The sequence below is a fragment of the Dasypus novemcinctus genome, chromosome 19 (genome assembly GCF_030445035.2).
Source record: "Dasypus novemcinctus isolate mDasNov1 chromosome 19, mDasNov1.1.hap2, whole genome shotgun sequence".
Classification (NCBI taxonomy): Eukaryota; Metazoa; Chordata; class Mammalia; order Cingulata; family Dasypodidae; genus Dasypus; species Dasypus novemcinctus.
This window is the reverse complement of record NC_080691.1, coordinates 23896369-24038851: the sequence shown is the minus strand read 5'-3', so window position 1 is coordinate 24038851 and position 142483 is coordinate 23896369. Positions and strand designations below refer to the sequence as shown.

The following is a 142483-nucleotide window of genomic DNA, read 5'->3' as shown; positions in this document are numbered from 1 at the left end:
AGTGCCAAACGGGCCTGCGCGGGGCCTTGCGCCTCTCTGGTCACAGCTGGCTGGCTTGCTGCAGCCAGAGACCTGACCCCAGGGGGCACACAAATGGGGGGGGGGGCGCAGAAAAACAACAAGCAAAGGCAGAAGAAGTTCTCCTCCGCCGAGGGCCTTCTGTGGCCTCAGCTCAGCGCCAGCCTCAGCGCTTCGCCCAGGCCCCCGGCTGCTGCTGTCGCCCTCGCGGGGCAGGCGTCCAGCAAAACATTTCTAAACGTGTCTGGACCCGATTCCGGAGTGTGAGGCAATCCCCCCCGGCCCAAGCTGCCGGCGCACCCATTATTTAGGCGGGTTTCAGCCGGGCAGCGCTCGTCAGCGCCACTTACGTCATCTTTTCTGGGTGCGCGCGGGGTAGATTCGCCCAGCAACCTTTGCCTCCCAGGGGCACCCCCTCTGCCGCCCCGCCGAGCGCCCTGGGATTTGCTCCGGCGGCTTGGCGGAGAAAAGTGGCCACCGCGGTGGAGAAAGCGCGGTCTACAGATTCTGCCCCGCCGAGCTTCGCGGATGTAGCGGAGGTGGAATGTTCGGCCCAAATCGCCCAGTTTGGATTAAAAAACAAACGAAAAACTAAAGTTCTTTACGGCGGGTTGAAATCTCTACCTCGCTATAAACTCCCTCATCATATGTCTCTTGAATGTTCCAAATGAAAGGGCCACTTATGCAGAGCTATCCTAATTTACCCAGAATTTCTTGGGTTTGCCCACCGGTCAAAATCTGTTCTTGTGGGGGACCATTGTCCAGATATACTGCACTGGCACGAAGGACATTTCCATTTTCCAGCTGTAACTCCAAAGAAGGATCCACTCTTCACAGGATCTCCCCGATACCTCTGGATGCGGCCCCCCCCCCAATATCCGGAAGCCCCAAAGCAGAAACGGCAAGAGGGACCCAGAGATGGGTGAGGCGAGGAAGGCGTTGAGGGCAAACGCCGGGTCTTGGAGCCTTCGGGGTTCAAGGTGTCGTCACAACCACCCCTGGTGTCCTAAATGAGGAGTGCTGCCCCGCCAACAACTCCCAGTCACACACCCAGAAACAAAGAATGAAAGCAATCCCTCTAGCCTTCCAGACAGAAGTTCTTTAAACTTCCCAAAATACGCAAATAATTACCTGTGCGTTGGAGAGGGGCAAGCTAGCCCCAATTTCCAGATAAATTTTTTTCATCTCCATTCTGGCATGTAAGGTGTAGATACACACGTTATTTCGAAAGGAAACAACAACAACCATCTGTGTTTGTTTTGAACACCTCCCTCTCCATGCTGAGCAATTGTTTGAGCACAGAGCTCAGGGTAGCAAGAGAGAGTGGGGCCAGGATTTAGGCATTTTCGTCTACATTTTCAGCTTGGGAAATGCCTGTCAGACCTCTGCCCAAGGGGAAACATTTTGCCCAAGAGGCGCCAATTTCCGTCCCTTTCTTTTCCATCTGAGAGAGGGTTTCTCTGGTACTTGTTTCCTACGACAGGGCCCTTGGATAGAGGCTGGCTGGTTCTACACCAGCAAAGCCGAGTGAATTCCTCCATGCAGTTTCCCCAACAATTTGGTATTTGGAGAGGCAAATGTTTGGCTAGGAGTGGGGGGTCTGAATTTATCCAGCTGTGCTGGATCTTGATTCCTTTCCACCGCCCTTTATTTCATCAGTGTGCGTCTCTGCTGGAGGGCAGGAAAGTCGGAGAGTCCTTTATTGGGGGGGGGGGGGGTGCTGTGTTCATCTGTCCTCGAGGAGCATATTGGCTATTGGCCTTGAATTGTTGGGGATGTAGGCGAGGGCGCAGTGATTCCTGACTTTAAAAACCCGATTCTTCGGGTGTCCTGGGCTTGAGTCCCACGGTCCCACCAGCACAGAAAGAGGAGGGCAGCGTGGGACAGGAAGGCTGCATCCTCAGCTCTGTTGGTCAGGGAAGAGGCTGGTGGGTTCTCCCTCTGAGTTACAGGCCAGGCCCGGGACCTGCATCCCTCCCCCCCCCACCCCACCCCTTCCAAGGACTCGAATCGGGTTCGTGGCGTTTCTTCCCCCTTGGCCAGATCCCCAGCTCTTAGCAACTCCTCAGAGACGCTAATGATACCCTTGCTAGAGCCTGTGCCGTCTCCCACGGACTTTCAGACTTTCGCTGTCGATTAAGCCCGGGACTCCTCCGGGTATGGTTGCAAATGGAGTTAGCACAGTCCAGGGCCCTGGAGTGGGAATGCCTGAGCAGGACCTTCCTTCCTACTTGCTGAGTGACGCTGGCAACCAGTTTAGCCTCTCTGAACCCCTTTCCCATCTGTGAAAAGCAGTAACAGCACTTCCCTCATACAAGGTGGAAGCCAGTGGAGGAGGCAGGAGGCAGGCACCTCCCTTGGTCACGTCCTGTCGTCCGGAGCCCGGTCCCTGCTGAGTTCTCAACCAGAGGTTTGGCCCAGTGCAGGCTGGCAGCGGCTCATCAGATGGTGCGAACGTAATAAAAATAAGTACATAGTGTTGGGCTATTCCCGGAGCAGCAGCGTGGGGTGTAGGCTGACTTTCTGCCCGAGCTGCGCGGGTGGACGTCTCCTCCTAACGCCCACGCCAGTCCCCAGGCTCTGAGTTCGAATCCAAGCCTTGCCCCTTCCTAGTCGGGCGCTTTTTGAGCACGTCGCGTGCCCTGTCTGTGAGAAACGAGCCCTGCCTCGCCGCGAAGTTGTGCGGATCAAATGAGTGAGTAGGTGCGTGACACACGGTAGTGGAATTGAGAGATACAGTATCGCAGCACGTCGTAACAAACACATAAGCACAGCTTAACACAATATACACGTCCTAATGGAAGGTAAACGCGGTATAATACCCGCTATTACGATGTGTTATATTGTATTATAATCTGGGCACACGTGTGCTTTCTGGGAGGGACCGCTTGAGTCAGGACAGTCATTCTTTGCCATTGGAGTGCCCGCGCGGGACACCCGGGCCCGCTATCCCTCCTTTCCCCCAGCGGTGGCTGAAGGGGACTCTGCAGCGCGCGCCAGCGCCCGGCAAAACGCAGGGACTTTCGCTTTCTCGGCGTGGCGCGGCGCGGCGAGCGTGCGCCGCCGGGTCAGGGTCGTGGAGGTTCCCGGGCGCCGGGGGAGCCTGGCGGGGTCGGGTCGGTCGTGGAGCGGCAGCTGGAAGCCCGCAGGGCGCGAAGACCGCGCGTCCCGGGGAATCCACGCCCGAGCCCCACGCAGTGCTGCGCGCACGGACGCCGCTGCCGGAGACGCGGCGGACCCCGCCGGACCCCGCCGAGCCAAAAGCTCGGGAGGAGAAAGGGACGGAGGACACCGATCCCCTCCTTCCCCTCCCTGCTTTTCTTTCCGAGTTCAGGTGACGCGGAGCCAGCAGGAAGGTGGCTCGTTTGGAAGCAAGACTTTTTTTTTTTTTTTTTGGCTTTTGCTTTCACGTGCTGCTGGCCGAAATCTGGCGGGTCGTGCATATTTGCGCGCAGACAAACCACCGGGAAACGATTTCTTGGAGCCCCTTCGTAGCCCTTTCAAGGCAGCGGCACACCCACGCAATTGTTCGCAGCGGTAGCCAAATCGCGGGCACACGCAGAACACTTTGCCCATAGCATTAAATGTACAGAAAGGACTTCCGCACTCCAAATCGTCGGACACACGAGCACGGAATTATTTGCACATCGAGAGTTGTGTGCGCACGTTTGCATTTTCCGAGCCAAGGATATTGCGCATAATTTTCTGTAGATAATTGCACATAAACAAATATTTGCATGCGCATTAGCGGGCGTCCATTTCATTATATACACGCAAATTAGGTGCACACCCGGGGCTACTTGCACTCCTGCACAGCCTTTGGCACACATTACCCGCGTAGACCTAAGGATGTTAAGTGGAACAAGAGGTCTATCTTCTCGAGAAAGTACCCGAGTTTAAGAAAGAAAACTCGCGAGTCTGCGTTTGTTTGCAGCGGGTTTTCTTCCCCCCTCTTTTCGCGACAGGCGTCTGAAACCAGACAATTTTCCCGCTAGCGAAGGCAGCGAGGACCACGGCCACCCTGCTTTGAAAAGAGGTCCAGAAACAGCTCGCGCTGAGCGCGGAGCCGGCGCCGAGCGTCGGCGACTCCCCCCGCACAAGGGCCAGGTGGGGCCGCGTGGGCCCCGTGGCCCGCGCTCGGGGGGCTGCGGGAGCTGTGTTTATTTTCTAGTTATTCTTGGCCGCCTTCCACGCGATTATTCGCAGCAGTTCAGGGAACTTCAGGGAGAGCTGGAGCCCTGGGGGAGGGTTGGGGGTCCTTTGCCAGGCCCCACGGGTTTTATGGCATCGGAGCCCAGAGGCCGAAATTACAGGCGGAATCAAAATGTGTAAATTACAGGTTTGTGTCGTAAAGAGGCCCAAGCCCGGCCACTCGAGGAAGGCGGGTTGTGGGTTTCCCACCTGAGCTCGGAGCCGCGCGCCGCGCGGGTCAACGCGCCCTGGGCGCTTCGAGCTCCTTGCCTAATCCCAGGCAGCCCGGGCCCCGGGGCGCTGGAGAAGAGGACCTTGAAGCTGTCCCCAGTCAGGCGGCTTCGCCCGCGGGAGAGATGCGCGGCGGGATGACCTCGTAGCGGGGACCGCTGGCGCCGCTCCTCCAGCTCCCTCCGCCGCGGCCTTTTGGGCCCCTATGGCTAACTGGATTTAATCGGATAGTCTCTGAAACGCCTAGCGGAAAGCAAAAACTTGTGCAAAAGTTCAGTTGTCTGTGCGACCGCGAAGCCGGGTCTCGGAGGTTCGTTGGAAAGAAATTCAGAAACCCCCCACTTCTGAAACGGCCCTTGATTTCCTTTCTCGTCGGTTAGCTTTTTCAACTTCCCGTCACGTCATTCTTCCTTGTTCACCATTTTCTTCTTTCCTTTATTTTCTTTTCGCATCTTTTCTCTCCTCCCCTCCCTCCTTCCTTGTTTTCTCTCTTCTCCCTCCTTCCCCTCATCCCTCACTCCGTTCTCTTCCTACGCACAACCATTTCCTTCTTTCTCTTTTTCTCCCTGCATTTGCAATATACCAGCATTTCCCTTCCTTCTTTCCTTTCCTTAGACTACTTTGCATTTTTGCCTTTCCCCCTCCCCGCCTTTATTATTGTTTTCTCTTTCTTTTTCTTCCTTTCTATTATTAGTCCTTTACTTCTTAGGCCCAGAAGTGGCAAATCCAACTAAAAGGAGGTCACATGGGCCTGGAGAAAACTCTGTAAGAGAACACACTGATACCAGCGTGGAGCTGGCCTGCGTTTGTTTAGCACCAGCCTCTCTCTCTGACTGGGCATACTGGAGAGGAGAGGGGGCCGGAAGATTAATAAGAACTAAAAATGTCCATGGTCAGCGGGACTGTCCTTTCGGATGGAGTGATATCCACGGTTATCAGCAGCCCACCCTGTGCTTATCACCCACACGTGCATACCAGGGTCGGCGCAGTCCGTTGCCTATTTGATTCCCATCTTTGTCTGTGCTGGGAGCCCAGTTAAAAACTGCCACGAGTTAGCAAGAATTTCAAGAAGACAAACAAACCACCCAAGATTAAAATCCTTCTGAGACCACCTACCTCTCTTCCCGGATGACAGATTTCTGTGTTGTTTTTTAATTTTTTTTTCCCTCTCTCTGAGCCCACATCTCCCCCTCCTCAACAGCTGTTCATCCATTGTTATATTTATTAGGTAAATATAAACCCCATAAATACACCCAAATGAAAAGCTTCATGTTCCATAATATACTGGTCGAGCCACCAACATTCATCTTCCAACCATTTCACTTCTTGGGTCTGACAAAGAGTGTAGGAATTCTACACTCTTGCCCCTTTTCCGAAGTGATGAGAATATTAACATCTGACTACCGTGCCCCCATGGGCAGCCTCCAGCCCTACCCACCTTCCCAAAGCCTCCTTACTAATAAGAGGTCATTTCCTCCAGGCCCTAAGCTTCAGCCTGCAATTCCAACCAGAGGGGGAGAGACACTGATATCCCAGAGCCCAGGGCCACAGCAGGGCGATCCTCTCGTGGGGAAGGGGCTCCTTGGGGACTCATGCTGGGGGCCTGGCACTTCCGGGGACAGGGAGAAACCGGTGCTCCTGGGTGGAGATTCCCGGGGGTGGCTTCCGGAGGAAAGACTAGGGGCAGAACCACAGCTCATTTTCCTGAGCACTTGTCATTAGGGCTGGGCTTTCCAGAAAGACTGGCGCGGCTAGTTGCTGAGCTCTAGTCTTGAGCCGTTGGTTGTCCAGCCCCCTTGAAGCTTAGAAACCAGTAAGAAGGTTGGTAAAGATGAAAATACTTAATGAACGCAGTGGTGGTGGAGGTGTGGCCAAGCAGGCCTCTCAAAATGGGCTGGGAGAGAGTGTAAACTACGACCTGAACTATAACCCATGCTGGGTAGCAGTGCTCCAAAATGTACTTATCAAATGCAGTGAATGTACCACAGTAATGAAAGAGGTTGTTGATATGGGAGGAGTGGGGGGTGTGGCGAGTGGGGTATATGTGAACCTCTCATATTTTTTCATGTCACATTTTGTGTGATCTATGTATCTTTTTTAAAAAGATAATACAAAAATGGAAAAAATTGGGAATGGTGAGAGAGTAAATGTTGGCAGGGCTCTGGGAACAATTTGGTGGTTTCAGTCAGCATTAGGGAGGCTCAGCCCCCTGACCCAGCACCTTCCCTCCCAGGTACTGATCCTACAGGTGTCATCACACATATGCAGAATTACACATGTGTATGTATATTCGAGACAGCAATGCCATAAGAGCAAAAGTTTGAAAACAACCTGGGGCATATCAATGGGTTTCTGGTTAAATGAATTATGGTAGACACAGCGGTGGAATATTATGCAGCTGTAGAAAAGATGGAGGGTTTTCTGTTTGCACAGATATGAAAAGATCTCTAGGACATAAGTTCAAAAAGCCTGAAATTAAGAACATGGGGCAGAACAGTGTATAGAGCACATTTGTGAGAGAAAATGCAATTGTGTGTGTATTTGTGTGTGTATTCGTTTATAGACACACCAGAAAGGAATACAGGACAGAGCCATCATGGTTACGTCCAGGAAGGCTAACTGAATGGCTGAGAGAAATTTACTTTGCCCTGTATTTTTTTTTTTTTTTACTTTTTAAAAATTACTATTACCTTTTTTTTTTAAGCGGTACCAGGGATTGAACCCAGGACCTCGAGCAAGGAAAGCAGGTGCTCAACCACTGAGCCATGTCCTCTCCCCATGTATACCGTTTTTTTTTTTCACTTTTCAGTTTTTTCCTTTTGCAGGCCTTACCTATGCTAAAAATAGTTTTTAACAAAATTGAAGAAAATAATAGAAAATGGGTGCCTTCCTTGTGGTCCTTTTCTCAGCAGCCACATTATTGTACTCTCCTGTCCTTCTCCTTGTGCTTTCAGAATAACGGTCCCATCTGAACTCTCACCCTGGGCAGAACCTCAAAAAAGATTTCATCCTCACATCAGCCCTGAAGAGAGGTGGTCGCAGCTCCATTTGACAGGTGTGCCAACTGAGGCTCTGAGAGGCCAAGTCTCCTGTCCCAGGTCACATACCTAGCGAGACATTTTCAAACCCAGATGGTGCAAGTCCTAAACCAAACCACTGCAGTCTAACTGACCCCTATTCCATCCTCCTCCTCCTCCTTTATTTTCTTTCTCCAACTCCTCCAGCCCCTCTGCCATCATTCCCCTTAATTTCCATCCCCCTCACCACTCAACTGAATGAATGAAAAGAATGCTTGAAAAAAATCAGCTAAGTCTGGAACAGAAAAGGTCAACTCATTTTAATACGTATCCAAAGACGATTTGCCAGACACCTGGTAGCAGACAGTTTGGAGAAGGGGACTGGAAGATGCAGGCAGAAAGAGGGTCAGCCACGCCCCTCAGCGGCTCGCAGGAAGCCCACCCGTGGGCTCAGTGCTTCCAGGAACTTGGCTCAAAGTCCCGTCCCTTTCTCCAGCTCCTGCAGCGGTTCCCATAAATCCTCGGGGCCTTGGTTCCTGGAGCCATCCCTAAGCCCTGCAAGGTAAGGGGGTGTGATAAGTTGGCTTTGGAAAAATGTTTTGTTAAGAGGGAGTTGTGGGGCCAAGATCCCAGAGGGGAGCCCTAAAACAATAGGAGCTGAGGGGGTTACCCCATCTCCTCTTTTCTAAGGCTTGGGTTTCTGCACCTGACTCCTTCAGACTTCACATATTCCTTTGCTACCGGAGTGATGGGTAATCATATTTTTCAGAGGATGGAACTAACCCCTGGCCAAGCATCTTAGGTGAACATGACAATGCACATCTATGGTACCAAAATGTATGTTAGTTTCAGAGGTATATTGTAAAAACTAATCAAAACTCCAAAATTATACCGTGAAAATAAGTTTCTGGTTCATCTTTTTGTACTAGTTTTCTGAGGCAGCCATAACAAATCGCTACAACTAGGTGACCTTTATTCTCTCACAGTTCTGAAGGTCAGATGTTGAAAGTCAAGGTGTCGGTCCCCATCTGTAGGTTCAAGGGGGGGATTATTTGGCCTCTTCCAGTTTGGTGGCCCCGGGCGATCCTTGGCTTGCAGCTGTGACATTCCACTGGCTGCCTTCATCCTCGCATCTCCTCCTCCCTACCTCCCCCGTGCCTCTCCCCTTCTCTCTCTTAAAAGGCACTCATCGGAATGAGGGCCCACCTTGATCCTGGATGATTTCCTCTTGAGATCCTTACCTTATTTACATCTGCAAAGACCATTATTCCAAATCAGGGCACATTCTGAGGTTCTGGGGATCAGGACTTGCACGTATATTTTGGGGGGACAGAGTTCAACCCACAGCACCCCTTTCCCCAGTCCTCCAGTTTCCTTCCGTGGAGGCAGTCCCAAATGTGGCCCCCTTCTTGTATATTTTCCGGACATACTACGTGTACAATGAGTTCTTATTTGAACTGTGACCTTTTAGATTCAACATATAGTCATAGGTTAGTGTGTCAGAGACCAAGTGCCTGATCTGAAGGTCGCTCCAAGCCTTTTTGCTCTGATTGATCCTGGCCAAGTGCCTCAATTTCTCTGCCTCAGTTTTTTCATCTGTAAATTGGGGATGATACTAATATTTGCCACAAAGTTTTCCTAAGAGGATTAAATGTGACATAGGATACATCTAGGATTGTGCCTGGCATGAAGAAAAGACTCAGTGAATATTAGTCATTATTATTGTAAAGAATTTCCTGCTCTAGGTACTATGTGTTACTGTCCAGTTCTTCACCAGATTCCTTCTTGATGCAGTGTCTTAGACCATGGCTCAAAAAATAACCAAGCAATTAGGTTTTCACCATTAGAGAAAGTATCCTACAAACTTGCAGCTTTCTGCTCAAATTCTTTAATATTGGCTCCTTCCAAAAAGAGAGAAGGGAACGGTGGTATACGAAATAGAGTCCGAATTTATTTTACTACTATGTGTGAGCATGTGTGTAATAGATGAGCAGTTCAAGCAAGAGTCTGAACCTAGAACCTGGCCATTTTGTGTGTGGGAAATTTGCATTGAACTGAAAAATGTTTGTAGACATATTATAAAGTATGGTAGCATATACAAATATAAGGCAGCTGTGCAAACTATAAACTACTGACTTTTAAAATGAATTATTCTGGATAAAAATTCATTTATCTTTTTAAGTGTGTTTGAGTAGCATTGACTGAAATTGAATACTACTTTGGGTGAAAGATGGATGTGGCCATTGGAAGACAGTAGTTGTCCTGCATTCTTTCGAGGGAGCCTATGGTAGATATGCTTTTCTTTTTTGGTCATTATAGCAAATAAAATCTACCCCTCCTCCAATCCAGGAAAGAAGCCCCCAAAATAGGGAGATAGCAAGATCACAAGTATGCCAAGGCATGACCTTCTCATAGCAACAGAAACACAAACTTTGTGGGCTTTTTCTTTATGCTTGGAAAAAATGTTTAAATATAGATTAATGCGTCAAATACTCATGTGCCCACACCTAGAATAAACACATATTAACACGTGGTTATATTTGCTTCAGATCTTTTTGTCAATCACATAAGTAAAACACTATAAAGTTGTTGAAGGGCATTTTTATTTAAAAAAAATTTTTTTTAGGCAGTATCAAGGATTGAAGAACCCTAGACCTTGTACATGGGAAGCAGGTGCTCAACCACTGAGATCCATCCGCTTCCCTTTTTCCCTTTTCTAACCTCATACTCCTATCTCTTTCCTTTCTCAGAAGTAATCACTGTCGTAATTGTGGTAACTATCTGCAGTCCACATGCTTATATATTCATAAAAGATATGCTTTTCCACAAGTAATACGAAATGTTGGTTTATGATTTTTAATGTGCATAAATCTCATACCCGACGTACAGTTGTGCAATTTGCCTTTTTCACTTAGCATTATATTTCCGCGTTTAATTTGAATGGACCATGTTACATAATATAGAACCACAAATGTGTTATTATTTAAATATGTTTAATTCATTTTACTTGCTGTGTCAGAATCTATTAATAATAACAACAGCAGCTAACACCTGCACTTCCCAGGAGCCAAGCACTGTTCTAAGCATTTTGTGTAATTCACTCCCTTAACCCTCCCACTTCTGAGAGAGTTGCGGGCCTTCTCCTTATGCAGATAAGAAAGCTGCGCTGCTGAGCCTCCCCCCCTGCCCCCAGGGCACTTTCTCTGTTGATGGCTATTTTACATTGTTTGTCCCTTCCCCCATTACAAACCTTGATACAGACACCCTTGTAATTGTCTCTACCGATGTACCAGTTATTCTATGTTTCTCATACCAAAAGTGGAATTGCTGGGACTTAGGGTACGCCCATTGCTGATGTAACTAAACATTTTCAATGCCGCCTTTGCGTGTGTGATCCCGCCTTCACTTTGCTGGCCCCTCTGCTGCTTTTGTCAGATGGGGAAGTAAGGGTTAACTGGTGAAGGTTGAGCTGGGGATTAAAGGAACCCTAGGTGGTAAACACTCAGTAGCTGTTAGATTGAGTAATAGAAGTATTACTATTGCATTATTGTTGTGGCAATATGGGACAGATCCTAATGAAGGCTAAACTTTCCTAAGGTGAAAAATGATCTTTAGGACTAAACTGAACAGTTCTTAGTTGTTATCTCATTGTATGGGCTTGAAAATGAGCAACAGAAACTTATTTTAAATGTGTACGTTAGACCACACCAAACAACCCAGGGTGGGCGAAATGAAGTGGAGACGTGAAATACAGAGTTGGACCATCCTGGGCCAACTGATAACTGCTCAAGGAAAAAATGGTTGTATTTTCTTGCCTTGCAAGAGAGAAGGCTGCTGTGAAGAACCACAGGGTGCAGGGGTGGGAGTGGATGAATCCTTTTTGAATTATTGAAAATAGAAGGTCTGAAGTTTATTTAAAGATATTGTTTTTCTGTACCTTCAATTTAGCCGGACATCCGGAAACCATTTTTCTGTTGGATATAGATCTAAAGATTTTTAAAAAAATTATCTTAACTTTTGAAATTAGTTCTCCTTAGGAGATGAAGGGAAGATATTTACATTTGTGTGTTACGGGTTTTTTCTCATTGTTGTGCCAACTTAAAGTTTGTGAAAATATTAAGGCTTTGTCTTCCCACACAAACTGATTTAGGTAGCAGAAAGATGGGAGGGAAAAGAAAATACACAGATGAAACTCAATCAAACAGTTATTTTGCAAATGGTTATCTGCTGGAATTCAATTGTTTTCCAGACAACCTGCCTGACCAAATTCAGGATCTTTCCTTTGTTTATCCACCGCTACTGCCAAGATATGCAACCCCCAATTGTGTTTAAAATTTCATCAGTCAGTTATCAACTAAATTCAGCTTCTTTTTATGTCAAAAATAGCTCACTGGTAGCTTGAGTAAAGCCAATTGGCTTCTCTTCAAACTGGTTTGTCTGGGGCAGGGGCCACAGGAAATGCTCCGGTCCTGCTCTTAGCCGAGACCCTGTTGATGTCAGCTGGAGTTGGGCTATTCTCATTTGCTAATAAAGCCCCAGAATCCACGGTGAAGAACTGATGAAAGACGCTGGCTGCAGCTGGTTGCAGAAAAACAATGTTGCAAATTCTCGCGGGAAGGGAGAAAATCAGAATGAAACTTAAGCAGTATCCAAAACCTGCTTATCAGCCAAGACCTATTGGTGCAATGGCTGCTTTCCTTTTCCAAAGGCTGATGGTATGGAAATAAGAGGCTGGGGAAAGGGGGTGGGGGGGAGATCGGAAACACGATGAGTTTTGAAATAGGTGCTTAGTGTTAAGCATCATAATTTTGTCTCAGCCGTTTGTTGAACTCACTTTATGATTTTTTGCCATTTCCACCAAATATTTGTTAAAATTTTAAATAATTTTAAAAATAATTTTCAATAATTTGTAAAATTCATTTTTCTACTCATCCTCAGCAATCATGAGCTTGCCGGCTTAGTTATTTTTATATGATACACATTAAAATAAATAACTAACTATGAACATTTTCCTCTACAGTTCCTCTTGATACACCTAAAACCTTCTCAAGAATGGCCAGATATGGGACCTTCGGGGTGATAGTTAAGAACATAGGGTTCTGATTTAAACGTTGACATTTAGCGACAGTTTAACTTTCTGCAGGTTACTTAACCCTCTCGAGCCTCAGGTTCCTTATTAGTAAAATAGGAATAATGCTAGTGCCATTTTTACAGGATTATTGAGAAAATTAAATAGGATCAGGCATGCAGCGTGTTTAGCACAGTGCCTGGCATACAGTAAGTATTCGGGGAGTGAGTAAACCACGTAGACTCTAGACCCCCAGGAGGCTCCAGTTTCTACTCCTGGTGCTTGGTCATCGGCGCACGTGGGCTCAGCTCTGGGTAGAGATCCAAGCCTGAGATGATGACACAAACCACAAAAAATAATAGCGGAGACTGGGTTGAAGCAGGGCTTCCTCGAAGCTGTCCTGGCAAATGCACAGACGCGTTGTCATCCAGGAATCCCTTTGTTAGGTGAGGATTCTTGGACTCTGAAATGCAGTCATTTTTTAATGAGGCTAAAAAAATTCTGAAGAGTTTCCGGCAGAAGATCGTGCCCAGCTTCATGGGTCAAGATTCAGTTAATGTAACCATCTTCCCTTCCGGTGTTGTCAGAAGGTTCCAGATGGTCTAGCAGGCCTGAGAAATTAACCTTCATCTAAGACTCTGTCGTCAGCTGCCCTTCCTTGGCGCAGCCATCACTAGCGCCCCTCCCCCCACCTCATCACCCCGGCACCGCCCATCCCTGTCTGCCAATCATCCACGGGGTTGTTTATCATATTTAAGGAACCCCCAAAGACTCTCTTAATTATTATTACATCCCAGTCTCTTTAGACTCCACTGCTACTGAGCTATGTGTACAAGGTACACAGGGGGATGGGCAGTTTATTTGCTATGACTCTGCGAGAGATGGCGTTTGGTGGTTTGATCACTATGGAAACGGTGCTCAACGGTGGCTCATGAAGGAAGATAAACTTGGGCTTGCACGTGAAGGATGAGAATTTGGAACGGTGGAGAAAAGAGCTATTGCAAGCAAAGAGGGAAACTTAAGAAAGATCACATTTTAATTTTAGTAGTCTGCAAGTCCATCTCCTTAAGACACCATAGTGAGATCTTTGAGTTAGTGCTTCATCTTACTCAATTTTGAACACCTAGTGCCTGGCATGTAGTGGTCATGGCACTAGGCAGCTCCAACTGAGAGAAATACACCTCAAACTGGTTCAAACAACTAAAAACGGGGAGCTGTTCATTTATGACACTGGGCTTGCAAACGTTTGTCAGCTTCAGGCATGGCTGGATCAAGGCGCCTCAGCAGTGCCTCTTCATCACTGGGCTCCACTTTCCTCACTTTTGGATTCGTCCGACAGGCTCGGTAGTCACTGGCTGTTCCAGGCTCATAGCCTCCCTGCTCAGCCTCCCAGGCAGGAAAGGAAGCTTTTATTTGCTACGACTGCCCACAAAAGTCTTGTGATGGGAACGCACTGGACTGGTTTGAATCAGTGCCTATCCCCACGGGCCAGCTCCTGTGACCATGGCATTGGATCGTCCTGCTTGACCAGGCAGGGGCACCTGTGCCCACCTCTGGAGCAGAGGTTTGGGGCCAGCCCCACCCCAAGCACTGGAATGGAGGTGGGGTCAGTTCCCCAAAGGCGGGGCAGAGTGCTTTCCGTGGCCGATTGTAAACACGGTTTTGAGTGAACGTGCTGAATAGTCCCAGACGCTGTGTTCCTGGCTCACGGAGGGAGCCAGAGAGATGAGAGAGGAGATAGCGAGATGGGAGAGAGTTTTGATAGAGCCTGGACCGCAAGGGCCTTAGATGCTAAGCTGGATGCAGTCAGTTGATTTTGGTTTGTTCCATCCTCTCAGTAACTCGGTGAAGGTGGTCGGACAAGGGGTGGCTTTCTGAAGACGGCCCTGGGCCCTTTCCCTCCCTAGTATTCTCAGGGGATCGGTCTCCCTGCGGCTGTGGGAGGTCTCGTTTCACTCGGGATTTCCGCCCTCAGTCCATGTCCAAGACACCTTTTTTTTTTTCCCTCTCAGAAATCGTCATTATTGGTTCCAGGTAATGTGGTGGGCACAGATTTATGTAAAGAATAATGATGATGATGATGACATGAATAGCCCAAATTATTCAGACCCCACCATGTGTCGAGCACTGTTCAGGCATATTACATGGGTTTTGCATTTAACCCACTCAATAACCTCTGAGAGCAGCTCTGTCGTCTCCATTTCACAGAGAAGGAGACTCACAGGCGTTTGAAGAATGAGTTGTCTGTGGCTTTTCCATCGCGCAGGCCTTAAGGAATAAACGAGAGGCAGAAGGGAAGAAAATTCCTTTCTCCTGCTCTTTTGGGGGAATCTTTAGCCCATGTGGTTTAATGAATGTGCACTCTCCACTATTATTAGTAAGATCTTATTCGCGCATTGTGCTGGCCACTGGTCAAAACATGCTCACGTATGTTATCTTACCAGATACACTTTTAGTGTGTTCTTTTTATTTTTTTCAAGCTGGGTGAAGAGGACGGGAAGGATGGGAAATGGATCCAATTGTTGTTGTTGTGTGTTTGTTTTTAACGTCCATCATTCTATCATTTTAAGCTTACCAAAAAATTGCAAAAGTGGTTCAAAGAATTTTCATATATCTTTAACCTTGATTCTCCAGTTGTTTACATTTTGTCCCATTTGGTTTCCATTCTGTCTTTCTTTGTGTATCTATCCATCTATGTCTCATTTGCTTATTTTATTATTTATGTCCCATTTACCATTCTCTCTTCCCCCTCTATAGGTATATACACATAATATTTTAATGAACCACCAGTAAATCTGAGACATTGTTCCTATGTACCCTAAATATGACAGCACGAATTTACTAAGAACAAGGATGTTGCACAGCCCAATTACCAAAATTGTGAACTTCAACATTGATTCAATGCTATTATGAAATCCACAGTCCACATTTCGTTTCCATCAATTGCCCCAATAAGGTCCTGTGCAGCTCTCCGGCCCCCCTCCACCCCCACCTACCCAGAATTGGATCCAGGAGTGGGCATTACACTTAGTTACTGTGTTACTGGCCTCCCTTAGTCTGGAAGACTTTTTGGTCGTTCCTGACCTTCGCGTTTTTTGAAGAGTACAGGCAAGCTGTCTTGGAAAGCATCCTTCCCAGGGGGTTTGTCTGAGGTTTCCGCGTGCACGTTTGCCAGCACAATGTCTGATCCTCTGGACGGTGAAGACTTTTTCATGGACGCCTGACGAGGCCTTGTTTCCCACCTTGGCTGCCATGAACTCCAGGGAGTGGGCCTTGGAGAAAGCCCGGCCAGTTGCCTGCATCTGCCGGCTCGTGGTTTCAGGAGGCGCCGTGGCCAAGCCTTCCTGGACGCTGGGCTTTCAAATGCCAAGTGGCTATTCTGAGCTCCCACAAGCCCACAGGACATTTTAGGTCATCTTCAACTGGGCGTGTTTCCATAAATCTGCTTGCAGATTTGGGCCACTCTTTTAAGATTTCCTCGGAAGGCAGCCTTCCCGTAAAAACGTAAGGGCCCTGGTTTCCTTCAGTTTAATCATTTCTACTGAAACCGCTCCCATGGTTCCATACTCCAACTTGGGTGACTTTATTTCATACCCTCTAATCCACTCCAGTATTTGAGGTTTTACTCAGAACTGAACTTACCCACACTAACTGTGGTAGAGCTCTGAGGCGATTCTTTATTAAATCAAGTCGTTTTTATTCTCTAAGCTCCAAGTGTTCTTGTCCATAAACGGGATAATAATAGTGTCCGTTTCATAGCTTGTTGTGAGGATTAAAACTGAATTAAAGCAGAGCATTTAGTGAAATTCTGGTACACTGTCAGTGTTCAGTTCAGTTCTGTATTTTAAGCTATGTATTTATTTCTAAATCTATCTCTTAATATGGTACATTCCACACTTTACTTTGTGTATTAAGATCTGTATGGTCCTTTCCAGAGTGACATTTTGTTGAAAGCAGGAATGATGCAGTGGAGCTGAGTTGCGTAAGCCACTTATTCACGTGTGGATGAACAGCCTTATCTTAGAATGTGAGCTTCCTGAAGGCAGGGTGTTCCATTTGTTTTGGTCCATGTCACTTCGTCACCAAGAATAGTTCCAGGCACATGGTAGATACTCAGTCAATATTTAGTTAAATTGCAAGCCTTGTTTGATAGGCCTGGAGACTGATTTGGGAATAAGAAGGATTTAGAGCATTAATGGAGTTCCAGGGATGACTCAGATATGGTCCATTAAGTGCCATTTGGTTGGTCCAGTAAAAGGAAAGATTCTCCAGCCTAAGTAAGTGGGACATGCATTAAGGGCCAGTATTTGGGCTGACTGTGAGCGGGTGAGGGAAGGATGTTGAAAGGAATAGCAGTCAACTAAAGCTTGGTAAATGCAGTCCCATGGGCTCCTTGAGCTACTTGGAAATGTGCAATTTCAGTTGCAGCCGCTTTCCTCTTTTTGTGCGTCTCCTCTGGGCCAGGCAATTGACAAAACTTATCTCTGATCCCCACAAAAGCCCTGCATAGTGGATGTTCACAGCCTCACAGATAAGGCAACGAGGCTGAGAAACAGCCTATCCAGGATTGGCTTTTCCCCCTTTCAAACCCTCAACACTTTGCTATGGGCCAAAGAAAGGGAGTTTTCTCAGTTCTCTGCAGGAACCATGTAGAAGAGCAATAATTCTACTACGCCTGGTCACCTTCCGCCAGCCGTGTGTTGTGCTGTATGTGCAGTATCTTAGATTACTCCTCCTGGCAGCCCCAGGAGGTAGGTGTTATCATGTCCGTTTTAGAGAAGAGGAAACTGAGGCTTAGAGACATTTTTTTTTTAAAGATTTATTTCTATTTATTTAATTCCCCTCCCCTCCCCCGGTTGTCTGTTTTCTGAGTCTTTTTGCTGCGTCTTGTTTCTTTGTCCGCTTCTGTTGTCGTCAGCGGCACGGGAAGTGTGGGTGGCGCCATTCCTCGGCAGGCTGCTCCCTCCTTCGTGCTGGGCGGCTCTCCTTATGGGCGCACTCCTTGCGCGTGGGGCTCCCCTACGCCGGGGACACCCCTGTGTGGCAGGGCACTCCTTGCGCGCATCAGCACTGCGCATGGACCAGCTCCACACGGGTCAAGGAGGCCCGGGGCTTGAACCGCGGACCTCCCATGTGGTAGACGGACGCCCTAACCACTGGGCCAAAGTCCGTTTCCCTTAGAGACATTTAGTAAGCTACCCATGGTCACCCAAATCTGCCTGTCTGTGCTCTGCACCATGAAACAATAATAACTTTCACAGGGGACCCAGCTGTAGAGCTCCATTCAGAATGTGCTTTTGCATCAGGCATCCCTCTGTCACCCCCAGAAAGCCCTTTGCCAAGAGGAATTGGGTTGTTGGCACACCACACTTGTATTAGCCAGGGCTCTCTAGAGAAACAGAATCAACAAGGTATCTGCCAAGAGTATGTGATTCTGTAAGAGTCTCTCATGTAGCCGTGGGGATGCACAAGTCCAGGTTCCGCAGGCAGGCTGAACCAGGCGCTGTGATGAAAGTCCAGTGAAGGTTCTTGGCCAGCTCTGGGAGATGTTGGTTGTCCAAAGATGAGCTGGGAAATTCTCTCTCAATGTTGGAATCACGTCCCCTTTTAAGGCATTCAACTGATTGGATTAAGCATCACTCTTGCTGATGGCAATGTCTCTGACTGATGTAATTATAACCAGCTACCTATGATTTCCCACTGCAGTAAAGTCAATGGTGACTAAAGTCCATAAATGCCCGTGTATTACAGTTAGCCCAGTGCTTGCTTGACCAAACAACTGGGCACAATTACCTGGCCGAGTTGGCACAATGCCCTAACCATCACGACACTAGAGCCTGCTACAGGACTCACCATCCCTTTTCCTCCATGAGGAATGAAATCATTGCCAGTGCGTGGCCCCAGAGGTGCTGCAACCTTGGATTCTAAATAAATGCCCACGGGATGCTCGAGGGATCATGTGAATGTGTCCTTCCAGGAACCTCTGCCCAGGGCTACTGAGATGTGAAAACAGAGCCGTAGTCAGTGTGAGTGCCCACAGGCTCAACCCTCCCACCACCCAGCTCCGAGCAGGTGGTGATGACTATTAGCCAGAATGTGGACCCAAGGATGAAAGGCTGGACTTCAGATCTCCCACCCTTTCAGCAAGCCGCCTCGGCTTTAAGGCTGCCCTTTGAACCCCCTTCATAGTCCAGCGGGAGAGGAACTACAGGTCCTCTCTGGGCACGTCCATTCCTCGTTACTACAGAATAGCCTTCCAGGTCTCCCGGGATGTTGCACTCCCCTACTGTTTGGCTTCCTTTTCAAGGGTAGGGAAGGGAGAAAATATCAGTTATTGGAGATTGACATTCCTGGGAATGTTGCTTCCATGTTCCATCCATCAGGCTGTGGAGACGTCTTCTCTGATTGGAATGTAAGTTGCTCCAGGTAAATTACAGAGCTCTCATAGGAGACGGGCCAAAGCGCACTCACTGTCTCTGCCTATCAGTCAAGGCATGGCTACTTTATTAGTGAGTGGGGATGGTGGGGTGGAAAAATTGGACTGGAGCAGTTGTATTGTCAGAAAAAGGCGCTTCAGAAGCCTCCAGTAGCTGAACCAGCCCCCTTGTTAGGGGGCTTTGAGCTGCTGAAGACATCACACTGTCTCCAGCTTCATTCATTATCGCTTGGCAGACGCTTCCTTGGGCATGCAGAGTGAGCGGTTGATGAGGAAGTTTCCTCTTTTCAAAGAAACGTGTCTAGAGGCAAGAGCTGAGTTGGCTGCAGCCGAAATTCTGGCTGCTGTACCTGGTTCAGCGAGGCTCGGACCTGAGGGCATACACCGCGGTGCATCGAGGAAAAAATGGGGAAGTCATGCATACTGAGCTCTCACTACGTGCCAGGCATTGTACCCGACTCATTTGCCATTTAACTGCTTCACTAACATGAGAACGTACATCCTGTAATTATCCCGAATTTAGACATGAGGAAATGGAGGCCCAGAGAACTTGGGGGCCTACCAGCAGCGCACAGCTTGTAATCGGCAATGCTGAGACTGGCACCCGGATTTCTAGACCTGGACACACTCTAGTGGTCGTCTGCTACATGCCAGGCAGCTACGTTTCACTTGCATGGCCTCATTTGATTCTGGTGGTAACTTTCTCTTCTCCCATCAGGCCCCATTTTTGCAGTGGAGGACGCTGAAGGTCACAGAGAAGTGAATCTTCCAAGGTCCTACAGTGAGAGGCAGGCCCAGATCCAAGGCCTCAGCTCCTGGGCTGTGTTTCCTGCGCTGCCTGTTCCCCAAAGACTGATGCAGGCAGCATACTCGTTGCATCCCTCTGACCCAGAGCTGCAGAGTTCAGGGGTGGGACTGGAAATGGGCCGGCGGGTCTGCAAATGCCCTGTGGGTGAGCCCAGCTGGTGCAATCAGGAACCACCAAGGGGAGAGAGGTGCTGGGTATATCCCAGAGAACTTAACTCAGCCTCGACTGGTGACTTTGGGGACCCAGGCAACCCAGGAGAGTTTGCAGAGTTTTTTTTAAAACCTGCCCTCGCTAGAGCAAGTCCAAGGGCATGCCCGAGGGGTCAGGATGGTCTTTGCTTGGTAAGACCAGCCTGATTTTTCGCTGGTGTGCCATATGATGTGGGTGCCAGCATCCCCACATGTACAAAGTACCGCAGAGATGTCTATCTACACTTGCGCATTTTTAGTCACAGGTTGAACATCAGATACTGAGCTAAGCTAACGACTGTACCAAACTAATCGTAACAGCTAACATTTATGGAACACTTCCTGACACTTTTCATTTATTATTTCATTCAAGCCCTCACAATCATTCTAAGAGGCAGACACAATTGTTATCCTTTTTTTTTTAATCTTTTTTCCATTTTTTATTGTTTGTTTTGCTGTTATCCCCTCTTTACAGATGAGAAAAGTAAGCCCCAGGAATATCAGGCCACTTGCCAATTTGGGCAAGTTCTCCCCTTGTGATAGCGAGGTGGCTGCCAGCAGTTTGAGGCTTTTCATTCTCAAAACTATAAGTGCAGTAGAAAGACACCTCTTCCAAGCATTTCTAGGAAAAGTCCCACAATAGCTTCTGATTGGTTAGAACTTATACATATGTATTGTTGAAGCAGCCATGATAGCAAAGGAATATGCTACTGGCCAGAGCAACTGGCTAATGAGATTCAGGGCTTGTTCCCCAGATAAAATCAGAGCGCTATTACCAGCAGAGAAAACAGGTGTGCTCTGCTCTGATAGAACAACCTGCGCTACAGAAAAACCTGCTGTCATTTTTCCTAGAAGCGAGTTTCCCCTCAGCCTTCTTCACTAAACCCATGTCTCTGTGTTTTAGCTTAACCAGAAAATTGCCTCAATATAGACCTGGCCTTACAGGACTTCTTTCTTATATCTAGTTTCCATATCTGAAGCTGGAGATACCAATCTATTTCTGATACTTTGAATAGCCAATGCTTGGAATTAAATTCAGGGCCTGAAAATTTTCAACTGGAGTCTCAAAACTTCTTTCCTTGGCAAAAACTGAAATGTGGGGAAAGTCAGGGATGGATTCAGCTCCAGGTGCTGTAGCAGTTACCTATTGCCATAACCGTGCTGTGTAACAAATAACCACCAAAGCCACAGTCTTGCAACAATAAGCATTTATTTGTTGCCCATGAGTCAATGGGTTGGTGGGGTGGTTCTACCAGTTGGGGCTGATGCTGATGTTTGGGCTCAGCTGCAGGTCAGCTGCCGTCAGTGAGGGGGCTTGGCTGATCTTGGCTGGGCCCTCCCCTTACCTAGGGTCTTGGCTGGGACAGCTGGGCTGACTTGGCCATGTGTCTCATCGTCCAGCAGACTAGCCTGGGCTTTCACAAGGCGAAGGCGGAGGGACAGGAGAGTAGAAATGCACCGGCAACTTTTTCAAGGCTTCAAGTTTTCTGCTGTCCCATTGACCAAAGCAAGCCAAAAGGGCCCAGTGCAGAGTCAAAATGGAAAGGAACAGCCAAAGGGTGTGCATTTATGGTGGTGTGCGAGGGCGTGCATATACGGTGGTGTGCAAAACCAGGTGGTTAAATGCAATTGAGCTTGGAGCTGTGGGGTGGGCAGGCCATCAGGAAGTGAGAACTGAGCACAGCTCCTGACTCTGGCCTCTTACCACCGAATGCCAGGACTAGCTGGATGTCCCCGTAGCTGTTCAGTCTTTCAGCCCCCCACTGGGTGAGCATTTCCTAATTGATTGCTGGGAGACAACAATTGCAGTTCCTGGCCCAGAAAGGATGTCTTCTATGGAAAGATGGACCTGGAAATCAACAGTTACGAGTTAGGGTCTAGGTGCTGAACAGTGGGTAAAGGCTGCAGCAGCCCAGGAGGGGTCTCCGGCCCTTCATGCCAGGCCACAGGTATTTTTTGCCTCCTTTTGTCCTCACCCTGTCTCCTATTTTCCAGAAATCTTGGCCAGAGGGGGCCCAGCTTCTCCTTCCAGATACTAGCTGGTGCTAACACTTTCCAGGCCACCACAGCCACTGTAATAATAATAAAATAAAATAAAGGATTTATGTGTGCACAATGTGGACCTGTTAATAGCAGAAGAGGTGGAGCCATTTCTAGTTTCCCTGAATTGGTTTTTTCATTTGTTTGCTTGTTGTTCATTTTTGTTTTTTTCAGGAGGCACCGGGAACTGAACCTGGGACCTCCCATGTGGGAGGTGGGCGCTCAACTGCTTGAGCCACACCCGCTGCCCATATGTTCTTCTTGAGCTGACTTTTCTCTCCGATCCTTATATCTCTCCTCCCACTAGGAACCCAGCTTTCCTCCTCTCTGCTTCCGGAAGCCTCCATCCAGGGACAATGGGAGGTCAGAGGGTGGGCAACCAGCCAGCACGATCTGCTAGAAATAGCTCCGCCTCTTCTGCCAGCAAGGGGTCCACACCCTGCCCGCATAAATATTTTATTTTATTTTATTATTATTACTGCTCAGGGCCCACCACGGGCCATAAACGGATTTAAGAGACTGCTAGCATATAGAATTTAATATAGTTGGCGTCATTAAATAGAGGCACGGCGGCCCGCTTGGGGGAGCCCGGACCCTCCCCCCCCCACCACCACCCCTCTCCCCCATTCCCTCTCACCTCTGGCCTGACCCTTCGAATCCTTCGGACAAAGATGTCCTTTGGGGCAGCCTCCCCGAGGAGTAACAGAAGAGGAGGAATTCAACGGAGGCAGGAAGTCTAGGGGGGCGCGGCTTGGAGTCACCTTTCTCAGGGCGTCTGCAGCGCCGGAGGAGAGGGCGTCGCGGAGAAGGCCCAGTCAGAGGCACTTGGGGCCAGGAGTCCGAGCCTCCTAGATAAGCGTGGTTTTTATCAACCTATAAAAATACCACTCTCACTTATCTGCTGCTCCTTCTCTGGGCTCCTGGGAAGAGACGGGAAGGGTGGACAAAAGGAAGACCCAAAGGACGAGGGAGGGATGGGTCGGGGGGTGGGGGAGTTTGGGGGGGGCTAGGGAGAGGAAGCAGTTCAGAGTCTCGGGGCTCAGAAAGGCAAAGATATGCGGCAGGGAGGTATTGTTTTTTCCTTCAAATTTATCACCATTCAGACTTCTATTCTTAATTTTATTGCATGAAAGGGGGAGTTCACATAATATAAAAAGTACACATAACTTTCCTGGTTATGTGCACATGGTATATGTTCTCCACAGCCTCGGGTCTGCGCCTATCAGTTACAACGCTTTCCTAGATTCTGTTCAGCAAACATCTACCTCGCGCCGACGACGCGCAAGCCCTGTGCCGGGCGCGTGGGACCAGCCGTGTCCTCTGTCCTCAGCACGCTGAGAGTCTGAGAGGAAGACAGATAATCAACAGGCCAAAAGGAAAGCGCGGGCCCATCCATCGTGCTCGGTCCTGGCTTTCCCGCCAGCCTCCCATCTAGTAACTCACCTAGTCCTCACAAAACCCCCCGCAGGGCCACTGCGGCCCTCATCTTGCCGATGAGGAAACAGATACCTGAGCAAAATCACGTCAGATGGCGGACAGCGCTGTGGAGGAAATAAAACAGGGCGACGGATGGACAGGGGTCGGGGATGGAAGGAGGAAGGACTTCGATGGGCAGGGGTCAAGGTGGGCCTCTCCGAGGCCTGCGAGCGGAGCTGGGAGCAGAGCATCCCAGGCCGAGGGATGTGCAAAGGCTCTGAGACAGGGCAGAGCTTGGGCAGATGAGGAACAGAGAATGGGCATGCGCAGTCTGGAAGCAGAAGGCGAGGCAGGAGAGGAGGTGGGAGGGCCAGGCGGGGGCCAGCTCCCGCAAGGACGTAAAGGGCCGGCGAGGAGTTGGGATTTGGTTCTAAGAGTTTTGAGAAGCCATTTGGGAGGCTGTGAGCAGGACCGGGACGTGGTCTGATGCCTCACTTTTGCTCGATGGCAAATAGCTCGGGCATCCTTGGGGCTGGGCCAGGCCGGCTGGAGGGAAGGGGCCAATGGGGATGGGAAAGGGCCCGGGAATCTCACAGAGGCTGCCGTGGCATAACATCCACTAGCAGCAGAAGACAGGATCCCAGCCCCAGCTCTGCTCCCGAGTTCTGGGGAACTTGGGCAATTCCCATCCCGACGTCTGCACCTCAAGGCCGGTTTGCTCGGATGTCAAACTTCAGAGCTGGACTAGTTATTGTAAAGGGTCCATCAGGTCCAACCCTCTGGCATGGGACTGGGGTCTTTGAGGAAGGGGGCAGGTGCCTAGGGCAGGTGGGCTGCAGGTTGAGGGTGCAGCCAGAGACGGGCTTTCCCAAGGCCGTGGCTCAGCCCCTGGCTGCAAAGACCCACCTGACCCTCTCCTCTCTGAGCTGGTGACTCCTGGCCTGAGCAGGACCTGCCAAGTGGAGAGTTCTCTCCCTCCCTCAAAATACAAACCAAAAAAAGAGTTTGCCCCAGAAACACTCCACCTGCCATTGGTGAAGATCCCTGATTGCACCCACCCAACTGCTTCTGCCACATGGGGCAGAGTCAGCCGGACTCTGAATGTGCTACATGAGGGGATGGAGGGCCCGAGGAGTGTGGGGTCTGAGGGGGACGTGGGTCTGAGGAGACCACGGGGTGTGAGGGGAACGTGGGGGTCTGAGGAGAGTGTGGGGTGTGAGGGGATGTGGGGGTTTGAGGAGAGAGCGGGTGTGGGGGGGACATGTGGATTGGAGGAGAGTGTGGGGCGTGAGGCGTGTGGACGTGGGTGACTCCGCGTGAATGAGTGAAGGGGTGTGAGCGTGAGTGTGAGTGGGGGGTATGTGTGTGCATGGGTTAGTGTGCACTTTACTATGGCTGAGTGTGAGTGTGAGTACCAGCGGTGTGGTGCTGCAGCCTGAGTGCGAGTGAACGTCTGTGAGCGTGGGCGAGACTGAATGCGCATGTGCACCCAGCCAGGAGGGTGTTGTCGGGCGCGGGGGTGGGGCTGTCCATGGGTGTGGATCAGTGAGCTGCTGCCTGCATGAACCTAAGTGTGACTGTGATTGTATGTGTAACTAAGTGAACATTCACACATGTGCAGGTGCGCGCCTGTGCCAGGTTGTGTGTGACCATGATTGTGCTTGTGTCTGAATTTGTATGCTTTTGTGGGTATGTGCCTGTGTGAGGTTGTGTATGACTTTGAGTGTGGGAGTGTGTACGTGTGTACGTGTGTGTGTGACTGAACCCAGGTATTCATGGAGTATGTGCCTGTATGTGGGTGTGGGTGTGACTGCATCAGTCTGTTTATGTGGTGCATTGTTGCATAACCATGAGAGTGGCTGTGTGTGTATGTGGGTGTGCCTGGGTGTCCCTGGGTGTATGGGAGTGCGTGTGAGTACAGAATGTGTGTGTTGAGTGAACTGGTGTGGAGGTGTGAGGATATGAATGCGGGATGAGTGTGGGCAAGTGCTTTGAGGGAGACGAGTTGCTGCACCCACATAGTCAGCGGGAGACTGTGCATGGCTGTGTATGCGACAAGCGATTCCCAAGTGGCAGGGCCTGGGGCATCTTGCTGCTTGACCCCTTGGGGACAAGGGGCAGGGGCAGCGTCGTCAGCGAGGGGCCGGGCCACCAAGCGCGGGCGCCCCAGCTTCCTGGCAGCGCTGTTGCCATTGGGGCAGCGGTGAGCAGGGTTGGAGCGCGCCTGGTGGAGGGACCCGCCGTGCCGCCCAGGCCAGCGCTGGGTGTCCAGCCGGGCAGCCGCGGGGCGCTCTGCTGGGAGGGGCGCTTCTGGCCGTGACCAACCGCTGGAGCCGCCGCCTGGAGCCAAGGGTGGAATGGCCGCTCCAAGGCAAGGTCAAGGGCTGTCCTGGGGCCAGGCGCTTGGGGGCAGCCAGGCTGGGGTGCCCCTGGTGCCTGTCGGATTGCTGGGAACCAACTCCCGAGAAGTAATGCGGTCAGGTTGAGAGTCAGCTCCCCTGGCCCTGTAGGTGTGTGGAAGGGCCTGGAAGCGTGTGCAGGGAGCATGTGCACAATGGGGTGGGGGGGGGTGCACTATGGGCCAAGGGGGGTGGTGCATTAACTACCTCACATCCTTAACTCCGCCTGGGGAGGAAGTAGCTGTGCCTCCTGTGGAGCAGCTGTGCCCCATCGGTGTGGATATTTGTGGCTGTTTGCTCCCCAGCACATTTGCACCTGATTCTTCCAGTGGCCTGCATGGGGGGGGGAGCACGCCCCCTAAGTGCTGGTAGGGGGGACGGTTGCATTTATAACGCGGCCCCTTCCACCCCCAGGCACCTTTCGCCCAGTTCCCAGGAAGTGGCTGTGGAATTTGTTTCCAAATATAGACTCCGGTGGGCCAGGCGGCCTGTAGACAGCCCCTTGGCCTCACGGGCGGGACAGCCACCTTCCAGGAGGCCCAGGCCCGCAGGCCTCCACGCGGAGCTGATGGTAAAAATAATACTCATAAACGTGGCCAATAAAAAGGGGGGGAGGCCAAGCACTGGGTTACGAGCCCAGGACACCACCTGACCCGCAGTGACGTTTGGGTGGCCGCTGCCCTGCAGGCTAGCTCCCTCTGTACACATGTACTGGGCCTTCCACAATGACACACAGACCCACGCGAGTCATGCCACACACACTCAGGGCCCGGCCACCCTGAGCTCATAGGTGTTTTCACATGAGGAGGTACACAGGAAAAAACATAGATATTTTCAAAAATACCCTTTTTCAAGGAGGCACACAACATGACAATTCACATACAGACGAACATGACAGCAGAGAGACACACAAAGTCTCTCTCCAAATGGCACACTGTCACCCAGAGCGACTCGAGGATAGTTTCATATGCAGCCGCATGGAAAGCAGGTGCACACGCACAGCCCCTCTGCAGGTGGGTAGATGTGGAACCTCCAGCTCTGCCTGGTTTGAAGGAGACTGGGATGGGGCTGGGCTGGGATGTCCCAGCAGGAAGTGCTCTCACCTGTACCCCACTGTTTGGGGTCAGGCATTCCACCCATCAGTTTGGGGCCAGGAACCCCGGGGGAGCCGTTGGTGGTGGGACGCTCAAGGAAGTCTGGGAGGGCCCCCTGAACACAGCCTGGTGTCCCCCTGTGGGTGTTCCTGGAGGGCCAGGGTTAGGCAGTACCCAGCAGTCCTGGAGAAGTGCCAGTTGCGGGAAGAAAGCGTTTTGCGTGGAGGTGGGATGAGCCGGTCTCCGGAAGCAGGACACTGGTGTGGGAATTGAAAGGAAGGAAGTTGGAGAGTGAGGACCCCCAGTCCTTCCCTCTGGGCTCCCCTCTGGAGTTTGGGTTTCAGAGCTCCCCACCTTCTACAGAGATCCATTCTTTCTCACACCCGGGAGCCTGCGTGGGGGAGGCGTGTGCCAGAGCAAACGTGCCGCAGGGAAAAGGGTCTCGGGCAGGAAAAGCAGGGGCTCCCCTCGGGGTCCTGACCGGGAATCCTGAAGCGACCTGGACTTTGCTGAGGCCCCGCTGGGGTCTTGAGGCAGAGGGATTTCATGGCCTCGGAAGATGCACTCCATCCAAGGGGCGCAGTACTCGGGCCTGGCGCGCTCTCTCCACCCTGAGAATGGAGCACCTGGGAGAGGAAGGGCAGAACTTTCAGGCCAAGCATCTCTGTTCAGTGGTGGCGTCCACGCCCTGGGAGGGCGCTTTGAATCAGGCCAAGCCCACTTGGGAAGTGGCTGGGGTTCCCATTCAGGTTCTGCGTGAAGGCGCTGGGTGCCTTCCCAGCAGGCCTGTGTGACCTCGCCCGTGTCCTCACCCTCTCTGAATCTAATGATTTGTTTCACAGAATGGAGCCAGGTCCATCTCCTCTCCTCTTGCCACCCCATCGACTGTCCCTCCCTCCCCCCCCTTCTCTCCCTCCCTCCAGAGGACAGTGTGTACCAGCTTGAGGCTTTGATTAGGAAAGCCAGGATTTGGGAACAGAACAGGATTGGGAACAGAATACTGAGGTCTGGCAAGGAGAACAGTCTCTTCCAGTCCTCTCTCGCATCCTGCTAAGTGCTAGTGAAGCTGCAGCTGTCTACCCTCAGGCCCTCCTCCCGGTCCCTCTTTCTCCTCATTGGTGGAGGGGATAGAGACACCACAAGAGAGAGCGCTAAGGCTTTCCCAGAGACTCAAGGAGCAGTTGCCTCCAGGGTCAGCCTGGAAGTGCTGTTAGATGCGTAAAATGTGCTCTTTGCACTCACTCACCCAACAATGATCCCCCACCCCGCCTGCTTGGTAGAGCTCTATCTTGGAAGGCAGAAGCTGCTAGGCTCTGGAGTCAGACTGTCTGGGTGCAGACCCGGGTTCTACCAGTGGACTTTGGCCAGGAACTTTTGACTGAGTCCCAGGAATCTTTTCTGTAAAGTGGGGAGCAGGAGCCCCCTTCTCATGAAGCTATTAAAGGACCAATTGAGCGAGCGAAATGATGCTGCAACAGCCCTTAGCCTGTGACAGCTGTCAGCTCTCTAATGAACTCAAGGCTAGCACAGAGATTCTGAGCCTTAGATGTCCACATCTCCCCCTCTTTGTGGCTTTGAAGACACAAGCAGGGCTCTTCTGAAAATATTAATGCAAAATGCTGGGGAGAAAGAAGACAAAGGGACTTGGGGAGTTCCCTGAGCTGCCCCTGGACTCCCAGGCTCAAAAGGGGTGGGTGGGGGAACTTCAGGGTCATCTAGAATCTTCCGGGGATATTGCAAGCCCCATCCCAAGTGGGGGAAGAGAGCAAAGATTTGTCTTAAATGACCAGTTTGAAGTGGGACAGGATCGGCCACAGAGTGGAAACAGGCTAGAGGGAAATTGGTTCCTGTCCCAGTCCCGCAGCCAAAGCGTGCCGTCCTCCACCCACGCCTGCACCCCTGCTCTCCGTGGGCCCCCTCTCTTCTGGCTCCTTCCATGGCCAAGCAGTCCAGGCTGACCAGCGCCCTGGCTCCTTCCTTGAGAACAGCCATGGCCGGATGAGCTGGAAATAGGAAAATCCAGCCGCATTGTTCGCTGCCCAGTCCCAAAAGAGAGGGGCCCTTTCCACCCACAAATTCAAGAAGAAAGCAATGCAACCAAGAAATAATATTATTTAAATGTGATTTATACATTACATCCGTAATGGAAAAATTTTCTCTCAAAAGAAAAGGAGCATAATTTCTTCTTTCCCTCAGTAAGACCTTGGAGGCAACGGTACCGTCGCCTCCTTCCATTTAGCAGACCTTCTTTCCGGCAGGAGAAAGGGTTGCTTGGATGGCGGCCGGGTGGCTCGGATGCAGAGAGAGACGGGAAGAGCGGTGGCGACGCCTAAAGTTTCAGCTCAAACGGGGGGTGCGGGATTCCATTAAGAAATCCCCTGGCCCGCGCGCGGGCCTCCGCGGTCCCGGCTCGGAGCTGGGCCTTTGCGGGCGCTGGACCTTACCCCGCAGGGCTTCTGTTAAGCCGCAGTCTTCTCCTCTGTTTAAAAAGGAGGGATTATTCAAGTAGCGCCCAGAGGCCCCCGGCAGAAGCACGCGACTGTCCGCGGGGCGTCCCATTGTCGGGGACCTTCGCAAGACCCCCTAGTTGCCATGGAGAGCAGGAAATCGGGGGCCTGGGCGGAAACCCCATCGCCGGGAACTTTTCCACCGCAAACCTTTCACCCCAGTGTTTTCTGGGTGTGATTGCGGCGGGGGTGGGGGGTGAGGCTCGGGATTCCTGCCCCGGGACCCTTCTGTCTGGGCTGTCCCCAAAGGCCAGACACCCAGCGCCGGGAGGCCGCAGGAGAGCGGCTGGGGCCCTCGGCCCTAGCGGGCGTGGAAGGAGGATTGGGGTCCCCAGAGCAATCGTTTCTGTGCGGGATCCTTCCAGTTTGGGGGTTGACCGCAAAAAGCACCCGCACCCTCACCCGCCTCCCTTCACCTCCTCCAGGTCATTCCTGGAGTTTTCACTCGCAGCTGCAGACCGTGGCCTCCTTCGCGGCAGTTTCTGCAAAAGGAGTAAGGGACCCCCGGGCTTGGCTGTCCAGATTTAACCTGGCTATGGTAGTGTCAACAAAACCGCTTTTTACCCTTGACCCACATAGGCCCAACTCTGGAGGCCCGTGGGTCCGTAGGAATTTCCAAAATCACTGGCCTGCCTTTTTTTTTGGTCACAGAATGAAAGATGACTGAATCATTCGGCTGGGTTAGGAGATAGTGACCTGGTCTCGTTTAAAGGGAGCAATTGTTCTCGCAATTGCCACCTTCTTTGTTCTCTTGGCTGCTATGAGCGCTGACTCTCCTCTATACGAACCATCACCTCTCCCCCCCACCCCTTAAATCGCTTTTATGAAACATCGGATTGAGTTCTCTCCAGTGGGGACAGACACCTTCCTATTGAGGCCGGTCCAGGCTGGAAGGAGGGGCCTGGGCAACCAGAACTGGGGGCGCGCTGTTCCTCCCTCGTACTGAACCCCCCCTTTGAGTGAGCTTAACACGTGTGGATTTAATTTCCCTTTCTTGCTTGCTTTCTTTTCTGCCTCCCCCCCCCCCCCCCCCCCCCGTGAGGGAACAAGAAAAATAGTCTGCAGTGTCGACAGCGGGACACCATTCTGTTTGCCAAAGAAAATTTGTCTTTCCAGAGCCCCTGAGAGCGGCGGGCTCCCAAGTTTCCACCGCACCCGCTAGCTGAGAGGAGGGGTGTCCAGACAAGCGCTTGTGTGCACCCCAGACCTGCAGGTCTGAGTCTCTACCTTACGGGTGCAGAGTCCTGGTTCGTTATGTATAGACATTTCCCCACACCTTTGGGGGCTATGGGATGAAGGTTGAGGGGTAGATGATGCCCGAAACCTTTCAGCGGTTCCAGGCTGCGCCTTCTGCTGGCGTTGGCAGGCTTGGCGCAGCCGGGGTTGCGGGAGGTAGCTCCGGGGTTTTTTCTCCAGCCGGAGATCCTCACCTTCTCCCTCACCAGGGAGCCCCCAAATCAGAGGGGGGCCTGGACAGCAGCCCCTTGCCTCCCACATCCTCTTGCTGCCGCCTTCTTTGCTCTTTTGAAGTTTGCAAATCCCCAGCTTTGGTGCCGTGTCCACTGGGCCTCTTGACCGATATTCCTCTTCCATTTTTCATTTCCCTGCCCAGGAAAAACATCTCCTCCACCAAACGCGGGGGCACAGTGGGGGATATTTCCAAAGTACACACAATAACACCAACCCGACACCAACCTGGACAAGGGCACAATAAGAATTCTTAGGGAAAAAATGGGGAGAGAATATTGGATATTGAAGTAACAATAGCAGCCAGTATTCTTCCCAGATACTTCCGGCTCAAAGAAAGGGTAATTTAGGAGCTGAATAAAGCATTGGGAAGAGAAATACCGTGATGCTGGGAAAAATGTTTGAGCCAGATTTTCTAGGCAAGGAGGAAAGTGACTTCCTGAGAAAAGCGGGAGTTTTCCACCTTCACAGTGACCGTCTTTTTTGCAAAATGAGTTAGTTGGTCCAAGTTCACTGTCCTTTCTATTGTTATTATAATTCTTACTAAATTTCCCAGCCCCATTCACACTTCTACCAGCAGACATCTGGGTCAGACAGGGACACAGTGGGAGAGAATTGGAATGGGGATATAGTTCTAAGGGAGTTCTCTTTTGAGAGGAAAGAAATACCGCAGATTTGGATGTGGATTTCTTAACAGAAGGAACACGCGAAAGAAAAAAGATCCACAACAGTCGCCCCTTGCTTTTGTTTTCTTGGGCTTTTTCCGTGGGAACCTCTGCCCCCCCATTCATTGTATTAAAATCAGGGCACAGCAGGGGTAAGATGCAGAGGGAGGGAGCTCAGCTGGGGGCAGATCCCACAAAGCATCAGCATCCCCCAGCCGGGAGGGAGGTTGTGGGTGGCAGTGGGCTCTCCAGTTTACTGCCCTAGTGATTGAGAGGGGAAAAAAAATGGGGAGACAAATCTAGTCGAGGTCTGTCGTTTACTCCGTCCCTGGTGCGGCTCGGGAGCGCCCGGGCAGGCGGCTCGGTGAGGCTGGGCTTGCGGGCTCCTGTGTCAGCCGGGCCGGGCGGTCGTGGCGCCGGGGACGCGAGAAGGGAGCGGAGCGGAAAGGAGCTCGCCCGGCGCCAGTCCCGCCTTCCCCTTCCAGCCCGGGCTGGGCCCCGGCCTCGGTTTCCGGCCCACCTCGGCCCAGGGGTCAAATAGGGCCTCATCTGGAGGCTTCGGGGGAAGGAGGTCGGGTTGCGTTCTCGGCATCTGGGAGCCCACGCTGCCCCGAACGGGCCTCTCGTTTGGGAAAAGCGAAGGAGGAATCCGTTTGGAAACGAAAGCGAGGCTCGGGCAGCCCCCGCGGCCTGGCCCAGAGGAGGGATGCGGGTTCGGCTCGCGGGGAGCCGCCGAGGCTGCGGGCGGGCGGGCCCAGGCGCCCGGCGCCCGCCGCGCGCCCGACCTTGACTCCCGGGAACGCGGGCCGCCGGCGTCCCTGAGGATTTCCTGCTCCGTCGTTCCCGCCCGGGGCGGAGAGGGCTGGAGGCCCTGGGGGCGGCGGGAGGGGGCGCGAGACGCGGGCTCAAACCCCAAAGCCGGGGCAAGTCCAGCCCCCGCCGCCCTCCGGCTGCCCGGCTGCGCCCCGGGGAACTTACCCTTGCGGCAGGCCGGGCGCTCGCGCTCCCGGCGCGGGGCGGACCGCGCTCCTCTCTCGGCACCGCCGGGGGCGTCTCCGCCGGCGTGTCGCCGCCGAACCTAGGCGGGTGCCAGCTGCGCGCAGAAGCTGACACACTTCCGCCAGCGGGCTGCTTGGTAATTATGCCCATCGATCAGTCTCAAAATAATCATCGTTATTACAAAACAAAACAGAGGCACCGCGTCCTTCTGCGGGCCTCGGCTTCAATTCTTCTCTGCAGAAACCAGCCCTCTCCATGTCCCCCCTCACCACCCACTGGCTCCCGGGCCACGCCGGGGCTTTGCTAAGGGGGGGGGGGGGGGCGCTCGCAGGATGGCCTTTCTCTTAGCAAGAAACCTTGCGGCCACTCGCTCCGGGCGTCTCGGTCTCATTTCCCCTCCGCGATAATCCAGTCGTTACTACTAGGCTGGTCCACCAGCGAGTCCTCGGGTATCGCCTCCCGAGGATAACCAGCTGGAGACGCCTCAAAATTCATTTGCCAAGGGCTCCTCCGCAGGAAAAAAATAAATCATTTTTAACGAAGAAGAAGTAGCCCTTGCTTCCTGAGAGACTCCCCCGACCCCTCTCCCCTCCCCCCAATGACTTGATTTCTTTCCAGTCGGGGGGCTGAGATGGGCTGCCACCTCCTTTCGACCCCTGCTCCTCCTTAAAAAAATCGATCTCTATTTGTGTCTGATGGTCGCCACCCCCATTTCCCCAGAGAGCGCTGGCTTTGTTTATTTCTTTATTTATTCCCTGGGCCGAAGTGGCCGGCACTTGGGGCTGCGCAGACCCAGGCCGGGACTGCTGGGCGAGAGGCAGAGACATTCATCTCCTGCCGCTGCCCCCCAGTCAAGCGTGACAGCCCGGGGCGGGTTGCGTGACCGGTGACGTCTCCAAGTCCTATAGGTGCAGCGGCTGGTGAGATAGTCGGTATCGCCTGCTTGCCTCTTTATTTTATTGGGGTATGCCTGGTAATAAACAGTAATATTTAATTTGTCCGAGACCACAAACCAACTTCGAGCTGGGCGGTACGTGCTCATCTTGATAGACCTTGGAAGGCGGCCTGGACTCAAAGGGGGTCTCTTTTGGGGGCCTTTCCAAACTTTTCACCTGAAGAGCCCTCCCCAGCAAGGCGCCACTCCTGGCTGGTGCGCTGGAAAAGAAGAGGTGGGATTTTTGGAGGTGAGTGTCCACCCAGCGAGCTAAAGGGGTGGGGGGAAGAGGGTTTTCTCTGCACTTGGCCTGTCCATAGCCCTGGCTCCCCCCTCCCCAACTCAGGCCCTGTTGCATCCTACGGGCGCCCTACCCCACCCTACCCCACCGGCCGTGGCAAGAAGAATGAACGCATTCACTTGTGTTCTGCCTTCGTGTGTCACCTGGCAAGAATGGATTCCTCCACGAAGATAAAAAATCCCAGTGTGCCTGATGGCCCCACGGCCCGCACTCCCCAAACTAAGCGAATCTAGCTGGGCAATTACTTGGGGGAGTCCGGATTTTCCCTCTTGGACGGGGCCTGCCGATTATTTATGGGAATTTCTTTTATCCACAAATCTCTGGGACTTTAAGGGGATTGGAGCGGTCTTTCTGGATTTCCCCTCCCTCTACCACAGATGCCTGGTCCAGGCTCATCCTCAAGCCATGTTTGTTTTCTGTGTCCCGCTGGGGGTCTGCCTCCATGGCCAGCCCAAAGGTTGCTGAGCTGACATTTTGGAAGGGCGAGGGTGTCTTTACAAATAAATAAACCGCCTCGGCAAAGGGCTGTTTGGAAACAAACCTGGTAGGGAGAGTGAGAACTATAGTAAGCCCGAGTTGGTTTTCTCCGTGGTTGTCCGGCATTTAGAGTTGGACAGTCCACTTTGGAATTGTACAAGGATGTGTCTGTCAGGTCTGGCCTGGGATGTGAGTGGGAGCGGCCACGGGACTGCACAGAGGTGGCTGCTCATGGCCGGACCTTCCTCTCTTCTCCATCTCCCACCCCACCTTAGACCTTGGCCAGCAGGTCTGAGTCCCTGGAGAACCACTGAAAAGAACGGGGGAGAGGGGGTCCAGGGGGCGAAGGTGGGCCACAGAACAGGTCTGGGACGTGGACCCCAAGCCTCATCCCCAAGAAGCAGTGCTCCAATCTGGTTCTGCTCAAGCGGAGACGCTGCAGGCTGTATGTTTAGGCGGCTGCTGACCTCTTCAACTCGACCCTCAAAATAATACATTTCCGAGAGGGGAGGGCCAGCGGGCGGCTAAGGGGAAATGAAAACCCCAGCTGCCCCCAAGGACTGTTGGATTATTTTAATAAACTGGACACTGCCTTGTGTACTCCCCAAGCCGGGGAGGTCTGGAGGCCGGGCCCGGGTGTTTGTGTGGGGGGAAAGGGGGCGCAGCGCAAGGCGACTTCTTGGCATCTTTGATCTCGGCCCGCATCCAAACGCACCTTCACCCCGCCTTCACCCCGGAGTCGCTGAAAGTCGGGGTGATGAGTGGGGGTGGGGCGGGGAGATAGGGCGACCAGCGCCGACTGCGCGGCGCGGCTCCGCTGGGCCAGGCGGGGTCACGCAACGCTGCGGGGCGAGGCCAGCGATGGACAGAGAATGCGGGCGAAGCTGCGGAGGCGCACGGCAGTGCGTGCGTGTGCGCTTGTCGTGCGTTCACACTTCTCCGCCCGCTCGCGCCGCCGAGATTACTTCCCGGGCAGAAGCCGAGCGGGTTTGCGATGCTTTGTGCAGGAATTTTTGCAGCCGCCGCGGGCTCCGAGAAGCGGAGATGGATGGAGGTTGGAAAGGGGGTGGAGAGGAGGGGGTGACGGCGAGGTCTGGGTTGGGGAGTCAGGTTGTGGTTTGGCGGTTCGGGAAATCTAGTGCAAAAGATGGTGGGGGGGAGAGGAAGGAGAGGGAGGGGAGAGGGGGAAGGAGAGAGAGGGAGAGGGGAGGAGAGGAGAGGAGAGAAGGCGGCGTGAGGTCCCAGTTAGCTGGAGAGGCAATTCCAGTACTTTGCAAGCACCCAGGCGCCCCGCGTGTGGAGCTCAGCTGAGCCTGTTTGTATTGAGGGGGGGTGGGGCGGAGGAACGGTGTCTCACCTCGGATTCCAGAACTTTAACCCTAAAGCGGCGTTCAGAAACGGCTTCCACCCTTCCCACGGCTCCCTCTTTCCCTCCCTGGGCTTGCAAAGCAAGAGGGAGCCCGGAGACGCCGCCGCTGCGGGTGCCCCCGGAGGCTGCTGCTGGGCGTTCTGGGGAGCCTGCTGGCGCCGGACCGCTGGGAAGAACTTGGGGGAGACCGAGCGCGGAGGAGGTGTGTTTCGGCCTCGGGCAGTCGCCGCCGAAGCTGCAGCGGTGGGTGTTCCTTTGTAGGCAGCCGTAGCCGCTAGTCTGGGCAAGCCGTTCCCCGCATAACCCCGGGAGCCACCATGCCCGCGCCCCCGCCTCGCCGCTGGCTTCCCTGCTAGGAGCAAGAGGGGATGCGGTGAACGCCGCGGCTTCGCCGAGTGAGGTAACCGTCCCCGCCGATGGCCCGGGAGGCGCGGGAGGGAGCACCGCCTGCTCCGGGCGGCGCGAACGTGGCTTTCCAGCCTCACCCTGGATGCCCGGCCGCCCGGCTCGTGGCGATTTCGCGCTCCGGGAGCTGCCCCGCTCGTTGAGCCGGGGAGGCGGTCGGGGCTCGGGGAGCGGCGTGGAGGTTTGCCGGACGCGCGGCCTGGTTCTGTCAAGCCGCATCTGGTTCGGCCCGGCGAGTCCCGAGCTCCTGGCGAGGGCGCGGGGTAGGATCCTCTCCCGGGCCAGCAGTGGAGGGGCGCGCGTGTGGGGGCGCCAGCCCCGCTTTCTTTTGTTGTGAGCCGGCGGCGGGGCTCCGTCCCCGCCTCGCCCCAGTGAGGGAAGCTGCGGAGAAGTCGGTCCGCGGAAGCTCTCCTCTCTTCTGCAGTTCCGGGATGGGACCCAGCCTTTCGCTTCAGGGGCTGCTAAGATTTTGGGGGCCACCCTTTGCACCCCCTTCCTCATCTCCCCTGTCTTTGAGGGGAAACCACTATTTGGGAACGCGGAGGGGACTGGAAGGAGCTCCAAGAGCAGGAGGAGGGCCCCCTGGAGCTTGGGAAGTTTCGCGGCTGGTATCGTGCAGGCTCCGACCGCGACAGAACACACACTCGGGCCTTCGCGTCCGACCCGGGCGGCGGCTGCAGCGCCTCGAGCCTATGCTGGGTCTGGGACCGAATTTTGCCCTCGCCAAGCCCGAGCTGGGCCCTGCAGCCCCCGCGGGCCAGGCCGGGTGGAAGCTGCAAGAAACCTTTCTCGGCCTGGCCGCCCGAGCAGTGCCCGCCCGGGGCTGCGCAGCCGGGAGAGCAGGAAAAGGCGCACCCAGGCCGGCGCTGAGCAGGGCCTCGGGCACCCGGTGATGCGCCGCCCTCCGAGCTGCTGCGGCACCGTCGCTTTTCTCTCCTGGGCTCCTGCTTGGCTAATTTTTTAGACTTAACTTTTTTTGTTTGTTTAAGGTCGGGGGAAAGCGGAAGGCTTTTAATTTTAAGAACTGTGATTGATAAACGATGACCGTGAATTCCGTGGACCTGGTTTCTCAATCTGCACATCCCTCCCCTGTATGTGTTTGGTTTTGCAAGAGGCGGGTTGTTGCAGGCATTTGGCCTCTTGCAGAAAAAAAAAAAAAAACCTCTTGCGAGGTTTAATAGAGTTCTGACAGTCTCCTGTAATTCCAGGACGAAAAAAAAATTCTCCAAAGGACACTGGGTTTTTGTTTTGTTTTGTTTTGGGTCTGTACCCGATGGCTTCCAAAAATACCGACTCCTTATCTTTATTGGCTCTTCCAGAAGTCCAGACAAATTTGACGGGCAACTGGCTGGTGCCGGCCTCGCTGCCTCCGGGTCTGACGCGGGGCTTTCACAGGAGGTTGTGCGTGGTCATGAAATAATAGTAATGGTAATGATAGGCCCTTCTGCTTTGGGGTGCTGGCCGCGGGAACCCGGCGACCAAAGTGCCGCCTCTGTCTTTAGAACTGCGCTCTCCAAACTTCTCTAATTGCACCCTCTCCCCGGTCCTCAGAGCAGAACCCTGCGGCGCAGGCACCGCGCCGGGCGCACCATGGCCGCCGCAGACGAGGGCTTTGGCCTGGCGCACACGCCTCTGGAGCCAGACCCCAAGGACTTGCCCTGCGACTCGAAATCCGAGAGCGCGCTAGGGGCCCCCAGCAAGTCCCCGTCGTCCCCGCAGGCCGCCTTCACCCAGCAGGTAAGAAGATCGCCCGCCTTGGGGCCCTTTGCAAGAACCCCAACCGGGCGGAGGAGGCCGAGCCCGAGAACCTGCCGAGCCCCCGCCCGAGGAAAAACACCCAAACCCGCCGCCCATTGTCATCCCTCTTTCTTTTTACTCCCATTCAATCCCACCTTTCTCTGGCCAAATACCAGTGTATCCTAATCGCCCCCTTTTGTGACAATTACCCCAATGTCGAGAGGAATTTGGACATGTATTTCGTTTTTAAGGGAAGTCTCAATTATCCAGCTCTTTGGGGCCAGCTAACAAAGGCTTGGATAACTCCTCTCCTGCTGCACTGGTGTAGACCCGGCCCAGATCGCCTCATTAAGGGCCGGGTCAGCGGCCGCTTCAGGACGGCAGGAGCGATGGCTTGACCCCTCTTCAGATCTTCCGTAGCCTTCGCCTCCACCCGTCTTCTCCGCGCCGCCGCCGCCGCGACCCGCGCGGGCACCATTTGTCTTTGGGTCAGGGCCCGGCGGGCTAGTGCGCCCTTCCTGGCGGCGGGGAGAGCTCAGGGCTGGGTCTCGAGGGTGCACCGAGCTGCGGGCTCGCCTGGCTGGTAAGCTGGGCCCGAGCGAGCGAGGAACCCGGCCGCGCGCTCCTGGCGCTGAACCCCGGCGCGCTGGGGTGCCCCGGGGCGGCCTTGGCAGACCCCGACGCATTTCAAATAGGGTGTCAACTGGCGCGAAGCGGCGCAAATTGAGTTTAAGAGATACTTAGACGTAGGTAAAACCCTTCATTCCTGGGAATTCGATGTTTGTCCTGGCTGTTCCCTGCCCCTCTCCTTTGCCCTTGAAAGGCCAGGAAAATGTATGCACATTTGTAGAGAAACAGAGAGCTTGGGCACATAGATGGGAAACTTACAGATTTCTTTTTAAAAGGTAAAGCAAGTCCACTGATTGGGCAGTTACAAATTATTTCAAAATGGAGACTGAGTGCATTTTTTTTGCATTGGTTTTGTAAAATAACTTTAACTTGAAAGCGAAATTGTTTAAATGACTTCACCTTGTGTCCAATAATCTGCACAGCTCAGGGTGAAAGGAGCTGCATGGGGGAAGGCCTTTGAAAGTTTATTAATAGAGACATTCAGAATTAATTTTTATTTGGGGCTGTGGGTACATAATATATACTTTGTAAAATTTAAATTTGCAACCCTGGTTGAGAATAAATAAATACGCACATATACAGTATTTGCACTTCTGTATATTTTATGTTTGGGCACATAGGTGTCTATATAAGAGTATCCTGAGTGGGTTATTTCTAGATTGAAAAGTTTCTCCTCCTTCCCCCTTTTGCCCATTTCTGCTTCTTGGCCAAACCGTTTGAAATTGCCCCCCCCCCTTTTTTTCTCAGCCCCTTCCTCCCTGTGGACATTTCCGAGCACCCTGGAAAGGCAGGGATGATTCTCTAGCATTATGCCGGTGGTATTAGGGGGAGAGGGCACTCCTGGGGATCAAGTGGTGGCTGCACACCCCCTCTGGGGCTGAGTTGACACCGGGATTCCTAGGGAGAGGCTGCCGGCTGTTCCAGAGCCCGGGCAGCCTTGTAGTGGGCTGGGGCAGCTTGCCACCTTCGGGCCCTCAGGGCCCCAGAATGAAGGCGATGTGGCCTCAGGGTTTCTGGGGAGTTTGGGGCAGGTGAGGGAAGGCCCACGGTCCCCCCCCCCCGCCCCCCCCCCCCCCCGGCTTGTCTAGGTCTGACTTTAATCTCCTTCCTGCAGGGCATGGAAGGCATCAAGGTGTTTCTCCATGAAAGAGAGCTGTGGCTGAAGTTTCACGAAGTCGGCACGGAAATGATCATAACCAAGGCTGGAAGGTGAGGCGGCCACTTCCCGGGAAGGGGCCAGGGGAAACTGGGAGAGAGGACAAAGCAGCAGCAAAGGTGGACCGGGAGACAGGCGAGAAAGGAGAGGGGAGAAAAGAGAGGGAACCAAGAGAAAGCAAAGAAGAGAAGGAGAGACAAAGGGAGAGAAGAACCAAAAGTTTGTACCAGTCAGTTCTTTTTAAAGAGGTCCAGGGAGAATTCCTCCATCGCTCCCAAGCAGGATGGGGGAAATTCCCTGAAACTGCGCCCCTCCGAAGCCGGGCATTTCTTCCACCTGGTTCGGATCCGGGACTAATAAAGAGCTTGGGAGGCCAAGCTATCTGGACCGATTAAAAATGGAGAAAGGAAGAGAGGAGGCAGCGAGAAAGGGAAAACAGGCCCGGAGAAGACTAGGGGATGAGAGTGGCTTTGGGTTTCACCGGGTCTCCCCTGGATTCCTCGCCCCCACTCCCACTTCCCACCCTCCGTGACCTTGGCATGGTTCCAGGGTCCCACCCAATTGCCAAACTCTGAATCGTTGCATGTATTCGCTACCTCTTCCATTGTTTATAGAAATCAGGCGAAGCCTTTGAAACTGAACCGGGGCTCGGCCGGGCTCTATATACAGACACCGATAAACACGGCAGCTTCGCCAAGACACTCACCCGGGCCTGCCTTTTAAGAGCTCCAGGAGTCTTAGCTAGCGAGGCCGTCCTGGTGGGGGAGGGGGGGAGCCTTGCCGCCCTGCGCCTTAGAGCGTGAGTGAGTGCGCGCCGGAGCCCCTTCCCCGCATCCCGCCGGCTCCTCATCTGGTGCTCCGAAGGCGGAAAGCCCAGCGTGCACCCAGAGCAGGCTGCGAAGGGGGACCAGCGGGTAGGCCCGAGGCACCCGCTGGGTGAAGGGGGAGGGTGGAGCCGCCTCGCCAGATGCCCCGGTTCTCCGGCCGAAGCCTCCGGCAGTAAACTGGCACCAGTGACATTTATTATTATTTGAAATTAAACAACGTCTGCTCCCCTCCCGCTCCACCCGAGGCCCGAGTGAGCTGGGAGGCGCGTTCTGTTTACACCAAAGCATTGAGGTCTGCCCATTCCGCGGAGCCTGGAGCGCCCCGGCCGCTGCTGCCCGGCCGCTGCCGCCCGTCCTCCCAGCCGAAGCCGAGAGGATCTAACTATAAAAGGCCTGCGATCCTGGGCCTCCGCCTCCGGGCGCGACGGAGCCGATAAACACCGCGGGGCTCCCGCTCCGGGGCTCGAAAGGGGAGGCCTGCGCTCACTTTCCTGCCCTTCCTGAGCGAGCCAGGCCGCAGCAACCCGTCGCTTCGCTCCCCGCCAGCCTGCGAGTCCCTGCGTCCCGGGGCGCAGGCCGCCCGAAGCGGGTTAGGAACGGGGAGTGCGCCGGGGTGCTCAGGGGCAGTGCGCGCAGCGTCGACGGGCGCTGCCCGCTTTCTAACCACCGGATCCCGAGTTCAGGCCCGCGTTCTGGCGGAAACTGAAGCCGGATGGGTTTTGAATTTCTCTGCGGAGGGCCACCGAGTCTCGCCTCTGCGAGAAAGAGTGCCTGGCGCCTTGGAGGAGTCGTGGGGCATTTAGGAATAAACTCCAGCCCTCAGAGGCCCGTGTCAGAGGTCAGCCACGGGGCTAGATCGTCCAGCTCTGGGGACGAGGGACCCAAGCCGAGACAGGGAGTGTGTGCTCAGCCACGCGTGCAAAGCCGTGAGTGTGTCCCCAGAGCACATACACCTTCGTGTCCACGTGACACCGCAGCCCAGCGCTGATGGGTGGAAGCACCTGGCAGGACGGAGGAAAAGACCAGCTTTGTGCCTGGTAAACCTTCTCTAGAGCCCCCCAAAAGAGCAGATGCCTGGCCCTGCAAAGAGCAGTCAGCAAGAGCTAAAATGGGGTCCTTTTCAGGTCCCCTCCTAAACTAGTTCTCTGAAAGCCCTCAGCTCCTGGTTTCTATTTTCCTCCCAGAGACAACAGTTGCCACCGGTCTCCTCTTTCTCATCCCTTCAACTTCCTACTCCCCTTAACTTCTAGGAAACGCGGGATGGATCTTGGTGGGAGCGGAGCGGGGCCAATTTTCACTCCCCTGTTTCTCAAGAAATCCTTTCTTCTGTTAAAATTTCTCAATGTGCCCTTCAGAATATTGCCATTAACACCAATCTTCAACCTCTCTCCCTCTCCTCCCCCCCACCCCATTCCCTAGGCGGATGTTTCCCAGTTACAAAGTGAAGGTGACTGGTCTTAACCCCAAAACCAAGTACATTCTTCTCATGGACATCGTTCCTGCAGACGACCACAGATACAAGTTTGCAGATAACAAATGGTAGGCCCCGGGGCCCTGGGGGAGGACAGACGGGCCGGTAAAAACGGAATTCCCCCTTCCCATGGACCTAATACACATTTTTAAAGCTACTACTGTGTGCTAGACGATTTTGTGCCTATTCTGTTGCATCCCCCTAACAACCCTGAGTCGAAGAAATAACAGTCACTAATCCCATTTTATAGATGGGAACGTGGAGGCTCAAAGTGAGGTTCTTGCCTAATGCAATGACTACACTCGCTGGTTGTGGATGATTTTTTTTTTTAAAGGGAGTTATTGTTACTAAAGGCTGGAGGTATTTCTAAGGGGCGTAAAACCATTTACAATTATTTTTTATGAGTTACTCCTTTAAACATGCCTTTTTATGAAATTGCAAAATCGGCCAGTGTTATTTCCTTTAACCTGGAAAAAAAGGAGAGGCCTATTTCTCGGTTATATTGCCCCACGGCTGCCAAGCGTGCAGAGGCTTGGAGGGAAAGCCCTCTTTGAAAACCCTCAAGGAGTTTTCTGAGACTTTTTGCTTGTGAGGCTCCCAAAACCCACGATTGTTCATGGGCAGCAAGCGGCTTCAAGATCCTTCTGCGCTGCCGCGGGCGCTAAGGGAGGAATTAGGCAAACGAATAAAGAGCCAGGCTCCAGGCTCTCTGGGGGGACGCCCGGGATGGCCCCCAGTGGATGCCCGAGCGAGATCTGAGGGTCGGTCGTTTGCAGAGTGTTTCTGGGCCACACTCGGCAGCCCACCGTGCCAGCTCTGGGCTGCCCGCCGGCCAGCGGGTCACACCTCTCCTTGGTCTAGGTCTGTGACCGGCAAAGCGGAGCCCGCCATGCCCGGCCGCCTCTACGTGCACCCGGACTCGCCGGCCACAGGGGCGCATTGGATGCGGCAGCTCGTCTCCTTCCAGAAACTCAAGCTCACCAACAATCACCTGGACCCCTTTGGGCACGTAAGTGTGGCTCGCAGCCCACCTCGCGTCCTTGCGTTCTCCCTCTCGCCTTTCTCCGTTCTCACCCGTCTTCTCTCTCTTTGCTCCTTGCAGCCACACTCCTCTTTTCCCTTGCTCCCTTTTTTTCCCACCTTGGTCTCTTTCTGCTCCTCGATCTGCCTTCCTTTCTCTTCCTGTTTCTCTCCATTCTCACCTCTGCTCTTTCCTTTTCTCTTACTTTGCCACCTTCTAATTCAGCTTTCCCTTCCCTTCCCTTTTCTCTTTCTGCTTCTTTCCTTTCTCTGCCTCTCCTCTATCAGACACGGGCTGCGTTGCCGTCCTCTGCGTGGCCCTGGCCTGTGCTCGGGGTCTCTCCTCCCCTGGTGACTGGACCGAGGGTGCCTGGTTCTCCGCCTGCCCCCTGCGGTGTGCTGGCGCTGTCCATCCCAGGCCAGGCCACATGCCCCTCTTGTACAGATGGGGAGCCAGCCCACGAGAGAACTTCCATTCCAGGGCCACTTTTTCCGCTGGATACCTGCCCTTGGGCAAATAGTTTCTCCAGCTTCCAGCTTCCCCCGCCCCCATATCCAGAGCAGGCAAACCGGGATGAGGGCTTCAATGCAAATTCTGCATCCACCTCCAGAGAAAGGGGCCCAATATTCCGTGTACGAGGATGGGTACCCGGTTTCCCCCTGGGGAGAGAATGGGTAGCATTTGGCAGATTCTCAGCAGGGTTCCTTCTCTGCTACCCCCTCTTCCCCAAAGGAAAAACAAGCAAAAGCCGAAATACCGGGCTAGTTTCTCAACAAGAATTAGCTGGTTTGACCCTTAAAAAGTGTCCCCAAATTTCTCCCTTGAAAATAAGTACTGACCAGGACAGAAGATGGCCATGGAATTCTATGTCTAGAACATTTACTTTGATGATTCGACAAGGCAGTGCGCTCATTCATTTTCTGCCATTTGGTCCTCTTGGCAGCTTAGCGACTGGGACAGAAAGATGCAGCTTTTGTAAATGGGAGTCACCGGGAGGGGAGGTGACTTACCCAAGGCCATGCAGATTTGCAGGTGGAAACAGGAATGTGAGGCCAGGTCTCTCTGATTCTAAAAGTGCTTTTGTGTCCTGCCAGGCTGTCTCTGCATAGAGAAGCGGCATTGGGGGCATTTCCCAAATTGGGGAAAGGAGGGGGCTGGGCAGCAACGGGCTTGGGAAGGAGCGCTAGTGGTTTGTGAAGGTGCAAGTGAGAGCGCAGCTAAAGCATTGGACTAGTGGGGCCTGAGCCAGAAGAAGTCTGCCTCCACGGGTGCGCCCAGTGCCACTCTCATCCCTGTAGTTGATGGTGTGAAGGAACTGCTGGCCACCGGCTTAGCTGGACAAGAGGGGGCAAAAGGCCTCCTCTGGTTCTATGCCACTGCCATGGTGCAGGAAAGGCCCTCGAAAAGGGCGCAGTGGGGAAAATGCCGGCTTCCTTTCCATCCAAACCAAGTTGACTTGCCTGCAGCACCCTTCCTGCTAGTGTGTCTGCCGCAGAACGGCTCTGGGCCTGCCTGCTCGTCGGCTCCCGGCATGCGGGTGTACCTGCTGAATTGAATGCATGCCTTAGGTTTACGCGCCAGGAGAGGCGGAACCCATTTTGGAAAGGTCCCGCGAGCCTTTCTCCGCTGGCATCTTTCTGGAGGCCGAGAACCTTAACGCCGGAAGTGGGATTGTCCTCCAGGCCTGTTTCAGCTCCTAACTTTCCCTCTGCTGCTCCAGGTGTGGGTTTTGGGGTCGCGCTGGGATGGTGGTGTCCGGGGAAGGCGCCTGGAGGAGGCACGCAGCCCCACCTTCCCGCGGGCTGCAGATGCCACCAAAGCTGGGGACGGGCCAAAGGCGCTCCAAGTTGCTTTTGATTCCCTCAACTGCCACGCATTCCTCCCCCAAATTCCGGATTGGGAATCCAGAGCTGCCCTAATGAAATTAGGAGCCATTAGATCGCCTTCGCGCTGTCCCTGGCCGTCAAAGCAATTTGGCTTAGCTCGGGCGATGGTCACGCCGGCCCCCGGGGGCAGCAGCGGCTGCGGGTCCCTGCTGAGCCTCTCTGTCGCCACGCCGCCCCTGCCGGCGTCGCTTTGGGCCAGGGAGGCGGCCGGAGATTAGAGGCGCGCGGCCGGGGTCTGGCAGGCCTGGGGCCCTGGGCTTCTGGCCCCTCCCCCGGCGCGGTCCCGGCTCCCTTCCCCGCGCCTCCCTGCGGGCCCCCAGAGTTAGCCCCAAGAATCCTGCCCCAGGGTCATCAGTGCAAATAATCAAAGACCCCGAGACGGCCTTTGCTGCTCCACCGTGGGGTCCTGCGGCAAAGCAGGCCAGATTTCCAGGCTTCAATCGCGCTGTCAGCCCATTCGCCTGTTGGGTGGGGATGCATCAGAGCGCCTGGATAAATATTAGCCTTCACCGCCTCCCGGGGGTATCAAAACCCAAGCGTTGTTAGAACAACAAACTCAGTTTTACTAGTAAAGATGTTCATCTTGTAGGCAAGGCTCCGGCTCCAGCAAGGATATGGGGCCTGGAGATCCTACAGGAAGCGCAGCCCCCCTGCAAAGAGCAGCGGCAGCATTGCAGCCACAGCAGCGAAGGTGCCACTTTCCCCCCCGGGGAGCACCCCTAAACATGGGGAAGATAGGAAGGAAGGAGAGAGAGAACGTTCTGGAAAAAGCAGACGCAGCAGTCCTGGCCGGGGCCACGCTCTGAGATGATCTTAACTGGGTCCTGAGAGGCTGATAACGTTGGAGAAGGGGAGCCTGGAGGGCTGCAGGCCCTTTCTCCTTTGCTGGGGATGGCGGCGGGCGCTTCCTTCCAGCCTCTCACCAGCCTTAGAGGGCCGAGCAAGTTTGCTGAGTCCTCCATCAGCCCCTCAGGTCTTTTTCCCCCCACTGACTCCACTTTGCACATTCCCCAAACCACCGGCCAAGATATGGGGTCTATGTATCCACTCCAAACCCAAAGGAAAGACAGTGCAGCCAGCCCATGGCTGGTCGTCCAGCTCTGCATCTCTTCTCTAAGACCCGGTCTGGTCTCTTCTCTTGCAGCCTTTAGAGTTTGTGTGTTTTTTTTTTTCTCCTTCTTTTCATTCCAAAATTGCTGCCTGGCTTACCCCAGGTCGCCCATTCCTCACTCACGACTCATTCTGCTCCCGTTGGGGGCAGGAAGTGCCCAATACAGGGAGTTAATATATTAAGCAAACTTTATTCAGAACCCTGATTTCCTGTTGTGTGTGCTTTGGGTAGATTTTCTGAATATTACTCCAGCTATCTTGGTTGGGAATTATCATTTTTGAAGTGTTTCTTTTTAATGAAATCACTGGCCCCTTCTCAAAACAGGAAAAAAATCTATTTTTTGAGAGTCTAATTTTTTTGTGTTTTAAAAATAAAATTTTATTGAAGTATATCATTCATACATATACATGGATGATAAGTGTAGAGTAAAATTTGTGAACTTACAAAACAAATATGCATATCATCATACAAGGCTCCCTTCCACCCATCTCCCCACTACCTAAACCTTTCATTGTTGTGAAACATTTGTTAAATACTATGAGAGAGCATTGTCAAAGTATTACTACCAACTATAGCCCAGATCTTACATTTGGTGTATTTTCCCTCCAACCCACCCAATTATTACATTCTATGTTAGTATTATATATTTGTTATTGCTCAGAAGAAAACTTTCTCCTATTTGTTCTGTGAACCACAGCCCATCATCTTCCACTGCATTTCCTGTTAACTTGTACAATTTTTAAACTTATGTCTAAATTTTCCCAAATATTCCATCAGAGATACCATATACCTATTAGCAGAATTTTTCCCAGTTGTCAAAAACATCAAATAATTTATCAATTGGTAATTTATCAGTTTTACCTGAAAGCCTCCTTCCCAAAACCTCTGTTTTCTTACTCCAGATCCACTTCTTCAGTTCCACAAGGAGACTAATTTTGAGGGTGGGGAGTGGGATTTCGTCTGGAAACAGTGCAGTTTTGCTCATCTTACAATCTCACTTTCTTTTATGTTATTTAGATTATCCTAAATTCCATGCACAAATACCAGCCCAGATTACACATCGTGAAAGCTGATGAAAATAATGGATTTGGCTCCAAAAATACTGCGTTCTGTACCCACGTCTTTCCTGAGACAGCGTTTATCGCGGTGACTTCCTACCAGAACCATAAGGTAAAGTCAAACCCAGGGAGCACTGCGGCCTGGTGGCCGCCGGCTCATTTGCATAAATCTGCCTTATTGGTGGCCTCGTCCAGCCACACAGCGCACACCAAGATTACCCCCAGGGTGTTGGGGCAGGGACAGAGGTGTAGAAGAAGGATTTAGCTGCGTCTGCTATATTAATGAATTTAACAAAACCGTTGTGTGCACACACACACAAATTAGAAAAGAAACTTGTCAAACCATAGACGTTTAGGCACCCAAATAAATGCAAGGAGAAGGCATCCCACTGTAATCAGGAAAGGATATGTGAGAAAAAAGGGACACTTTATTGGGTGACTCTGTGCCCTTGGTGTGGGCCTTCGTGGGGCCACCCTTTCCAGCTGGGCCTCAGTCTTTTGCCTTTTGGATGCATCTCAACTCTCATTGGAGCAGGTGGCAAAGTTGCCAGAAACCTTGGGTTGGGCTGTCCTGATGCTTCCCTAATTATGCCAGTTATGGGGACCCTGGACCATGTACTAAAGCAAAGTTTGCATTGTTAAAACAAAACAAAACCAAAAAGCAGCCCATAGCACCAGCAGCCCAGAACATTGCACCAGGACTTAAACAATCCCCTGCAGTGCACAGCGATGTGAGGGGAGCAGGAGCCAGGTAATGGGCGAGAGGGCCAGAGAGGCTGGGGGTGCACAAATGCATGGACTGAGAGAAGATGAGATGGTTGCAGCTTGGCATAGAAGTGGAATGGTGGCAGACTGCACACATCAGACCCCGCGGCTCAAAATCCAGGGCCCCGTTTGGACTTGATAATGACATGGGGGCAGGGGCACCCAGGATCGCAGGTGGAGAGAGCATCTTCTCTTTTTCTGCAGGAGAGAGGGCTTGCCCTGCCTTGGCTTGGTTCAGTTCTGTCCTTTAGAAACTTGAGTGCATGTGGATTCATTTCCTTGGGGGTGTGGGGGGGTAGCATTTAACGATTCCTAAAACCTTCTTACGAAACTATCTCAATCTGGAAAGGCAAGACATAGGAGCTGGGAGGGGCTGCTGCCCTGGGGCTTGGAGACTATTAGGAGGATTAGGCAGTGATTTGGGGTTAGACGGCGTGGGAGGAAAGTGCAGGAAGGCCTACACGGGGTCAGTGAGGGCAGGTCACGTGGGCAAATTTACAGAGATGGAGGTGGGGGGGGTGGCGCCCTTCCCCCTCGTAGCTGAATTCCCACCTGCAAGGAAAGGGTGAGGGAGCTGCAGGCTACCATGGGGCCAGGCCATAAGAGGCCAGGGAAGGGCACTAGGCAGGCTTAGCACCCCAAAACTCCTTGTCACTCCATGAAGGTCATTCCAGTGCAGGCTGCCTGGCAGATAATGCCCCCATTGAGACCGAGGCCGTTGCAAAATATTGTGGGTAATCTCCCAATTCGGGTTGTCAATGACCCAACCAAGCAGTGATGAATGGTCCTGTCTGGGAACCCAGGTCTTGAGAGAGCTCGCCACAAGAAAACCTACTCCCCCCCAAAAACAATTACTTGCTAAAGGGGAAGGAACATTTCTCTGCGCTCCTCCCACTGGTTGAACCAGCAGGAGCGAAAAAGCTTAGGTCAAATGTCCTGCAAGTAGCAAAACTATTTCAGGACAATTTGAGTCTGGCTGCTAGAAACCTGTTCCCCCTGCAGCTGCTCTAAACCTATGTTTAAACTTTGTGGTGACGGTCACAGGAAAAAAAAGGAAAAAAATAGCAGTGAGAAAACTCACCCCCCCCCATATATATATAGAGGCTCCTAGACCTGACAGACGGTCTAAAAATATATCAGACCTTCTTTCCTACCCCCCAGGAAGTCCAGGTTCACACAGGAGGGATAGGAAAGGGTGGAAATATGAAAGTGACTTGCCATGAACTGTGCAGGGTGGGTGCCCAGGTCCTCTGGGAAATGCCTGAGCTTTGTGTACCACCCACGTGTGAGCAGTCTGGGGCAGCCCACACTTAGATTGCTCCCCCTTTGCTCACAGCTGCATTTAGGCATGCCAGACACACAACAAGCTGTACATATTTGAAGCACACAATTTGATAGGTTTGGCATATTTACACGCCTGTGAAAGCAAGCCATAATCACTTGTCAAACATACCTAATCCCCCCCAATCACTATTAAAGTTTTTCTTCCCCTATTAATATATTTAGTGATCATCTGTGTGTGTGAAGGAGTGCTTGTCCAATGCAGTGTATACGTGAGTCCAGGAGACTGTGTGTCTAAATGCTCAGGGGTCTGAAAATGTGTCTCCAAATATGCATTTGGGTATTTGATGAGCACATAAAGGGTGTACACGTAAGATTTGCTTTTTAAAAATTTTTCTCTTGTTTGGGTCCAGGAGCTCATACAGAAAGGTCTTCTTATTTGTAGCATACGGAAAAGGCACCTTGTTTCTTTGTCAGAGCAAGTCGAAAGCTTCCAGTCAAGTCGAGGTCCCCTGCAAACACTCCCCTCATGGATATATGATGTGTGATTGAAACAAGCGGGCCAGGGTTGTTAGGTGATTTGTGGAATCAGTCTCATTACTTTATTGTCCCACCTGGTCGGGCTGTTTAGACTCATGACCTCATGTGGAGAAGCCAGCTGAGCTCTTAGCCACCTAGTGTAGGGTTTAGTGAGGAGCAGCGTCAGCCTGCCTGGGTGCACATCCACTGGACTTGGGGCAAATTACCTGTCCCTGTCTCCCCATCTCTGAAATGGGGATGATGATGGAACCCAGCTTGTAGGGCGTTGTGAGGATTAAACGAGATCTTCCGTGCCGAAGGCAGGGTGCAGTACTTGGCAGGGGAAGCACAGAGGCTCTCAGTGGTAATTCCATTGATTGACTATATAACCGATTGATTTATTGATCACTGACAATGCAGCCTCTGGAAGACTCCACCTGAAAGATGGTGGTGATTTTTAAAAAAGTTCTTTTTGCAGTGGCTGAAAAACAACTACAAGTACCAGCCTTAGTGGTTTAGTTAGTCCGTTCCCTGATCGGTTCAATTCCAGCAGAACTGTTTGCCTGGCCTCATGCCATGGGCAGATGAGAAGTGAAAGAAAAGAAAAGCAGGTGATAGGATTATATTGCCAGGACGATTTGGGGAAAAACTAGCTGGCTGTTTTTGGTCAAAACAGCTCAGTACCTCAGACTTCTCTCTCTCCATCTTTCTTGGGTGCCTTTCTTGAATACAGGTTCCAAGTGGAAAGCAGGTATGTGGCAGAGTTCGTTTCTTCCCCCACTGTCTCGTCCTGTATACTGCAGGTCTCTTAGTGACGCGGTATACTTCCTCAGCCCAGCTGTGATCCCAGGCTGGATTTGGGAGTTATTTCCCCAGATGGTTGACAGCTTGAAAAAGATATTTAAAAACTCGAATCTTCCCCAGTGACGTTCACTCTGTGAAACACGTTTTTGTAAGGTTTTCACTGCAGTTGTCAGCAGCTCCCATAGCAATCCCTAGAAATATTTAGGTGTTAAGAAAAGGTCACGTGGGCATTTCATTTCCCTGCTCTTGCAACAATGGCTGTGTCTACAACCACGTCTATCCCTCGATATTAACTTACTTTGCCACTGAAAGGCATTTTTCTCCTGCTTAAATCATTGTGTAAGGAGACCATATTTATGAGGTATGAGCTTTCTGGTTGGGACCAGGAAATGAACCCCTAATAGAGAGAAATAATTAAGATTTTTGGCCTTCGTGAGGGTTTTTTTTTTCTTTCCAAAAGCAAGAATTTGCAACAATTATTCTCATTAACTTTTACAGCCTCTGTCTCACCAGTTGGAGCTGGTATTTATATTCGCCCCCAGCCCCCGACCTCTAACTCTCCCCCCCGGATATCCGGGTTTGTGCTGATTGGGGGGGAGGAGTACATTTGTATGGTGAACAGAAGTTAGTTGCAGTGGAGCCCTTTGGCGGAGCCTGGACATCCAGGTGTGTCAGTTCACGTACTCATGAGCAAACACACAGCATATTAGGAAGGAAATTTCAAAGACAGGCTTAGAGTAGGTGACTGGCATATTCAAAATAACATGGACATTTTTGCCTGCAGTTAGGCTTGCATGTTAACATTTATCAAGGGTGATTTTTACAGCCTATAGATGCATATATTCAGGCTATTCAATGAGACATATGCAAGATCAATGGACCTAAGTGTGTATATAGTAAATTGCTCTATCATGTGCAATGGCTTTGAGCAAAAGATTTGGCTGATAAAAACGTCTATTAAAACCCGCCCTTTTCTTTCTCTTAGGGCAGTATTTTGTTGTGAGCTCTTGGTAGGGCAGTGAGAGCGTGCAATGGCCCTAATTCTTTCCTGATGCCATACCCTCATTGTCTTCAACAATTCCAGGGTCTGGCTTCAGTGACTCTGGGGGAGGCCAGAGTTTCCCCCACCCCTTTTTAAATGACCTAATTTTTACTTAAATTTTCAAGACTCCTTTTAAAATAAATGATTTGGGGTCAGTTGGGTTGCATTTTAATGTAACCAACCTGAGTGGGATGGCAGTTACCATGAGATGATGGGCTTTCAGACTTTTGAAAGAGAACTGGATTCAGGAATGTACATTTTATAGACCTTTTCCCAAAAGGATTTTTTAATAACTTTTCTCTTCATTCTGAAACATCAACACAGAATCAGAGGCCTGTAAGAATGGGTAAATATGTGTGTGTGTGTGTATATGTGTACACACATATTTAAAAAATGGTAATTATACATATATTTCTATTGTGAATGCACACACACACAGTAATTTGTGTTCATAGAGTCTTAGAGTTAGAAGAAAACCTCATGGGCCATTTCTTCCAGAAAACTGGATATACCAGAATGTCTCCCCCCCCCCCCCGCCCCATCCCCAAATGAACAAATTAGAGAGTACCATTCATTAACTCACCCTGTAAAGAGTTTCTCAGAGTCTAAAGCTGTACTGCTGGGGTACATGAGATGATTTTTTTTGGGGGTGGCATTGCATATGATGAAAACATACAGAGAAACTTGTTTCTTTTCAATTATCTTTCCATTCTTCCATCAGGGAGAGAGTTTCAGTTTAGGACTTTGTACTAAATACCCCCTGAAAAGTTTCTAATCTCCCCTTGCAACAAAGGAGAGGCAGGTCTTGGATTTAGACCTTTCTTCAGGTACCAGTAGGAAGAATTGGATAACACTCTTTTCTTTTTTATTGAAAGCAAATACTTTTAGTTGATCATCAATAGAGACATGTTATATTTTTGTGTGAAATAAATTTACATAAAAAGTGATGTGATGCAAACAAAAATGTTAAGCAAGTAAGTATCCAGGGAATATAGAGATATGACAATGATTGTGAAGGTGAACTTTAGACCAAAGTGTGAGGAATGCTGCCCTGGCACCCATGAAGTGAGCCAACATATAAAAATTCAATTTATGCATAACTTTTAGGAAATGCTTCTAGCAAGCACATGCATTTTATAGCCCATGTATGATGGGCGGACTCCATATGGATGCATTCTGTCACCTGGATCTGCTACTGTACACGCACAGTAATATAAAGTAGTGTTGATGGCTTTACATCGCAATTCTGGGCCTTGAACCAAAATGTCTAGCAAGACCCTATTCTATTGCTATGCTTTGTTCATTGCAAGCCTGAGCTCCCAAAGGGAGGGCTCTCTCTTCCCTGACGAGGAAATGTAAGAAGTTTGAAGCCGTGCGGTAACTATCATGTATGTCATAATCACATAAATTGGTTTATTTTGTTAAGCACCCTCCACCTGAGTTAGCAAACTCTGTGAAATTATGAGATGAGCTATGAGGCATGGTAGGGTTTTGGAAAACAATAATCAAGATGTGGTCTCTCCAGAAATGCATGTGAGCCATGCCATTCCCATGGAGATTGCTACCCTGCTGGACGTGGGACAGTTACCCCAGCTAGTACAATGTTCCAGAGCGGGCGGGGATTGGGCGTGGAGGCCTCGAGTGTGTTGGAAATGCAAAATGCCAGTATTTGATGAAAAAACAAACAAAACCATGATTGGAACCGGGCAGGGTATATATACGAATCCAATTAATGGGTAAACCAAATGCAGGTTTTTTCCCCTTTTAAAAGCAGTCTGATCTAGGACATTTTTCAAAGCCTCCGCTCAAATGAGGTGGTGGGTCCTGCCAATGTGGCTGCCTTCATTTGCTTCCTTTGGTTGCCAGAGGTTGCGTTTCCACGTTCCCCATGACCCTTATTGTTAGCTCATGGCACGGGGTGGCTTGTAGCCATCGAGTGAAAACTAGCTCTCTCCTTTCCTTCCTGCAGATCACCCAACTAAAGATCGAGAACAACCCCTTTGCCAAAGGATTCCGGGGCAGTGATGACATGGAGCTCCACAGAATGTCAAGAATGCAGAGGTAAGGGAGTGGGCTCCCGGCTCCCTCTCCTGCCCACAGCCCGGGGCAGCCAGCAGGGAACTAGTGCCTCCCACCCCCAGCCTTCTGCTCTCCTACCCCTGGAGAAGGGGAGGCCAGGAGAGGGGTGCTCCTGCAGCCCCGCCCTCTGATCATCCTCGCCTGTGGTTGGCCCTATCAGGAAACTTCGAGAGTGAATCCTGTCCAGGCGAGGGGGCGTGAGGGAGCCTGGCTTTCTCCCACCGCCAAGGGACCAAAAGCCACCACGCTCTCCTCTTTCTTTGCTTTCTCTCCTCCTCTGTCTTCAGCTGAGTCCTCTCTCTCTTCCCATAAGTCACAGCCGATGAATAATTTTCTTTCTGGCAACAGCCCTCGGTAAATGAAAGGGAAGTTAATGACTTGATTTCCTGGGGGTGGAGAGCCGCCACTCAGGACACCATGTGGTGTCCAGGGCATCGGGGGAGTGGAAGCTGGTGCTAAAAATTGCTCGGTATTTTTACATATCCTGTGGTCACAGTCGCTGATATGATGAATAGAAGGGGCTGCAGCAAATGTACATAGTGGGAATTTGGTTTGATTTGAAAGGATTGTACAAGCATTGCCAATTTTGTCAAACATATTCTCTTCCTCTTGATAGGCTTCCAAAATTATTTACCATATGGCAAGAGAAGTAGGAATACATCTTAATCCTTTTGACCAATAAGGGATTTTTTATTTTCCTCCTCTTTTGGGTTTAGTATTTCGAAATAAAAAGAGATCATTGAGGATGCTTTCCTTTATCCTTTCTGGAAGACAGATGGACAGACACATTCATTCAAAGAAAGAGAAGAGTCTGAAGAAAGAGAAAGAGAGGCAGCTGCTCTGTGGTTTTAACAATGACCTTGGAAATACACGCCATGGACACTGGTTTTAGAGAGCAGACTCACCAGGTCTAATTATGCTTTTTAAAAAATAGATGTGACATGATGTTCAGGTGTGCCACACATAACCACCCTCGGGGATGCCTCTCTGTGCTCGTTATTGGGTGTTCGTAATTGGTTTCCTTCTTGATTGTGGATTAGTATGACCCTTCGGTGGCTAAAGCAACCAAGTTCTTAAAACACTATTAAAACAAATGTTTGGCTTTGAGGCGATGAGCTTCTACATTTTGAAATTGGAGTTTGATTAAGTCATATAGCCCGTGGAAGACTTGACAGCAAAGATCACATCTTAGCTGAGAGGGGTCAAAATGTGTGTGGCCCTGGACTCGAGTGCCAGGTTTTTAGCCCTGCAGTGTTTAAAATCCCAACCCATTCTGCTGGCTGTTTACTGCCAAGGCAGCTTGACCTTTGCCAAGTGAAGTCCCCATCAGAGTCCCGCTGGAGAAGGTCCAGTCTGTGATGGCTACCACCCCTTTAAGCCGGCCACCCCAGGATTTACTCCTCCCCACTTAAAAAAACAACAGCTTTATTGAGACATAATTCACTACCATAAAATACCTGTTTGAAGTGTACAGTCCGGTGGTTTTTAGTGTTTTCACAAATGTATACAACTATCACCACACTCAATTTTAGAACATTTTTATCACCTCCAAAAGAAACCCTGGAGGCGTTACCCTCCCGCCCTGAGCAGCCACGAATGGACTTCCGATCTCAGTAGATTTCTCTGTTCTCAGCTCTCACGTGAAAGGACTCCTACACTGTGTGCTCTTTTGTGACTGATGCTGCGAAGGTGCATCATGTTGTAGCATGGTAGGATCAGAACTTCACACCCCCTCTTCTCCCCTTCCCTCCTTCCTGCAGGTCAGGAGCAGGTGGGGGTCATGACTTTAAGGTGTCGTAAATCACCCCCACCAAACATAACCAGTCCCCATGTCCTGTGGCATCTACCTCAGCCTAGCTCAGAATTCATGCCCCTGCCCCAGCTCCTCCTGAGCTGCTCATGTCGGCCACCCCCAGCCTCGCCTGCCACGGCCTCTGACTTCTTTGGGCCTCGATTTCAGTCCTGTTCTTCTCCAGTACATTCTCCTGGCAGCAGCCAAAGAGATCCTTGTAAACCACAGGTCAGACAAGGTCCTGCCGCACCCTACGGCACTTGGGCCCTGGGTATCCGGTCCCAAGTCCTTGGAGTGGTTGACCACGCCCTCTGCAATCCGGGCTCTTGCCCTCCCGGGCATCTGTGTCACACTCTGTCAGTCGTGCTGAAGGAGATGTTGTGCTCCAAATCTGCTGTTCTTTCCATAATTTTTGGCCCTTGGAACACAGGTTGGGTCGGCCTCAAACTCCATCCTTGCCTCCATCACCTGGGCCGTACCTGCCCATCAGCGATGGGTGGGCTTCTTTTGGCCGGGGACCGGGTGTCTGTACTCCCTGGCCCCCCTCACTGCTTTCCTGCACTAGACCAGGGCCTTGCACTTTGGAATCTGAGTGGACAAGTGGTGGACATCCCGGGAGAGAAAGACGGGGAAGTGCCTCTTTCCTGCGTGAGGGACCCTGAGTCCACGTGGCTGCACACACACTACTGTCTGCATCTCTCGGCAGAGGGCTCGACGTTTGCCTCCGTCGGCTGTCCTGGCCATCCCCCCGGCTCCTGCAGATCAGCTGAGGCTGGACTAGTTGTCCTTCCTGGGTAGAGTTTTGCAGATGCAAAAGGCGGCTGGTAATTAAGAGGCATTCAGGAATTGACACGCTGGGTCAAAACTCTCAATCTAAGAATCTTTGCGGACATGTTAGGAGTTTTTTTGGGTGGGGGGACCAGAGGACTCAATGTAACCATTGACCCAGCCAGGTTGGGAGAGTGGGCAGGGTCATCTGCCCAGGTCACTGGAGGTGGCCTCTGGGCAGCAGAGGGAAGCTGACCGCTTCAGTGAAAGGCTTTGGGGGTCAGACAAACCTGGCACTCAAGCCTTGCGCTGCCATTTAGCAGCGTGTGTCCTTGGGCAAGTGCTCAACCTCATGGGGCCTCAGCATCCTCATTTGTAGAAGGAGCATAAGAACAGCCTCTACTTTCTAGGATCGTGGGAAGAATTATATGAGAAAAGTGCCTGTGGCCTGCTCAGAACCTAGTACTCACTCAATAGAATTTACCTGATTAGGGGAAAAACTCCCTGTTCCTCCTAGTTTCACTTGTGTTCAGAATTCATTCTGGGCCGTGACCCCACGCCCAGGTGCAGTACGCAGTAACAAGTGGGGCTATGGCTCTCGGGCTCTGCAGCAATCCGGCCAGGCCGGTAAATCTCGTAATCCTGTTTCCTGTCCAGCAAGCACCGGCTGCAGCTGGCCTGGGGAGAAAAGCAAGGGAGATGCAATTTCCTCTAATCCCCACAATTAGAAGAAGGGGGAGTGTAGTGGGGCTATGCGAAGCATTAACTTGTGGTTACCCCACTTAAAGAACGTGTGGATTAGCTTGGCTGAGGTCTGTCCCCCACCATCTCTCTTCACCCACTGCTCTATGTTTGGAAAATGTGGATGATGCTTTAGTTATTTTCCAACATTCATTTATGGCTTCTCATTACAACAGCAGTTAACTGTTCATTGTACAAATGGGAGAGCTATAGAGAAGCCCAAAGAAGAAAAGACACATGTTATAAAATCCAGCCTCTGGCAGACTGATTAAAATATGTGCCAAGGTTACTTAGAAAAGTTAATCTGTGGTTCTAAAAAATCTTCTTCCCCGAACCAATGTTTCCCAAAGTGCAGTGCTCCTAACTGGTGACAAATGAGATTATGTAGGTGGTGAACAGACATGTGCCACATCAGACCTGTGAGTTCATAGATGTTATAGTTCAGGGTGAGACTAAGTTGGAAGGAAAGAAGGAAGGTTGATTTAAGGCTAATTTAAGGGAAAAGATTAACAAATATAGCAGCAGAGCTGGTATAAAGATTTGGCAAACACTATCAAGGTGATGTGCCAATGACAGAACCTTGGGAAATTCACATGAAAGCTCATCCTAAAAGGAGTGATTTGGGAGCTTCATGGCTATTTGAAATGATCCAGGCCCTGCGTTTTCATGGAATGTTGCTTTCTTAGAACTTCGCTTCGATTTTTAAGATGTGTTCAAACAAGTTCTGAACTTCCTAGCAATCAGAGGGCTGGCGCTGGGGAGGGGTTATGGAGCTATAGACCCCCATAGAAAGAATGGGATTTGAGTCTGTTGGGAAGAGAAAAAGGATTTTCTGGGTTGCAACCAGGAAGAAGTGGAAAGGTCTAGAAGTCTAGAGGTCTAGACCGGGGTGAGATTTTGAAGGCCTGGAGGCCAGCTGGAGCGGTACCCAGACAGGTCACTGATGAGGAGAGCTGCTCTAAGGAGCATGGGATTCTAGAGGTAGCAGGGGCAGCATCTGGTTCAAGTGCCTCCTTTTGCAGAAGGGGAAACTGAGGCCCAGGAGTTCATTTATTACTTATTTTTTCATCTTTTGAGCAGCTGTTGATTTGTTCATTCAACCAACACACTGGTTGAATGCTTTCTCTGTGCTGGGCACGAAGATGACTAAATCAGAGGGGCGGCCCTACTAATGAGGTTCTGGAATTTGGGTCTAGGCTACTACACTGAGGAGCTCTGGGGCTCTCCTCCTCCACTGAGCCTCTGTTTTCCCCTGTGTTAAAAGGGGGCTAATTATAGAATTAACCTCCAGGGTTGCTGCCCGGATGAGATGAGGTAATGTGTTTGTCCCTACTGTTGCATAGCAAATGCCTTTAAAACTTGGTCTGGCTGGGAAGCCCTGGGCTCCAAACTATCCCATCTGTATGGGACTCAGAATCCAGAGCAGCCAAACTGGGGCTTCGGGTCCCAGCTCCGGAGACCACTCCCCTCTAATGCGCCCACAACAGGCAGCCTTTATCCTGCCATGGAAAGCTCTGAAGCCATCAAAGCCCCGAGTTAGATACAGTCATGAGTTAGATACAGCCCTCAGTGAGTGTCCACAGATACTGCTGGCAGCAAAAAGACCGGCATTGCTCGCCACCTCTCTGAGAGAGGTGATGCAAGAAGCCCTTCTGTTTTGTTCCCAAGATCGTGGGTCAGGAATTTGGGAAGGGCTCAGCTGGGCGGTTCTTGCTTGGGGTCCCAGAGGCCGGCTGCAGCTGCAGGTACCTGAAGGCACGACTGGGCTGGATGTCCAGGATGGCTCACTCATGTGACAGGCAGATGATGCTGGCTCTGGACTGGGGCCTTCAGCTGGCCTGTCCAGTGGGATGGACCCAGGGTAGTCAGACCTCTTACACGAGGGCTGGCAGAAGCTGCATGTCCTCTTCTGACCTAGCCTGGGAAGCTGTGCATTCTGCATTCTGTTGGTTAATCATGGCCCACTAAAGTCAGTCCAAATTCAAGGAGAATGGACAGGGACCCCCCTTTCCATAGAAGGATGCCAAAGTATGTGTGGGTATATTTGAAAACTGCATGTACGGAAGCCATAGCCCAGTGTCTGGCCTCGAGTGACGCTTGATCACTTTGTTAAGACAGAGCCCGTGCCCTTGTGAAGGCAGAAGCCATGTTGACTTGTCCAGGTGCACACAGCTGGTTGAAATACAGAGCTGGCTGCAAGCTCGGTTGCTTCAGGATGGAGAGAATCTCCATCCCCACCAGGCTGCTGTGTGTCTTCTTACAATTTTAACCAGACTCCAGAGTACCCACAGGCAGTGGCAAAATGCTTCCCCTTGGTTCTTCTCCTTTAGCTCACACAGAGGGAGAGTGAGCATGCCTGGTCTTTTTGCCCCAAGCAGAATTTATGGAGCATAGCAGATCACTCTCCGATGACTCAATGGCCTGAGTTCCTTGTGGAAGGGTCGGGGTCACCTCTAATCACTTGGCCCTTTAGTGAGACTCTGATGGATTGGAGGATGTGGTCTCCTGAGATGGAGTACCTTGAGGGCCCTCTTGGGCTGGCCTGGATTTTCAGCTGCACATTCCTTCCTTCCTTCCTGATTTTAAATGAATTTTCAGCTCATAACTTTGATCATTTTTCAAATTGCAGGTTTAGCGCTCTTGGATTCTCATGCTTGTGGTTTAAGTTCATTGCAACTCCCAAATTAATAAGAAGTGATTTCTAAGACAGCATTCTGGAGATGGCGTTAACTCCCCACTTCTTGCCATAATTTTGGCTAGCCGCATGATTTCCTCCATGGATGTGGGCATCTGTGTAAAACAAGAGAGGGGCTGTTTGGGAGGCTGAGCCAGCGTATGTGAGGCTGTGAAACTGGGCTCTGTCTCTTCCATCTTGGGTCACGGTTGTCTCAAGGAAAGGGAAGCCCACCACCTCCTCCCCTTCCCCATGCATCCCCTGCACTGTCCTCTACCCCTCTCTTCACTGCCTCATGCCCCCACATACCTGCTTTTCAAGGACAGCATCTCTGAACAACCCACTCACCCACCCAAGTTTGAGCTGCATTGCTCAAACTTTGGGTAGTCTTCACAGTTACCTGAGGGATTGTTAAAAAAGCAGATTTCTGGATCTGTCTCAGAGGTTCTGAGTCAGTGGCTCTAGGGAGGGGTGGGAAACTGCCCTTGAATGAGCCCCTTCAGGTGACTGTGATGGGGGTGTCCCCTGCTCACCCGTGGATGGCCCCTTGGCCCTAGAGAATGAGTGGATGCATGACCTTCTTTCCTGGAAGCAGAGCCGGTATTCTGGAATGTTTGTATAAAAAAGACATTCTTCTCTCCTTAGCGCCAGCTTTGGCTGAACATTAGAATTACCTGGAGAGCTCCCCCAGTATGTTGTTATGAAAAATTTAAGACATGAGAGTAAACTTGGAAGGACTGTAGAGTGAATACTCATATACCCATCTCTAGATTCTACAATTAACATTTTGATATATATTTGCTTTATCCTATATCTGTTCACCCCTTTATCTGTCCATCTTAGGTTTTCTTTGATGCTTTTCAAAATCAGTTGCACACAAGGACATTTCACCCCTAAACAGTGCAGCACCCATATCATTAACGAGAATTCCATTTTTGTGATCCCTTTTCATTCTGTTAAAATTTATCTAACAGCAAAATGTACAAATCTTAAGTGCATCATTCACTTTTTAAAAATTTATCGTGGTAACAGGCAATCTCTAGTCTACTTTGTGTCTCTATGAATTTGCTTATTCTTGGTATTTCATACAAGTGAAGCTATACAATATTTGCCCTGGCTTATTTCACTCAAGGAGATGTGTTCAAGGTTCGTCCATGTTGTAGCATTTGTCAGAACTTCATTCCCTTTTATGGTCGATGGTGTGCCATTGTATAACTGTATCACATTATGTTTTCCTATTCATCTGTTGATGGACACTTGGGTTGTTTCCACCTTTTGGCTATTGTGAATAAGGCTGCTACCGTTTACTTTGTGACAAATGCATATACCTGAGAAACCCAAGCCTTATCAAAATATAGAACATTCCCTTCACCCCAGAAAGTGCCTGCCTACTTCCTCCCAGTTAATCTGTACCTCCACTTCTCCATCAGAAACTGTCAATGTTCAGATTTTTTTTCTTTACCATAGATTAGTTTTGCCTGTCATAGAATTTTTTATAGATGAAATCATGTAGTGCTGACTTTCTTGTGTAAGGCTTCTTTCTTCTGGGGAGCTTTTAAAGCTCTCAGTATCCATGCTGTGCCCCAGAACCATGATATCAGATTCGCTGGGGGGCGGGCTCCAGCATGAGGACTTAAAAAAATTTTTTTTAAATTTATTTCTCTCCCCTCCCCTCCACCCCCGTCTTGTCTTCTCTCTGTGTCCATTCACTGTGTGTTCTTCTGTGTCTGCTTGTATTCTTGTCAGCGGCACCGCGAATCTGTGTCTCTTTTTGTTGCATCATCTTGCTGCGTCAGCTCTCTGTGTGTGTGGCGCCACTCCTGGGCAGGCTGTACACTTTTTGTGTGGGGAGGCTCTCCTTGCAGGGCACACTCCTTGTGTGTGGGGCTCCCCTATGTGGGGGACACCCCTGCCTGGCACGGCACTCATTGTGTGCATCAGCACTACGCTTGGGCCAGCTCACCACATGAGTCAGGAGGCCCGGGGTTTGAACCCTGGACCTCCCATGTGGTAGGCGGACGCTCTATCAGTTGAGCCAAATCCACTTCGCCAGCATGAGTATTTTTAAAAGTTCCCTGGGAACTCCAGTGTGCAGCCAAGTTGGAGAACCATTCCCCTCCAGATAGTTCTTCCATCCCTGCCCATCTCCACCCTAAATCTTGTCTCTCAATCACCCCTTCCCACTAGTTAATAACCTCACATTAAAATTTTATTTTCCTAGAGACCCATTTCCTTGTGGTTTTTTATTTGGGGGTGGTGGTGAATTTCAGACTATGATATTAGGACACAGAATATTCGGCATTCCATCAGAAGTGTTAGCATTTGGGCAGCTTTGCCAAGGTCATCATTTGCAACCAAGGTCACCGGGGGTTACTTGACTTACTTCTACATGACCAAGGGACCACTGTGTGATTTCCCCAGAGCAGAGGAGGCCTCAGGACCAGTTTGAGAAAGGTCATTAAGTCCAGGGCTTCCCAGCCCTCTTGCTTCCAGGAGAACGGAGGCCCAGCCTCCAAATGTTCCTTCTACCACCCCACCCTCACCCCAAAATGAAGAAAAAATTAATTATGAAAACCAAGACATCAAAACTGGTGAGAAACATTAGTCTTACTAGACTAAACTAAAATCCTGAGCTATCCAATTTAGTACTAGACATCTGGCAACATTACTGGCTGGATGTCCAGCTACCACAAACCCTTCAAAGGTTTAGTTTGAATTTATGCTGGTAGCAGTCCTTCACATCCATCTTTTACTTTGGGGGCTCGTGACCACCCCGTGAGATGGGCCTTGTAAAAGGGGAAACTGAGGCCGAGGGAGGTGTTGTGAATTATCCACACACCTGGTCCAGAGTTTTTCACCATGATTCCAAACTGCCTCTGTGATGTTGTTCTTAATTTTTCTTGGATCATGGAACCCCTTTGAGAAACGGACAGAAGTATAGACCCCTCCCTAGAAAAACTGACAGGCTCCAAGCGTTCGATATTGGGGGAGTTCACAGACCATTTGAAGCCCTTGCAGGGGGATACCTCAGATCTAAAATACAATAATGTGTCATTGGTAAGCTGCTGTTTGTTGAGCTGTGTGTCCCAAATAGATCCTCGGCCTCTCCAGGCATTGTATCATTTTACAACCCCGAGACGGGGTCACTCATACCCCATTTCACAGACTGGAGACTGTGGCTCAGAGAAAGGAAGTATCTAGCTAGCGCTATCATGGCCAAGTTCGTGGCAGGGTACTGACCGCTCAGAGCACACCTCACAGCCTGACTTCAGAGGCCACGTACGGGTCCACCGTCCTGTTAGTAAAGGATCTTGTGGTTTGACAAGGGGCCCCGAGGTCTCACAGCCAAGTTATCGCAAGTGGTGGATGCTCAAGGCCAGGGAGGGAGGCGCCAGGGCTTCCGTGGCATCCCACCCACCCTTCAGACCTGCTTGGATTCACGCTGGGCAATCCACACAGCCTCTCACACCCTGTGTTCTCACCAGTGAGACGGAACGGACGGCCCTTGCCGTGCCCCTCTCCAGCTTGCTGGGGTGGTGTGAACCGAGTCATCAAACGATGGTCAAATACTCTGTAGTCACGAAGGAGTGAGCGATTATTTATCACCTGCACCGGGCCACATCCCGCCTGGGGTGTCCCCCCTTCAGTGCCTGCCGTGTCTGCACACGTTAGATCAGCATCAGTCCCCCCAAGTGTATTAGAAAGTTAATAAATTGGGAAAGCTCTCGAGAGGCCGTGGGGCCCCTTTTAAAATTTTAAGCACAGATTAAAAGCTAGTGAGAGGAGGAATTTGCTCCACGAGAACAGGGGTTTTGCAGGCCAGTCCCCTAGCCTCGCCCCAACGCGCTGCTTTCGTTGTTTGGAAAAGGCTGCCAGAAATTGGATAAGCATCGCAGCGGAGGACAAACAAGAAAGTCCCAACATGCCAGCACCCCTGCCACCTGCTCCTGTGAAAAGGCCAATTCAGTCTGCTGCGGTCCAAAGTGCTCTTGGGGGGGTTCGTTAGCTGGCAGCAGGCTGAGGATGCAGCTTGGCCGCGGATTTCAATATTCCCTTGTAACGTTTTACAACCCAGACACGGTGACAATGGCATCATTCATTGCATTCGCTCACGTGGAGCCGAATGTGAGAGAGGGGCCGAGCCCGGGAGAAGCTGGTCTGCAGACACGCGGGGTGAGCCAGTACTCAGGACCCTCAGCTGGGTCTGGTGATCCGGCCTCTGAGCTGAGCATGCCCCGGGGTGCTGGTGCAGCTGCGTGAGTGGGGGCAGAGTGGCGGGATTTGACAGCTGGGAAACTGAAGTTCCTGCCGAGGGTAGGAGCGCTGGCCCGAGACACGCCCGAGCGTGTGGCTATCAGGATGCTTTATTTGCAAAAGGATGGTTCTGTTGCCCAGGCACAGTGGTCCCCCGTTATCAAGTGGTCGAGGATAAGTTAGCTGGCAAGAGCTCATCTTCTTATCCCATGGACTTTTTTTTTTTTTTCCCATGGACTTTTGAGATTTCTGCTGTATTGATCCCAACTCTGTCCCTTCCACCCATGCCCCAGTGAAAATTAATCTGCTCTTTGTTGGACTTGGACATCTTCTTCCCCTTGCCTCTATAATCCACACCCACTGGGAGGTCACGTCACCTTCCCACGGCTCCCTTTTGACACCTGTCAAATGTCCTTGTGAGCACCGCGTTCAGCCACTAAGAGAGACGTTAATGATTGACTGTGGGGATGATGTTTCAAGCTCCTTGGAAAGAGACGAGCTGCAAAGGACCAGCGGTTATGGGGATAATATTGCCTTCCCACTTCTGAGAGTGTCAGTAATCAAAAGCAGGATTTGGTCTTTCTAGATGGTAATTTTGCAATTTGGCAGTGCTGGAGCAGAGAATTCCGTGGAGTCCACTGATACATTCTCTTGTAAATATTCTCAGCCAACATTTCTTGGGGGTTATTTTCTTTAATTAAAAAAAAAAAAGACCCATTAAAAATACAATACTGAAAGAGACTTCCCCCTTTTCTGTTGGAATTCTCTCAGCCTAGGGCTTTAACTAAGTAGACCTAAAGAGAATTGCCAGAAAAGTTGGACAACTTTTATGTTTTATGATGATGATGATGACGTTTCTTCTTTTTTTCTTCTTTCCACTTCGTAGCTTGAACCGCAAAGTGAGCGCTCTAATGCTACTTTCGTTCCTTTCAGCCTCCTGGCCCAGAGAAGCTTCTGACTGGTGTGGCCTCTCAGGGTGGCCCCAGCTCAGTTCACAGATGGCACATGTCATGGGCATGCCTTGCTAGGAGACCCCTGGGTGCTGCGAGGGTGTCTGGAGCCTCCTGGAAACTTGGCAGACACTCCGTGTTCCCTGCCTGGCCATTCTGACGTACTTTCACAAGACAGACGAAGGCAGGAGCACAGGGTGGAGATCTTTACACCCGAGGGGTAGGAGAAGTGGGGATGGAGTCCTGGGCTCCAGCTCCCCTAAATCCACATGTTTCTTAAAAATGGAAGGAAGTGATTAGGAGACAGGATAGAAGGGATTAGGAGACAGCTGGTTTGAAATTCTGCTTGAGTGTCTTTCTAGCTCTGTGACTTTGGACAAGTTGCTTAATATCCCTGGGGCTCAGTTTCCCAACCTGTAAAATGGGGACAAACCAGTACCTACTTCCTAGGGTCAGGGAGAGGACAAATGCAGCATCCTTCAAAGTGTGTAATGTGCAGTGCTCTTTGTCTGTGAAATGATTTCAGGGTACTCTTTAATTTTAATAGTTAAGTATTTATTTTAGTTGCATGACAAAAACTGTAATTAGCACCACGAGCCCATAATTTCACAGATATTATTTAGAGAGAGATTAGAGTTATGTAGATGCAAAGGTATTTTTTAAAATGTAATAAGTTAAAGAATAGGTGATTCTGGGTTCTGGCAAACATTGTGACTGGCAGAGCTTTGGGATTTACTGACAAATATTAGTTCTAGGGCAGAAGTTCTTAACCTGTTTTTGCCATAGGCCTTTCTCTCTGGCAGTCTGATGAAACCACAGAAAATGTGATTAAATGCATAAAATAAAACACACATATCACAATGTCAACCAGGTAACTTGATTTATGATTATCCAAATATTTTTAAAAATGGTTTAATAGTAGTGCAGGTACTTTATAAATGCCTTAAGCAATAAGGTTTAATGGTAGGTCTGAAACTACTGTACAGTTTTGATGTAGTGATGATTATAAATGGTATTTTGAGACGTGTGCAGCAACTGCAGTGTGACATGAAATGCTTTGATTTCTATTGATGACAGTCAGGGGGGCTGCTAAGACAACTGTGGTTTGTTACTTATGCCCATAATGGAAGGAAATGCTAAATTTAACTTAGAGGCTAGTGAGAATGAAGATATCACTTTTTAGAAAGTCAGGTTTGTACTCCTCGATTCCCCTAAGTCCTGACCTCTGAGTTTAAGACATGGGTTTATGGAGTTGCTCCCTCCTGAAGAGTTTTTTGGCTGAGGCCACAAATCATTTTGTAAAGGCTATAACAGTAGTTTCTACTGTGCACCTGCTATTTTCTAAAGCCTGCTGTTGGATATTTTAAGTGACCTTGTGAGAGTCCCAATTTACCGATGAGGAAACTGAGGTTCAGTGAGGTTAAGTGCCTTTTCCAAGGTCACACTGCTAGTAGATGGCAGACCTGGTACACACATCTCTTCCTGACTTCAACATTTTCCACTATCTCCTAATCTTTAGATACCTAAGTGGGAATCAGAGTTCCTTGGGTAATTCAGGAAATCGAAGGTATCTGGGGGACTCAGCTATGGCTTTTACAAACCATCTCTGTGTTTCCCCCATTTTACAGATGAGGAAACTGAGGCTTACCTAGGTGATCTGCCTTATCTGAGCTCACAGAGTCAGCAAGGGCATTGGGCTGGATGTGCCCTGGGCTAGATGGGATGGAGAACTCATTTCTGGGGGTTTGATTAAGAGTGAACATTGCCCCAGCAGTAGCAGCTTTGCCAGGTCTGCAGATGACTTGGGAGCAGGCTCAAATCCTCTTCTGTCCCTTTTCACCTACAGTGACTCCTCTTGGGGGAAGGCAGGGGTGCTTTGAGCATCTTCATTTTGATTTTCATTTGGGTTTTCTCCCAAGCAGTGCTGCCCCACGGCTTTCAGCTCTATGTCCATTGCCTTTTTCACTCAAGATGGGGCATGGGGCATGCAGGGGGCGGGGGTGTGAGTGTCACCCCAGAACTCAGTAAGAATTTCCTGTACTTGTGAGTGCATTACCCCAAACTCCTAGTCCTCCTGCTCCATCATTCCCGACCGCCCTAGGCAGTCAGCTACCATTCTTTACTTATAATATTGGGCAAGCATGTCAGCCTCATTTTAAAGATGGAAACACTGAGGTTAAGGCTAGATAAATGCCCAGCCCTTCTAGCTGAAAGGGAACTAGAGGAGTCAAAGACATAGAGAATAAGTTGAAATAGCCCAAAATGCTAAATGTGTTTATTACTCATAAATAGGGGGTCTTCTCTGGGGGTGCTCGTTCATCTTTCTGCATATGTACAGAATGGTTCATCAGCCTACTTGCCTAATATATAAGACATGAAAATCCAGTGCTGAAATATATGTCAATGGCGTATATGTATACATGCACATGAATAGAACTGGATTTCTTCACTCATCAAAGACCACTTTGTTTCTTATTCTGTGATTTTTTTGGCCAGTGGGTGGATCTGTGTCAGGGCACTGATAAATTTTATTTCCCATCTTCTTTCTTTCCAGTAAGGAATATCCCGTGGTTCCCAGGAGCACAGTGAGGCAAAAAGTGGCTTCCAACCACAGTCCTTTCAGCAGCGAACCTCGGGCCCTCTCCACTTCTTCCAACTTGGGGTCCCAGTACCAGTGTGAGAATGGTGTCTCTGGCACATCCCAGGATCTTCTGCCCCCACCCAACCCATACCCACTGTCCCAGGAGCACAGCCAAATTTACCACTGCACCAAGAGGAAAGGTGAGTGTGTCAGCCCTGCCCGTCTTGCCACCACCTCTAGCTCTTTCGTTTCCTTGAAAAAAAAACCAAACAGTGTACATTACTATATTTATGTAGTTTAAAAATGCAAGTAATGCAGAATGCATGCAGATTGTAAGAAATTCAAACCATACATGTGAAACTAAAGGCTCCCTTGGCATGTCTGCCCCTAATCTCAGCCCCTTCCTTGGAGGAAACGTATTTGAAATATCATGATCTATTTTGTTCATTTACACACCATAGTTGCAACTTGCTTTCTTTTCACTTTGGACTATGTATGAGATATTATTCTGTGAACTGAGACCTATCTCAGTTTTCAAGTTGCTGGAGAGTGAGTATTGCTTGAAAAGGATGGAGTGAAGTTCCCGGCCCCATTTGTGGAGAGGGAGGTTGTGCGTTTAGTGTCCCCTGGCTCTGCTGCCCTCTGTGCTGCAGAGGCCCTCCTTCTAATTATGTGTACAGGGTCTCTCCCAGGTATATTCTGAGCTCTTTCTTCCTTTCCAAATCAAAACAACAAGTAATAAATTACAATGGACACTTCTCCTCTCTTATCCTCTCTTTAAATCTACTAAGCAGATATCTGAGGCACACCATGGTTTCCTTTGCCAAATGAGGAATGGATGACTTTTTCCTAAATCATCTGAGTCCAAAGGGGCTACATTTAAAAAAAAAAGAAATTTCTGGTGGGACGTTTGGCGAGTCGGAATCGAAGTGATTGACCCTTTGACTGTGATTGAGTTGAGCTCCGAGAGCACTAGCTGAGCGTGAGCTGCAGACTGACACGGTGGAGGGAAGCCCGGGCAGTGGGGCAAATGACTTAACCTCTCTAAGCCTCCATTTGTTAATCGGTAAATTTGGGCTCGTGGGAGGACCTGCCTCCTAGGCTTGGTGTGAAGATGCCTTGAGATCACACAGGTCACGTTAGCGCAAGGCTGACTCAGGAAGTGGTAGCTGTAATTGTGCTATAGGGACCGACTCTTAACCTTTGCCATGGCCCATTGTGCTTCACTGCCTCGGAAGCCAGGTCCAGCCCTGGACCTTCTTTTACAAAGCAAAAACCGTGCTCCCCCAAACCAGCAGAAATGGATGCTTGGGTGACTTTTTCTGGGGCCGGGGTTCCAGGAGGAAAGTAACGCAGTTTGACGTTTACCGATCTGGCCTTCGGAGGAGGGAATTGCAGTCATTGATCAAGGTGGGGCTGGCGAGTGACCTGGGTGCGGCGAGGTTGCCAGGCTCACCTGAAGCCCATCCAAACGCCCTGGCCCCGTGGGCCTGAGCAGTATCACCGGCCCAGGCCCCCTGGCCCGGCTCCCAGCGTGTCTGCTGCCGGAGGGGCTGGCAACCAGATGCCTGCAGGCACGTCCGCCTCTCCAGGGCAGGAGCTTAGGAATGTTCCATGTGACACTGGTCCCTGCGTGGAGTGTCGGTTTATATTATATTTATGGTGCATTTTTTAGGTTCCAGGCCACAGCCAGGCTACAACTCTGTTAAGGAGGTGCTATTATTAAGCCACGTTACAAATGGGGAAACAGGTTCAGAAAGGTGAGATAAGTTGCTGGTGGCTCTTGAAGGCGGGATTCAAACCCAAGCCTTGTCTGCAGACCCTGGGGCCTCCGAACCACTGGCCCGTCCTGCCGTTACCTTCAGTGACCAGCTACCATCTCCCTTCCTCCACTAGAGATTCTGCTTTGAGTCTAGGTCAAACACGCTGATGAAGGGCTCATGAGGTTTGAATTAGAGAGTTCTGTCGATTAAATTAATGCCAGACTACAAGGAGGGGAGGAAGAAGTTAAAAAGAATCAAGGCGCTTTTTAGATTCAGTATTTACAGCATCCTTGTAAATGCATTTCTGAAGGATGCAGTGGGAAGGCTTTGAATGCCAGGCCCGCGAACCTCTTGAGATGATGTCAGCAGTTACTCTCAGAGCGTGCTTTGCTGGATCCTAGAGGGAAGTCAGGGTCAACCTGGGGTGGCCACTGGGGAAACTGGAGTTGGTGATTGGGGGAGGGCTGGTCCATTGCAGCCACAATCACTGGAGCTGACACTTTCCAGCTATGTGACTCTGGGCAAGTTGCTGCACCTTTCTGGGCTTCAGCTACATTTTCTGCAAAATTGAGATACCAGTAGCACCCACCCTATAGGATAGTTATGGGTGACATGAGATAATGCTTGTAAAGCACCTAGAACAGCCCTGGCTCCCAGAAGCGTTTGGTGAGCATGAGCCAGCCACCAGCCTGCGCTTCTGAGGCTTGCCCTGTTATGAGCAGGTCAGACATGACACAACGAATTATACATTTGTTTTTAATTAAAATGATGATCTAATGCTATAAAGGGGATGTTCAAAGTGCTAACGAACGCCAAACTAGGGTGTCAGAGGAGGGTGGGGCATCGGGAAGAATTTAAGCTGAGAAATAAGAGCAGGAGTGGAGAGGAGAAGCGGGGGTGGGCAGGGGAGAGCAAAGCATGCATGAAGCCCCTGGGGGGAGGGGGAGCCCACCCCGCTTTGGGGACTGGGGCATGGGGGGGGGGGAGGAGGAGGGGAGAGGTGGGAAAGAGGCTCCAGAGAAAGGCAGGGACCACCCCTGGTAAGCCAACCTAAGGACTTCGAGTGTAGCCTCACTGCAGGGGGCTTCGTTGGAGGGCTTTGGGCCCCTGAGTGACGGGATTCGGTTTTCCCTTTTAGGCAGTCACTTGGCTGTGATTGGAGGGGACTAGGGTGGATGCCAGAGACCTGCTGAGGCTGTTGCAGTGTCCGAGGCGGGAGGTGCTGGTGGCTTAGGCGCGGGCATGGGGGCAGAGCTGGAGATGCACATGGCAGCAGCACCAAGTGACTGCTTGGAGATAACAAGGGGAAGAATTAGCCCTCGCTCTCCAGTGCGGAAACTGAGGCTCGGAGAGATTGAGTCATTCGGGGCCCCACATTCACACGGAGGCCTGTGCCCCCTGCAGAAGTCCTCTCACCTTTCTAGAAACCTCTGCCCTTCTTAACCACCCCCCTCCCCCCCCCCCAAAATAAAGGAGCTCCAGTGACAGGAACATTCCAGCCGCGTTCTGTCTGTCCTACCTCGGAGACAACCAAAAGCAATTCATCATCAGCCTCCACATTGTAAAGTGATAAGGAATCAGCCGAGGTTTCCTTCCAGTTCAGGATTCCCACTAAGTGGAAACTGCATGGGTGGCTTCCCCGGCCCCTGCCTGCTCCGCTATCTGACTTCCCCTCATTGTCTGTCTCCCCTCCTGTGAGCCCAGGAGGCAGGCTCACCAAAATGTCAAAGGCAGGGCAGGCCAGAGGGCTCCCTTGTGTTTGGACCTGGCTGTCTCCAAACTATCTCTCCCGATGGATTGAGCCCAAAGGGCTGGGAAGGTCTTTTATCAATGCTACTCAATCAAATCGAGGGCCCCGGAGCCTGGGAGGGCACTTGTCTGCCTGTCTTTCTCCCGGCCCCTCCTGTCTTCCCTTTACCCCCCACCCCCTCCCCTTTTGAAACCAAAGGCAACCCAAATAAAGATTTTAGGGCAAAGCCATTTACCAAAGTGGATATTCAAAGGGAAGTCAGATATTGGGAGGCCAAGGGAGAATTGCGGGGTGCATGCTCTCGGTGCTGTGTGTCTTTAAGAGCCATTTCAGAGCCTTTCCTTCACGGGCTCCTCACTGCAGTTTTGATCTAGGGCAGATGCCCACCCCCTGCATTTTGCAGGGAGCAAGCGAAGACCAAGAGATTGGGTTTAGAGTCCTCAGGCGATGTGGCTGGTGAGTGGCAGAGCCGGGGTTCATTCACCATCTAGATATTTCTTGGGGACCTACAGTGTCCCGGGCACTGTGCCGGAGGCTTGGGACACAGCACAGGACGAGAGGGAAAAGGCCCCAGTGCTCACAAAACCGTGTTCTAAATGGATAGGAGTGAGCAAATAAATGTGAGGATTTCAGGTAGTGGGTAAGTGAGATTCGAATCTGGCTCTTTTGATTTCCACTTGGAGATCTTCCCACAATACCATTCGAGTCCTTCCCATTTCCATTCATGCTAAAAGCATGGAAACACCCTCCCCCCTAAAAAAAAGTGCAATTAATCTATAAGGGTCAAGGCTGGGGGTGTCTGTGAGGAAGAGCACTGTTTGGGGAGTCCTGAACTCTAGTTCCAGGTCTGACTCAGCTAGGGAGTAGCTGTTTATAACTCTGGAATCCAGGATCTGTGTGGAGACCAGTCCAGTCTTTGGTCTGAATGAACTCAATCGGCAAGGGAAATGACCCATTTTGGAATTGTGAAAGCATTTGCTCAATGGGATTAGTGATTTGAAAGTGGCTCTGTGTGCTTGCCAGCTCTGGAATCCTCCCAAATACCTTCAAATATTGGACGACCTTCACAGAGCCATCTGTCAAACCTTCCAAGAGAGAAAAGCAGGGAAGCACAGGAGAGCAGGGCTATTTGGACAGATAATAGTTGCCTTTAGGAGCTGGGAAGATAGAAAGAAAGAAGACTGTACTCGTTATTATCTCATTTAGTTCTCACCAGAAATTTAGATCGTATTCTCATTTACAGTCAAGAAAATGGAGGTTGGAACGGCTCAGTGATCTACCCAAGGGCATATCGCCAGCAAGTGTCAGAGCCAGGACTGTATCCCCAAATCACCAGCACAGTCCCTTTATCCAGAATCCAGAGCGTCTAGAAAGATGTAAAGAACAGGGTTTTTCACAGTGCTTGCAGTGATCAGTGGTCAGAATCAGGAAGAGTTTCTTGTCATCAGAGACTCTGTTAGGTTTAAGAGAGTTGGGATCTGAGTGACCACTCTTAATATCCAACTTTCTGAAAATGGGTTGTGCATGCATCTTGTCAGAAGACTTGACCCTTGATTCCAGCCCATTCCACAACCATGGAAGTTGAACGTGACTTGGCTGGAGAGAGGTCTTTGCTGTTGGGCAATCGTTGGGCTCCCAAGGAAAAGAGCGAAACCAAAGCATAAGCAGAATAAACAATACCAAGATCATATCCAGAGTATTTATCTCAACTGACTTGAAATCTGGATCCTTGCTTTGGAATTTCTTTACAATGTGATGAGGCCAGAGAGGAATCTGAGATTGCTCAGGAGCCGCTTTCATCAAGAAGCCAGCGTCCAGTTTTTCTTTGCATCAGACCTTTGGGGTATTAAAGGCTGGAATGTATAATTTTCCAATTTTCCAAAATGTGCTCCAGCCCTTTTCATATTATTCTTCCTTTTTTAGTTGTAACAATTCTGGAAGTAGATCAGAAACTTGGGAATGGTTAGTTGGCCTTTTTTTTTTTTTTTTCCTGTCTTTTGCCAAGGGTACCCTCCAGCTGTATTTTCTATTATAGAAAAGGGGAACGCCCTGCCTGATTAAATGGAAAACACAAAGGTTGTGATTCCAGCAACAATGGAAAAATTCAGATTTGTGCATCTGGGGGATGGGAGGAAGAATGGAAGGGAAGGAATCACGGGAGGAGGTGATGAAGACAAAAACAAGTTGACTACATCTCCAAGATGCCAAAAAACCCGCCCTGCTGAAGGTGAAAAATGTGGCCACGAGCTCATCTGGATGTTTTCAAGCATCTGCATGGTTGGCATGATATAGATAAAACACCTGGGAGAGCGACTGCCTCTTTCACTATTTATTTATTTTTCAGATGTTTGGGCACCCTGTGGGTCCCAGATGTGTCCCAGGAAGAGGAGCTGAAAATAAATTTGCTTGCTCTTAAGTGGGGAGCACAAGTGTGCTCTATTCAGGGGAGATTTTTTTGACTTACCCTTGAGGACCACTTGGAGAATGATGTCCCTGAAGGCGTTTAATGGAATCCAAACCCCAGCTACTCTTCCTCGGCTGGGAAGCCGTTTTATAATCCAGTCGCAAGCCATGGGGTTTCCTGTGGGCTGAATGGCTTACTTGAAGCTTTATACCTGAGTTCCACCTTCCAGGCACAGAATGCCCCTGCCCTCACTTATAGCTCAGGGTGGGCTGGGGTGGGGTGGAGGATGAGCTCTGAGGTCAGGACCCTGTCGCCTTTCCGGTGCTCTGTCCCAGTGCCTGGCACAGTGCCTGCCCCATGGAGGTGCTCTGTAAATCTCTGTTGGAAGACTGGGTGGGAGGTGGGGATTATTATAGAGTGGGCTGGCTGTGAAGCTGGCTGGTGGTGTTATCCTTGTAACAAGAGCAGCTCTCAGTGAAGGAATACCTTCTACATGGCAGGGCATTGGCGTGCACAGTTCTGTTTAATTATTAGCCACCCACTGAGGTAAATACGAACTCATATTTGGAAATGAAGAAAATGAGTGTCCGGGAGAAGATAGACACTGCTTGTGTCACAGAGACAGTAAGTAGAAGAGCCAGATTCATACCCAGGTGGTCTCCCCTTCTTCACCTGGGACCTGGGTGTTAGGGAATCCTAGGACACCCTGAAGTTGCAAAACTTCGTAGGCTCATGCGAGTTGCAAAACCCTGTGCTTCCGAGCATTGTTTCCAAGGAGACTGTTAGCACCAGCCTCCAGCGTCTTCACCGAGACAGTCCACCCCTTTTCTTCAGCCCGGAGGTTGGTGCCAGCAGACCTAATTCTGCAGTCTTTTGACCAAATGGCCGTCCCTGCCTCTGGCTTCCCGGTGGCTGGCTCAGGCCTCATTGATCTCTCTCTTCCTGTCTGAGCAGATGAAGAATGTTCCAGCACAGAGCACCCCTATAAGAAGCCCTACATGGAGACGTCGCCCAGCGAGGAGGACCCCTTCTACCGCCCCAGCTACCCGCAGCAGCAGGGCCTGAGCGCCTCCTACAGGACTGAGTCGGCCCAGCGGCAGGCCTGCATGTACGCCAGCTCGGCGCCGCCCAGCGAGCCCGTGCCCAGCCTGGAGGATATCAGCTGCAACACGTGGCCCGGCGTGCCCTCCTACAGCAGCTGCACCGTCACCACGGTGCAGCCCATGGACAGGCTGTCCTACCAGCACTTCTCCGCTCATTTCACCTCGGGGCCCCTGGTCCCCCGGCTGGCCGGCGTGGCCAACCACGGCTCCCCGCAGCTCGGGGAGGGCATGTTCCAGCACCAGACCTCCGTGGCCCACCAGCCTGTGGTCAGGCAGTGCGGGCCTCAGACTGGCCTCCAGTCCCCCGGCGGCCTCCAGCCCCCCGAGTTCCTCTACTCTCACGGCGTGCCAAGGACCCTCTCCCCGCACCAGTACCACTCAGTGCACGGAGTTGGCATGGTGCCAGAGTGGAGCGAGAATAGCTAAAGGGTGGCCCACACGGATGTTTGCCAGAGAGATGGGGAGAGAGAGCACGCAGAGAGAACCTCACCACGGACGAGATGGCTCGCTTCACCCCACGGTCACGCCTGCACTCGAGACTGCTGGACACTGATCTAATCAGTAGCTTGAAACCACAATTCAAAAAATGTGACTTTATTGTTTTGTCTCAAAACTTCAGAAAAAAAAACAAACACCGAGCCCCAAAAAGATGCCTCCTGCCCCCACAACCACCACGCTGGCCAGCCGGTCACATTTTCACCGCCCCAGCTGATCCCACCGGGCTCCTCTCTTTGGTCTCCGGAAAGTCTTGCCTCGTTTAGTACTTCCTCCCCGTGTGTCGTTGGATTCTTTTCCTGTCTTGGTGTTAATGTTGACGTTGTTATATAATAAATAATAATATATTTTTTTCCTTCTGATTCTCTTAACGGGACCCAGTCCCTTATTTTGGGGAGGTCTGAGGCAAGTGTGTTTCGCAACATGTACTTGTGGGGCTCTCCCCTCTCCCCTGCCGATAAACTACCCCCGAAACCTAAATTCACCACGCTCCCGCTCAACTAGGAGAAGTGAGTACCTACCTCTGCCATGCGATGTTTCTGAAAAAAGGGTCCCTCCGCCTGAGCTTGGCTTCGTGTTTATTCTGCCTTCACGGTCACCACGGTGCTCAGATTTGCCCTCTGCCTACCAGTTGGGATAACACTGGCTCCATCAGGGTTCATATCTTATTCAGCTCCACTGTCGTCCCAGCTGTGTCTTTCCAGCCGTCTGTTGTTAAAACGTGGCCTATAGCTTCCCGACCGGAAAGCTGGCTTTGAAACACTTAAAAAAGCAGCCCTGGCTTACATGCGGGCAGAAGCGTGATAAGCAGGGAGCAAGCTCCTCGCTGACAAGAATTGTGAAAAGGCCAAAATAAATATTCCTCCTGATAACAAACAAAGCCGGCCCCAAGTTCCAAACCTCCGTCCCTGATGACCCGACCTGGATGCAAAGCCAATTCCAGAATTCCAAGAGAAGAGGCAAGACGTGCCCGTGGACGGTTTCTCTCCAAAGGAATCACGCCAAGACCAAGTGCCAACACAAAACTGCGTTTATTGAAAGCAGAGAACAGTATTAAAAAAAAAAGGGTGTAAGTAAAATGTTATTGCAGGGTTCTTCAGATGTAATATTTTACTGTACTATTTATTTATAAATAGGAGTTCTAATTAAGTAATAACATGAAATGAAATCCAGCATGGGAGCTGGCCAAGAGCTTTTAATTTTATTGATACTCAAAACCAAGTTTGCATTTTTAAAAAATTTCAAACGTGCTTTGCTTTCTTGCATTAAAAATTAAAAAAAAAAAAAAAAACACACCAAAAAACTGACCCTAATAAAGAGAACAGGGTAATATGTGAGGCCGAGGATGTCCAAGTACATGAGTGAGTGCATGTTTGTATGTGAGTGTCTTTCTGCGATTATGTCCTCTTTTATGTTGCTAAGCTCGGGGAGGGTGAGAATTAAGTACTCGTTCCATATATTTGTGTGCCAATTAATGCCTAATAAATACCATGTGCTTAAAAAGGTACAAGGGACTTGCAAACCCATTTTTTCCTGATTCCGCTGAGTGCATAACAGGTGATCTTCAGTGGAGGAACTCGAAATGGTGGTGGTTTGGGATGTGACTTTTTCACCCCATCTGCTTTTTCCTGCCGATCTCACGGGTGTACGTAGAACCCGCTGCACTTGGGTGTGATGGGGCTGAATATATTTATCCAGTGGTTCACCCTCCAGAACGAAGGTCTTTGCTTTCATTGGAATTTTGTTGGCATTTGGAAAGGACAGTGATGAGGAAACCCTAACTGATTGAAAAGTGGTATGGGCCATGCTCTGTGTAACACCCGGTTCTTGGTTTTCTGAGGTCTCTTCCTCTGAATTAATTGCTGGAATCATGTGTTTTGAGACTCCCAATGCAAATGAGTTTAGGGACCATCAGTGGACCAGCTATGTATTCATACCCTACAAATGTAGCATTTGTGAGTCTTTCCTATAGAATGCATATGGGGCAGAATGAATCAGTCAATTGGTGAATAAATTAGGGTTGCAGATTTTTCTGTCCTTATAATTTTTTAAAAAATTTTCTTTTTTATTTCTGTCTTTATAATTTTGATGCCTACATTCTTCAAACGGCCAAGAACAAATATGTCACATCCCCTTAAAACAGGAATAATCGGCTTATTGATTACAAATTATTCCCTTGATCAGGCCCCCCAGGACCTTCTCTAGGCCAAGAACTTCAAGATATGTGAATTAATTATAAGGAAATGACAATTCAGTTTCTTTCAAGTATATTGGAGAAACTAGGTCAATGGCCTTCCTGTGTCCACAGAGGCTGATTTATTGAAGCTTTACTAAGCGCTGACCATTCTCTAAGTATTTATTCTGATGGGATAAGTTAAAAAAATTGCCTTAGAAAAAATTACTTTCCAAATGAATTTATCAACTATACAAGACAGTTTTATTCTTTCAGAAGAATTTCCACCCAAATCCCAAATTACCCCCCACCCCAGCACTCCAATAGTTGCCACCATTAGGGAATTAGCAAAAATCTATTTTCAGCAAGTTTCACAAATATGAAAACAGACATTCTCTTCCCATAGACAGATGCAGGTTAATCTCTTTGGGCTCCAAACAGTGGTTATAACGAATCTTTTCATTGAATCAGCAGGCTTCAAGCTGTGATAACCAGATTTCATGTAGTTTATTCACTGTGTCGATGCCAAGAGGCACAACAGAAATTACTATACTCCTGTAGCTGTTTGGTGGGGCCTTGCTGTGGGCTCTCCTCGGTGATAAGTACTGGGGCACAGTGCTGAACCAGGCAACAGGGGTGTGCCCTCCTGAAACTTACCGTTTAGTGGGAGAAACAGCCCTTGGGTAACTTCTTCATAACCAGTGGAATGCAATGCTGGGAAGAGCTGTGAAAGCAGCAGGTGCAGCGTCCTGCAAGGATAAGGGGACTCCTAACTTGGTCGGCGGGGAGGGTGACTTTTGAAGTAAGCTTGGAATGGCAAGTAGGACTTAGCCAGGTGTCAAAGGGGCAGAGGAAGGGGCCTGTGCAAAGCCCCCAAGGAAGAGAACGTGGTGGAGGAATGAGATGTGGGTCCGTGAACGGGTTGGAATCACCTTGTCTGTCCTCGTTAATTTATTCAGTGAACACGTATACACGGCGGACACCCTTCCTTGTTGAACACCTGAATAAGCAGGTTGGATTTTTTTCCAGTAAGCTCCCCCACCTGCAGATAACAGACCCTGGGTGTGTGAGCTGGTGGGTTTCTTTGCGCCTGAGAGGTGCTTTACTGGAGGGTGGGACTTGAAGTTATGGGGCAGAAGGACCACCAGGATTTTCTGAGACTCATATCACCAGGGTATTCTTGGGCTCAGAGAGGTTGGGAATCGCCCAAGATAACAGAGCTGGCATATGGCAGAGCTCAGTGGAAACCAAGTTTACTAAGCTTCAGCTTCTGCCTCCATTAAAAGGAGATGTTCTATCAGCTTCAAAGGACTGTTGGGAGGTTTAAAAGAGATGAAATCTGGGGAAATGTCCAATAAAGTACCTAACAGTAGAATAGATGCTCAATAAATGCTTGAAAAGACTATCATTTTCATTCATTGATTTAGCAAATGTATATATTAAAAATAATAATATCTATTACTAATGAAAGATTGAGAAACTAGAAAATCTCATAAAATTCTAGTTGGAATTAAAATAGGTCAACCTTTTGAGAGAATAGTTTGGCAAAAGATATCAAAGTCTTTAAAATGTGCTAATCATTTATTCAGATGATTCCACTTTAGGGAATTGGTTCTAAGGAAATAACAAGGGGTATGTTAAACATTTCTTTACTGGGAAGTTCATCATGTTTTTTTAATCATGCAAAATTGGAAATAATCTTATTATACTATAATATGGGGTTGGTTAAAAAAATAATGATACACTCAACTGAATACAACATGACCATTAAAAAAACACGTTTGTGGAGACAATTTAAGGAAGATATTCTGCAAGTGAAAGAAGAAGTTTACCGAGTAGTATGCGCAGAAGCTTCTTAATTTTAATTACACCTACATTCATTTATGCTTAGAGGAAAAAAAGGAATACCGTTAGACTGTATCACAATGAACAGTGATGGGATTATGGATATTTGGATTTTCTTTGTGTTTTTGAGCATTGACCAGATTTTCTGTGATGAAGAGAAATGATTTTTTAAAAAAAGAGAGTCTATTTATTTATTTATTTATTTCTCTCCCCTTCGCCCCCACCCCTGCCCTGGTTGTCTGTTCTCTGTGTCTATTTGCTGTGCCTTCTTCTTTGTCCGCTTCTGTTGTTGTCAGGCACGGGAATCTGTTTCTTTTTGTTGCATCGTCTTGTTGTGTCAGCTCTCCATATGTGCGGCACCATTCTTAGGCAGGCTGCACTTTCTGTTACGCTGGGCTGCTCTCTTAACGGGCGCACTCCTTGCGCGTGGGGCTCCCCTACATAGGGGACACCCCTGCGTGGCAGGGCACTCCTCGCGCGTATCAGCACTGCGCGTGGGCCAGCTGCACACGGGTCAAGGAGGCCCGGGGTTTGAACCGCGGACCTCCCATGTGGTAGACGGACGCCCTAACCACGGGGCCAAGTCCGCTTCCCGAGAAATGATTTTTGTAATTAGGAATAGAATTAGCAGACTAAAATCTCACCTATTTGGGGGCCATAATCAAATGAGTTGGTGAGGAAGGAAGGGCACTTAGAGAATAAGGAACGGAGAGCCAGGGAGGGGTGACACTGGCCTGCGCAGTGCCAGAGCGGGGTCCTGGCGCCCGTCCGCAGACTGCCAATCGGGGAAGGCTCTGCCTCGGAAGCGGGGAAGCCTGGGCGCCCCTCGCCGCTCCGCTTTCTGGGATTGCTGCTTGCTAGCTTGCTGCCTCCTCTTGGTGGGTTAAGACATTGTCCTGGGTGAGCTGTTTTTCCCTGGTCAATAAGTGTAACACACACACACGCACACACGCGCACACATTCACACGTGGCGAATCAGGCAGTGATTCGCGCCCAAGAACCTCCCCCTGGGTGCTGACCGACCTGGGTTCTGAACTTCACTCTGACACCCTCTGCTTGTGTGACCTCAGGCCCCTGAGGCTAGGGGCCCCTTAGCCTCTCGGACGCTCCATGGAATCATCTGAGAAGGGGGCATGTTAAGAGTAGTAACCCCAGAGGGTTCTGGCTCTAGTGAGGATTCAATAAGACAATGATCTTAGAGAAGCGAGCTCAGTAACTGTCAGCTAGTAGAAAAGGCTCACTATTATTATTGCTGTAATTCTTCTCGTTATCATTTTCTTGTTGGCAAATTCTCCCTGATCTTTTATTATTTTTATGATAGCCTTTAGCTTGCGGGGGGCGGCGGGACGTGGGGTATGAGAACATCACCGTCATCCCCATCTTCTTTTTTTTTCACTTTGTTTTTTGCTTGTCTTTTTCAAAATTTTTTAAATTTTAAAAATTTTATTAAAGTTAATAGATCACAAGGAACGTTACATTGAAAAACATAAAAAAACAAAAAACATGAAAGGTTCCCAGATAGCCCACTCCCCACTCCCCCACCTCAACGTTTTTGTAAATTGTATTTTTTTGAAGATATACATCACAAAAAAATGTTACATTAAAAAATATAGGGAAGCAGACTTGGCCCAATGGATAGGGCGTCCGTCTACCACATGGGAGGTCTCGGTTCAAACCCCGGGCCTCCTTGACCCGTGTGGAGCTGGCCCATGCGCAGTGCTGATGCGCGCAAGGAGTGCCCTGCCACGCAGGGGTGTCCCCCGCATAGGGGAGCCCCACGTGCAAGGAGTGTGCCCTGTAAGGAGAGCTGTCCAGTGCGAAACAAAGTGCAGCCTGTCCAGGAATGGCGCCACACACACGGAGAGCTGACACAACAAGATGACGCAACAAAAAGAAACACAGATTCCCAGTGCTGCTGATAAGGATAGAAGCAGTCACAGAAGAACCCACAGCAAATGGACACAGAGTGAAGACAATGGCGGGGGGGAAGGGGAGGGAGATAAATTAAAATAAATTTTTAAAATATATATAAGAGGTTCCCGTATACCCCCCACCCCCCCACCCCACTCCTCCCACACCAACAACCTCCCCCATCATTGTGGCACACTCATCGCACTCGGTGAACACATTTTGGGGCACTGCTGCACTACACAGATAACAGTTTACCCCGTAGTTCACACTCTCCCCCAGCACATTCAGTGGATTATGGCAGGATCTATCCCGTCTTCTTTAACAATAATTAAAATGGCTGCCCACGCTGAGGTCTTCTAGCATCACCTTCAACATGATGTTAATAGCCGACTTGGATAGTGTCAGGGCTGGATCCTGTAACAGGGAAGAGGGACAGTCATTTCCATCATCCCTCGAGGCTGACGATCCAGCATCTTCTGTTTCCAACCTCAAAATGCATTGCTCTGTCACTTGAAGAACGCAGCTGTGCGTATTCGTCCTCTGAGGATGTTACTTTAGGGTCCTCTAAGCCTGCTTGGTCCTTGTTCCATCATCTTGACAGACACCCCTGTACCAGCGATATTGGCAATGGGGAGAAGCACGGCAGATTTCACTTCCTGACCTGGGAGGAGGTGCCCGGCGCCGCTGCAAGCACCACAGCATGCTCCCCCATTTCCGGGAGGTTAGGAGCGGCGTGCCGCCCTGCCCAGACTCCCCGACGCGCTGGCGTGACTCATGCCAGGCCTGCACGTTCCCATCGGCCCACGAGAAGGGAGGGGGAGAGGGCGAGCCAGTGGCTGGAGCGTGACAGCTGGCTCTGTGCTGGCAGACAACCGCAGGGCGTGTCCTCGAGGCTTCAGCCTCGGGGAGAGCAAGGGCGCTTCTGTGCCTTTCTCAAAAGGGCCAGGCGTCTGGGCTTCCTGCTCTCTGACGCCCAGCTAGTGCCCTGGTATGGGAGCCAGGTCTTAACCTCACCAAGCCTCAGTTTCCACCTCTGTAAATTGGAGGCAATTCCGTCTGCCTTGCAGGTCTGTTGTGCTCGAGGGCTCAGCACGGCACCTGGCCCTCTGTGGGCATTTAACAGACAGAGGGTCCAAAACAGGTCAGCCCAGGAGGGTCTCATGAGCACTTTGCTGTCCCCAAGACAGTGTTAGGAGAACCCTCTTCTCACCTTAACATCCACTGCAGTTGATACCCTCCTTGCTTGTTTGTCTGGATATCTTTTCCAGGGATCAGGAGAGCTTGGGGAGGCAAGGAATATTCCAGTCTTCTTGGCTTGCATTTCCACTCTGGAAAGTGCTCACTGATTTTTGTTTTGAACAAATGGATTAATGAATGACTCAACACATGTGTCATCAGAGGACTGGATTCTATGAGCCAGTTCAGGAGACTGAGGCAGCCTGTTCTTGTGCCTTCTCCTGCATCCTTTTGGCCCACCTCTCATTTCAGGAATAGCGAAGGCATGTAGGTTCATGCTAGAGCTCCCACCCCAAGGGTTCCTCTTGCAAATCTCTTTTTCTGCATTGGGAGCTTCTCTGTAGCTGGGAGTGCTCACTCTTCCTGAATGCAGCACAACCCAGAAGTAACAACCCTGCAGACCCCCTCAGCAGCAGAAGTGGGGGGCAGTGAGCAAATGCTCCTTTGGGGGACAGTTGGGTGGTACTCCTCAGAGCGTCCTCACCGGAACTGAGCTCCAGTTGTCCAGAACACTCAGCTGTCATTGGTTTTTTTTTTTCCTTAAAGATTTATTTAATTTATTTCTCCCCTGCCTCGTTGCTTGTGCTCGCTGTGTCTGTTTGTTGTGTGCTCATCTTGCTTTTTTAAAATGAGGCAGCAGGAACTGAAGCTGGGACCTCCCATGTGAGAGAGAGGCGCCTAGTTGCTTGAGCTACCTCCACTCCCTGCTTTTGTTGTGTCTCATTATGTTTTCCTCCCTGTATTTCTTGTTGCATCATCTAGTTACATCAGCTTGCTGTCTTGCTCATCGTCTTTAGGAGGCACCGGAAACTGAACCCAGATCTCCATGCAGTAGGCAGGAGCTCAATCACTTGAGCCACGTCTGCTTCTCTGTCGTTGACTTTTTCTCCTTCCATGTCTCTTCCACACCCTCACTCCTGCTCCTGGGATCCCCTGCTGAATCCTCCCCAGTCCTGGTCTCAGAGTGAGCCCAAACCTAGTAAGGTCTCGCTGTCTTGAACAGAGCTGTCTTCTTTAGTCTTGCAACATTTCTTTCTCTCTCGCTGTCCCTCTCTCTAATTAAACTTTTTTATTTGGAGATCATTGTAGATTTATGTGTAGTTATAAGGAACAATCCAGAGAGATCTTGCAAAGCTTTGGTATAACATCAGCACAGGATATTGACAGTGACAACCCACTGATCTCATTCACGTCTCCCCAGTTCTGTTTGTCCTTGTGGGTGTGTGCTTGTGTGTATTTAGTTCTAGGCAATTTTGTGTATCTGCCACTATAGTCAAGATACAGATACAGGGAAGCAGACTTGGCCCAGTGGTTAGGGCGTCCGTCTACTACATGGGAGGTCCGTGGTTCAAACCCCAGGCCTCCTTGACCCGTGTGGAGCTGGCCCACGCGCAGTGCTGATGCGCGCAAGGAGTGCCCTGCCATGCAGGGGTGTCCCCTGTGTAGGGGAGCCCCATGAGCAAGGAGTGCGCCCTGTAAGGAGAGCTGCCCAGCGCGAAAGAAAGTGCAGCCTGCCCAGGAATGGCGCTGCACACACGGAGAGCTGACACAACAAGATGACACAACAAAAAGAGACACAGATTCCCGTGCCTGACAACAACAGAAGTGGACAAAGAAGACGCAGCAAGTAGACAGAGAACAGACAACCGGGGCGAGTGTGTGTGTGTGTGTGTGGGGGTAAATAAATAAATAAATCTTAAAAAAAAAAAAGATACAGATTCAAGATATGCAATTCCTTGTGTTGCTCTTTTATAATAACCACACCCATCTCCTTCTCCCTAACCCCTGACAATCACTGAATCCCTTCTCCATTTCTGTACTTGTAATCACTTCAAAAAAGTTCTATAGATGGAATCGTACAGTATATAACCTGTGGGGATAGACTCTCTTCATTCAGCGTAATTCCCTTGAGTTTCTGCGTATCTCAATATTTCATCCTTTCTTACTGCTGAGTAGCATCCCCGGGTATGGGTGTACCACAGTTTATTTCACCATTCACCCATTGAAGGTCATCTGGCTTGTTTCCAGTTCTGGGCTGTGAACTTTTACTTACAGATTTATGTGTGAACAAGAGTTTTACTTCTTTGGGAAAAAATGCCTGAGAACCCAATTGAGGGCAAAAATGACAATTTTATGTTTAGTGTTTTCAGGATTTCGTGGAGTGACTGTACCATTTCACATTTCCACCAGCAGTTTAGGAGAGATCCAGTTTCTCTGCATCCTCAGCAGCATTTAATGTTGTCACTATTTTTTATTTTATCTGCTCTGGTAAGTGTGTAGGGGTTAGTGATCTCTTTTGCAGAAGGAATACTTCTCAAGAGCAGGCCAATGAAGATATAGCTGTTCACAATAGCCATTATATGGGCTGCATAACAAACAGCCACAAAGCTTCAGGGGCATACAGCCTTAAATGTTAATTCTGCTTCTAGCCTTTGGGTCAAATGAGCAGTGCTGTTGATGGGGCAGAGTGGGCTGATGAGCCTGTGATCAGCTACTGGGTTTGCTGGGAGCTGGCTGGGCAAGGATATCCTTGGCTGGGTTTGCTCCATGCAACTCCCCCACAGGCTTGCGCAGGGCACTTATGTTCAAGCTAGGAACTGTGGGGTGTGTGTGTATGGGACCTATATAGGACTTTTCCTAGGGCCCTACCCTTCAGGTTCAACCAGAGATGCAGAGCCAGCAGAGATAGGTAGATAGATAGGAAGAGATTTATTGCAAGGAACTGGCTTAGGCGATTGTGGGGCAAGTCTGAAATCTGAGGGCAGGCTTCCAGGCAGGGCAGGCTGGAACTCTTGGGCATGGGCTGAAGCTGTTGTCCATAGCTCGAATTTCTTCTTCAGGGAAGCCTTAGCCCATTTTAAAGGCCTTTGAACTGACTGAATCAAGCCCACTCGGTTGGGTTTTCTAGGATAATATCCCTTTCTTAAAGTTAACTGACTATGGATTTTAATCATATCTACAAAATGCCGTCATAGCAGCATCTAGATTAGTGTCTGATTGAGTTTCCAGGGCTGTAGTGTAGCCAAATTGACATATGAGAAGAGTCACAGCCATAGCTCTGTCCTTTCATGAGGAGTCAGCCAGTTGACTTCCCCTTATATCCCATCTTGCTGTTCCAAATGACGCTCCGTGGCTGTCCTAGCTGCAAGGGAGGCTGGTCTAGGAGGTGCCTGGCCGAGGTGATCAGGATAATCTTGACTCACTTAGACCAGCCACCTGCCAGGCTGGAATTCAGCCCGCAGCACTGAAGATAAAGGCCTGCACCTGCTTACTCCATGCAACAAAGTCTGTGTGTGTGGGGGGAGAAGGTGGGGACAAGGGAAGGGAATGCCTACAGGATGGACAGCCACGATGCCGCCTGACCCCACACCCACACTTGCGTCTCAGCAGCTCTTGGCAGCTCACTCTGAACCCCAGCCTGGCAATGCTGACCAAACACTCTGCGGCCATACTGTGCCCCAGAGCAACTCACTGCACCCTTATCCCTGATGAAACTGAGGCCCGGGGGTCTCCAAAGCAGTGTCTTGCTGAAGGCCACAGAGCTCTTTAGTGGCCGAGCTGGAGCAAAAACCTGGACAACACTGCATCTGTGCTGTGACATCCTCACGGTGGATATTTGGAGTTTCGTGGCCCCCCTCCCTCCATTCCTCCTCCTTTTGGAGATGGCACCCCAGCTTCCTTTTGGGGAGTTTTCTCTCCCTCATTGTGCATGGTCTCTGTGGGCAGAGCAGATGCTGCCAGGGTCCTGGCCTTCTCCTGGGCCTCATCCTGAGGGTCACCGGCAGCTTCCATGGACATCATAGACACCAGTGGCTTTCCATCTCAAGCGCGTGCATCACGCTACCTGAGGCCTTCTCTTGGCCTGCGTTGGGCCCACTGTAAGTACCAAACAATTAAGTCCCCTGGAGTGTCTCTTAAGTAAAGAGGGACAGGAGTTATTTAAATACCCCAGCTTCCTCTCCCATTGGTGGAACAATTTTGAGTATGTTCTATACATTTTCACTGATGGTCCCCAACAAGATTGAGCCCCAGTTTACACAGAAGTGACCCAGTCATTCACACTTCCTTTCCCAAATCCTCGTCTCAGGGTCTCTTTGGGGAGAACCCCAACTAAGAAAGTGGAGTTGATAGTCAAAGCGTTTTCCCTCCCTTAGGCAAAGAGATGGGAGCACTTGATCCAAGAAAGGCTTGCTGACTCTCTCTTCCAAGTCTTAGAATCTTGAGTGGAGAAATAAAACCCACTGAAACCACTGGGGTGCATTCAGCCCAGTCCCTGATGAAAGTCTGTTTTAGGTCCTTCCACCTCGACTCCCAAGGTCTTTATTAGAATTCTCTAGTTTTCTTTCACCTCTGTGAGTTCCCTTTCAGAGCGCGAGGTCACATCATTCACATTGATATTCTCTCTGAATGGGGCTTGTGACAGGTCCAAGTTCCTTTATGACACCCCAAAAGAAAAAACATTATGTTTTAGAACCAATCCATTCCTGTGGGTATGGCACCCCTTTGACTGGACTACATCAGTGAGGCATGACTCAGGTTGAATCTCTGTCCTCTTGCTGGGTCTGATATAAACAGAAACACAGAGAGAGACGCACACAAATAAGAGAAGCCGCCATCTTTGATCCTACATATTAGAGAGGATTCTGTTACCTACAGCTGCAGAAAGGCAGAGAAGCCCCAAGAGGCTGAGAGAGGAGGCCCAGAAGGAGACAAGCCCTGTGTCTGGTTGCCCACAGCTGAGCTCTGGGAGATACCAAGGCCATAGGAGAAGGCAGGGGCCTTGGCAGAGATCAGCCACCATCTTGCTTTGCCATGTGGTGTGACCCCAGGATCACCAGTAGATGACTTTGGTGAGAAGCATCTCTGATGATACCTTGATTTGGACATTTCATGGCCTCAAAACTGTAAGCTTTTACCCCAAATAAAATCCAACCCACTTCTGGTACTTTGCATCAGCAGCCCTTTGGCAAACCAAGACTGTACTCCTTGGAATTGTGTAGTGCACAGCCTGCCCCACTGTTCATGGTGACCCTGAGCTATTATCCTTTCAATACATTTCTTCTTCAAGGTTGTGCCATAACTGATAAAAACTTTAATATGGAAATAACTTTAAAAATGTTCTGATCCAGCCCTCAGCTTTTAGGAAGTGAATGTCTGAGTCATGGGGATAGTTGAGATAGTTGCAGTGTAGATGAATCATGCTGAAACCTGATTTCAGAGGAGAAAACCCAGCTCTCACAGGGGAAATGTGGGGCAGAAGATTGGCTTTCCTTTCTCAGTATCAATTGTGTGCAGGGATTGTACCTTATTTTTCTGTTACTTTTGTGCATTTGAAATAACTTAACCAGCCAGAAGCCCAACCAATGCCATTGGTCTTTCCCAACTCTATCTGCTTACCTGCCTCGTTTCCCTGGAGAAAAGTGTGGTTGAAGGGAGAGAAGGAGAGAGAAAGATAAAGGAACCAGAGAAAAGCTTTACATTGCTCTAATTTCTGAAACATAAAAGCTATTCTTTTAGAGTAAATCCATTTTTTTCCCTGTGGCATTAAGGATAGAGAAATTCCTAGGAAAATAATTTGTCAAGTCCCGACTGATCAAAGATACATATGAAAGGACCCCATTTTTTTTCTACCCTAGGAAAAAAATCAGCCCCCATCTAAGCTCAGAATGAATTGGCAATTCATTTACTGACTGTCAGATAAAGTAGCACAATCCCCATCACATCTTTAACTGGGACGGGACCAGAAGGAAGCAATTCTGTGCCCACTGAGTGTACAAGCTGGGAGTATGTTAGTGATTAAGGGATCCTGGCCTGAGGGAGGCAGAGAGATATGACTCAGATTCGCAAGTGCACCATAAATCTCCCTCTTTTATTCAAAATGTGTGTTTTATAGTCATTTCCTGGCCAATTGCTGCCTTGAATAAATATATAACATATCTGGATTTAGCTTTTAGGCCCAGCACTGGGGTTTGTCTTGAGGGCCAAGTATTCTTGATATTTCCAAGAGCTAGCAAAGAGCAAATAATGAGGCTCTCTTTTCTTCCTGACTCACCAGCCACACCCTACATCAAAAATAAAAATAGAGCTCCGTGCTAATTGGGCCGAGAGAAGTAAAGCAGCACCTGCTCACGGGAGCTAATTTCTTGTGTTCCTCAAGAAGGCTGTGGTTCCCATCTCCTGCCCCATCTCCACTCCCCCCAAGCAGGACTAAGGTCATTGATTGATTGCATTTGGTTAGATCCACTAACTCAGAAGTTTGGCCAAGAGACCAAAAGTTTGGCTGGGTTTGGGGTGGGGGAGTGGATCAAGGATTTACAAAAAAAGTGTGTGTGTGTGTTTTTTTAAGGAGATTTCCATTTGTTCTCAAAACAAGTCCCCCCCCCCCCCCAACTTCCATGCCATTACATGGAGGTTGTCACTTCCAGAAGTTAGGAAGGGGAGAAGGCCAGGGACTTCATTCTCTCCTCTCCTGCCCCTTGCCATCAGCCTCAAGTTGGGGGGCCATGGCCCTGCTGCTTCTGCAGTCCTGCTGATTGAGGGCTGATGAGATGTTAAGCACTTTATATGATTATCGTGCAGAGGCGCCCCACCCGCCTGGGGGCTCTTTAGAAGTCGAACGGAAAGGAAGACCTGCTCGGTTGCAAGGTCCCTCTTAGGCAGAGGCTGGTGCCAGGCTTCCTTGCGGGAAGAGACAACCCTTTCTCTCTCCTCGTGCACAAGGCCGGGCACCTGCAGTCTACCCACCGAAAAACCGGAAACGCCCAGCCCCTGCCCTCTGGCAGCTCTCAGTCCACGATGACACTGCATGTGCCTGGATACTTGTCAGCTCAGTGCCTGGCCAGAAGTGGGTGCTCAGGAAATTTCTGCCAAATTCCCGGCAGGTTGGCTGATGTAAGTTGGAGAGAGAGAATGTTAATCCTGATATATATGCAGAATTTACCATTTTCCCAGAGAAAGTCGCACCTCGGAACCCTCGGTAGTTAGATATTTTGGGGGGAAAGAGGGCCAACTCTTTTGTAGCTTTCAAGTTACAATGTCAAGTCAGAACCTTCATGGAATCTTGGAGGACTCTCCGAAGATGACCCGTGACCCGTGGGACGGCTGTCCCGGGCAGTGCTGGGTCACGCCCATGGACCAGTCCCACCTCTGCCACGTCTCAGCGAACCCAAATCTGATGAACCTCAGCTTTCCACCCTCTGGTTTCTTCACCATCAGTCCTGTCGGTGGTGGGCTGCTTGTGAATTAAACGAGTAAAGGCGTTTGGAGACAACTCTGCCCAGTGCCAGGCCCAGGAGTGCTTGAAAGCAGTGGTGGCAGTTGTTGTCTGCCTCCTACCTTTTTCCAAAAAGAATTCAAGGCTGCTTGCAAAACTCTATGCAATTCACAAGGATGACAGCTTATGCGAACCATAAAGCCAAGGTAAGCATGTAAAAATGCATTCTATTGGGTCTTGTGTGGCAGATTGTATTTTTCAAAAATGGCCATTGCAATATTTTTGCTCCCCCCCAACCCGCCCGAACCCTTTTTATCCCTTCCAGAACCTTGATGCTCCTCCATCAAGAGGCGGAGTCCAATTCTCCTCTTTGATTCTGGACCAGACCTAGGGACTTGCTTCTTTTTTTTTTTCCAAGGTGCCATTTTAATTTTTAAATTTTTCTCCCTTCCCCCTCCCCCTGCCCTGTTATTTTTGCTGTCTGTGTCGCTTTGCTGTGTGATCTTCTGTATCTATTTCTCTTTTTGTCTTCTCCTCTTTCTCCTCTAGCATTCACTGGGATTCAATTCTGGGGACCTCTGATGTGGAGAGAGGTTCCCTGTCAATTGCACCACCTCAGTTCTTGGTCTCTGCTATGCTTCACCTTGACTCTCCCCTTTGTCTCTCTCTTGTTGTGTCATTACCTTGCTGCATGACTCACTTGCATGGGCACTGGCTTACTGCACGGGCGCTCGGCTTGCCATGCGGGCAGTCAGCTCACTGCACAGGTACTGGCTTGCCGCACAGGCACACTTTCTCTTCTTTTTCACCAGGAGGCCCCGGGGATTGAACCTGGGTCCTCCCATACGGTTGGCAGAGGCCTTGTCACTTGAGCCACATCTGCTTCCCGTGACTTGCTTCTAACAAGGAGAATGTGGTAGAAGTGACAATCAGACCCAGGGTGGGCAAAAGGCCTTCCGAGGCTAGACCCTAAAAGGTGGGACAACCTCTGCCTGTCTCCCCCTCCACCCCCACCTTGGGACCTTCACTCTTTTTTTTTTATTTCTTTAATTCCCCTCCCCTCCCCCGGTTGTCTGTTTTCTGTGTCTTTTTGCTGCGTCTTGTTTCTTTGTCCGCTTCTGTTGTCGTCAGCGGCACGGGAAATGTGGGTGGCGCCATTCCTGGGCAGGCTGCTCCCTCCTTCGCGCTGGGCGGCTCTCCTTACAGGTGCACTCCTTGCGTGTGGGCTCCCCTACGCGGGGGACACCCCTGCGTGGCACGGCACTCCTTGCACGCATCAGCACTGCACATGGGCCAGCTCCACATGGGTCAAGGAGGCCCGGGGTTTGAACCGTGGACCTCCCATGTGGTAGACGGATGCCCTAACCACTGGGCCAAAGTCTGTTTCCCTAGGGACCTTCACTCTTAAAACCCAGCTGCCGTGCTGGGAGGAGGCCCAAAGCAGCCCATGGGGAGAGACCCCAAGGAGACGGTCCTCTGGAAAGGGACCGAAACCCCCAACCCCGAGCCAGCCCCACCCACCATCCCCGGCCCTTGACGTCACAGTGCCAAGGCAAATCGTCCCTGCTGGGTGCTGTCCAGATACCTGAACCAAGGAGCCCGCGAGTGTAATAAATGGTGGTTTCATGCGACTAAGATTTAAGTTATTTTGCTTCTCGGCCTTAGGAACTGGAACGTCCTGTGTAGTTAATAGAAAGATATTTGGCTTGGAGCTTCCTAGCTGCCAAAACAAGGAGAGAATTATAGTCAGTCACAAGAGCCCACGAGTTCATGAAAGACAAACAAATCTAGATGCTTGCTAAAAACCAGGAGGGGGCCTGCCCTTGGGTTCTTATAAAGCTCATGTGGCGCCATGTAATTGTTTGGTGATTTTATGGTAACCCCAATAGCAAATACTGTAGGACGGCTTCTCCTGGATTCCCTCAACGTGCTACAAAACTCCAGATCATAATTTGGGGAGATCAGGTCTTCAGGATGGTCTGGTTACCAAGCTCTCCGGAGGCCTGGCTTAATCCAGGAAGACGTTTTACAGAAATTGACCAGCAACCAAGGTCAGGCCTTCCTGGCCAGTACCTAGAGCAGGTACTGGCCTCGAGTGAAGCTCAGCAAGTTCTTGTGAGATGACTGGCCAACAAATGGCTGTACTTCGTTCAGACCATCCTTCACCAACGGGATTGCTCAAAACAGGCGCTGCCAGAAACACCCTGGTGAGAGAGGGAAGAAATCAGCTTTGGAAATCCAGGTTCAAACCCCACCCCCACCACTTACCAGCTGTGTGGCCCTCGGCAAGAAACTTAGCTACTCTGGGTCTCGGTTTCCTTCTCCCTGAGACGGGGTGATCATAGTGTAATAAGAGCCACGTGGTAAGGAAAGCATGGTGTGCAGGGGGCTGTGATGGTTTGAGCAGCTGCCGGAAGCCTTCCCTCTTGCCCACTCGCTGTCTCCAGGCTTCACACGCTCCCTCGGCCACTTGAGAAGGACAAGTTGCCTTCTCAAGTGGTTCCCTGGGAACAGGGCCCCGGGTTGGGAGTCAGGGCGGAAGCGTCTCCCCACCACTCAGGGCTGAGCTAAAAACAGGCCGGGAGGCGGGAGGTGGGGGCCTCAGTCCGCAGCCCCTCCCCGCTCTCTGGGGATATGGGGCCAGCCCGGGTGCCCGGTCCCAAAAGCCCCGCTCCCAGCCCCTCCCCCGGCGTCCCCGTGTCAGGCCTTCTCTTCTCGAGGAGGAAACTGTAAGTCCTTTAGACAACAGGCAGATAGTGTCAGAGGAGACGGATGGGACGTCGGCTTATCTTGCTGAAAGAGGCACGGCTGGCTCGGCCCCGGCGCGCGCCCCCGCTCCCCTGCCGCTCAGCCCAGTCTGAGGGTTTAATTTTCTTTCAGACGCACACAAGCCCTCAAGGCGCCTCTGTTTTCTTAAACTTTATTTTTAAAGAATTTTTGGTTGAAGGAGTTACATCGAAAATATGGAGAATTCCCATACACCCCACTCCCTTCCCCTCGTATTTTCCCCTATTAAAAAGACACATTATTAATCCGTGGGGTACATTCGTTACAAGTGACGAAAACATCTTGATGCATTGCGACGCTCCGTGGTCTCTAGTTTACATCGTGGTTCACACTCTGCACCGTACATTTTACAGGATGTAGGGCTCCCTCGTTTTGTTTCTCAGTGCAGCTTATCCTGGCCTCTGCCCTCTTGCCCACTGCTGCCCTCACCTGTAAGATTCCGGCAGAAGCCAGGGCATCGGCTGGGAATGCATTCACGCCCTGCTCTCCCCGAAATTTGAGGTGGGGGCCGGATGAGGGATGTCTCCCTCTCAGCCAGAATTACTTAGAGAGTGAAGAGAGAAAGAGAGAAGACAACAATGAAGATGAAGATGAAGGAGAAGAGGAGGAGGAAGGAAAAGAAGAAGGAAAAGGAGGAGGAAGAGGAGAGAAAAAAGAAAGTCTGTCTCTCCTTATCCTTTTTTTTTTAAAGATTTATTTTTTATTTATTTCTCTCCCCTTCCCTTCCCTCCCCAGTTGTCTGCTCTCTGTGTCCATTCGCTGTGTGTTCTTCTGTGACCGCTTCTATCCTTAACAGCAGCACCGGGAATCTGTGTTTCTTTTTGTTGCGTCATCTTGCTGTGTCAGCTCTCTGTGTGTGTGGCACCATTCCTGGGCAGGCTGCACTTTCTTTTGCACTGGGCAGCTCTCCTTATGGGGTGCACTCCTTGCACGTGGGACTCCCCTATGCAGAGGACACCCCTGTGTGGCAGGGCACTCCTTGCGCGCATCAGCACTGCATGTGGGCCAGCTCCACACGGGTCAAGGAGGCCTGGGGTTTGAACCGTGGACCTCCCATGTGGTCGGTGGACGCCCTATTCATTGGGCCAAGTCCACTTGCCCCTTCTTATCCTTGTTCAATGGCTCCCTCTGACCCGAAGTCTTCTAGAGTCTAGGATTTGTATTACAAAGCACAGTGGCATTACCGAGCTGTGGGGCCCAAGGAGGCAGAGGGAGAGCAGAGATGCTCAGGGTTCTAGCCCAGAGTCTAAGTCCAGACGCAGAGAGGCAGAATGCATGCCAAAGCGATCTGCCTGAAAAAGGAGAGATTGCGTGAATTAGAGAATTCGCGGATGAGTCTAGGCACTTTGGAACACTGTCTTCACTCAAGGAAGAAGTGTGCATCTACTGAACCCACAGCTTCCTTCTGTGTTCCTACCTGAGCCGTGAGCAGTTGTTTCCAAACAGGGATGGTCCTGCCAGGGGGCATTTGGCCATGTCTGGAGACACTTGGATGTGTGTGGGGGGTGCCATTGGCATCTAGTAGGTGGAGGCCGGGAATACTGCTCAGACCCTACAAAGATCTGGTCTAGAACGTCAGCGCGCTGAGGCTGCGAGCCGCGCCCAGGGCTGAGCTCGGCAGCCAGGCAGGGAAGCAGGGACTGAGGCTGGGAGGCCCACAGCTGCCCGCTCTGCTGGTAACAGACCTGCACCCAGCTTCACACACTCACGAGGGGCCTGGCCACGTGCAGAAGCCTCAGCCCCGCTGCGCATTAAAATCCCCTGGGGGTCCGAGCAACCTGCTGCTGGGGCCCCACCCGCAGAGGTTCTGGCTCAACCTGGGGGGGCCCAGGCAGCCGTACTTGATAAAGGGCCTCCCCCAGCGCCCTGGCAATGAGTGCTAGGCAGAAGGGGAAAAGAATGAGGTGGCTTTGCCTGGCCTTGCAGGTGACATCTCCAGACCTGGCTGGCAGAGAGAAGCCTCTTGTAGCATCCACACACACACACACAGAGACACGCTCGCACCAAGGCTCTTATATGGGCCACCAGGCCTGCCAAGCATAAGTGAGTTCTGGAAATAAATCCTGGGTCCCAAGATGCTAATGAAGCTGACTTCCCGGGGAGGGCCAAGAGCCGGGGTGGGGGGCATGTCAGGGGACCTTATCTGTAATGCTGTTTTTTTGTTTCAGTTTCTTTTCTTTTTTTGAAATTGTGGTAAAATATATTTGCCATAACATTTATCATTTTAACCATTTGTCACTCCAATTCTCTGGCATTCATTATAGTCACAATGAGAACGTGTATTCACGATGTCATTGAAACCGAATTACTATAGGAAAACAGGAGGAAACTGGGGCTATAGTCACCTAAGGCTATTGAAATCCAATGAGACTTGAGCTCCGAGGCCCCGCGGCGTGGCACAGCCCATGCTTACTTCCGCATTCAGGATCTGGAGGCCGTGGCCCCGTGCTCGCTGCCCCCCACCCCCAGCCTCCATGCCTGCCCTGGGCAGTGGACAGCTGATGGGCGCAGAGGCTGACAGCCGCTCATTTTATTAATAAGCCGCACGTCCAGGGAGCTTAAATTGCCAGATTTCTCTCTCTCCCTCCCTCTCTTTCTTCCAGAAGGCTCCTGTCAGTGATCAAAGGTGCTCTGTGTCTCTGGCCAGGCTGGGGGAGCTGGGGAGGCTGTCCCACCGCGAGGCAGCTGAGGATCCCCACCTGGATTCGAGAGAGGAGAAGGGGAAAGGCACGGGGCAGACGGGAGGGCTGGGGCGGAAAGCGAGGGGGGGCGCTCCGTAGAATTACTCCCGCCTTCCTGCAGTGGGACCTTGCACATTTATTGCACAGGTCCTAGGTACTGGGTGATGAGGATAAAAAAAGGAAAAGATACAATTATCTCTGTCTTCAACAAGGAAAAGTACACATGCATTTACCTATTCAGCGAGTGTTTGTTGAGAACCTTCTCTGTGGCAGCATTTGCTAGGTGCTGGGAATAGGGTGGTAACAACAATAGCAATCATTATTATTATTTTATCAAACACTTACATAAAACTTACATGCCAGGCACCCTGCTAAGATTTGAGTTTACGTTAACTCATTTAATCTTTACAACAACCTAATGAAGTAGATTTTATTATCCTTATACAGATGAGGAAAAGGAGGCACTGAGAGGTTGAGGAACTTGCTCAAGGTCACACAGCAGTATGTAGCCTAGCTCAGATTTAAACCCAGGCAGCCCAGCTCCAGCGCTTGTGCTTTTAACCACTCCATTAGATTTTGTTTTTTTAATAAGATTTATTTTATTTATTTCTCTCCCCTTCTCCCGTTGTCTGCTCTCTGTGTCCATTCGCTGTGTGTTCTTCTGCATCCGCTTGCATTATCTGGCAGCAGTGGGAAAGTCCGTCTTTTTTTTGTTGCGTCATCTTGCTGCGGCAGCTCTCCATGTGTGTGGTGCACTCCTGGGCAGGCTGTACTTCTTTCACGTGAGGTGGCTCTCCTTGCAGGGCACACTCCTGGCGCGTGGGACATCCCTATGCAGGGGCGCCCTCCCCTTCCCCCCACGTGGCATGGCACTCCTTGTGTGCATCAGCACTGCGCGCGGGCCAGCTCACCACAGGGGTCAGGAGGCCCTGCAGATCGAACCCTGGACCCTCCATATGGTAGGCGGGCGCTCTATCGGTTGAGCCATGTCCACTTCTCTAGATTTTTGATAAGCAACAAGGACAATGCTCTTGCCCTCCTGGAGCTGCAAGGTAAGTGGAGACATATGGGGAAGTGGAGAGACACAGACGAAGCAGCCCACAGAGATGGCTGACTCCTGACATGGTGTGGGGAAGCAGCACAGGCTGCTCTGGGGAAGTAATGAAATAGAGCAGTCAGTGGTTCTTCAGGCAGAGGAAACAGCGTGGGCAAAGGTCCTGGGGTGGGACTGAGCGCGACCAATTCTAGAACAGGGAGAAGTCAGGCTGGCTGGAGCCCAGGAGCCCAAGAATGGAACATGGTACAGCTAGAGCAGGGGGGAGAGGGAGGGAGACTGGAGGGCCAGCAGGGGCCAGCCTGGGGGTGAGCTGAGGGATGGGGTCTCTTCAGAACATGGAGAAGCATGGCAGGGATTTCAGCAGGGTTTGCAGTGATGTGATAAGCCTCCCCTGGCCACAGTGAGGAGGGGGCATGGGGGATTTCAGCGCAGGAAGTGCAGAGGCAGGGACAGAAGAAGAGGTCCCCCGACCCAGCCAGGGAAAGGGAAAGTTCAGGATGTCCTATCTCTTTGTGCTCATTTCCCTTCCGCTCACCACCCCTGGTTCCACCCCTGCCCCCTTCCTCCAGCCCCAGCCGCTAGCAGGCAGCTGTGCCGTCACTGCCCTGTGCTCTGACCCCTGCCCACGAGTGACCACCTGGGGTCCCATGCACGGGGCCTCTCCAAGGACATTGGGGTACAGTCGACCCCAAGGTCTCTCTGGCAGACACCGCCAGTTGCTTCCCTCCTGGTCATCTCCACTTTTCCTTCCCCATCTTGGCAAACCCGTTCTTTTAGGGGCTTTAGGAAAAGTTTTCCTCCTTGTTGAAAGGAGACCTGTTCTGTTGGCCCTCTTTTCTTCATAATTTGGACACTGGTATGAAGTGTGTCATGTGACCAGGTGTCATGTGACCAGGAGAGCATAGATGAGCCTGGAAGCCAGCATAGTAAATACGGTACCGAACGGAGAACGGTAGAAGAGCCTGCACCTTTGATGGAACTGGTGAGTAACTGCCGCAGCCCTGGAAGTTTTTACCCTCAGGCTCCTCGTTAAGTGAGATGTTTTAAGGTTATGGCTTGTTTGTTGGTTACTTGCACCTGAATGCATCTTCGATGGCAGGGCATGACAGGCAGGTTAGGAGTTTCAGAGACCATCTCATTCAGTCTTCATCTTGGACAGAGGAGGAAGCTAAGGCTTAGAGAAGAGAAGGGCCTGGCAGAGGTCACACATTAAGGCACTGGCAGAACTAAAGGCAGAAATTCCTGTCTCCCAAGTACGAAGGGGAACCCAGGATATTCCAGCCTGGTGTTCTTGTTTGTGATTCCCAGGAAAGGTGGCAGTGGATGACAGCAGCATTCCAGAAATGTCCATTCTCACTCCGTTTCCCACTTACAGAGAAGTCAGGAACCTTAGAAAAGATGCTAGAACATCCTTGTTGCCAATGATCTAGAGGAAGTGAAAAATCCTTAAAACAACTATGTTTATTAGTGAGAAACGTCAGACCCGACTGTGAAGATATCAGGCAATTGGAAGGAAGTGTTGTCATGCACCCCACCCCACCCCACCCCACCTCATCCCACCCCACCTCATCCCACCCCACCTCATCCCACCCACCCCACTCCACCCCATCCATCTAGCCAACCATTCATCCATCCGTCCATCCAACCATGCAATCACTCATTCAAGAAATCTTTGCCAAGTGTCACTTTATGCCAGATACTGTGCTAAGCCCTAGAGGTCTGTGTTGGGCCCCAAGTGAGACCCTACAGTGAGGGTTCAGGTCATCATGTATGGAGTGCTAACCGAGGCGAGATTAGAACTTTGAGAGATTCATTGGGGAAAACACCTGGGGGCGGGGATGGGGAGGCACAGGAGGTTTGGAAAACAGTCAGACTCTGATGCAGGTCTGTCCCCCGTGCAGGACCGGGACCAGGAAGAAAGGACTCTTAACTTTGCAGCACGAGCCTCAGCTGCAGACCAGTTCTAAGAAAGGCTCAACAGTCAGTCAGTGAGGAGTCCTTGAGGCACAGCCATCTTCAGAGGAATTCCATGTCTCCCAGGAACGGTCCTATCTTGTGTCCTTTCTGTGCTCAGCCATTGGCTGAAAACATCCCATGGGAAATGTGGCCGCAGTGCAAACCCGGTGAAGGAGTTCCAAGTGCAGCAGCCTGGGCGTTCGGTCCCTCATTCCCCTTGTGGTCTGGGAGCTGTGAGGCACATTTGTCATGTTACCACAGCACCATTTCATCCAGCTCTCAAAGCAACCTCAGGATGTATCCACCTCGATGGGTCCAGTGAAGATGCATCGGTTGTCTTTCGTCCCACGAAGTCTCAAGACAGGAAGGCCCCGGTGGAGGATGCCAGTTCTGTGGCTCAGATTCCGTCTCTCTTCTTGCTGTGCTATCTTCAGTTTCTCTCCAGAGCCTTCTGAGTCCCTCTGTGTTTGGGTGCATGTTGGCTATAGCATTTGCTCTCATTACAACTAAACCTGACAATGTTTGGGGCAAAGGAGGGGCCGCTCTTCCTTGTGCCTTTTTCCTAGAAGCCCCCAACAGATGCTCTCAAATTCTGTTGGTTTGCATTGGGTCAGAGGCTGGCAGGGAGAGTGGGACTTTTTTTTTTTTTTTTTTTTTTTTTTTAAAGATTTATTTTTATTTATTTAATTTCCCTCCCCTCCCCCGGTTGTCTGTTTTCTGTGTCTCTTTGCTGCGTCTTGTTTCTCTGTCCGCTTCTGTTGTCGTCAGCGGCACTGGAAGTGTGGGCGGCGCCATTCCTCGGCAGGCTGCTCCCTCCTTCGCGCTGGGCGGCTCTCCTTATGGGTGCACTCCTTGCGCGTGGGGCTCCCCTACGCGGGGGACACCCCTGTGTGGCACGGCACTCCTTGCGCGCATCAGCACTGCACACGGGCCAGCTCCACACAGGTCAAGGAGGCCCGGGGCTTGAACCGCGGGCCTCCCATGTGGTAGACGGACGCCCTAACCACTGGGCCAAAGTCCTTTTATAGTGGGCTCTGGCTGACTAGTTCAGTCCCTGGACTGGGCCAGCCTCCCTGGAAACATAGGGCCACTTTGCAGAGAGACAAATAAACAAAATCAGGGCTTTTCAGCAAAATAGAAAAGGATGCTAGTGGTTATTAGGTGGATGTTGCAGGCTGAGTTGTCTGAGAGGCAGACTGAGCTGAAGTTTCATGTACAAAGAGCTTTACTAGGGAGTGCACTTGGCCTCTGCACCTGCAGAGAGAGAGGAGGGGAAAGGGAGTAGGTAGAGGGAGGAGTCTGAAGGTTTCACCCAGCCCCACGGAGGGCCCGATATTTGTCATCTACTGCTGAGTAACAAGTTGCCACAAACATGGAGGCTTAAAATGGCCCCCATTTACTATCTCCCAGTGTCTGTAGACCGGGGGTCCAGATGCAGCTTTGCTAGTTCTCTGCTGTGGGGTCTCTCACATGGCTGTGGTAAGGTGTTGGCCAGGGCTGTGGTCCTATCTCCAGGCTTGACTGGGGAAGGGTCTCCTTCCAAGCTCCCATGCGGTTGCTGCAGGATTTGGTTCCTCGTGGGTTGTAGGACCATTGGCCTCTATTTCTTATTAGCTGTTGGCAGGAGGCCACCTTTAGTGCCTCACCATGAACATGGCCACTTGCTTCATCAAAACCAATGGGAGAGGGAAGCAGACTTGGCCCAGTGGTTAGGGCATCCATCTACCACATGGGAGGTCCACGGTTCAAACCCCAGGCCTCCTTGACCCATGTGGAGCTGGCCCACATGCAGTGCTGATGCCTGCAAGGAGTGCCATGCCACACAGGGGTGTTCCCTGCGTAGGGGAGCCCCACACATAAGGAGTGCACCCCATAAGGAGAGCTGCCCAGTGCAAAAGAAAGGGCAGCCTGCCCAAGAATGGTGCTGCACACATGGAGAGCTGACACAACAAGAAGAAACAGATTCCCATGCTGCTGACAACAACAGAAGCGGACAAAGAAGAACACGCAGCAAATAGACACAGAGAACAGACAACTGAGGGTGGGGGGAGGGGAGAGAAATAAATAAAATAAATCTTAAAAAAAAACCAACAAACCAATGGGAGAGAGTCTTCTAGTAGGATGGACATTGCAATCTCATGCAACGTAATCAAAGATGTGCTCTCCCGTCACCTTGGCCTCATTCTATTGGTTAGAAGCAATTCACAGGTCCTGCCCACATCCAAGGGCACGATAATCAAGAGGCAGGGACCATCGAGGGCCATCTTAGAGTCTGTCCACCACAAGCCCTGAAGCTGAGATGACCCTTCAGTGTTGTCCCAAGTTGGGGTAAGGGGGTCAGGCCCATCAACACATCACTGGGTGTGGGATGTCCCAGGAGAGGGTCGTGGCCTTGGGCGAGGTGGCTTTCTACTGATGAGGCAACCTTCTTAGTGGGGAGCCCATCCTTCAGCACCCCCAGAAGTGCACAGCCAAGAGTCTTTGCTAAAAATAGCATCCCTCCTTATAGACGAGGAAGTTGAAAGTTTAGCCTCGCTGAAGTTCCCACATCAGTATGCAATCAAACCATATTCAAGTCATGCAAAGCCCACATGCTTAGCCACTATTTTCTAATTCTCTGGAATTTAAAGTCTAATTTTGGGACAAATTGCTAGCCTGGTTTTCAGTATGCTAGGCAATTTCAGCTGTCGATGCTCCTTGCCCATCCTGTGTACTGCTCATCACCCTACAGTGGCATTTACAAGTGAAGAGGGGTTGTGAAGCGCAGGCGTATGTGGGGTTCAAGCACGTCTTGCCAGCAGACAGACTTTCCTGCATCTGACCGCATTGGCTGGGAAAGGCTAGGTCATACTGCAGCAGCAAACCCCGAAATCTCAGGGGCTTACCACTCTCACTGTCATCGGAGTGTAATATGGCTCGGGCTGCCATCTTTGGCAGCTCTCCTGCTAATGGTGATTCAGGGAGCCAGTGTCCTTCGATCTGAAACACACAGCCTCCTCGGTAATCAAGGAAACGGAAGAAGATCGTGGATGAATGTGCAGGGAGTCTTATGGCCAAGGCTGGAAAGAGTGGGCATGCTTCTGTGTACCTCCTCTTGGCCAGGACCTGCTCACTTGTCTTCAACCTAACAAGGGATCCTGGAAATAAAAGCCTGAGATGGAATTTTATAGCATTATCTCTGTTGCACTCACCACCGTGCCAAGAAAGGGGGTAGACGCCGTGAAGGGATGGCTCTCTGAAAAAGCAGCTATGCCCCGTTGGGTTTGGAAGAACCGACCCTTTCAGCCTCAAGGCCCCGCTCTGGGGCTCAGATCCCGCATGTGGAACATTTGCCGGTAGAAAACGCCCACGCTGGCCGTGTTCACCACGTTGGCACAGACCAGCGTCTCTTGCCTCCAGAGCCTGCCTACCTGCTTCCCGGGCTCTTCAAAGGGCTCTGCAACCTGCGCGTCCTGGGGGTCTCGGGTCTGAACCAAGAGACCCCGAGAAGGCAGAGAAACGATCTGGCTGTAAACTGCTCCCATACGAGGAGACGCTGAGCGCCTAAGCCGCGAGGGGAGAGACACTCCTTGAGAGGCTGTCTGAGCCAACACCTGGAAGAGATTGATTGAGAGACAGTTAATATGGCTGTGTGATTTATGAGGAGGAGGTATTGTAGCCAAGGTGCATGGGGCGGGGGGAGTACAGGCGAGGCTAGGATCGTCCTTCTGGGTCAGGAAACACTTGATAAGGTTGCACAGCAGAGCTCACTGTCTCCATCAGGGGAACTGGGGGAGGGGGGAGGGCAACAGCTGCCTCCAAATCCGAGTGGGAGGGGTGCCTTTCTCCCGTGGAGGCTGGTTTCTGGGGGACCCAGGGCTCAGGCTTGCTGCCTCACATCTATCATACGGATGAATGGTCCTGTGAAAGACCACATCTGTCAGAAGCCCTCTGCTCGCTGGCGTCCCTGCCTTGGCTCATGTCTGTCCGGTGTCTTTTTTTGTGCCAAGTGCTTAATTCACACACGTGTCTGAAACCAGACATGTGCAGGAGAGGGGATGCTCCTCAGGCTTGCTGTTCTCTAAATCGTACCGTCTTTCTCTAAATCAGGGGTCCTTTTACTTTTTAAAATATCTTTTTAAAAGATACACAGATCACACAAAAATGGTACATTAAAAAAAATAGGGGGTTCCCATTTGCCCCACTCCCCACACCCCCCACTTTTCCCACATCAACGACTTCTTTCATTGCAATTGGTGAACATTTTGGAGCACAGCTTCACAGCCTGGATTATAGTTTACATTACTCTCTTCCAGTCCATTCGGTAGGTTATGGCAGAATATATAATGTCCTGCATCTGTCTCTGCAATTCAGGACAATTCCAATTCCTGAAAATGCCCCTATATTATACCTCTTTGTCCCTCTTCCTGCCTTCAGCACATCCAGTGGCCACTGTCTCCACATCAATGATATAATTTCTACCATTGCTAAATACCAATAGTAGAATTCCAGTAAGTCCACTCTAGTCCATATTTTATTCCCCAATCCTGTTGACCCTGAGATGCTGATGCCCACTCCACCTCTTAATTGAAAGGGGGCTTTGATCCCTTGTGGCTGGTGGATGGGACTCTCTTGCCTGCAGTTGTAGACTCTCTCGGTTCCTTGGTGTGGTGGTTGTCCATCCTCACCTTCTTGTTAGCTGTCCTGGATGAGTCCAACGAACTGGAGAGTGTAAATCAGGGGTTCTTAACCAAGGAGTCCGTGGAAAGATTTCAGGGGGTCTGTGAGCTTGAATAGAAAAAAAAACAACTATTTCCTTCACTTATGAATGTGTGGAATAAATAAATTACAGTAGTAGTTCTTTCACCTGACTGGCAAAGGGGTCCATGGAACAAAAACAGTTAAGAATTCCTGCTCTAAATTAATAAGAATATTTTCTCCTGGGCACTTAGCTAGTCCTTGGGCCATTCTTGCATCTTGTTGTGAATTTACTATTAATCGTCTGTGCCTCAGGTCCCCATCTGTGAAGTAGGAATAAGCAAGTCTGCTTTGCTTGCCTTAAAAGGTTTTACAAGGATGAGATAACATAGTAAAAGTTGAATGCTTAAGGTCAACGGTTTTAGAGACAAACAGACATAGGGTTGAGCCCCAGTTCTATTCCCTACTACCTGTGTAGACACAGGAAAGCTGTGTAACCTCTCCAAGAGTGTCTCAGCTTACTCATCTATGAAATAAATCCTACCTACCTCTTAAGGTCATGAGGAATTAATATGATAATATACGTAGGGTACTTATCTCAGGGCAGGTACACAGCATGGCTTCAACAGATGAAACTAAATAATGACCACTGGAAGCAGTAACATTAAGGACAGATAAAGGGCATGGAAAAGAAAGCATTTACACAAATGTAAGCAATTGTTACCCTCGACTGTACACCCAGGGATCATGCCTAGCTATGTCAAAGGAAGCAGCTCTAGAATTCCACAACACTTGGTGAGGCTTCCTTAAGCAGGCTGCACACACCACGGCTTAACTCCTATCTGCTAGTTGGAGAACTGAGCTTGAATAAGTCCAACTTAACACCTATCCAGAGAATTCTTGCTGAATTGTGTATATATTCACAGGTCAGGAGAGAGACATTTAAACAAACAAATAGATGACATATAGTGTGATAAAGACACCTAGTGGAATTGGTATCAGGAGGGATAGAAGCAACCCTAACATGAGAGTGATCAGAGAATCATTTTCTGGAAAGATCCAGGAGAGAATTCCAGGAGGCTATGACATTAGAGCTGGGTTTGCAAGGATTAAGAGGAGTTTGGCAGGCGCCTTTTTAGCTTCCTTCTTATTGAAAAGTTCTGTCTGTTGATGGATACAATGCCTACATATTTTCTTTGCTGATAGCATCATTTATACCTTCAGGCCCCCAGAAGGTCTGATGTGCTGAAAAGCATGGGTAATGAATAGAAAGTGGAAGAACAAAAGCTGTGAGCTGTCCAAACTCTGTAGAGGCTCTCTGGAGTTTGTGCTGCCCCACATTCATTCCCTCTTTTTTGGCAGTCACCCCATTTTTCCTTTGATGAACCACCGTTCTCTACTCTTCCCTGCTCCCATTGGAGTATAGGTGGAGCTGGCCCTCCTCTCTGGTTCCCAACACCACAGTGATTGGTTTACGGATGGTCATGTGACTTAAACCTGGCCAATGAGACCCAGCCTTGGTACTTTTGCTGGTACTGTTGGGAAAGAGAAGCCTTCTCTTTCTGTGGATCTTGAACCTGGGTGGATGTAAACTTGGAGTGCCAGGGGGCCACGCTGTGAAGAAGGTCAGACTGGGAATAAAGCTAACAGGGAAGAGAACAGAGCTGAGCAAAGGAGAGAAACCACATCCTGATGATATCCACATGACCTGGGCTTTGGGATACCTGAGCTTTTCTTCTTTTGTGTTGCTTAAGCCAGTTAGAGTTGGGTTTCTGTTGCTTGCAAGCACAAGTGTCCTAAATAATACACATTCATTCAGCAGATATTGAGTGACCCCAGCTACTTGCTAGGCACAAAGAGTACCATGCTGTTACAGATTGAGTTAACTGGGAGGCCAACTCTGAGATTTCAGATTAGTGTGCAGGATATTTGTAAGGAAGTTCCCAGGAAGCCAACAGAGATGAAAGGAAGAAAAGGAAGTGGGATTAAGTAGAGGGAGACCTTGAGCTGTGATGAAGTTACAACAAGGCCTCAGCCAGCTCCATAGGGAGCCCTGGGGCTGGGATGGCCCTTCTTAGTTGTTCTGAGTTGGGAGAAGGGGGCCACCATGGATACTCATTGGATGTGGGCTGCTGCCAAGGAGGGGATGAACCTTGGAAGACAGAGGTCCTTTTAGCCAAGAGAAATTCTTTAAGAGGCTATAAGCTGAGAGCCATCACCTGGCAATACTTCCAGCCCGGGAAGGACTAGATCATTCTGTCCTTAATGGGCGGATCTGGGCAGTGCAGCCCTCAAGTTGCTCACCATCCAAGGTTGTGTCTTTCTAGTTTTATGTGCCTGCAACTTGGCTTTGCACACACTTTAAACGTATGCCACTGTGAACTTAAGAAAAGTCAAGTTCAGCAGAGAAGAAAGATGGGCAGAGGAGGTTGACAGCCCACATGTCAGACAAGGGCTTGCGAAAGGGCTTCCAGGGAGAGTGGAGTCGAGTACACAGAAAGGAAAACACTTTCTACACGCAGGTTCCATGAGGGCTGGGTTCCTTCTGTTTGTTATACTGTCTCCCATATTTAGCACTAGACCTGGCACCTAGCAGTTACTCAGTGATTTGTGGACCTGGCTGAGTTTTCTCCCATGCATGCTCACGTTTAAGCCTCATGATGGACTTGCAAAGGAGGTAGATTGCCTGGATCTCTTTTTGCAAATAATGAAAGAGAAGCTTAAAGAGTTAGGTGGCAAAGCCAGGAATTGAACTTGAGTCTGTTTTGACTTCAAAACTTTTCTTTGTGCTGCTATATCATAAGAATGTTCATCTTAGACTCTTAAACAAGGAAAGGAATGGAAATGCTCTGGAAAGAGTGTCCATAATAAGGGTTTGAAGGTAGAAACAGAAGTGGAGGGAAGCAGATTTGGCTCAATTGATAGAGCATCTGCCTGCCATATAGGAGGTCCAGGGTTCAAACCCAGGGCTTCCTGACCCATGTGGTGAGCTGACCCACGCGCAGTGCTGATGCACGCAAGGAGTGCCATGCCACACAGGGGTGTCCCCCATGTAGGGGAGCCCCACGTGCAAGGACTGCACCCTGCAAGGAGATCCGCCCCATGCAAAAAAAGCACAGCCTGCCCAGGAGTGGCACCACACACATGGAGAACTGATGCAGCAAGATGATACAACAAAAGAGACAGATTCCCAGTGCTGCTGACAAGACGCAAGCAGGCACAGAAGAACACACAGCAAATGGACACAAAGAGCAGACAAATGGGTGGGAGCGGGGGGAGACAAATAGATAAAAAATAAATCTTTAAAAAAAATTACTGTCGGGAAACGGACTTTGGCCCAGTGGTTAGGGCGTCCGTCTACCACATGGGAGGTCCGAGGTTCAAACCCCGGGCCTCCTTGACCCGTGTGGAGCTGGCCATGCGCAGCGCTGATGCGCGCAAGGAGTGCCGTGCCACGCAAGGGTGTCCCCTGCGTGGGGGAGCCCCACGCGCAAGGAGTGTGCCCGTGAGGAAAGCCGCCCAGCGTGAAAAGAAAAAGCAGCCTGCCCAGGAATGGCGCCGCCCACACTTCCCGTGCCGCTGACGACAACAGAAGCGGACAGAGAAACAAGACGCAGCAAATAGACACCAAGAACAGACAACCAGGGGAGGGGGGGAAAATAAATAAATAAATAAATCTTTAAAAAAAAAAAAAAAAAAAAAAAAAAAATTACTGTCAATGTTTCCAAAACATTTCCAAAGCTTTGAAAAAAAAAAAAAGAAAGAAAGAAATGGAACTGTTGTAGTCCAAGGTAAACAAACTTCAGTTTTCAGAAGGGAAGGGGTTGGGGTAGTAAGAAGACAGGGAGAGACAAAAACACTCACTTTAAATGCATTCAGTCGGCAAACATGAAAAAACAATGCTAATGCTAGTAACGACATATTTAAACATCAAAACACTTCATAATGATGCACTTAAGACATTAAAATGCTTAATAATATTACACTTAAAACATTTAATAGTGCCCTTTAAATAATAGACCGTTTTATAATAATTATTAAAGGCATTAAAACATTTTGTCATAATACATTCTGGAAAATAACAAGCATTGGAGAAGATGCAGAGAAATTAGAACTCCAGCACGTTTTGGTAGAAATGTAAAACAGCACAGCCACTGTGGAAAGCAAGATGGCAGTTCCTCAAGAAGTTAAATATAGTATTACCATCTGACCCAGCAATCCCACTTCTAGGCACATACCCAAAGAGAGTGAAAACAGGGCGGCAAACAGATACTTTTACACTAATATTTATAGCAGTGTTACTCACAATAGCCAAAAGTTGGAAGCAACCCAAGTGCCCATCAACAGAGAAATGGATCAACGAAATGTGGTGCACACATACACAATGGAATATTATTTGGTCTTAAGAAAGAATGAAGTTCTGAGACCTGTTGCAACATGGAAGAAGCTGGAAAGCATGCTCAGTGCAGTAAGCAAGGCACATAAGAATAAAATACTGTATGATATCATTTCCAAGAGATGACTAGAAACAGCACGTTTGCAGAGGTTGAAAGCAGATTAGAGGTTACAGGGGAGGGAGGATGGAGAGAGAGCAGAGAGGTAGTGTTTCTAAAAAAAGAAAGGAAAAAATACATTAAATAAACAACTAAATAAACGAGACCAATGCCTGCACTGACAATCCTGTGTGATTCCACAGGCCTAGAGGAGAGAAAGGTGGAGGACGATCGTAGGCCATGAATTGTGCTTCTGACCTTAGCCACCCAAAGATCCGCGGGCATGCAGTAGCCTAATTGACTAAGTTGCCCACAGAAGAAAAACATGAAAACATTTTATACTAATACACTTAAAACATTAAAATACTCAGTGATAATGATTATGGAGCTTGGCCTAGACTATACCCAGTTGTCTCATTTAATCCTCCCATTGATCTGGAAATTTCTGTCATGATCCTCACGATGGGACCATTTGCTGCAAGACTTCCCTCCCACCTGCCGTGCCCTCCACGCAGGAGACGCAGATGGAGGAGCCCGTTTCCCGGCCTCAAGCTGAGCAGACTGGACTGGAGGCTACACTGACCAGTCAAGGACAAAAGGAGTTGAGTCTGCCGAGGTCAGCGGCCCCCGGAAGTTTCCCTCTTGTTGAGCTGGGGCCTGGGGCATCTCCTCCAGCCGAGCTTTCACAGCCCTGCTGTTGGACCTTCCAGAGGCCATCCTCAGAGGACCATGGGGACGTGTCAGCTCTGGAACAAAGCCAGGAGGCAGCCTGTGCCCACTGTCCCCTGGAGCTAAGAGAAGTCAGTCACCCCTCGCTCACCCTGGGGTCTTCCACAGAGGGCCGGCCGGCTCAGGCCCGCTTCCAAGGGAGCGCTCGGAGGCTTTTCCCTGCCTCCAGATAACGAAGAAAGCTGCTTTCAAACCAGTTTGGCTCCTCTACTTTTATAGAGGGAAAAGCTGGCTCACAGGGACTGCAGGGTCACGGCAAGGCACAGGTGCTTTCTGAGTTCTCGGGCGAGGCTGCCCGGGACACACGCATTGGGACCTGGTCAGTGCCCGTTTGGGCTGTGGGGCTGGTAGTTACCACAATGTTCTGGACTTGAGAATAGTAGGAAGGTAAGGCAACCCCCACCCAGTGGTGCTGGCCGTGCTTGTGAGTGTTCTTACTGGGGCCTCAATCAATGTGGTGGTTACTTGGGGGTGGGTAAAACTTTGGGCTCGGGGGTCCGATTGAACCAGGTTCAAATCCTGCCTCCGCTTCATGCTACAATATACCCCTGACTGCATTATGTGGCTTGTCTGAGCCTGTTTCCTCATCGGAGAAGTGGGGATGATAATGGAAGTCTGTATCTCATAAAGGAAGCAAACCTCTTACCAGTGCCTGGGACGTGGTAAACTCACTAAGCGATGTTGTTACTCTCATTATTATAATGGTAGCAAGAGTCTTCTTACTGGTCATCACAACTGGTAACAGTGTCGGGCCCTGCTGTTTGTTCAGAAGAGGAAATGGCGGCACTGAGAGATAAGGGAACTTGTTGTAGCCAAGCCTTCCCATCTTCATGTCAATAATGGGCTTCACAGACCCAAAAGGGGGATTTAAAAAGCCGTCCCCATAAATAAGTGGAAGCGAGCAATCTCTTGGCCCCGGAGACTACTTTCCAGCCTAGGATAAGCAAATAAGATATTTATGACGCAGCCTCAATAGAGGGGATATTGTTCTGGGCGGACTGAGCGGGCAGTGGTCGGACCACATCTAACGCGCTTCGGCTTTTTTTTCACCCGGGCTGTCTTTTTCATAAAGAAAGATCTTATTGCCTCATAGTGGGGCTAATTCCAGGTGGTAGAGTGGCTCTGGGAAAACCCATGGGAACATTTCAAGCAAGGAAGGATTTGGGAGGGGAGCAAGATGAATTACTTGACTCTAGTTTGCAAGGAAAGGAAAGTATAAAAGTAGAATTAGAAGTCAGCGAGGGAACCAGCCCAGCCTGCTGGGGAAGTAGTAGCATCCCAGCATATGTTACTTTATTGCCCAGGAACATAAAGCGGCAATAAAGGCTTTTATGGAGCACCTACTGTGTGCTATGCATTCATTCAGTACGTTATTTAAATTCCCCAGTTGAGCCTTCAAACGACCTGACCAGGGAGCTGTTCATTTCTTCATTTTACAGATGGGGAAACTGAGACTTAGAGAAGTGATTTCACTCTTGACCCAGTCCTGGAATCCAAGTCAAGCCCACCTGGCTGCCTCCAAAGCCCATTTGTTTTCCACTATCAAACTGCTAAGCAAGGATAAGAAATGTGGATCAAGGAGATACACCCGGTGGAAAGCAAAGCCTGGGCTCCCCAGGGCGGCGGGGTACATTTGGCTGAGCCCCAGGTGTCGGCCCCCTGGCTAGCTGCAGAAATCTGGCCTCTGCAACAGCCCACCCTTCTTGCCAAGACCCAAGAGCTTGGAGCCTTCCTCTCATCTCCCTCCTCCCCCCACCCACACACCCACGAGCCACTTGCAAGGGCGGAGGAGCCTTTGAAGTTGCTGGTGACGCCGCAGAGGGCGAAGGCGTCGGGAAACCGTGGAAGAGGTGAACGCGGGGCCAGCAGATAAGCAACCTAAACAGCCGTGCGCGCCCTCCCAGCCCGGGAGGAATTTCCGACGGCGGGTCCTCGCCTGTGTTTTGCTTAGTCTAGTTTTTAGAGCTGTGAAGAATGATGTTCTCAAACTCAGTTACAGCAGGAGCGGAAGGGGGTGTGAACTCACAGGGTCTAAGTCGTCCGGCTTTCCCCAAAGTCTCTGGGCCATCCTGCCACTGTTCCTGGCTGGCCCATGGCTTCGCCCCTTCCCCTTGCTTTCTACACTGAATAAACCAACCCGGGCATCCCAGAAGGTTCGTTCTATGTGAGTGTGCATTTCCCCTCCAAAAGCCTCCGTATCTTGTAGCAGCAGGATTGTGAGCCCTACCTGAAAAACCTAAAGCTTCTTGAAATGAATGAAAGAAAAACACAAATGATTGTTTCTTTCTGTCATTAATAATACTCACCTATTGTCTTCAATAGGGTTCCCCAGAAGCACGCCCTGAGATCGGGACCTGTGTGCAAATGGTTTTATTTTTGGAAGCACTCCCAGTAAGCACCAGGAGGGGAGTGGAGCAAGTAAAAAGTGTGGTTCTGAGCAGGCTGTGGGCAGCTGTGGCTTGCTCCCACCGTGGACTACTGGCAGACTGGTCAGATGGCGTTGGCACATGGAGGAAGCGGTGCCAGGAGCATGTGGGTGAATCCCAACATTGACACTGACTCGCTTCAGTGCGGAGTACAATTTCTACTTTTGGGAGGTACCATCTCTAAAGGTGGCAACATTGGGATTTGTAATAAATTAGATAGAAGGCTCAGGTAACAATAATATAACTGTTTTCTTAAAGATTGTGGGCTGACAGGTGGGCATCTGGGTGGACACATCATGAAATGTCAATGTAGAGAAATAAGAGCAACTGTGGCAGAAGAAAATGTGAAAATTAAGGAACATTAAAGTCTAGCTTTCTATAGTTAGCCTAAAGTTTAAGAATCTGGGCTCAGTGTTCAGATAGTAAAGCTCAAAATTTGAAATTTCTTAACTGAGTGACCACCAAGTTGCTTAAAACCTTGAGCTTCAGTTTTTGTTGTGGTTGCTTACCTGTTAAATGGTAAGAGTACCTATCAAATACAGTTATTATGAGGATTAAGTGAAGTAGTGCATGTAGACAGTGGTCATAGATTGCATTATTTGTTTAGAATTCTTCCTCCCTCTTGCCATGGTTTGGTGTCAGAAGTATACTTGCCTGTTCCACTGACTTTGGGCTTGGCCTTGTGGTTTGCTTTGGCTAATGGGAAGTGAGCAGATGTGACATATGCCCCATCTGAGTAGAGACTTTGAATGTGCTTGTGTAGTTTTGGTTTGCTCTTTTGCACTCCTACCCTGAACTGCGAGAGGACATGTGGTTGGGTAACTGATGAAGCTTAAACTTGGGTTCCAGAGTGAGAGACACATAGAGCAGAACTGAACTCATTCCACAGCCTGAAACTGAGGCTCATCAGCTAATCACAGGCCAGTGAGTGAACAAATGTTTTTGATGAAAGCCATTGAGATTTTGGGGTTATTGTTATGCAGCATTATCACAGCAATAGCTGACTATTTTGCCATGTAAAACATTGGGCATAGTGTCTAACACATTGTAAGGACTCATTAAATAACTATTACTATTTATGTTATTGTTATTATGATGACAATGGATAAAGGTAAGCATTCCAGAGCAAATATTGGTCATTTCCCATCACTTGTGTGGTGGGATGGGAGAAGAGACTAGTGATTCATGCTGAGGCCTCACACCCACTGGCTGCACCAAGTGCTCACACTTTTCACTGTTAGCCAGTGTGGGGCTCACCTTCCTTCTCACTGCTCTTCTTATGCTGAGAATCTGCCAGTGACACATATTCCTGGCAGGGAGGAGGGAGGCGCTGTAATACTCAGAGCTATTATTTCATATGTGTCTTATGTGCTTAGACTCCATGAGGTGAGTGATTTTGCTAGCTCTACTTTACAGAGGAGGACACTGAGGCTCAGAGGAGTTGAAAGACTTGCCAAAGTCTACTGGGGATGGAGCCAGCATGCAAACGCACAACTTTCTGGTGTTAATTGGCTGTCCTTTGAACTGTACTGCCTTGTTGATATGGAGAAGAGAATGGAAGGTGAACTCTTCATTTTCCTGTCTTCCATCCCTGCCACACCAGGGGAGTGGGAAGCGGTAGAACTCTATGTGCCAGGCATGTGCTAAGACCTGAAGGCAGTCAGACCCGAGCTAGATCAGCACAAGGAAGAGACTGTCACGGGAGCCATAGAATCAGAGTCTTTCAGAGAAAGGCAGATTCTTGCCCAAGGTCACTCAGCCAACTAGGGGCAAACAGGAGACTAGAAACCAGGCTTTCTGACTGCCAACTAGTGCTTATTTGAGGCAGAGGTAATAACTACTCTCTCTTTTCATAAATGTCCCCTATGTTCTTAGGAGAAGCATTAGGCCAAGTTAAATTACAGTTTAAAGCATCCCTGGCAGATAGGGGTGGCCAGTGAGATACATGCAAGCAAAAGTATTTGGGTTGGAGATTTCAGAGAGTTCTTGCCATTCATTCATTACTTCCTCATCCTAACATGATGGCTGGAGCGCCAGCAGCCACCTAAGACCACGGGGCAACCTTGAGGATGAAAGGCAATACTGAGGATTGTAGAGCAGAAAGACACAACAACCTGAGACACTGATAACACCAAGGAGCCACCTACTAGCCCTGGTTGCTCAATTCCAGGGCATACTAGTCATCATTTATTCTTGAATGGCGTTCCCCAGACTTATGCAACATGGTGGCCCTGGCCACTTCTGAACTATTTTTATAGGAAAGAAAATGCATCTCTATCCTGCTTACTCCAGGTGCCTTTACTAGCAGCTGAATGCAATCCCGACCGACACGTTATTCTATTGGGTTTATGTGTCAAATGTCTTCCATCTGCCCATCCAGATCTACTCACCATCCTTCTCCACCCAAGAGGCTGACTGACAGGCTTCATCAGTGGTCTCCTTGACTGTGGCTTCCAGTGGGGCCAGCAGGAGATGGGCAGGCTGAGGACAGTGAGGTGGGGTATTTATTTCCCTAGCTCCTTCGCTGTCCCAGGTTGGCAATGTCTTGACCAGAAGTCTCAGCTTTTGTCCAAAGCCCTTCCATTCTCTTTCTCTCTGGCTTCCAATGACATCCTTGCCCTTTCAGGTTTCGTGATAGTAATAACTCCCTGATGTCGTAGCCCCTCAGTACCTCACCATCCCTTATCTTCCTGAACCCAGCCCTTACCTTCATAAATAGTATTTTTATGAAAGTCCTGGGGACCCCATTTGCTTCCTGCCAGGATCCTGACTGATATGGTTTCCCAACCCATCCTACCCCAAAGTGTCTCTCCAGGTAGACATTCTTGAGTCTCTACTCTTTCCACCTCTTTTATTTGAGAAACGTTTTTCCTCCTATATGCTACCGGACTAATTATTATTATTATTTTAAAAAACACCTTATAGGAAGCACCTATTTAGGTGCTACATGCCAGCACTTCATACCAGCACTATTTAGGGCAATGACTCAGTCTGCCAGAGCTGCTATCACAAACACACCACAATGGGTTGGCTTAGCCAACAAGGAGATACTGGCTCACAGTTTTGAGGCTGGAAGAAGTCCCAAGTCAAGATAGCAGCCAGGCTTGCTCTCTCCCTGAAGGCTCAGTGTTCTGGTGCTTGCTGCCTCAATCCTTGGGGTTCCCTGGCCTTCCCATCATAGGCGATGTCCTCTCTTTTCTCGCTCCTGTGATTCCTGGGTTCTTTCCCTGAGGCCTCCAGTGATCTGGATTAAGGTCCATCCTGCTTCAGCAGGACACACTTCTACTAAAATTACATCTGCAAAGGTCTTGTGTGCAATGGGTTCACACCCACTGGGACTTGGACCAAGCTTAAGAATGTGTTTGTTGGGGCACATGATTCGACCTAGTGTAGAACTTTATGCTCATTATCTTGTTTAATCCCCACAGCACCCAGGAAGGTAGGGACATTCTACAGATGAGGAAAGTATGTTCTCCCAGGTCAAGTGACTTACCCAAGGCCACACAGCTAGGGAGTGCTGGAGCTGGGGTTTGCACCCAGGGTTGTCCAACGCTAAAGCTGGGATGACAAAGCACTGTGCTCTCCTGCCTATGGTTTGGATCTAAATATAGCCAAGCACGTGTCATGGTTAGCCCTGCTCACATTAGGAAATCCCTGAAAATTGGTCTCACATTTCAAGTGCGCGTTGGAGACCAATAGCAGGAGTGCTCAGCATCTGCTGCATCTCAAAATATAATTACTATCCCTGCCCCCTGCCGCTCATACACACGCAAACCCACTGTGGTGGGTTGAATTATGTATATCAAACAAAGACGTGCTCTTAACTCGCACTCCTGTGGGCATGAACCCATTTGTAAACAGGACCCTTGGAAGGTGTGTTATCAGTTACATCTGGAATTGACTCATTTTCGAATGAGGTCTTCTAAGGTACTATTTCAAGTGTGACCCATCTGAATCAGGGGGGCCCTTAATCTGTAGGGAGGCAGATTTGTATAAGGACAAAGACACAGGGGAAGCCAAAAGTCAGTGGACCCTAGAAGAGCAGACCCAGAAAGAGAGAGATGGCTGTAATGGGGGGGAGCAGAGACATACCAAAGACCCCCCCAGGATAGTGGTGAGCCAGCACCAGGATACCACTGGCTGGGCAGAGTGCGGCCCTGCCAGTGCCTTGACTGGACTTCTAGCCTGTACAACCGTGAGACCAGCAGTGCTTGCTGTCTAAGCCAACCCATCGTGCGATATTTGTCACAGCAGCTCTGGCAGACTGACACGCGTGCACCCACTCTCACAGAGTCACACTTGCTCAGCCATGCTCACACACTCACATCCACACCCACACATACTCTCATATATTCCCCCATACTCACGTAGTCACACACGCACACACTTTCACACAACACACACACTGTCACGGACACACTCAGGCACACTCATGTGCTTCTCCATGTCTGAGAGGCCCCAGGAACCTCCAGGCCATCCTTGGCAGAGGGAGATGCCCGAGCACGGTTCTGTAGCAGGTAGGAAGATATCTGCTCAAGGTTCTTTTTGACTTTAAAAAAAAAAAAAGAACCCCACCGGCTTGAAGCACCTTTTTCCAGTTTCCCCAAACCTCATGCATGGACTGGTTCCAAAGCAAACTTTCCAGAGCCTAGGGGAGATGGAACACCTGCTTGTCAAACGGAGGCCGATGGCGCCCTCGGCTGCGTGTTTCACTGGACTTGTTGTGTCTGAGGCTGGCACCTGCCTTCCTCCTCACCTGGGTCCCAGGTAAACAGGCCAGCACTAACGTCTGACATTTTTTCCCCCTTCCTCAGTCCTGGCAGCGTGACAGAGAAACGAGCCCCTTAGCATCGATGCTATTGCATAGGGCTAAGGAAGGGCTCAGACTCGAAATGGGCAAGACAGAGAGGACTTTGCTGAAAATCCTGGGCTTGGGAATCAGGCATATCCAGAGCCAACTCCAGCCCAGAACTGAGGCGCCTTGGGCGCGCCGCTTATCCTGTGAAAGCTGCAGTTTCATCATCAGCTGATGGGGGTAGTCACGGCACCTGCCTTGGGTGGTGTCAGTGAGGATTACGTGAGACAACGCACAGAAAAAGCAGACACCAGCACCTGCCGTACAGCAAGTTCTGAGGGGAAAGGGAAAACAGGTGAGGAGAAAAACCCAAAGGCCTGAATCCAGAGGGCCATTTGCTTTCATCTCTCCCAGGGCATGAGATATCGTTGAGAAGTGTGCAAATCTTAACACGTGGCTGCTTTTTGAATTGGGTGGATTTGCCTCTGAGAAGCTGGCAGTAGATATGTAAAGGACAGGCTTCCTGGCTGTTCGTTTGATCTGAATGACACGAGTACACAGAAAAATACTCGGACGCCACGATTCGGGATCTCCCATTGCTCCTTCACAGCGTTAGCCAACTTGGTGACCACAGCTCACGTGTTCTCTGATTGAATCAAACCTAAGTTTGATGCTGTACTGGTGGCTAGATGAGAGAACTGGGGCAAAGTACTTCACCTCCCTGTGCCTCAGTTTCTCTATTTGTAAAATGGGCAGAAGACTCTTTACTTCACAGCTCAGATAGGCAAAATGCTTAGTGTAGCGTCTGCCACCTAGTAGGTGCTTGTTGATGGGTCCCCATTCATATAAAAGTGGCTTTGGATTGGAGGAAAAGTTAATGATCAGCTGGGGGAAGCATTTTCTGTGTTATGTAGATTTCCCGCAGATGTCTAAAGAAGTATATTCACGGTGGACTAGGTCAGAGGTCTCCAAACTTTCTAAATTATCTACTCATACAAGTATAAAAAAATTGAGGAGATATCATAAATAAATATATATACACACATATACATGTACTATTAATATAAACACTATAAGTAAATGCAAAAATCAGAAATAAAAGGGATGAGCTACAAAATGGATATAAATAGAAGTTTTGGGTTTTAGTTTGCCAAAGGGTTGCCAAGGCAAAGTACCAGAAATGAGTTGGCTTTCACAAGGGTATTTTATTTATTTATTTATTTTTCTTTTTTTCTTTTTTTTTAAGGGGGATTTTATTTGGGGTACAAGCTTACAGTTCTGAGGCCATGAAATGTCCCAATCAAGGTGCCATACGAGATGCTTTCTCACCAAAGTCATCTACTGGTGATCCTGGGGTCCCGCCACCTGGTGAAGCAAGATGGCGGCTGAGCTCTGCCGAGGCCCCTGCCTTCCCCTCCCGGCTCAGTGGTTCCCAGAGCTCAGTCGTGGGCAGCCAGGCACAGGGCTTTTCTCCTTCCGGGCCTCCTCTCTCAGCCTCTCAGGGCTTCTCTGCCTTTCTGCATCGCAGGCAAACCTGGAGCCCTCTCCCTCACATGGCTGGGTCCGAATGGCAGAGCTCCCTTTTCCTGCAAGTCCGTCTTTCTCTGTGTCTCTGCAAGAGGGTGGAGACCCACGCTGGCTCCAGCCTCCCTGACTCAGCCCAATCAAAAGGCCTCACACCCCCAGGAGTGGATTAGGTCAAAGACATAATCTTTCTCTTCTTGGGATTCACAAAAGACTTTCAAACTGTCACACTCTCGTATTTTTTCCTGAAACCCCAAAAGATTATCCACCCCACCATATAGAATAGAGTTTAGGTCCCTCTTTCTCAAAGCATGGTCCTGGGCCTAGCAGCAGCATCACCTGGAACCCTGTTAGAAATGCAGAATCTCAGGCCTCACCACAGACCTACTGAATCAGTATTTGCCTGTTAACAGGATCCCCAGGTGCTTTGTGTGCACATTAATTTTGGGAGTCACTGGGGACAAAATTGGGGGAACCCCTCAATTTGTAGTTTTCTCCTCCATTTTATTACTTGAGGTTGGATGCCTTCCTCTCATTGTCTTAAATCCAATCAGCGTATGGACAATTAGCTGGATGCTGTAGCATTGCCCCAGGTTCTGGAAAACCTGCCTTGGAATAAACTGCACCTTGCCAAGCTGGCTGAACGTTTTTCATTTAGCCGATATTTAGTGGTGCCAGCCAATTTGGAGACATGCCCAAAGAAGGGACTTCTGGTCTCTATAGGTTAAAACGTGATTGCCCAAGCAATTCTATAAATCTGCTTTGGAAAGGCCTGGCAATTTAGGAGGTAAAAAAACTAACTAAACTAATCCTTGGCTGGTCCTTGAAGTGGACTCAGATGGAAATAAAATCTTTCCACAAAGTGAGCTTTGGCCCCACTTCCTCGTTTCGGGTCCAAAGATGACTTTCAGAGAGCATGTTAGCAAGCACCCTGGCTGGGCCTCGGAGGGCAGGCTCGCGGTGCAGAGGTGGAGGAGGCGTCCCCAGGGGAGCACGGACATGGGCCGGGCCGCACCAACATTATTTCTTAACTCCGGGGGTGGAAGCAACTGTTAGAGAATTCATCAGGCTCTAGACAGGAAAAGGGCTTGGTTCCTGCTACCCTGGCACGACTGAGAGCTTGGAGTGGACTTGAGTCGCCTCCGGTTACTTGGGGCACAGCCAAAGCCAGTCCTCTGGTTACTGGCAGGCCTGGTGGACTTTGGGGAGTTGGTCCGGACTGGAGACTGTTCAGGGGCCCACATGGAGACTTTCTGGTGGAGGGTGCCAGGCTGTAGAGTGGCAGAATATGCCTTTTTCTTTCTTCACTCAAGTTTGCCCTCTTCGGCCACCATGTTGGAAGTCAACAAGGGCCTGAGGGAGGTCAACCCTTTTGTGCAGGCCGTTTGCTTGTTTTTACTCAAACCCATTTCCTGCCCTTCCTCAGCTCTGTTCTGAATTGCTGAAGCCGGGATACTGCAAACTACAGTCCCCAGGGTCCCGTGCTCTCTGGCTTTTGGTTAGATTCAGTCAAGGGCAGGTTCCGATGGTGCATTGGTGCACTGGAAGGTGGGATGATGGGAGATGCTAAGTAATTCTCCCACACTCTTTCTGGCCCAAGTGGCATCTCTGGGAGTGGTGGCAACTCTAGCAATGGCTGCCTTTCCTATGGAGTTCTGGCTTTCTCTACGTCCCTCCATGGCCCCAGCTCCCACTGGGTGGCCCCAGCTCCTGGGTTCTGATAATGCATATCAGGGATTTCCCTAAGTGCTCCTTGTTCCAAGGTGGTAGAGGCTTCCTGCTCTCGCTATTCTCTGAGCTGTCTCCCCATGCCCTGCTTCCCCTTTCCACTCTGCCAGCGCCTTTGTAACTGGCTGGAGTAAATCCTTCCTCTTGAACTACCTGTTTCTCAGACCAGACACTGACCAATGAACTGAACCTTCAGACTCTGCAGCAGCAACTTGAATCCCATCACATGGATAAATATTTGTAGAACTCTAACAGTTGGTGACTCAGGCTAAGTTAAACAATTTATTACAAAGACACAGGATATGCCAGTGACTTGAAAGAAAAACTGAATAACTAGACCACGATGCCTCCAATATCTAGAGAGCTAATAGGATACAATCTTTCAGAGGCATCGAGTCCACCCACTGCTAACTGCTGTTATGGTACTCGTGATTCATTTCTTACGAGAGAGAGGGTCTCCTTGGCCGTCTCCTGGGTCCTGTGGTTGGGGTGGGTAGCACCGCTCTTCTCAGCACGTGACTTCTGTCTCCAGCGTGGCTGCTGCTGGCATGACTGGCCAGGAGGAAGGAGGGTGATGAAAGAGGAGCTCCCATTCCTCTCCTTTTTCTTAAGGCAGTACCAGGAAGTTGTACACATCTCCTCTGTTCACCTCCTGTTGGCCAGAGTCTAGCCACGTGGCCACGCGCAGCAGCATGGAAAGCTGGGACACACTTATACAAATAATCATAACTATTAACGTTTGACAGAGAGGAACCGAGTGGGGATGGGTGCGGCGGAGGGCTGTCCTCCCCAGGGAAGTGACATTTGGGTTGAGACCTCAAGGAGGAGGTGGTCTTGTGCAAAGTTGGAGGGAAGAGCATTGCTGGCCAATGGAATAGTGGCTGTAAAGAGCCCGAGGAGAGAGAGCGCTGCCTAGACTCAAGGAAATGCAAGAAGGCAAGCATGGCGGGGGCAGAGCGCACAAGAGGAACTGAGTGCAAGGAAGATGCTCCCACTGCTCTTCGATTTCCATTTGGAGGAAAAGCAGAGAAGGTGGACAACATCAAGGCCCAGGCAGAGCCCGGAACTTCCGGGGAACTTTTTGGGAAATGATTACTCCTTACCTCCAGTATGATGGGGTGGGGTGTGAGTGGTTGACTGTCAAGGGCAACGCTAACAGTACTGATGTCCAGGGTTCTCATCAAGGGGTAATTGTTTTCCTCCCAGCAAATAAAGTCATGAAGACAAACTTTAAAACTTCATTTTGGGGGAGTGGATGTGGTTCAAGCAATGGGGCTTCTGCCTACCATATGGGAAGATCCAGGTTCGATCCCTGGGACCTCCTGGTGAAAAAGAAGAAGAGAAAGTATGCCTGCGCAGTGAGCCAAGTGCCCACGCGAGTGAGTCACGCAGCAAGACGATGATGCAGCAAAAGAGAGACGAAAGGGAGAGTCAAGGTGAAGCGCAGCAGAGACCAGGAACTGAGGTGGTGCAGTTTACAGGGAACCTCTCTCCACATCAGAGGCCCCCAGGATCAAATCTGTGCAAATCCTAGAGGAGAAAGACGAGAAGACAAAAAACAGAAATAGGTACAGAAGATTGCACAGCAAATGGACACAGATAGCAAAAACAGCAAGGCAGGGGGAATGGGAGGGGAAGAAAAAAATTAATTAAAAAACAAAAAACTGAATTTTGCCAAACGCCGAGTTTTGGCTTCTGGGCCCAATGGTTTGAGTTGTCTACCTTGGTGTGTGTTTTGCCCCCACAGCTTCGTTCAATAGTCTGTTTGCCGAATGGCTCCGGCGCCTAAAGAGCATTTGGTCAGGGCCGTCAATTGGAAAACAGTCTTTTTCAGACGTACGGGGGCTGCGGTTCGGCCTACCGCAGGCTGCCAAAAACCCGATCCCAGACACTCCCCGCCAAGCGCCTGGTGTCAAGGCACATCACGGACACTGGGTGAGCTTGGGCACATGCCTTGAAGGAGTTTAAGAAACCATTTGTTTCGGGGACCCGGCAGAGACGCGAGACGAGCCCGTCTGTCTTCCAAAGACATTCCGTGTTTTAAGCGGATTTTAATCCGTGTGATTTGGCATCCTTTGCACCCAGCTCATCAAGACGGATTTGTTTGGTTTCGGAAACCACACAACACGGTGTGATACCCCAGAAACCTCACGATCTTTGCAGCCGCCCCTGCCCCGGGGAGGGATGTCCTGCCCGTTCTGAACGGGGTCCAGAGGGGGTTCGGAGCCCAGCAGTTAGGGGCCGCGCCGAGCCCTGGCAGCTGGACTCCTCCTGTTGTTTCCAGCTGAGAAAAGGATTGGCCCCAGGACGGAATTTGAAAGAGGTTCTCCTCATGCTCTCCATTCTCTGTGACAAGGATGATTACTCATTCATTCAACGGGCATTTAGCGAGCGCTCACCACGGTCCAGGCCCTGGCTGGAAGCAAAATTCAACATGGATGTGGCTTCTCTTCTAGCCTAAATGGAATTCCTCAATGGACTCTACAAACCAGTGGGGGAAACCGACACTTAGCTGTAATGATACAGATGGTAATTTAATTGCAAATGTGATATTTCAACAATCCAGCACATGTCTTTTGAGGAACTTCTAGGCACCAGACACCATTTTAGGCCCTGGGAGCACAGCAGTGAACAAAAGAGACAAACTGAAGTGGAAATATTCATGACATCTAACTCAAAGATCACTATGCCGTTGAAATGAGATAATGCACACAAAGCCCTCAGCTAACGCATCTTAATTATGATCTTACCTGCCCTGTTCCAAATTGTCAATGGTCCCCCAGTGCTTCGAGAGTGATGTCCAGTCTCCTTGGGTCGCAACCAGCCGGGCTTTTCTTCTTTACCAAATCAGTGTCGGCATATGAATCCAATCCTGGTGTTACCACTTACCAGCTGTGCAACTGCAAATAAATCACATGCACTTCTCTGAACCTCAGTTTCCTCCTCTGTAGAATGGGGATAATAATGGTGTCTATCACCTAGTTGTGAGGATGAAAAGAACTGTGCCTGGCACAGTGTAAGCACTCAGTGAATGCTAGCTCTTACTACTATTAATATTGTTTTAAAAATTTTTGCTACCTGTGGCAGAGATTTTTGTTTTATTACCCCCTTTCATGATAGTTATAGAATCTTTAGCTGGACACGTGACTACTCAGCATTAAAAAATATACTTCCCACACTCTCTTGCAGTTAAGTGTGGCCATGTGACTAAGGTCCTGACTCTTGGGATATGGGCAGCACTGATTTATGCAATTTCCATTCTGAGTCCTTAAAGAGAAGGGGTGTTCCCTACCTTTCCCCTTTTCTTTCCTCCCTCTAGATGGAATTCAGATATGCTGGCAGGATCTGGAGCTGCTGTCTTGAATCCTGAGATGCTTTCAGTTGTAGGCACTCTTGGCTCCATGGTGTGGTGGTTGACCTTCTTCACCTCCATGCCAGCTGAGTGGGTAAGTCCAATAAACCAGAGTGTAGGAGCTGAAGATTGTTGAGGCCCAGGGCCTGGCTATCATATGGTCAGTCCAGAGATTCAGATCCCTGGGTATACATTAAACCCCAGCACCAACTACAGTTCTGGTAAAAGTAACAGGAGATCTTTTGGGTCTTAAGGAAAATAATATGTGGCCCCTGTTTTCAAGGAGCTCTCAATATTTCCTCTGTTCTTTAACCCAACAAATACTTTTTGGACCTACTATGTGCCAGGCATTGGACTAGGCTCTGGAGATTCGGTGGTGAAGAGGAAAGAGGGTCTCTGCCCTCATAGAACTTTCATTCTGGTTGGCAAGTGGGGAGCAGACCATAAACATGTAAACAAATAAAAGGGGCCTATTATTTGAAAGAGTAACATGATAAAAAGTGCAAAGGGAAGTTGGTCTAGAAACTGTGGTCAAAGGAGGCTTCTCCGAGGAGCTGCCATTTGAGCTAAGATATAAATGGTGAGAGGAGCCTTTTATGGGAAGATTGGTGTGTGTGTGTGTGTATGAACACCACAGGCAGAGAGAACAGCAAGTGCTAAGCCCTGAAGAGGCAGTGAACTTGGTGTGTTTTGAGCAAAACTAAGCTTGGAGCAAAGTGAGCAAGGCTGAGTGGTTGAGATGAGGTTGGTGGTGTGGGCAGGAGCCTGTCCACAGGGTCTTTGGGGCAAGAGTAAGGGGTTTAGAATTAGTTTTCAGTGCAATGGGAAGGCACTGGGATTTTAAAAGAGAAGTGAAATGACTCGAGTTTCATCTTTACTGTCTCTCTGGATTACAGTGGGCAAGAGGAGAGTTGGGGAAACCACTTGGGCGCTGTGTCTGTTTCCGAGGTCTGCTGTAACAAAGCCCTGGGCGGCTTAAAACAACAGAACTCTGTTCAGAGGCTACAAGTCCAAAGTCAAGGTGTCGGCAGGCCATTCTGCCTGTGCAGGCTCTAGGGGAGGGCACCTCCTCGCCGCCTCCCGGCTCCTGGGGGTCGCCGGCGTCCTCGGCTTGCAGACACGTTACTCCACTTTCTGCCTGTCTTGGCTCTTCTGTGTGTCTCTCGTCTCCCTCTCCTTCTAAGTATCCCCCCCCCCCCCGCCCTTATAAGGACACCCCCCCACCTATCCAGTATAACCTTATCTTAGCTTGACTACATCTGCAAAGACCCTGTTTCCGTATAAGTTCATGCTCCCAGGTACAGGGCTTCAAGACTTCAACAGATCCTTGTGGGGACAAAATTCAGTCCTCAGCAGGAGCCTGTGGCAGTCATCCAGGGTAGTTGAAGTGATAGAAACAGGGAAGTGAAGGAAGAGTGTGTATTTTGGAGAAAGAACTGATGGAAAACTACAAAGATGAGAGGTGGTTCAGCCCCTGTTCTCAAACAGCTCACAGCCCGGTGACGGGGACCGTGACGTAAACAGAAATAAAATGCAATGTGCTAACCACGACGAGAAAGTGCGACACAGATCTCTTTCCCAACGGAAGATGCCACTGACCTCGTCACGCAGTGGGCCCTGGTTTCCCATGCAGCCCTTGAGGCCTGGTGTTTCCTCGCATCGCAGACAGCTCTAGGTCCAGTGTACTGCATGTAGTTGATGCCTCACAAATATGAGTCAATCTACCACCTTAGTTATTAATAATATATAATGGTAGTTAATATTTACTGAGGACTTAGTATGGCCAGGCCCTGTGCTGAGCCATTTGCCTTGCTCGTCTCAAGGAATCCCCATGACAATCCTTTCGGGTAGCTTCTTTTGTTACCTCCACTTTATAGCCAAGGAAAGTGAAGCTCAGAGAGGTGAGGCAGCTTGTCCTGGATCACACAGCTTGTACATGGGGGCAGCAGGATTCAAACCCACTTCTGGATGATTCCAGAACTCAGGCTCCCAGCTGCAGAGCTTTTCTTGTCTTTCCGTTATGGATGCACAATCAGGCCTCAATCTTATCTTCCTGAAAGGAGAAAGTACTGCGCTGTGAGCCCTGAACTGGTCATACCCTTATTAGCTGTGGGGCCCTGGGTAAATTTCCCTCCACCCTCCACCTTAGTTAGGTCAGGGGTAGAAAAATTTGATGAGTTAGAATGGAAAGACCATCCCAGATCACAGGATCATGATCATTTATGTTCCTCTCCAGGATAATAGCAGGTGGATGAGGACCTAGTTTTGAGCCAGTCAGCGAAAATTCATCCCTCAGCTCTGCTGTTTACTTGCTGTGCAACCTTGGGAGAGTTACTTTATCTCTCTGAACTTCATTTGTAATTTGGGGACAATAATTACAACATCCATCTCAGTGCATTGCCGGGAGGATTGAAGTTGTACACTGCGAACACCCAAAGTCTGTGGGTTGTTTTCATTCTGCTCCTAGACACTCAGGTTCCAGGTTAACAAATAGGAAAGGACGTGCTCCACCGCCTCTATCTAAAGTCATAAGTAGAATGTAACCAAATCTTCTCAGGATGAATCACTTGCACCCTGTATGTTCTCCTGACCTACCTGTCCTGCCAAAGCGCCCCCGCCATGGGACTCAGTGGTTCTGAATCCAGCAGCGCAGCAGCACCTTGGAACTGTAAGGGTTAAGCATCCTTCCAGTTCACAAATGCAGGAGAATTGCACAAAGACAAGGGGGAAATATTTCCATCTCTGATAAGGAGTAAAAGTGGAGCAACTCATTCCATATGGGCTGGCGGGAGGGGCGGAGGGAGGTGTCCACTGCGCTCAGGGCAGCACTGGCTGATGAATGGCCAGCACGGAGGGGAGAGGCCACCGGGCTAAGGTACAGAGGGATCAGGAGGGAGCACCAAGGGGGAGAAGATCTCAGCCCTCAGGAGGGAGCACCAAGGGGGAGAAGATCTCAGCCTCAGGAGGGAGTACCAAGGGGGAGAAGATCTCAGCCCTGGAAGGGGCGGGGGAGTGGCAGGAGCGGGTGGCAGCAAGAATTTATTTGTGTCATTTGTCCTTTCGAAAGAAGTGGAAGCTTTAACCACAGAGGGTCGTGGGCCGGTGGGAAAGAGCAGCGATGGCTGTTTTCCAGCTTTGAGTAGAGCTGGGCAAGATCCAGGTGGGTTTTAGAGAAAAGCACGCAGTGCCTCTGGGTGGGCTGTTTGACAAGACTGGACATTTTAGTTTCCCTAAAAATTGGTTGCTGAAAAAATAAATTAAATACCGCTCGAGTTGAATTTCATTAACCAGCCTGGCCATTTGGCTGGATTCACCCCACTGCTGTGTGTTCCAGGCCATGCCATTCTGTTCCTGCCCTCCAGGTGATCACTGTCAGGAGTGCCCTTGTCCCTCTTTTTTTTGAAATAAAAAAAAAAAATTTTAAAGAAGCTTTAGATGATGTAAATGTTACATCATAGGTGATTCTGATATACCCCATCCCCTCCTCCCTCCCACTTTCCCCCCTGTAGGAGTTTGATATAATTGATGAATTCCAAAAAGAAATATTGGATTATGCCTGTAATCTAATCTGTACCTGGGCATGATTGAGTTATGATTAGGGTGTTAAGTCTCCACCCCTTGGTGGTTGGGGACTCACAGATAAAAGGCATGGCGAAGAACAGAGTTGGGGGTTCTTAATGTTGGAGTTTTGATGTTGGAGTTTGATGCTGAAGTCTTAAGCTGGAGCCCTGGGGAAAGAGGCAGAGCCATTCACCTGATAGTCTACAGCTGACCTCGTGGAGAAAACAGGAGCCGAGCCCAGAGGAGCCCAGGAAGCCTGAACCCTCGCAGAAGTCGGCAGCCATCTTGCTCCAACACGTGAAAATCGACTTTGATGAGGGAAGTAACTTATGCTTTATGGCCTGGTATCTGTAAGCTCCTACCCCAAATAAATACCCTTTATAAAAACCAACCAATTTCTGGTATTTTGCCTCAGCACCCCTTGGCTGACTAATAACCCCCCATTAAGAACATCTTTCATTAGTGTGGTACATTTGTTAGAATCCATGAGCCCATATTGGAGCTTTTCTACTAACCATGGTCTATAGTTTAGATTATGGTTTACACTTTGCACCACTCGATTTTACAGGTTTTGACAAGATGTATAATGGCCTGTATCCATCATTGCCATGTCATGCAGGACAATTCCAGTGTCCCCAAAATGCCCCATGTGACACCTATTCTTCTCTCTCCCTCCTCTCAGAACCTCTGGTGGCCACTGCCTTTATAGCAATGTTACAAATTCTTCCATTGCTAGAATAATAAGTCTACTTAGTCCATAGTTGCATTCCCCCCTTGTGTGTGTTCATTTCTCAGTCTGGAGGATTTGGGGATGGTGCTTCTTATTTTTTACCTGGGAATTTACTGACACTTACCAAGCAATGTCTAAGTGCTTTCTAGAAGTTAGCTTCCATAATTCTTCCTACAAAACTCTAACCAAGTGTGGATTACTGGGGCCTCTTCTGAACTCTTTGGTGCCATATGATTGCTCTCATCAGGGGTGAGGCAGCCCCAGAGGTGCCCTGCTCAGATCCCTTCAAGAAAGAACCTGCTATTCAACAGCCTCCAGGGAAGCAGACGTGGCTCAACTGATAGAGCATCCACCTACCATATGGAGGGTCCAGGGTTCAAACCCAGGGCCTCCTGACCCATGCAGTGAGCTGGCCCACATGCAGTGCTGATACGCGCAAGGAGTGCCATGCCTTGCAGGGGTGTTCCCATGTAGGGGAGACCCACGTGCAAAGAGTGAGCCCTACAAGGAGAGCTACCCTGCATGAAAGAAGCACAGCCTGTTCAGGAGTGGCGCCGCTCACACGGAGAGCTGATGCAGCAAGATGGCACAACAGAAAAAGAGATGCAGTTTCCCAGTGCCGCCTGATAATGCAAGTGGACGCAGAACACACAGCGAATGGACACAGAGATCAGACAACAGGGGGGAAGGGGAGAGAAATAAATAAAATAAATCTTAAAAAACAAAAACAAACAAAAACAAACAAAAAAACCAGCCTCCAGCTGCAGTACCTTCGAGATTCTCCCTCTCCAGGCAGCCACAGACGATGACCGGCCATCACAGGGTGCTAGGGCCTGGCCATTTTTGCCCAACGGTCTTGGCTCTGGAGCTCCCCATTGGGTTCACGGAGACCCTGTGGACTCTGCATCCCAGTTGGAGCCCCCTGTCCTTCCAGTTTCCTCTTCCTTTGCTTTTTGGCAGCCTCATGGGGTCAAGGATTTCTTGGCTTTGTCTTAATGCCTCTTGGATTACTAGTCCTTGACACAGCCTGGTAGATGCCCTGTGTTTATGGTGGGGTAATATTTTTAAGTGATAACCTTTTTGTTTTGCTTTGGATCATGCCCTGTGTCACCTCTCCCCATCTCATTCAAGCAAGGCTTTTTGCACTCAGTGCTTTAGAGAAAAACTGAGAGCAGAAAGCAAAGGATAAAAGAGTTTCACCTTGGCTTTGAAATTCAAAATCCTATCACCGCTCTTCAGGAACTCAGGCATAGGCAATATATTTGGTATTTACAATGAACGAGTGAGCTTTAATCTCCTGTGCTAGAAAAGCATTTCCAGGCAGGGAGGAAGGGGAAAAGATGGAGAGGCTTTGAGGACAGAAAGAGATGGGGGGATGAGGAGAGAGGATCTGACCTGGAGAAGCTGAAGAGATGCAAGAAACTGGATCAACCTCAGCCTGAGGGTGCATCCACCGAGCCAGGTAGGACTTAGGCAGTGAGAAATCATCCATTCCAGGGCTGCCATAACAAAGCGCTGCAAACCGGGTGGCTTAAAACAACAGAAACCTACTCGGAGGCTAGAATTGTGAAATCAGGCTATTGGCAGGTCATGCGCCCTGCAAAGCCTGCAGGGGAGACCCCTTCTTCGCCCGCACTCCCAAGCGTACCTCGGCTTGCAGCTGCAGCACTACAATCTCTGCCTCCATCTTCACGTGGTCTGCACGTGGTCATCGTCCATGTCTGTGTCTCTTCTCCCCTTCTTAAAATGATACCCGACGTATTGGGTATGACCTCATCTTAAATTACTAACTCCAATTGCAGCAGCTCTATTTCCAGATCAGATCACCTTCCAGGGTACTGGGGATTAGGACTTAAACATAGGTTCTTGGGGTGGGGACACATTCAGCCCATCACAGTGGTCTTGCTCATGCTCTGTGCCCAGCACCTGGCCCTGGGCGAGCCCCATCGCCGTATCATCGGGGTACCCAGGAGCTCTCAAAAGACCAAAGGAACTCCTTGTCTTCAGAGTAAAGTCCAGCCCCATCAGTGTGCTCTGAAGACCTCGTACTGGCAAATGGATGAAAGGGTCCATCCAGGGGTGGGGAGGTGCAGGGGTGGGGTTGACCGCTGAGATGTTGGTTGGGGGCAGACTAGTCATGGGAATTGGGTGGGGGGGGGGACATCTCAGCTGGAGCCAGGGGCCGTGTTTGGGAACATCAGGGATGGAAACCGCCCCGGGGTATGTCTTCTGTTGAGGTGGACGGTCGGGACGCTGACCCGCCTGTCCCATTCTCGCCCCTGGGAGGTGGACCTTGGCCAAGTTGAAGGCACCACCTCCTTCCCCCCCGACTTGCATTACAATCGGATAAAATTCCTGATCGTTTAACTCCGTTTATGGTCCTTTAAAAGCGTCTCTGCCGGAGCCACAAATCCTTCCAGGGCTCTCCTGAATGGGAAATGCCCGCGGCCTGCTTTCCACAGCGGTCCCTGGTGGGCAGTAAATCAGTCTCCACGCTCATCCCGTTCTCAGAGCCAACAATAGGGGCCGCTTGCCAGAGTTAGTCCACGGGGTCCCTGGAGGGGAGGGTCTTCCCTGCAGGAGTCGGAGGGGGTGGTTTGGGGCGCCCCGGGGGAGATGCGCACTGGGCTCCAGGTTCCAGAGGTACCTCCAGCCCGTGGTGGTTGGTCAAGGGGTGGAGAGGAGAGGCCCTTCTGAACTGGGCCTGGTCCACCTGCTGGCTGGGGAAAGGCAACTAGCCCGCGAATGCAAAGGCGGGCATAATTAACGGGTATTCAGGGGGCTTTCCCTGAAATGCATTTGGAACTCTATGTATTCCTGAAGTAAACCCCATTTTTAAGTAAAAATGAAAAATCTCAAGCAAGCCAAAAGAAATATAATATATATATATATATAATCCCTCTGCCCAGACATAACATCATTAACATGTTGTGCTTTACTTTTCCAATAATTTTATGCATAAATACATGTGTTTTTTTTTTATAAAAATGAAGTTATGTAGGATGTACTGTTATATGTCCAGCCTTTCTCACTTAGCAATATGGCAGGACATATTTCATTGAAAATAAGTGTCGAGCCGCACCGTGTTTTTAAATTGTGAGAACATATGATGGCCCGTGATTAAAAAGTAACGTCATCAGCATACTATTGTGGACATTTAGGCCAGTTCCAATGTTTTGCATTAGGAAAGACAGTGCAGTAGGCCCTCTTTGTATATTTGCTGTGTATTTTAAGTGGAATTTCTGGGTCGGTATGCACATTTTAACTTTTTTTTTTTTAAATACACGTTGCCAAGAAGCCTTTCTAGAAAGGTCTATTGATTAAATTCCACAAGTATTCATGAAAACATGCCTTGATAAAAATCCTTTAAAAGCAATATATGTGTAAAGAGACTATCAGACATTACAGAAATAGAAAGTAAGGGCAGCTGACTTCAGAGCTGACCACATTTTTCTGGTATCCGATTCCAAATTCCCTCCAATTTGGGTCCAGTCCGCCAAACTCCCCCTTCACCTTAAATTGGCTTCTGGACTGTCAGCTCTGGGAGGGCAGAGGCTGGGCTGGTTTTGTTCATGACTGCATCTTATGCCTACTTCAGGGCCTGACACGTGATGGGTATTCCTGGAATTAGCTACCCATTGCTGTGTAACAAATTACCCCCAAACTTAGAGGCTTCAGGCAATAAACTTTGATGACCTCACACAGCTGTGGTGGGCTGAAATCTGGGACTGGCTTAGCTGGGTGGCTCTGACTCAAGGACTGTTGTCAGCCGGGGCTGGGGCTGGAGGGCTCTCCTCCAGGGTGACACGCTCGCCCGCTGCCAAGATCAAGCTCCATCGACAGGAGGCCTTGTCCCGTGCCACGTGGATTTCTCCGCAGGGATGCTTTGGGGTCCTTACCACACGGGGACTGACGTCCCCAGAGAAGCGGCCCCAAAGCGAGAGCAAGACGGAAGCTGTAGTGTCCTTTAGGATCTAGCCCCGGAAGCCTTGCTCTGCCTTTTCACCCAGGGCCCAGGTCTGCCCTATTTAGGATGGAAGGGTCCTAAGCAAGGGCGAGAATCCCAGGAGACGGGGAAGTTTGGGGGCCCCCTGTGAGGCCAGTCGCCACTCTAAGCAAAAGGTGCTGAATAAATAACTGAGCGATGCCCACCCCACCCCTTAGTCAAGAGGGGGCTTCAGTCCCACATGGCTGGTGGATGGGATTCTCCGGCTTGTAGCTGTAGACTCTCTCGGTTCTCTGGTGTGGGGGCTGACCATCCCCACCTCCCTGTTAGCTGACCTGGGTAAGTCCAACGAACCGGAGAGTAGGCGTTGCAACTCTGCTGAGGCTCAGGACGCAGCTGGCACATGGACAGTCCAGAGATTCAAGTCTCCATTGTCGATGTGGGAGGAGTGGGGGGGTGTGGGGAGTGGGGTATATGGGAACCTCTTTTATACATATATATTTTTTAAAAAAAATTTTATTATCTCTTTTTTTAAAGATACATAGATCACACCAAATGTTACATTAGAAAAATGAGGTTCCCATACACCCCACTTCCCACTCCCCCCCCCCCCGCTTATATTTTTAATGTAACATTTGGTGTGATCTATGTATCTTTAAACTTAAAAAAAATATTTAAAAAATAACAGAGGGAATGAATGAGAGGTGGCTGGTGACGCCCCCACGCCTTACTAAGCCGTTCTGCCCAGTCGGCCCAAGCTGGGCGTTCCCCGTGAGAGCCGCAGGTGGAGCTGTCCCTGCCGCGGTCAGATGGGAGCGCCAGCGCTTGCGACTCCCATGGACAGCGGGACGTTCTGGGCGGGGCTGGGGGTTGTGGCTCAGACCACAGGCTGGGAGGAAAGCGGGGCCGGCTGCCCTAGGAATGCCAGGCCCGTCAGTCAATCAAGGCCCGGGTCGCTGGGCTGGGGGGGGGGGGGGCGCTCGCATCATTGAAGTACTCAGTAGTTTACGACCCCCATAAAGCCATTAGCGGGGAGATGAGGGGAAAGTGGTTACCTGTACCCTTTGCCTCTCTGGGGTCCATTAGCATCAGGGTTGTAAACTCGGGCTCAGGCCATGGGTGACTGGTTTTATGATCGATCAATTACCCACGCTTGTCAGCAAGTCTCGATCCTCCTACAAGCACGGAATCTGGTCGGGTAACCGCGGGCACCGGTGGGCAATTCAGCCCAACAGTCTGGGCCTCAGTTTCCCCCTCTGTAAAGCATTAGACTAGATCCGCGGTTTCTGCACTGCTCCTGACCAACGTCTGTTTTCTTTTACTTCCTTCATGTTAATTTTCATGTTTTGAAATTATTTCCCAACCCACCGACGTTCCTTAAAAACACAACTCTCTTCCTCGTCAAAGACAATAAATTTATGTATAAAGGAACATACAGCTGCCCACGAAAACTTCTGACCACCATAGGCAGGGCTGCTCCCAAGGTATAGGGGGCCCTAGGCAAGTATGATTTACAGGACCCCGTTGATATACACAACTTCAGTTACTCAAAACCTCTATGTCTGCACCATTCTGGTTAAATACCACCTCAGCCTGCTGGAGCACTCCACCCTGCTGCGGGAGCATTCCACCCCGGCCTGCCAGAGCATTACTCCACCCCCAGCCTCCTGCAGGAATGTCCCACCCTGGCCTGCAGGAGAACTCCCCCTGGCCTGCAGGGGCATTCCACCCTGGCCTGCAGAAGCACTCTGCCCCAGCCTGCAGGAGCACTCTGCCCTGCTGTGGGAGCACTCCACCCCGCTGCGGGAGCATTCCACCCCGGCCTGCCAGAGCATTACTCTCCCCCCCCCCCCACCACCTGTGGGAATGTCCCACCCTGGCCTGCAGGAGAACACCCCCTGGCCTGCAGGAGCACTCTGCCCCAGCCTGCAGGAGCACTCTGCCCTGCTGTGGGAGCACTCCACCCTGCTGCAGGAGCACTCCCACCCCGGCCTGTGGGAGCACTCCGCCCTGGCCTTCGGGAGTACTCCACCCTGCTGTAGGAGTACTCACCCTGGGCTGCGGGAGCACTCCGCCCCGCTGCAGGAGCACTTCCACCCCGGCCTGCGGGAGCACCCACCCAGGCTGCCCTCCTGGAAGCGGGGTGGCCCTGCCATAGGGCCCTGCCCAGCTCCACAGGTGTGAGTGCATCAGCTCCTCAAGGCACCTGGCTGGCCTCAGACATGGGGCAGAGGGTCAGAGACCGCCACGAGGGGGAACACTGGGGACCAGGTCCCGTGGGGGGTCCCTGTACAGGCTCAGTTTATCAAAAACTTTCTCTGTGCCAGGCATTGTCTTGAGCAGTTCCCACAACCTCGCTTCCCCCAGGTTTCATCCTGAGAAGTACCCACTAAGTGCTGAGCTACTCAGCTTGGGTTTTGGGAGCAGAGAATTAGATATCGAATCTGAGTGGGCAAGTCATTTCACCTCTCTGAGTCTCAGTTTATTCCTCTGTAAAATGGGGATTATCTCATCTTGCTCTAGGTACCTGAAGAGGCGAAATGACATAGGGCAGGAAAGGTCCAAAATTAAGAGGATCTATCAATATTTCTATTCTTAGAAATACCAAAGGAAGTGATGACTGACCTATGACAAACATGCGAGATAGAATGTAGCTCCTAGGTAAAGTGGGAGCTGGGGAGCAGATGTGGCTCAAGCACTTGAGTGCCTGCCTCCCACATGGGAGAGTCTGGGTTTGGTTCCCAGTGCCTCCCAAAGAAAAAAACAAACGGACAACGAGCAGACAACAAGCAAAAACTAACAGGCAGACAGTGAGCAAAAACAATGAGCAGACAACGCGCACAAAGAAGCGAAGAAAAAACCTGAGAAAAATAAAAACAATGCACAAACATACGAGTGAGTCATCTCAGGGTGGGTGGGAAAAGTGTGGGTGCTGCATGCTAATAGAAAAATAAATACTGGTACCTCAATGTGGCAAGAGTCAGTCCAGACCAAGTGAGGATATGTTGGATTTTTAAAGAATTTAGGTGTCTATGTCACCAGGTGTGCTTCCTGGAAGCAGACATTGAGGTAGAGCTTGGGGTGCAAGAAATTTATTGGGGATCAACAGCTGTGAAGGGAAGAGGGTGAAAGCAAGATTGGAGAGGGAAAAGTTGGTTTGCGATGCAGGCTCAGTAAAACTTTGGCCAACTTGGTGAGGCCTTCTGAAGTGAATATTGCCCACGGAACTGTCCTGCATCAGACCAAACCGCCCAGGGCCTTCACGCCTCCACCTGCTCAGTGCTCCCTTCAGGTTGCCCCAGAAAGGGCGTGACCTTGGAGAGGTCGCTCTACACCTGAGGGGACCCATGCAGGGGTGGACAGCCAGGGGCTGTTGCTGACAGCTTTCCGCCCTGCCTTTGGACAGCCAGACCTGCCCTGAAGAGTGACCTGGGAGGATGCATCCCCGCATCTACCAAGTCTCCTGAGCTGGTGGGGCCTCGGGGGTGTCGGGAGAGGAGTCATGAGGTCACGGGCTGAGCAGACAAGCCACAGGTCAGTCTGCTTCCTGCCTACCCTTGGACTTCCCCGTGGCTGGGTGCATTGTGTCCTCGTCCAAGTCCTGCCTGGCCATCGAGAGTGCCAAGCCACACCTCCCCACGTGGCTGACGACTGTCATCTTCGTAGAAACCATCCGGCTGGTCACCACAGAGCTCAGATGAGTCTCCTCAATGCCCACAGCCTGAGATGGAAGCTTCTGAGATTGGTTGGCCTTCAGTCCCAGCATCCGAGGACACAAGCGGCCAACTGATGGACAAATAAGTCTTCCAAAGGCAGGCCGTGATTGGGGGGCCAAAGCAGTCCCCCGAATGGGGCTGCCTGAACCGCCAAGAACTTCAGGGGATTGAGGGAGACCTAAAGGAAGTCAGGCTGTGGGCAGGTGGAGAAATCAGGCTGGGGTCCTGCTGAGTTCTTAGGGTGTTGAAATGTGTGGGCACTCTTTGCAGACTCCGTGGATTTTAGTCTTGGCAATCACAAGAGAAACCAGTGACAGCAGCAGAGTCAAAACTGATGGCAGAAAAGTATGAGAACAACTGTCCTGTGAGTTGGAATTTGAGGACTCAAAAACAGTATCAAAACTGATGATAGTGTACTTGTGTGCAACATGATCGATAATTTATCATCATAAACTATTTCTCTGGTCAAACAGTTGAATAAATATATAGCAATTTATTATTATTATAGCTGATATTAATTTTACACTTTCAGACAGTTTGCTTGCACGATCTCATTTCACCTCCCAATAACCTGATAGGGAAGGACTATTATCCCCTTTTCATAGATGGGAAAATTTAGTCCCTGAGATAGTTATTCAGTTGTCAAGTTCATGTAATTAGTAAGCTGTGGGGGTGTTCCTGAGAACTCTAGAAACATCTAGACACTATAGGCAGGACAGACAACCCCAGGAAATCAGCACCCCATCAGTGGGCCTTCCTTGGAATATATGATAACCGATCTCCCCGATGTAACAGTTACACTCAGTTATGGTTTCCCTACACATGATTCTTCGGCCCTTTTATTTGAACCTATAATCAGCACTATACCTGGTAAGTACATGTCCTAGAGACTTAACTCTTCAGCTGTTCACATGCCGGCTGAGCCCTGAATCTCAGCAGAGTTGCAGCCAACACCTACTCTCCAGTTCATCGGACTCACCCAGGACAACAAACAAAAGGATGATGGTGGACAATGCCCATCCGCCCAAAAAGAGACTATCTACAACTGCAAGCAAGACAGTCCCATCCATCTGCCCCATGGGATCTAAGCCCTCTCCCAACTGGAAGCAGAGTGGGCATCACCATCCCCAAGTCCTCCAGATTGGGGAATGAACACACTTAAGTGGGAAATGCTCTTATGGACCAAGTAGACTTATTGTTCTCGTAATGGAAGAACTTGTAACGCTGATGTAAAGACGGTGGGCACCAGAGGTTCTGAGGGGAGGGAGAGGGAGGAACAGGTGTCACACGGGACATTTGAGGGGCATCAGAATTGTTCTGCCTGACACTGCAATGATGGATACAGGCCATTATACATTTTGTCAAAACCTATAAAATTGTACAATGCAAAGTGTAAACTATAATGTAAACAATAGTCTATGGTTAGTAACAATGCTTCAATATGGGTTCATCAATTGTAACAAATGTACCACACTAATGACAGATGCTGTTAATAGGGGAGAATGTGAGAGCGGGGTGGGATATATGGGATCCCCTATACTGTGAACCAGCTCAGCGATAGGTTTGCTTGAAAGGAAGGTGACACAAAACTTTATGAGATAAAGGAGGGAGAGAGAGAGGCATGAGAGAGGAGATAAAGCTGGGACCAGGGGACTCACAGCTTCTGGAACTGAGAACCTCGACCCTAGTTTCCACCTCTTATTTGTTGGAAACTACCGAGCAGCTGTTTGCTATCAGAACTGCAACATCATCTACAATAACAGAGAACAACTGCAACATCTACAATAAGGAGCAGGTAAGCCAGTTTCCCACAACATTTCCCCCTTTTTTGTTTTTGCAGTCTATGCAAATGACGTTTCACTGATTAACAAGGCTTCCTGCATGATATTTTCACTTTTAGGTTTGAACAAAATTCATTAAATTTTTTTCTCAATACATTCAGTCCCAGGATTGTTCAGACTTAAAACAAGAGATTTATATTTTCAAAAGGTACATATATATATCACTTACAGTTCATCAAATCACTTAAGTATACAATATGCTACATTATTAAAGTTCTGATTAGTATTCAAGCATTTTATACATATCCATAACTACATAGATTATACAACAACAAACAATAAGGCTTCCAACTAGCAGATATTTAATGAATAGACTTTCATTTCTCAGGAGCTTAAGAGTCCCAACTAACAAGGCTATATAGGCCAGCACTGGTTATTAACACTGGCCACATCCAATTCACAGGCTACGTCAGTACCAACTCCATTAACATGAGACAACATTGTATTTACCAATTACAGCAGAGAATATAGTTTTGTCTTACCCAAACATTTAAGAATTTGATTGAGCAGCAGGGACCTTACAGCTTGTCCCAATTGTTTGCCTCTTCCAGGCCCTTAAAATACCATTGTCTGTGATGTTTCTTAGTAGGGCCACTGCCACAGGTTCCTCCTTTGCAGCCAGATTCATTGCCATCAGGCCAGGGCAGAAAGCCTTGAAGAACTGCAAAAGTCCATTGTTGACCTTTTCACACAGTTTTTGCACTTTTTATATTCATTCAGGCTTGTTTTTTCTTTTACAAAACACTTCTCACTGAATGCTACCACAATACTTTTACAACTTGCTATATGCATACTAGTTCTGTCCCGCATATCTCCATGCTAACCATTTTATTTTAGGACAAAATACACCTTATAACATGTTAGTTAGCGTTCCCACAAACTTTTTCCCTTTTTCAATATCAGTTAGCATTCCCACAAACTTTTTACCTTTTTCAATATTCACTTAACTTTTACATCTTTCATTTTATCCCTCCTTTCTCTTTTTTCTTTCTCTTTCCTTTTTTCTCCCTTTCTTCCTTTTTCTCTTTTTCTCTTTCTTTCTCTTTCTTTCTTTTCCCTTCCTTTCTCTTTTCTCTTCCTTTCTCTTTTTTCCTTCCTCTATCTTTCTCTTTTTTCCTTCCTTTCTCTTTTTCCTTCCTCTCTCTTTTTTCCTTCCTTTCTCTTTTTAGCTCCCTTTCTCTTTTTTCCTTCCTTTTTCTCTTTCTTTTTTTGAACAATCACACACACTGAAACAATTACAATACACCCACTGACATTGAACAACACAAAAGCAGTTCCAAATCTATTAATCTAGAAGTTCTTTGTTGCTTCCTTTTTTAATTCAACATTTCTTTTCCAGTTTTCCTCCTCTCAATTTCCTTCTTTTTCTAAAAAGATTTATTTATTTATTTTTATTTTTCTCCCCTTCCCCACCCCCGAGTTGTCTGCTCTGTGTCCATTCGCTGTGTGTTCTTCTGTGACTGCTTCTATCCTTATCAGGTGCACCAGGAATCTGTGTTTCTTTTTGTTGCGTCATCTTGCTGTGTCAGCTCTCCGTGTGTGCAGCGCCATTCCTGGGCAGGCTGAACTTTCTTTTGCTCTGGGCGGCTCTCCTTACGGGGCACACTCCTTGTGCATGGGACTCCCCTACGTGGGGGACACCCCTGCGTGGCACAGCACTCCTTGCTCACATCAGCACTGCGCACGGGCCAGCTTCACACAGGTCAAGGAGGCCCGGGGTTTGAACCATGGACCTCCCACATGGTAGTCGGATGCCCTATCTAGTGGGCCAAGTCCGTTTCCCTCAATTTCCTTCTTAATCTCTTTCTGTCCCCAAGCCATACTTGCTTCATGATGCCATGCTTGAGCAAGTTCTGTAGTTTAGATCCTTGGATGTAAAGCCATTCTAGTCTTTGGAATGAGACCCAGCCTTGCTGTTTCCAGTGTCTGTCTTTCCATCTGCATGACCGGAGGTTCTCCGTTTCACAGGAACTTCCACTGTCTCTTGGCATTGATGGTATGGCTTTATTCGATGAGCTGGTACCCACACAGGATGTCCTCTGTCTCCTGGGGAAATACACGCAAGCCCTCAAGGACTTTGAAGGTTTTCCAAACCACTCAGGGCTCTGCATCATTACACCAACTCTAGTTTCGCTTGAAGAAATCCTTCTTCTTTTCAAGTCCCTTTTTGCTTCAAGTCCCACATCGGGCACCATGTTGCTGTAAGAAATAAAAGACAAAGAGAGAGACACAAGGGAGGAGATAAAGATGGGATCATGGGGGAAGCAGATTTGGCTCAATGGATAGAGCATCCACCTACCACATGGTAGGTCCAGGGTTCAAACCCAGGGCCTCCTGACCCGTGTGGAGCTGGCCCACGCGCAGTGCTGCTGTGCACAAGGAGCACCATGCCATGTAGGAGTGTCCCCCGTGTAGGGGAGCCCCACCTGCAAGGAGTGCACCCCGTAAGGAGAACCACCCAGCGCGAAAGAAAGTGCAGCCTGCCCAAGAATGGTGCCACACACACAGAGAACTGACACAGCAAGACGACACAGCAAAAAGAGAGTTTCTTGGTGCCACTGACAAAAATATGAGTGGACACAGAAGAACACACAGCAGGGGGACACAGAGAGCAGACAACTGGGGGATGGGGGGAGGAAGGGGAGATAAATAAAAAATAAATCTTTAAAAAAAAAAAAAAGATGGGACCATGGGACTCACAGCTTCTGGAACTGAGAGCCTCGACCCTAATTTCCACCTCGTATTTATTGGAAACTACCGAGCAGCTGTTTGCTATCAGAACTACAACATCATCTACAATAATAGAGAACAACTGCAAGATCTACAATACGGAACAGGTAAGCCAGTTTCCCACAACACCCCTATATTTTCAATGTAACTTTTCTGTAATATAAAACTTCTTTAAAAAAATAAAGGTCTGGAAGCATGCACACACACACAATAACAAACTGGAGCCAGTTGGAGCAAGCAGCAGGCTTACTTAGGTATAGCATGACTTGGTTTGTTTGTTTATTTAAAGATTTATTGTATTTATTTCTCTCCCCTTTCCCCCTGCTATCTGCTCTCTGTGTCCATTTGCTGTGTGTTCTTCTGCATCCGCTTGCATTGCCACGTGGCACCAGGAAACTCTGTCTCTTTTTTGTTGTCGTTGTTGCAGCATCTTGCCACGTCAGCTCTTCGTGTGTGTGGCACCACGCCTGAGTGGGCTGCGCTTTTTTCACGTGGGGTGGCTCTCCTTGTGGGGTACACTCCTTGTGTGTGGGGCACCCTTATGCAGGGGTGCCCCTGCGTGGCACAGCACTCCTTGCACGTGGCAGTACTGTGCATGGGCCAGCTCACCACACAGGTCTGGAGGCCCTGGGGATCAAACCCTGGACCCTCCACATGGTAGATGGACGCTCTACCAGTTGAGCCATGTCTGCTTCCCATAACTTGGTTTTTAAGAGCACAAACTCTGGAGTCAGGTGGCCTGGGTTTAACTCCAGGCGTACTACTTATCAGCTGTGTGACCCTGGACAAGTGCTCAACCTCTCTTTTCCACAGCTTCCTCGCTTGTAAAATGGATTTGGTAATAAGTACATATCACAGGAAGTTTTTTTGGGGGAGCAAGCTAGTACAGATGGCACTCTTAGAACACGCCTGGCGCACAGTGGGGCTTCCGTGCTGTGCATGTAAGCCTTTATTGTTGTCTTGAGGAATTTACACAACTAATCCCAAAGCTCCTGACCGTTTAGTTCACACCACGATGAGCTAACGGTGTATCTTTCCAGCCCTGAATACAGTACCCAAGGTCCATACGAACATCAGAAATAGCAGGCTTCTTCCGGTGCTGGCTGGAAGGTTTCTAAGACCCAGAGTGGAGGCTGCTGGCATTTTGGTGATTGGCTAAAGCAGTTTGCAAGGCCAGCTCTGATTCAAGGGGTGGAGAACAGACTCCACACTGTGAAGGCGCCTGGACGCAGGGAGGAGGCTGAGCACATCCGCGTGTGCAAACAATCAACGCAGTAGCTACAGCATTTCCATCAGAGGCTGGTCCTCATTTCAGATCTTCTGCCCCAGTCTTACCGTGAGCCATTAACGTCTTCAGTAGATACCACTGGCCTGCAAATTTATCCAACAGTCTCTTGCACCCTGTACTGGAAAAAAACTCTTTTTTAGTTTAGGTGGCCCACATTTTAGCTACAAATGTAGAATTTTCATTAGTGTGTTTAATTTGGAACTTTGGAGTTGGAGACCTGGCTTCAAATCCAAGCTCGGCCAGGTACAGCTACTTGTTGTGTGATTGTCAGTTCCTCTCTCTGAACCTCAGTTTCCTCATTTGTAAAATGGGAATCCTAATAGTTTCTATGCCAAGGCTGTTATGAGGCTCAAGGGAGACAACAGGTATCAAGCACCTGGCAAAGGGCCTGGTCTCTGGCTCCATAAGTGGTGTCTTCATTTTATTATTATTATTATTATTATTTTCCCACCACTGACAACAGGAGCTAGTTTTTCCACCTTCACTCTGCAAATTATAGAGACACAGAGTGAGTATGACTCATTGTAACCCTGTAATCCATGTGATGAATGGGCAGCCATTTCAAATCCCATTTCTTACTGCTGGGAGGTTAAACTAAGTCACTTACTTTCTCAAAGCCAGAAAAACAAAGCAAAAATAACTGAGTGCAATATTTAACCTTGCAATGCCCCTGGGAGGGGAGACCAACAGGAAGGATTAGAAAGCGGTTTGGAAATATGGAGAACAGTTTACAACTACTTCTTAAGCCAGCTCTTTTATTTTCTTCCTTCACGCAGATTTCAACAGCCAGAGATCTAGACCAGAGGGTCTTAAAGTACCACAAGCCACATTAGGGGTTTGCTCAAGATTAAGAAAAGGGTGATCTGGCCAGAAAAGCTTATGCCTGGAGCTCTTCCAGCCTAGTTGGATATGGTTCTGATCCATACTGCAGCTTGGAGACATGCATACCAGCTCTGTATAAAGGGGATGCTAAGAGGTTCTGACAGGGCACTTGGGTTGGGGGATACAGAGATGCAGGTTTCCACCAGCCATGACCTTTGGCTCAGCCAGAAAAATACACTAACTATGACGATCCTGCATGCAATTCCTGACCTTTCCCAATTTATTATTCGCTCTCTTAAGCCTGGTTCTCAGTGAAAACCTCTCCCTTGGAGAGGACCCAGGCCAGTACCCTGGATGGAAAGAGTTTCATATGCTGAGTTGGAAGCAGGGCTCTGTGGCTGGCTGACTGTATGCTCTGAGTCCCTTTGAGCCCCATTGGAGCCTTTCTATTCTGAAGCACTTAGCACACTGCCTGGCATACAGGAGGTGCTCAATAAACTTAGCTATCAGCATCATCATCATGAGTTCAATTTTCCTATCTGATGAAACTCATTCAAACCCATTCATTCTTTCCATTTGACCAAGGAGTTCCCTAAAACCTAGAGAAGTGAAGCCACATGTTGAAGGCCACACAGCTGGTAAGTGGTGGAACTAATGTGAGCCACTATTATTCATCATTATGACATTCTTTCTAAATCTTATGCACCAAGGTTCTGATTAGCTAATGAGAGCAATAGGCCTCCTTCTAATTACATACCCGTGTGGTCTAGACAAGCATGGGCTCCAAACTTTTGTTTTTCAAATACAACAAAAGGCATGCCCCAAGCTTGGGGGAATAAAGCCACCATTTCTTATGCTCATGATTTTTGGTCATGGCAGAATAAGGACAGATCATCCATGCTCCTCTGTGGCAGGGACCTCAGCTGAGGTCGGTCATACAGCCAAGATGACAGGGATGGCTCCACTGGAGCCATGGTTCTGGTGGCTGGCTGGGTTCCTTGTTTCTTCTCCACTTTGCATCTGTTGGGCCAGAAAATCCAAGATGGCGCCTTCACTCACATGTCTAGGCTATGATGTCTGGAACGGTTGGGGCTGCCCATGCATTTGTCTCTCTCCTGTGTCTCTTCACATGACTAGCTTGGGTTTCCTGGCACTATGGTGGTCTCAGGGTAGTCAGACTTCTCACTTGGTGGTTCAGGTCTCCAAGAGCAGAAGTTGCGAGGCTTCTTAGGACCTAGCCTTGGAAGTTCCAGAAAGTTGATGTGGCAGCCATGGAGAAGTGTCACTTGGGACTCCCTTCCAGAAAGGACTGCCACTCTTCTGGGAGCCAGGCAGTTGCCCGACAGCTTTAGCTGCAGCACCTGCAAGTATTCCAGTCAAAATGGCCTCCAGCCTATGACTGAGCATGGCAGGAGAACTAGGGCCAGGCCATTTCTACCCCATGTAGAAGTCCTCTGATCAGTAACCTTTGTTCTGGAGCTCCCCTTTGGGGTATCCAAGACTTTGTCAAGTCTGCATCGAGCTGTGGGACTCTTGTTGTCCAATTCTGCTTCCTTTCCTTTTATCTTTCATGGATGCTTTGTTATACCTAATAAACCTTAAGTCTGTCTCACTAGCTGACACACTGAGGCAAGCCTATGGATTCTAGATGAGAGGAATTAGACCCTTCTGCTCAATGGGAGGAGTCGCAAATAGTGTGCAGCTCTCTGAATTCTACTATATCAACTGTTTACTGATGGATAAGATAGAAAAGTTCACATGGCACAAGACTGCAGTTCAAGGAACTATCACAAGGACACACCCATGTCTTCACCACCAAGATGGTGGAGTGAGACATCACCAGCTGCTCAGGAGCACCCTCAGTGCTCCCGCAGGCACCCTCAGTGCTCCCACAGGCACCCCCCACCCTCCGACCCAAACTGACCAGTATCCTGACTTCTAACACCAGGCTTTAATTTGGTCTGTTTTTGTCTTCACATAACTGGAATCATAAACTGTTTTGTGTCTGGTTTTTTTGGTTTATATTATGTTTAAGATTCCTCCATGTTACTGAGTGTGGCAGTATTTATTCATTTTCCGAGTATTCTATGGTATGAATAAATCAGAACGTATTCATACATTTGCCTCTTGATGAATAGCCATACCTTTTTGATTAGGCACACTGCCATTAAGAAATCTTTGACCTGTACTCCCAATATATTCTTATTTATTTCTAAATTACACATGCACCGCTGTAGTAATAAACTTTGTACATTGGAAAACATAGACAGTAAAAAAAGAAATTTGAAAAGATGAGCTCATCTGCAAGTTTATTATATTCTTTCTTTTTACCCCAGTCTATCATGCATGCCCCCTCTTTTGTTGGCTCCTGATACATGCACCTAAGTAAGAGGCCATGCAGAATATTGGGAAGATCATGGGTTTTGGAATCTGGACTTGTGTCTGTTTACTAGCTGTGAGACTCTAGATAAAGGGCTTGATAGAGAGCCTCTGTTTCCTCATTTATATGGAGGTGGAGATACCTCCTTCGCATTCATCCAGCAACTGTTTAGTGTGCTTCTACTATGTGCGAGC

At 49.9% G+C, this 142483-nt stretch overlaps 1 protein-coding gene and 1 long non-coding RNA gene across 3 annotated transcripts; one reads left to right on the top strand and one right to left on the bottom strand.

Moving 5' to 3' along the window:
- Nucleotides 1–29011: 29011 nt before the first annotated feature.
- LOC111763531 (uncharacterized) lies at nt 29012–33347 on the bottom strand. The gene is made up of 2 exons (XR_002796384.2): nt 32524–33347; nt 29012–29385 (listed from the first exon to the last, which is right to left on the bottom strand). It is a non-coding gene; the product is annotated as an uncharacterized lncRNA (long non-coding RNA).
- Nucleotides 33348–33519: 172 nt separating this feature from the next.
- On the top strand, nt 33520–76721 carry TBX5 (T-box transcription factor 5). 2 transcript variants are annotated; one of them, XM_058281411.1, is made up of 9 exons: nt 33520–33728; nt 37582–37767; nt 39512–39606; nt 41800–41919; nt 42713–42860; nt 46887–47039; nt 53308–53399; nt 67151–67377; nt 74049–76721. In XM_058281411.1, exons 2-9 carry the CDS (start codon nt 37621–37623, stop codon nt 74621–74623), a joined length of 1557 nt encoding a protein of 518 aa, XP_058137394.1. In that variant the 5' UTR covers nt 33520–33728; nt 37582–37620; the 3' UTR covers nt 74624–76721. The 2 variants fall into 2 exon arrangements, with proteins under 2 accessions (XP_058137394.1, XP_058137393.1); XM_058281410.1 differs by lacking the exon at nt 33520–33728 and adding an exon at nt 37361–37458.
- Nucleotides 76722–142483: the final 65762 nt, after the last annotated feature.

Bases quoted from the DNA above. Each gene is read 5' to 3' on its own strand.
- TBX5 (XM_058281410.1), top strand. The intron at 47,040-53,307 runs GTAAAGTCAAAC...TCCTTCCTGCAG, and splicing joins CTTCCTACCAGAACCATAAG to ATCACCCAACTAAAGATCGA. The intron at 53,400-67,150 runs GTAAGGGAGTGG...CTTTCTTTCCAG, and splicing joins AGAATGTCAAGAATGCAGAG to TAAGGAATATCCCGTGGTTC.